The sequence below is a fragment of the Aplidium turbinatum genome, chromosome 2, assembly GCF_918807975.1.
Source record: "Aplidium turbinatum chromosome 2, kaAplTurb1.1, whole genome shotgun sequence".
Lineage (NCBI taxonomy): Eukaryota > Metazoa > Chordata > Ascidiacea > Aplousobranchia > Polyclinidae > Aplidium > Aplidium turbinatum.
Window position 1 is genome coordinate 36,608,384 of NC_137473.1, and position 144,179 is coordinate 36,752,562.

Below are 144,179 nucleotides of genomic sequence, written 5' to 3' on the forward strand. Positions count from 1 at the left end.
GGATAAACCGAGCGAGTCCACTGCCACGGCTCCGGTGGAGGTCGGCTTGCGCAGAGGTACATGTAGAAAAGGGTTCGCGCTAACAGTAAGGCCGTAACAGTCCTTGGTCGGGCTATCGGGCGAAGAATTGGAGGAAGAGGAAAGAGATTCGCTGTTCGACGAGTCAGACGAGTCGGAAGAGTCCCCACTTTCCGACCCAGGTCCGGCCGAAGACAGACGAGGAAGAAACAACACATCTAGGTCAGGCAAGCTATCAGTGTCAGCAGGGCTGAGCGAAGTCTTGCCTGGATGAGATAGAACAGTACGGAAAAGTTCAGGCATAAAGTCAGGCGGGGGGGGCAAAGTGGAAGTGTTGTCTAGGCCTTGGCGCCAGAAGACTTGAGAACGGATGACAGAGGAAGGAGGAAGAGGGGATGACCCCTCGACCGATGCGCCTGCAATTGAGGGCCGGCGCCTTCCACGCCTGACAACAGAGGTGTAGGAAAGCCCAGGCTTGGTCATCATAGGGGGTCTGGTTTGGCTCTCCGAGGGTGTCGGGTCATTGCTCGGCCAGGGAAGGCAGGTTGGCAATTGAAGGCCCTCGGGGCAGGATTGCCAGTGCTCTTGGGCCCCATCCAGCTTGTAAGCTCGAGGGAGAACACGGCAGCACCTGCTGCAGGTGATCAGGAACTCGGCGCGCGAACCATGAAATGCTCGCATATGGTCCTGATACGCCTGCACATCTCGGTAAGGTTGAGATGCCCTCCTGCAAGTGGAGAAAGGACAGAGAAGGGGGAATAGATTCGGGAGGGTGAGGTGAATAGGGCAGACGGACTGCAGTCTATTTGACCTCGGAAAGGGGGGCTCGAAATGGGTGGAGTAGCCACGATGTGGTGCGGAATTGCGGATCGGACACTCGCCACCGTGACGAAGTGACGAGTTCGCAAAAAGCAGTGAGTCTACCGGGGAGGCTTCACCATCTGGGTTGAGTGAGTGACCACTCACAGGAACCTGCTTCCTCGTCGGCCAGCCTAAGCTAGTGGACTGAGAAGGTGGGAAGGAGAAACCAACACCGGCCAGCAGGCGCGAATCTAAGAGTTTTTTTCGGGGGGGTGCCAGAAAATTTGAAAATCAATTAAAAAGAAAGAAAAAGCTAAACAGATATGAACAATGATACTACGACATATACGATATGCTAGAAAATAGACATTAAAACAACCATTTTCATCAATTGTGATGCCGAGGGACTAATATCAGCTGTTTAGAAGCATATCAAACCATTTGATGCGGAAACATACAATTTTTCACAAAATTTCGGGGGGGGCCCGGGCCCCCTGGGCCCCCCCCCCATAAATCCGCGCCTGCCGGCCAGGTTATTTCTAGAAGTCTTCAAACCTGTACGACTTGAAAAGCGAGACATGGTTTAAATAAAATAGTTCTAAAAAGCTGGTTATTACAAATTGTTTAAAGTTTAAAGCGACGTTTCTATGTTTTGGAGAGTTAACTAACAATTTAAATAACAAGTGACAGATTGCAATCGAATTGAGGGTTGAATCAGAGATTTGCTAAAGAATTGACAAATAAAAAAAAAAAAAAAAAAAAAAAAATTTACGTTGATTCTATGTTAATGAATAATACTAAAATGGAAATGTCGGTTAAAGTTGAAAAGAAAACAAAGTTTGATTACGAATTAGTGAGACAGATTATTTCAGATTATCATTTCATTGTTTCAAAAAAGAGATCAAAACGTTAATTTTACAAAGCTATACAGTGCATCGTAAGTGATATGTTATGGAAACCAACTTGTCAGTTGCTTCGAAAACTTTATTATTCTCTGCTTGCTTCATGGAATTTTGTGTTTTGGCCTACGTTATCATCAATATGTTTTTTTTTTTTGTGCGTATGCTGTTATTGAAGCGCGGGAACGTTTCAATTATTATTTTTCTCTTGTAAGCTTATTTTAAATGGCAAAATCGTAATTTCCGTAGGGTGGCAATTGACTAGTAGACCGTATGGTCGTCTCGTTGTCTCCCTGTCGGTATGGGAACCTGTGTAACTTTTGTACTGTGTATATTGCATATTTCAAACATGTACCTATGTTCCTGTTACTGACAAATAAAACATTGATTGATTGATTGATAGATTGAAAAAGGATAATTAATGCTTTGAGAGCAATTGTTTGAATTTTCGATTGTGATGTCACCATTAAACTTTATGCCAGCTGGCAGAGTGACCATACGAGATACTTTACGGCTAAAATACAGGACAACAATAAAATATACAAGTCAAAAGGTCGCAAAATTGGTAGAAAACAATCAGTTTAGTTCAAGGATGAAAGATTCCGGATAAAAAGAAAATATGAACAACGTTTAATTTAAGATTAAGAAGAAAGAAATAAATTTATATTGAAAGATCACTGGCAACACTAGGATTTTCGAAGAATTAATGCTAAAAGGCTATGATAAAGAAAATGGTCAAAATGGGTGAAAATTTGGGTACATTAGATGGGTCAATTAGCTTATTTTTACAGAAATTTTAGAAAGCACACAAGCTGGTTACACAATATAACTAAAATTATTCGAATTGATAAAAACTGACAATATTGATGCAAAGATGTTCAAAAATTAGGCTAGGATTTTTTTGGTTTTTAAGTGTTGCAACTGGAATTGAATTTATTTATGAAAATTACTATAAAACAACAAAACACAAATAATTACAGTTTTTAAAGTCTTTTTTGATCTTCTTTCATCGTAAACCAAAAATTAGTGTGATCTTCGGGGTAAAGATGGGGGTAACAAGCCCGGGCTGGAATTGCGAATCCCGGTGCTTGATAGGGGTGGGAAAGGTTAGCTAGGGTAAAGATTGGGTATTAAAGTATTCCGTGTTGATTGGGTAGGGTACTAAAGACTTGAGGTTGACGAGTTTCCTTTCTTTAAATTATCGAATGGTTCGAGACTGAGTAGGTCACCGTACTTTTCACTGGCAGCTAGCAAATTTACTGTTTCTAAAACTGATTATTTTTATTTTGCTGAGAATTCTTAATTTCAACTTTCCTGACCAAGTTTTGATTTCGTTTCACTGCAGAACAACAAACTGACTGATTTTCCCCAATTCAGAGCCGAGAATTCCGCTGATAATTTTCTTTTTGAGACTGAGTAGGTCACCGTACTTTTCGCCGAGAATTCCGCTGATAATTTTCTTTTTGAGACTGAGTAGGCACCGTACTTTTCACTAGGAATGTCTTAAATTGGTTATGTAGTTGCTTTCACAATTTAACGTTTGTGGTACGCAAAGAAGAAATTAATTTGCAGTTTTTCCATTCGAACGATTTAGGTTGGTCTCACAAACATTCAATCAATCATTTTATTTTTCGTCCGCGTCCGGGACGAAAAAGATACTAACTACAAAAATCGATATAGAAAAGGTTTAAAACGTGCCTGAATGAAAAATTATGTAGTAGGCTATGTATCAGTAGTTAGCACGGCCACAAAACCCAAAAAACAAATAGTAGAAAATAAAACAAAAACAGAGAGAAGCACACATGTAGTAATGAATGACAGCCTAGTAGTGCATTGGCCATAAACATTGGTCTCACAAACATTGCTACATTGGCCACGGCCACGCTGCACTGAGATCATTGCCATCTAACTTGTGATTTTGTGCTTGATGTTTCTGTAGGCTGACAAATTTCTAGATGACTGAATGCCATGCTGTGGATTTCAGTTTTCATTGTTGCATCAATATTTAATAGCAACACAGATTAAGGAAAATGTCAGTAGGCTACCCATGCAAGTTCAATACACGAAGTAGCGACAAGCTCTATAGCTTTGTGGCCTCGATGTGTATTGTTTCTATTAAACAGAAAGTGAGAACGTTTATTTCTCTGCAAAACGAATAAACAAACAAAACTAATTGTTTCACTTGAAGCGTGTGTAGATCATTGAAAAGTAAGTTTTTAAAGCTTACTGTAATACAAGCTCACTAATTTAAACTTTGTAACATTGCTCTCTAAACTAAACATTATTATTTCAGGCTTTCGGGATTTATGAAGCTTACGCTGTTTTCTATACAAGCAATTAAGTTGTAATGATAGCACTAAAAATAAACATTCTAATAGTAGTCAAAACTGCTTAATCAGACAAAATTCGAATAAATTGGAAAAAAAATGCAACAGAACCAAACATTTAGAACCAGTAAAAAGCGGTTTGACATAGTTGGTGACTTGATTACCCGGGTATGACTAAACTTTTCAGTGTTTTTGCAATTGAAAAGAAAATTTAAAAACGCGAGCAAACGTCCTAAACTTGGTGTTTGGTAGGGCAGGGCTTCCCAAACTGGGGGTCGCGTAACGAACTTCAGGGGTCGCAGAGAGTATACCAATTTACAAAGGTACTGCATATTAACACTTCTGTACAAGATGCTGTGACAGGTATTAACTTTATTAAGAGTCGCGCACTCAATAGGCTGCCCGTATTTTTTAAAATTTATGAGGTGAAAATAAGATTTGTATATGCTAACTAAGCCATCACAGCACGCTTGGAACAGTGATACCTTTCCAAATAAACGTTTTCAAGACTTGTTTTTGAAATACAACACACCAATATCATCCAGCGCTGCTGTGGAACGCATGTTTTCACTTGGAAAGGACATAATGCGTCCTAAACGCAGCAGATTGTCAGACAAAAGTTTTGAAATGCTTGTGTTTCTACAAGGAAATAACAAATAAGCTAAAGCAGCTAATTACAATACAGTCTCAAAACATTAAACCTACTCTTTATTTATAGCTATTGTTAGCCTAAACTTGGTTGAAATACTTCCGTCTTGTGAGACCCTGGCTAAAATAACGCTAGAAATTAGCGCTGACGCTGACGCCGTCAATTTCGTTAATAGCTGACGGAGTACTTTACGTAGTAAAGTTATTAGGCAATTCGCTCTGACGCCGTTAATTCATTTCATTGACGCGTACAACACCAGTGGGTGGTACCAACCCTTGTAAGAATGGTACTTTTTCCATCCATTCAAGGTGTACTTTGTTACCTGGAAGCAAGCAGTTTTATAGATGAACAAAATTATGTTGGATTGAACGTGGTTTGAAAACTTTCAACGGTGGTTATGTTTATCCATCCGTTCGAACAAATAGATCGTGCATCGACGGTTGCTGCAAGCTCATACGTCGTTTGGCGAAGAGAATAGCTTTAGCTGACCATTGACTTGACTACATTTCAATGTTTGTGTTAATCACATAATGTATTGCAGATGATATTTGTTGCTTTTCTCCTAGTTTACATGGTCTCAAAGATCTTTTAAACTGCTATGACGATCATGCCTCCAAACATGACATTGTTTTTAATTGTAGAAAATCTTTTGGTTTGTTATTTTCTCCTCAACATTTTAAAGATTCTCGGGACCCACAGGTCTCGCTAGAGCCTGAGACAATTTTCTTGTTGAGTCGGTTAAGTATTTCAGTGTTTATATACATAACTGTTTGTCTAATGAACTGGAGATTTGGCAGAAAATGCGCTCACTTTATATAGTGCATCGCTAACAAATTAAAATCGTTAGAATGTTACACATCTACAGTAGGCTACCACGTTATGTGAGCGCACGTAAATATCAAATTTATTGAAACTTAATATTATTATTTTTGTTCCCGACAATTTTCACCTATTCAAACGTCATATAAAAACAGTTCAAGTCTACTGAATATTACGTCATGGAAGTTGCTAGAAAATGTGCCAAAATTGCACCAGCGTTAATAAGACTTGTGTCAGACCTGTTTAAATCTGTTTGGACCTGTTTGGGCCTGTTTAAACATGAATGCATTGGTTCACTAGCTCGAACACCTGTTGAATGACTTCATAATTGTTTTTCATTATTGCGTCACAGTACTGCATACGTGAATTTGAGATATTGATATCTATTCTGGTCATTCGTAAAATGATTGCTTGAAAGTTGGCCGCTCATTTAACTGTTGGCTTAGTGCTTGCTAGCTGGACAAAAGTTCCGTCTTTTATCCAATTAATCTGTATTGTAGTGACAGTTTTTTTAGAGGTGTAGGCGTTACACCTATTTTCGATAGCCTCGGGCTAATTTTACTGGAATACACTGTTTGAATAGACGTTTCGAAAGTGTGTTTATTTTTGGGTCATTGCATGCAGACGAACGGATTTGGGAATCTTACGTTACAATTTTCCCACGAAGAGATTATGGTTTACCGCTGTGACCAATTTTTGACCCCTTTTTAAGAAAGAACTTGTTGTTTTTATTCAGCGCTGTATTCGGATCAGACTACTTTAAACATTGCACTATGCAACAAATTTTCATTTATTTTTTTACTTCTGTGTTTTTATTGTTTCTGGATGATTTCGAGGAACTGATTCCAAAAATGCAATTAATTTTGTTCTATCATTGATCGTTAATAATTGTTAGAAGGACAATTTTTATAACCGTTTAAAAAAATACTTCATAATAAAAGCACAATGTCCTTGAATACTCTTTCAACATTTTTATTTTGTAAATCGAGGTTTTCTTAACATCTCGGTACGGTACTTTGAAGAAAAATTCTTAAACAAATTTAATAAATTGAAAGGGGTCGTAAACAAAAGTTTTAGAACTCCCAGTAGACTATAGGCTACCATAGCAGCGCAACTGCTTTTTTAATGTAATTGCAGAAATTCACCTGATTGTTTTTGTTATGTGTGTGAATATGATAATTTTACAAAAAAATATTGAAATAAAGCAAGTGGGTCTAATAGACAGCACATAAACTGTATTTTGGGATGCCAATTGGTGGGGACCAGGCCGCGAAATTTTTTTTCCCACGAGATTTCTGTCTCATTGATTCTAGTCACTCTAAAAGTAAGACTTTTCGAAAGTGTTTTGAGAGATTGGTTGATTCAGATTGCGAAATAACTATTTGCCAATGAAATTCTGCAATGATAATAAAATATAAGCTTTCCCTAACCCTACTTTTTTGAAAAGCTCTTGTGCACCGCAAAAATTATTTTAAAGAAAAAAAAATAGTTTGACTTCGACGGGCGTCGAACCCTCGTTCTCACGAACACTAGTCAGAGGATGAAACCACCGAACCAACCGTGCCAATGAGAAAATGTTGCATTCACACGGTTTTAATACAAACTTTTACCAAAATATGCAAATGAGACAGAAATCTCGTGGGAAAAAAACTTTCGCGACCAGGCCAAGGTCTGCTAGGCTCCCCTCGTATTGGTAGCAGCTGTAGTGTAAATATAATCTTAAAGGTTTTTGAAGGGTTCTGAAAAAGCTTGGACTTTTCAGATGTAGTTCAGGATCTTTTTTATTGCAGAGATGTGAATGATTTGATTAATTTTGTTGGAACAGAACATGACCCAACGCAGTGGAAACTTTTTATTGCCAGTTTCACTAAAAGCCATAAAGCAGTTTTACTTCATAATGGAAATAAACATCCGTCAAGTCTTTTTGTTTACTCAAGACAAAGGAATTGCTTAACCAGGGGTGACGAACCTTTTTGTGGTCGCGGGCCACTTTGTCAATTACACATGAGTTATCGGGCCACACAACTTTTTAATCGTGACGTCATAGATTGGAATCGACCAAAAATACAAGGTAAAGTTGGTGAATAGCATATTCACAACTTTACCTTATAGCTTTCCTATTTTCTAACTTTAAACCCTGAAACTTAGTGTTTAAGGCAAGAAAATAGCAAAGGAAAGGTGTACCGGTGAAGGTATAAAGCAGATTTGAGATATCTTTTGTCTTTAATGCCTGAGCGATTGTCAAATTGTTTTGCGGGTCGCAAAAAATTCTTTGACGGGCCGCAGGTTCGTCACCTCTGGCTTAAACTAAACTGTATTAAATTTAAGTGGTATATTTGTGGTTATTTTAAGATGTTGGCCCTTTTGTTGGGTCTAATCTACAGTGAATAGGCCACACATCGGTCTGCTCGTATTTTCTTTGCTTTGGGATCAGCGGTGCTGATGGAGAGCACGACCAAAAGATTCAATGGGCCTCTAGGGAAGAACTGACACCAGGAAAGTATAATTTTGTCAACGAGCCGCTGGTAAGCCTGGAAGAAGTGTTATTACCGCTTTTTTATATAAAATTACGTTTGGTAAAGCAACTTGATGAAGCTTTGGTTTTCAAGAAGTTTTTTCAAGAAATCAAAACAATGTTTCCAAAATTGTTGGTCAAATTTACGGTATTTTTGGGGCCCTAAATAACTACCATGTTGACGTTAAGATCTTTGGAGGAAAAAGTGTCTTAAATAGACAAAACCACGGAAAGCTTTTTGAAGTGTGTTTGATGTATTTTTTTAGGAAACAGAAAAGATCCAAAGTAGGCTACAAAGAGATAGTAAAGACACTGATCACGAGTTACCAAAGGATAAGATGCCGCATGTCTTAACTTGATTTTTTATATTTTCATCTTGATTTTGTTCAAGAAACTTTTAAAGACTAGCGTGAAACAAAGTGAGAGGTTTCTCCACGATAGGCCTATTCAGCCAATACAAAAACGGTATCAGGGCTACTGGGGCAGTGCAACTATAGGAGATTGCTTATGGTTTTTGATACGGAAAGATATTTTTGGTCAATAAAGCTCGTTCAACAGTAGCCTGCATTTTTTAACTTCTTAAATCTTTGAAAATAGTGTGTTGTGTTGGTTTTAAAACTTGTGATTAACCAGTTACTGTTTAATTGTGATTGTTGTGTTCAAAATAGATCTAACAGAAGATCGCTACGAGTTAAAATCTATTACTTGAGCAGCATGAGAGGTATAAACACAACAAACAATATAGATTATCGGAAACAGCAAAAAGGTGTGCTTATATCAAAAAGCATCCATGATACAAAAAAACTAATAAGAATTGCGAATTCAGCACCCAAAGAAATATTAAGCAGCATCAAAAAAATAGTGTTACGTAGTGATCAGCAGGCTCTTTATCTTGATCATTAATTGGTCTGTTGGTCATACTGTCTAGTTTGCTTGTTTTGTGTAGTTGCTGTGGACAAAGTCTTGCCTGCAACAAAATTATAATAATAAAATAAATTTATAGATTGATTGATCTTCACTAAAATGTTTATCCATACTAAAATTTCTTTGTTCTACCGAGGTATTTTCTTAATGTGAGTATTTTGAAGCCTGAAATGTTGTCCGACAACCTTGATGACGTTTTTAAAGTTTGAACTAGTCCTACTAAATAAAACAAGTACAGTAAGACCAAAGGTGAAACCAAATTGGTATTTGCGAACAAACCATGTGCTCCATCTAGCGGTTGTGATAATTGTGGACCAAGCCACTAAAACACTCTTATAACACAAAGCTTTCCTAGTGTGTTTAATCACGAAATGAACAAATTATGTTGACACAATCCACAAGGGATTAATTGTATCCACCTGGTAAACCCAGACAAGTAAGGATAAGAAAAAGTAAAACAGTTTCGCTAGTCGCATCTTTTACGCAACTCAACTGCCATATTCTTGGTGAAGAAAAAAAGAAACCTGGGATTCACTTTTAACGATTAGTTTCAAAAACAAAACATAGCGTTAAACAACACAAGCTGGCCTTTGCCTTTAGTAATAAATATCTGAGTTTTTTGTGTTACTCAACGATAGAAACCACCCGCTCACTTCTATGTTTTGCACAATGAAATCATCTATTGTTGTAAAGTATTTGACTTTTGGACCTTTGCACAATAACTACCAGCATTCTTTCATTGCTTTTCATTTCATTGCTTAATATAATCAAACTATTGCTTGGCCTACAAATCATTGGATTCAGAATCATCAAATCATCTTCATAGCTTTCAACTTATCGGCTTGATATCTCAATTAGATATGCACTAAACTTTGCCAACGATCACAAGGCAAGACCCAGCAATGTTGGTTCGATTCTCGGGATGGGTGCTTGAGCAATGCGTTTATTGGCAATTTTCCATTCAGCGGCACCTTGTGAATAAAATAGTTCACAATTACAATAATAAGCTTTACTGAGCAAAAAATTTAAAATTATTTAAAAAAAAACAACTACGAAGACCTGACCTGCGACAACAGCTGAAGCCTCTGCAAACATAGCCTACGAAGATGGGAGCCATGATTAAGCATCAAAGGAAGCTTTCTATTCTATCAGAAGATAAACATTTCCACAATCAATTAATTTTTAGAAAAAGCTTATTCAACACGCTCTAGCATAAAGCTAGAAGAATCAATAATAAAAAGTATTTTTTTAGTTAATATTAATTGCTATCTGTTTCATTATGTTTTCAAAAACAATCCTACCGTCAGATGACGCTTAAGTTGTTTAAAACTGAAACAAAGTTTTCTAAACAAAGTATGATAGATGCCACTCCTTCTTAAACTGCCTTTTGCATAAAATATTTTGCAAAGAAAAAACATGTTATGTTCAAATTTATTTGTAACATAACATATACATTATTAAATGCTGGTTCTGCAAATGGGCAATGAGTACTTCAAAGTAGTAGACCTAATACTTCATTGCTAATATCAGAAATGTTTGCATGCTTTTGCGTACTATCGTGATATAAAAACAATATTGAAATGAGCAAGTAGATATCTACCATCCAATGGTCTTCCTTACCTGGACTGTGGACAAAGGGGGAGAACACTCAGCAATGTCAAAGCATTTCATGATGCCCGTTAGCTCTGTGGTTAAGCACCCGGCTCAAGATCAGGTGGCGTTGGTTTGGCTCTCGGGATTTGGGCATGAGCAGGGCCGTTGACAGGATTTCTCGGGCCTGGTACCAATTTATTTTTGGGCTCCCTTCATCGACAATGTTATGAATATAAATTTTGTGTACAAACTTTTATTGTTTTCATTTGAGCATGGTCATTTAACAAATCTTGCGCTATCTTAAAATTTCTTTAACCGCAAAACTTACTATCTCCACCTAGCGGTTGCTTTTTAAAACTTTTATTTGTCACATGGCGCTAGAGTATTACTTCCCAATTCCATTGATGTTTCACTGGTTATTCTAGGCTCACAAGAAGAGAATTAACAGCAAAGTTGGTGCAGACAGTCAGAAAGTTTTCCATTTGATTTGGGAAATGTGTTTGGGCCTAGGTCAAACATTTGCTGATTGCTGCAATCTGAAAAGTGCTTTTGGTCTAATTTTTAGTGCAGAAATAGGGATAGCAATCTACTTACCTGTGCCATTTCATTTTTTGAGTTTGAACAAATATTAGCCGGTTTATTTTGAAATTCGTGTTTCGGGTTATTTCACTAAATATTCGTGGTTAGTGAAATCACTATAGGCTACTAGACTAAATTCTTATTTTATTGTTTGGTGGCTGAAGTGGCTATTTCATCACCAAAAAGCTAAAGTGGGCCCGGTACCCAGAAGAAGGCCCGGTACTTTACCATCTGACCGCTGAAATTGCTGTTTTAACCTCTGATGGCAATTCCTTGAGATCTGATTATATTAAGATCTTGATAATGTTTGAAGTCGAAGGGAATTTTTTAAATCCGGGCCCCTTAAATATTCCGAGCCCGGGTCCAAAGGTACCACCTAGACCCTCCCTGTCAACGCCCCTGGGCATGAGCAACGCATTTCAGGACTGCTCTCCATTCAGCTGATAGAATAATAACCCTGCAACAACACTTCAACAACTATCGGAAACTTCACTTTGTCAATCTCGGTAACCGGCCCTGCGTTAGTGGTTTAAAATCTCTACAAGTATGCGAAACTGCCAGGAATTACCTATCAGATGATTTGTCAGCCCGAAGATAAAGATTAAAAACCAACCAACAAGTGGCGTGCGGTAACTATTTTTTGGGTGTTTACTTGTTTTAAAAACTTTCAAATACATTCTTGATTTGCACTGTGGCTCTTTATATCTTTATATCACATCAGTTTATTAGATAGATCTTAATAGCTATAGAGCAAACTACAAACTTAGTATGTATTGAAAGCCAGCTGACAAAAAGTAAACACTCAAAAAAATTGTCACAGTACTCCACTGCAACTCATCAATCATGCTAACTGGCTTACACAGCAATTATCACAACCGCTGGACGGAGCACAAGATTTGTTCTCAAAATGTCGATTCAGTTTGACTGTTGTATCTAACAGAACAGTTCAAACTTCAAACACGTCATCAAGCTTGTCCGACAACATTTCAGGCTTCAAAACACTTCCGTTCAGAAAATAGCTCTGTAAGAACTGGAAAATTTCATATTAAAAAAAAAATTAACTAAGCATCAATCTATAAATGTATTAGTTGTTTTTTAATTGAACTGACAGTATGGTAGCATCGTTATTAAAAATATAGAGAACATTTTTCAACAACAACAATAATAAACTTTTCATATAAACATCACTGACAATAAATTGTTTCTGATCGAGCGACGCTCAGAATTCAACGTCGATACTCCTGGGCTAAACCCTGGGAACAAACCTTGCAGGTAAGATAATTTTTTATTCTATACAAATTGTAATTTGTTACTTGGTTTGGTCACCGGCGCGTTCTTTCCAGGAATCGCCCACACTCTCAACAAGCAAATTATTCATAAAAAGGTTAAGAGTTCCGGAGAACCCTTCAGAAATTGCCACAGCCGACGGTTTTTCACGTCGTCAGGGCGGGGTATTGGGAATAGTTTTCAACTAGCAATAATCGCGTCTCGGATAAACCTCATTGACTACGATATCGCCTCTGCGCAAAGCTATAGAGGAATGTCTCAAATTGTTTATGTAGTTGCTTTCAAATTTTAACGTTTGTGGTACGCAAACAAAAAACTAATTTGTAGTTTTTCCATTCGAACGATTTGAATTGGTCTCACAAACTGCTGCATTGGCCACTCTGCACTGAGATCATTGCCATCTAACTTGTGATTTTGTGCATGATGTTTCTGTAGGCTGACAAATTTCTAGGTGACTGAAAGCCATGCTGCGGTTTTTAGTTTTCATCGTTGCATCAATATTTAATAGCACCACAGATTAAGAAAAATGTCATTAAGCTACCCATGCAAGTTTGATACACGAAGTAGCGACAAGCTCTATAGCTTTGTGGCCTCGATGTGTATTGTTTCTATTATACAGAAAGTGAGAATGTTTATTTCTCTGCAAAACGAATAAACAAACAAAACTAAAAGTTTCACTTGAAGCGTGTGTAGATCATTGAAAAGTAAGTTTTTAAAGCTTACTGTAACACAAGCTCACTAATTTAAACTTTGTAACATTGCTCTCTAAACTAAACATTATTATTTCAGGCTTTCGGGATTTATGAAGCTTACGCTGTTTTCTATACAAGCAATTAAGTTGTAATGATAGCACTAAAAATAAACATTCTAATAGTAGTCAAAACTGCTTAATCAGACAAAATTCGAATAAATTGGAAAAAAAATGCAACAGAACAAAACATTTAGAACCAGTAAAAAGCGGTTTGACATAGTTGGTGACTTGATTACCCGGGTATGACTAAACTTTTCAGTGTTTTCGCAATTGAAAAGAAAATTTAAAAACTTGAGCAAACGTCCTAAACTTGGTGTTTGGTAGGGCAGGGCTTCCCAAACTGGGGGTCGCGTAACGAACTTCAGGGGTCGCAGAGAGTATACCAATTTACAAAGGTACTGCATATTAACACTTCTGTACAAGATGCTGTGACAGTTATTAACTTTATTAAGAGTCGCGCACTCAATAGGCTGCCCGTATTTTTTAAAATTTATGAGGTGAAATAGAGTCGGAGTTAAAAACTCTTTTACTGCATCGTGAAGTGAGGTGGCTTTCAAAAGTCAAAGCTTTAATATGGCTAGCCATTTAACGTTGAAAACCGAAATCGTGATTTTTCCAACAGAATAAAATTCACTCTTGGTCCACCATTTCTCAATGACATCTAGCTTTTAACATTATACCAATGTCAGATTTGCTTGAAAAACTAAACGAATTTAATTTGTCTTTCCTAGGAGAAAACATCAATATTTTGCATTGAAATCTAAAATTGATGCATTCATTAAAAAATTGAACATCTGGAAACCAAAATTTCAAAATGATTTATCTGAAATGTTCTCACTTCGCCTACTGTTTCAACCTAAGCAACATAGAAACCGCCTTGAGACCAGATTTAACTAACATTGAGCCATGGGTGGACTTGCTTTGTGGCAGAAAGCAGTCACACCCATCACACTGAATAAATGTGTTTGCTTTTTTGTTTTGTTTCCAGTAGGATGCCCATAGGATTTGTTGTTATGGTCAGAAATAAATAAAAACAAACTGAACTGAGAACGGTAAATTGTTTTTGGTTTTCGTTAGATTTAATTTTAAGCTTTTTAATAAATATCACAAATGTATATTTCGCACTGTTCGTCGTTTTAATCGTAAGGGGCGGCGAAACATTTTAGGAGATTAAAAGGGGTCGCGAGCAAAAAAGTTTGGGAAGCCCTGTGGTAGGGTAAGCAAACTTTTAAATATCAAAAGTACTGAAGTCGTAATCTTTACTTATATAGTATTTGTAAGAAGATATTAGAGAGGCTTATTGCATGCAATCATAGAAAGGGATTTTTTATCAACTAGAGAAACCAATAGGTCTCAAGCACAAGCATTTCTGTAAAACCGAGCTTGGAAACAATGATCTCTTAAAATAAGGACTGAAAAAGCACCAGAAGAGTTGAAAAATATTTCTATGCTGAAATTACCTCTTTAAGTTTCGATATTCCTACATGACTTGTTTGCTTTTTGTCAATTTTTCTCATACCAACTATTAGGTTCTCCACTTGAGCACTTCATGATATTGTGTGTAGATGGAAGCGTTGGTTTCTGCCGATAAAATAAAGTTCTTTTAAGTGAAAATATCCAATGTCTGATCAATGACCGCTTTGCCCTTGCAAACAAAGAAATAAAAAAAAAACACAAAGGCAGGCGCTGTACAGTGTACAGTGGTATTATTTTGACCATGTGCATGTGGGTAATATAAACATGTGCATCACGTGTGGGGAATATGCGGTGGATGAAAGCACGAAGGAAAGACTTTGTGCATAGAACTACAAAAAAGACCAAACGAAGATGGCTACCGGCATAAAAATATTGACTTTTCAGGCTTCAATATATCAATGATGCAATGTAGTGCAAGCTTACACCAGGTTAGTAGGTTACTACAACTTTTACTCAATACAATAACATAGCCTAATGTAAACATTTTTGCACTGACAGAAAACTACTCAACGGCAAACTGATAGTGACTTCCTCTACCTTCGCACTACAATTAGGCTAGTTTTTTTTTTAACAAAACACGTTTAAATGACATTAAAGCAAATACACATATGTCCCTTTTTCAAGAGTCACTTTTTCCCACATGTTTTTCAATCACAATTTACTTATACAGAAGTGAATAGCTCACTTGACAAGGTATCCATTGGCAACGCTTACTCGGATAAGCAGCAAACTTGAATCTTGCTAATTGATTCGTCACTGAGACGACTTTTAGTGATTTTGAACAAGACGGAAATATTTCGGGACTTTTCCTAGTGGACAATAGACCAAAAGATCACCAATTTAAACTTGTCCGTAGAAAAGGGAGAAGTGTTGAATGAAATCGATGTGGTCTTGTTTATACAAAAAAAGTTGTACGTCAAAGCAGTCACAGATACTTTAAACGTTTGAAGGCATCTTTGACATCCTTCAACGCTTATCCAATGCAACACAACGTCGTTAGTGAGTTATGTCACCGAAACACAATACAAAATCAACAAACAGCCACTGACTTCAAGTAAAATAACTCGACGCTTTTCGAAGTGAAGTTTTGGCGTTGACACGATAGCTTGTAATGAAAGGCTACTGCAGAAAATGGAAGCCATTTTACATAGCCTCAACATTTAGAGACGTTGAAACTATGTAAAATCGGCAAACGTTTGCTGACTGGTGACTTGCGCCAAACTACAGTTTGAGAAACGATGATTTATGAGTTGAGATGAAACATTTGTGGACAAACCAAACAATGTTCAAGAATAAATCTAACATTTGGTGATATTGCAAGGATAATTGTTTAGAGCGCTGAAGGCCGAATAGTTATAATATTTCAACCTAAAACCAGCAGAGATTACTTCGCCACCAAAGACAAATTTCGTAAAGTTTATATGAGAACAAATTTGAATCGGCTAATACATCCACTTTTCAATTTGATATCCGAATAAAAAGAAAGGTTTTGCTATATAACGGACAAAAATGCTTGAATGGGCAACTCTATCAAATAAATAATTAGATTTAAATCAAGCCAAGAAGATTCCTCGCAAGATATTTAAAAATTACGAAGCAAATAAATTTTGGTATTGCTAACAAATTCCAACACCAACGTGAAGCGTGCCCAAATCACCTCAAGTTTTTTGTTTCTGATCGGTTGATTTAGATTGATCAATGTAACATTGATGGGACCGAAACAACTGTTTGCCACTTAACCATTCTTTTGTCACATAGGTGACGTCTATAGTTTCCGGTACTACGCTTTTTGGCACGGTCATTGGTTTAGCTGTTGGCCGACATTTCATTGTCTTCAGATCCTGTTGAAGGCGTTGAAAAGTGTACTAAGTGATTCTCTTGATCGCTTGCGTTTACTTTCAGAACAGTTAAGTCTTGCATACATTTCTCGATTAATTTAGCGTACTTCTCTTCAGATGAAAGCAGTGTAGTGTCATGAAAATATAGGCAAAAATAAAGCAGCCTACTATCAAATTAAAATTTCAGTTGCTAAGATTTATGGTAGGCTATACATTGGTCAGAATGCAAGCATCAGTATTAATTAGTATTTGTTTAGTTGTAGAAAGAAATTCTACAATTAGTTAATTAGTTTTACATTGTTATCCACCAAATGCATTTGTATAATATTTAATCAATAAGAAGCAAAGCTTAGTCATAAAAATACCATAGCGTTTCAGGCATGACTCATTCAAGAACAAATTGCAGTTTATAGGCTTCTGATTGCCCAATTTCTGAAGACGTATATTTAGTTTTCTGCTTTGCATTTTTTTTTAAATAAACCGCTTCTGCGTTGCAGCAATAAAGTGACTAATTTAGATGGTGCCAACAACTTATGTTTTTTTGAACATGCAAACAAACACGTGACGCCTCCTACATCAGCGCTGAATCAGCCAAGCGTGGTGAAGTAACCGCCTTATTGACAGTAGCAACAAAATAACAATTAATCCACCAAGATGAAGCATTCAAATGCATTTAGCGTTGGCACAGGATTCATACAGAACACACAGAAGTGCAGTGCATTTCAAACATGAAGAGGTGTTTTCTTTTAGTTTACAAATCAACAACTGGCAGCTCATTGGCCTACTCAATAAAAAATCTATCTTTCAAAATGGAGAGAAACAGTTTGTGAGCTGTTCCGTTTATGTTGTTTAAATTAACAATTCTTACAAGATTTTAGTGTAGTGTACATTCAGTGCTGTATTCGAGGGTATACGGCGGTATACGCAGTATACTCTCTGCTTTTTCGAACAACTAATAGTATACCCTCTGTGGTTTTCCAAAAAGAGTGCGTATGCTATCCTTATTGATTCCTAATCAGTGTTGTACGTTGACACCGTCAATTTGACGGCGTCATTTGACGTCAACTACTTTGCCGATTTTAAGCGTCAAGCGCTATGCGTCATTTTTTGTTTACATAGAAAATCTCGTTTCACAATGAGAGTTTCACAATGTATTCTGGCCAGCGCGACTCATCCGAATTACCCGCTTTCGAGTTGGTTGGAATGGCTCCCTGGAATAGGCTACAAGCGGAAGAAGTTCGCCAAATGGTGATCACTTATATCGTGAGCAGTATCGAGAACGAGGGATCAGAGAGAGAAAGCGAAAAATCAATGATTGTCATCGCGGATGTTGAAGATACTTTATTTTAAGAGCTCTATGCTCTTGAAAAGAGCGATGTTGGTGCAGTGGACCTCGTTAAAATAAGATTTATATGTGCTAAGCCATCACAGCACGCTTGGAACAGTGATAGGCTACCTTTCAGAGTAAACGTTTTCAAGACTTGTTTTTGAAATACAACACACCGATACCATTCAGCGCTGCTGTGGAACGCATGTTTTTGCTTGGAAAGGGCATTATGCGTCCCAAACGCATCAGATTGTCGGACAAACGTTTTGAAATGCTTGTGTTTCTACAAAGAAATAACTAATAAGCTAAAGCAGCTAATTACAATACAGTCTCAAAACACAAACCTGCTCTTTATTTATAGCTATTGTTAGCCTAAACTTGGTTGAAACACTTCTGTTTTGTGAGACTCTGGCTAAAATAGCGCTAGAATCTACCGGTGACGCTGACGCCGTCAATTTCTTTAAGAGCTGACACAGTACTTTACGCCGTAAAGTTTTTAGGCAATTCGCGCTGACGCCGTCAATTTATTTCATTGACGCATACAACACTGTTCCTAATGTATGATGTTCTACGAGAAATATCCATGTTATCCATTGAACTTCAGTCTTGAAGTACCGTACAACTTTACCTAGAGGCGAACTTTTAAAAAGGACAATACGAACTATTGAGAGTTTCAAGAAAAATCTGGGAGAAAAAACACAGTTGGCTTTAGCAGCGAAGGATTATTTAATGTTCAGAAATATTCCTCCGATACAGAATTCTAAAATGGTACCAATTAACGCGAATTAATTCATTCAGAGCATTGTTAGCAGAATGCAAATGAAACTTTGCACTACTGCAGGCACTGACAATGGTCAGCTACAGGTTGATATTGCTAACTTGCAAGTTGCAACCTGAAAAATGATAGAAGGAAATTTGTGTCATGAATAAGGCGAGGTGAGAAGAATTTGTAGACGCTTTGACATTGATGAAATACAGTCAATCCAAGAATTAAGAGACTTTAGTGAAAAAGTTGAAATTGTGCCCAATAATTTGAAGTCTCTCTTGACAGCTATTTCAACTTTACCTTGTTCGACAGCAGAATGTGAACGTGGTTTCAGTTTAATGAACAATATTATCACAGGTTTAAGAGCATCTTTGCTCATTGAATGTGAGCTGTTTGATGTTTATTAATTGCAATGGATGACCTGTGGCTCAATTCACCGTTAAAAATATGTAAGATCCTGGCTGCTAAACCACCGATCAGCTAAGGATACTAACTTAGATCCCAAATTTGTAAAGAGGATAAAGATGTAGATTTCACTCGGCAAGCTGTTTGGAATGTATTCATAGAAAAATAAACAATTTGGTACCTCCCGTCCAATTTTGATAACTCATTTTATGGTAGAATAAAGATTAGTATTTTGCAATTTGTGTATTATTTATCATTTTGGCAAATCTGACAGTATACCCTGTGCTTTTTTTACAAATACAGCACTGTGTACATTAATTGAGGAACGCTTGATTCAGCAAACTAGAAATAGACAGTACGTTTACTAAAAACAAGCAGATAACAGTTTTTCTGGATGAGTTTCAAAGTGATAGTAATAACTTTTTCTCTGGCAAAACTAGCGCATAGCTTTTGAAACATCAGAGCACTGAACCGTTTATTTCTAAAGCTGATCTACAAAAACACAGTTCCCTGAAATCTTAAAACAGATAGTATTGTATGCAACCATTGCTTTATTTGGAACGGTAAACACACTTGGATAGACTTTCAAAATCGGGCACGTCGCAAAAAATGTCAACTTGGCTTACATGAATTTCCATTTTCACTTCACCTATCCTTGAGCATGCTGCTATGCATTCGAAAAAGCAAAAGTTAAGTAAGTAGACAATAACATAATATAGAATCTCAAAAATCGGTAACAATCTGCGAATCTGCAAACCAGTCACCCTTGCAAATCCATCTTCTTTCATGCGTGAGAGCATAATGCCGTTACAAATGCTCTTTTAGTAAACCACTAAATTATGTTCAACATGCACTTTAGACCAGCACAGTTTAGAATACGTAGATGACTCGATTGATAACGAGGGTTGTTCATCAAACTTATTCAATTGTTTTTTATTAAATTCATGAGTTGAATGCATTATTTAACTTTTTTCTTTATTGTTGATCCTAATTGATTGTTGTTAGAAAATTTTCTTTGTTAAAATTATAATCATGAGTTCTAAAGATGTAGAGACTCAAAATTTTCTTTTCTGAGGTTGCTATGGACATGACTTAATACCAGCACAGGAAAGTAAAAGACCGGTAAAACATTTTATAGCGTGCGTAACAAAATAGATGCAGCTTAAGCACTTGATCTAAGCTGTGCACGCTTGGAAAACCTTGATACTCACCCGGATATTCAGGAAGTTTCTAAGGGAAATCATCCAAGGTTATAGAATACTTACTTGAGATTTTTTTGGTTTCCCTATCTATTGCTATCCCAACGGAACCACTGACCTACCTACGCACACTTGATACAACAATCCTGTTTACACAATGGCAAAAAAGATGGAATTTACGATAATGACTATTTTTGCTGAATGATGTATAGCATGACTTTTTAAATGGTATTTCAATTTACAACCTAGTTAAAAAAGAGTGTTGCTTTCTTGAATTTTGCAGAGATAGCATCTTGTTTCGCAACAACAACCTTGATATCATGATTAATCGCTGAATATAAAGCTACATTATTTTATTATTTATATCATTTCAATATAGTCAAACAATAAAATAGTCTAACACTAGCACATTTTATTTTTGAGCAGGGTTTTTGCGTTCGTTCAATAACCTTTACAAAGTACGTAAATTAAAGAAATGTCTCCCTTTTAAAACAAGCCGAAATATACTTAAAACATGGCATTTTACAAAAAACAGTGAAAAGTCCTAAACAAACTGTAATTTTTCAAAGTATTCATTCGAGCAGTAAAGGTTACATACCAACGTCAATGAGGTAAAATTGAGATAAATGTTGTGTAGAAAACTGAAACAAAACCGAACCGCCCTAAAAAGACAAAAGAGCTACGACTAACAGCACGTAGTCTTCTTAACATTAAATTTCTGTATTTTATAGCTTTTTGTGGAAAGCCTGCTTTACTTTTCAGGAGGAAAATATATTTAGGCGTTGTTTTTTATGTTTCTGGTTTCTAAAACTAATTTTAACTTTCAACAATCATAAAAATTTCGAAAACGCGGCTACAAAAATTAAAGTCGTGATTAATCTAATTAAACGATTGGCGTTTACTTGGAACATTACAGTAGAAAGTGCAGAAAGTGCAGTGCAGTGAAAAGCTTGTTTCATTTTTACCTTGAAGAACAAATAAAGTTTTCAGACAAATCACATCACCAAAATTATTTCTTAATTGGAAGATGCTACTGTGATAAGAAAATGCTGGTGCATTTTTAGACTGGGCAGTAAAGTTTTTATCAAGACGCTTCATGACAATTAACTACCCAACTTTAAATCTAAAGAACGAAACCTCTACACGTGGGTTCGCGTAAATGCCTGTCCAGGTATAAATGACAGTAATGAACTGTCGGGTGATCAGAAGTGTTTGTATCGCAAATAAAAAAAATAAATAAATCAAGATTGCGTTAAGCTGGGGATCAGCAGTTGTGCATTGAAATCGATTTCATAAACTAGAGCAGGTGGCTGGGCCATGATGCATTTTGAGTCATCTTTGCTTTTGACTTCAAAACTAGCGAAGGAAAGGAACAAACTTTGTAATTTGGTACTGTATAGGTATCTCCAACGTGATTATATGGGCTACTCGAGTGTCAAACAACATTTTTTTCTGCAAAAGTACGTCGTAATACATTGCCACTTTTTTTGGCTGATAGCAAACTGTTTACGAGGCTCTTTATTGGTCGCTATTTTAAGTGCGTTATTAGAGTATTACCTTCAAAGCGGGTTTCCATTTCAAACTTGAAACATTTGCAGCCACTTTGATAAAGATCAGTACCCCATCTTGTGGTACGTTAGCTTTGGCAATTGTCCTGAGACAAACTTTTGACATGCCATTTGCAATTCACCTAACACCAGTTTGGAGAATTATATTATTGACATCTTATATAGAGCAAAGCTTAAATTGATACAATAACAAGCAGCCCAGTAGCCTACGCGGTATCTTAAACGTAAGATCATTTGCTGTTTTTTTTTTCACAACGATTGCAAAGAAAAGTCTCACTTAAAATCTACAAGTTGTTAAGGAACAAACGTTTGATAAATGTCAAGTGACCCTGTAGTTTAAAAAGACAGTTTCCGTGTTTGCTTTTAAAACAACAAATGAGAAGCGGACGACAACTCTTTTTTTCTTCTCGGAAGAACAGCGAAAGCGAGAAGAACAATACAGCGCGACGATCTCCAAAGCGTGCACTGAGACAGTGAGGCGAAGTGGTTAAAATATACAGACAAATCTGATTTTAGGTCGCAAAGCTCAAGTAATTTTTTAGCTGAAAAAAATAGAAAGCAAGACATGATTGTTCAGGCGTTCAATGCTCTTTACGTTTGTCATTTTGCAGGTGAGGTAGTATTGGTTACCAGGCATTTTTGCCTTTATTCAAAGTTGCTCTAAACCTGAAGGAAAGAAAACAGCTTTAAGGTTACAACATTTTCATACTGTGATAACTAATAACAAGAACTGAAGAAAACTACAATGAATTCAATGTCAAAAAAAGAAACGTTCGTACCTTTCAAACTAAGCAACGCATCAGAAGACCCTACTTCAACTCATCATTTAGAAAATTTTACGAACTGGTTCAATAGCACGTCATCAACTCAACGATCGGGTATTTTATTTCGTTCATATATTTTTTATGTAGATTTAAACTAAAAAAAGTTTTTTAAACTTTGTTCATCTTGGTGATTGTAAAAACTTCGAGTTATAACAACTTTTGCAACGCATGTAGGTGGCTTGATTTGAACATAGCTTTCATAGCCTAGTCTAGCGTCCTAGCCTATTAATCTACTTAGCCATATCACGAACATATTATGAAACCATGTAATCACACCGATAGTAGTAGCTTCAATTGAGTTCTTCTCGGATCCTGGCTTATGCTAGAGGGAACAAGATTCAGAGGAGGTGGAAAAAAGAGGAAGCCAACCTTTGTCTCCACGTTCAAGGATGCGGGTGTCTTGGCAAGACACAGCCGCTCGCTTTCGATGGATATTAAATTCATGTTCTTCCTAACATCAGCCAGGCGCTTTCACTGTTGAAATATAGTGATTTAGATAGTAGATCAATTGTTGCTTGACTTAAAAATCACAAATCCATCAGAGTCCATACATGGGCAAGGTCTTTATTATTGAGGTCTTCGTTAATATTCAAAGCTGTCATGATACAAAATCACACTGGACTCTTAATAATAATAATAATGTTAATCCGCAAAAACATCTCCATATATTTCTCGGCAGTCGAGTGTAGCAAAAGTTAACAGCGATAGACAGTGTATCGTCCATGAGGCTGGGCACATCAGTATCGCACCATTAATCCATGCTACATAGTTTTCAACTGCTGCATTTGTCAGTTAATAGAATCCTTAGTGCTGATGCCAGGAAGATCGCTCCTTCTCAACAAAACATCTCCACTTGGTCAAAGATGCCACATACTCCAATTGTGGTTAGACGTTATCGGTGACTGCGCCACTGCCCATGTTGTGTCTTTCAACTTCTTTTTTTTATTTTGAATTTTTACCCCAAAGAATGTTAGTTCAACAAATAGCTATCATCTACTCATAATAAGACCAATATTAATTTACAGACACCTCAGCACCTAACTACGTCGTCCTGCTGATCATTCCCATTATCATGGCGGTTGCTATGGGCAATGTCTTGGTCATAGTGGCAGTGAGCTTGGACAGAAAGTTACGAAGTGCCACCAACTGTTTTTTGACTTCGTTAGCCTTTGCTGACCTTTTGGTGGCCTTAACCGTGATGCCTCCAAGTTTGGCTATGATCGTGAACAGTAAGTTCGGATGTATTTTTAGTTAGGTGTTAAATCAATGTAAATGCAAAGAAACTGATCTAGGTACCCACAAGCAAGCTGATTAGGAGTGTGATTATGCCTAATTTAATTGGATTAGGTACGGAGAATAGTTGCAGGTTCAACTGTTATTTGTACTTTTTCTAAAATAAATTTTTCACCGCTATTTCACCCTTTTGCTGAAAGATGAATCATGGCTTTGGTACCAGCCCAAAGAGCAAAATGTCGCTTGGGCTTTATCTTACTTGGCATAGCTGTTATCTTGTCATCCTTGTTATTTAGCCTGATGTTATTTCATGGCAAAATTTGCCTAATACCATAGAGCATGCGTTAATTCATCACACAGCATCATTCATTACAGCATTTCATTTTCGACGACACATAATTCAATAAAAATGCAAATTTCGTGATTTGATGGATGAACGTGTCATAATGTTTGCACAGAAGAACAATACTAGATTAACAAAAGTCTTTGCAATTTTACAACAGAAAACACAAGTCAAAATTGCGGTTACCTTATGATTTTTGTGCGTCAAATTACAACAAAGAAAATCTTTCATTGGATTCACTTTGGCACTATTTGAATGGAACAAGGTTGAAGAATTCTGTGGTTATACAGTTACATCACCATCAATGACATTTCTGTGTTGCTTTCAAATCGCTTAAAAAAATTACTAAAATATAAGTTTGAAGCTCAAGAACTTCAGTGAATTGAATAAAGGAGTTTTCACAGTGTTAATCTTACAGTTTCAGTCCTACATTAAGTCATTGACGTTCTATAGGTTTTTAAACTTGAGATCCGTTTGGTTTGAGGTCCCAAACTTGAGAAAAGTGTTGGTGTGAGTGGAAGTCGATATATATGGTACAAGTGTAGATTATTTCTGCTCAAGATGTCACGAACAATAACAAAGCTTCAAGTGCTATTTCCGTCCTTTTGTTTTCCTAACGGCTTAAGGAGAAAATAAAAGATCATTTCTAATTTTCTCATAGACAATGCATGTAGCGAGCAAATCGTTTCTTTAAACTTTGTTTGTTTTTTTCCATGATAAAATTATGTAAAAATGTCTCTTGAAAATATGTTGTTTGTGTGTTCATCGAAGACCAGTCAGACAAGTTGAGGTTTGTAGCCTTCAGCTTCAAAACAAAAGCAATACAAAAAAAACTTTATAAAAGTTGCTCGCACTAAAGTAATTTAGCAGCAACAAAATTGCCGAGTTCTTTTTGTAAATAAATAAAAAAACGATTAATTTGCTGTCTGACAAGAGATACACATCTACATTCTTAGGCTAAGGACCAAGCTCTTTTAACGTACGTAGTCTTTGAAAGTGGATGCTATCGTGCAAAAGTGTATGTCTTTTGTGCGTTCTCATTGCTTGGTTCTAATTGTATTGGTTATACTTGTATGTGCCACTAGAATCTAATTTCTTGTATTTTAGATCCATCTCAGATGATTGTTATGTCCTAGCTCAGTTGCAAATTCTTGTCTTTTTTTCTAGTTTTTATTTTTAACAAATTCCTGTCAATTCTTAGCACAAATTCTCTCAAAAAAATCGCACCTTCTAATAGACTGTAAAATTACGTTTCGCTTGAGTCCGAAATTAAAAATTAAATCCAGTCTCATTGTCTCACAACAATCACTCAAGTTTCAAATCATTATCTCAACCAACACTTCAAGACAACTTTCCACTTTCACTTTACTACGCTGAAGAGATCGGAAGATCGAAACACTGGCCTTTGTCCGTAGTTACTTTTCATAATGTCTTTTTAGATATTCTTTTTGGGTCAATAATGTCTTTTTAGACATTACTTTTAAAGAAATAAAAAAGAGTCAAAAGGCATGTAAATTTCACTATGTGTGGAGCTACATGTACTTGAGAGGTTAACTGTTATTTTTTTATTCACTTGTTGATTCATTCATATCAGTTTGTATCCTCTGTGGATCCTTCTCTAGCATCATGGGCCAATTCTATAGATGTTTGCTGGTACACCCCTTCATTTTCTTTCTTTTTGTAACTCATAACTGAAACATAATCGACATGAATCAAAATGTTATAAATTCCAAAGCGTCGCGCATACAATAAATAGCAGATCTATAAAAACAAAACGAGGCTACCGGTAGACTTTCAATAAAGCAAAATCTAAAGAGAAATAAAAAATGTAAAAGTTGAGGTGGGAAATAGCAACTAGGTTGCTGCAAAAGTTAGAGTAAAAATGTTCTGTGGTGTTGCATAGGCTTTCAGGGAAACTTAGAAAATCCTTCCGAGATATCCCCACTTTCGTCTACACTAAACAAAACACATTTCACCGTGTACGTTAATTGATACTGGAATAGTTAATATCAGAACAACTTCTGGCATCCCGTTTGCAATCAAGTGATGAAAACTTTGCATATGACGAATAAGCATTTAAAAACTTTTGCTTCCCTTTGTCTTGGCAACTCAATTAGTTTTAATTTCATAAAAATAACTCAAATACACGAAGTCAGATCGATGAAATGCGCACACGATGCAACATGAAAAGTAAAATTCCATAAGAAAATGCAAATCTTTTGCTTTGCAAACGCAGCGTTAAAGCCAAAACCTGAAACACTTTTTATTGGAGACATGTTTAACTCTTTCGCGCCCAGCATCATTTTAAAATGATTTGCGGTTTAATGCGAAACGCCCAGCATCATTTTAAAATGATTTGAAGTTTAATGCTAAACGCCCAGCATCATTTTAAAATGATGCTGTTTGAAGCGTGATATAAAACTTTGTCTTTGTAGCAGAATATCTACAAATTTACAGGTCCCTTTTAAAATGCTTATTTTATTGATATTCTCGTGTTTTTCAAAAAAAAAAATTTGCTCAAATTTGACAAAGTGTGGTTACTTTTAGCCAACAGTTAAAAGAAAAGTATGTACTAAAGGAACAAGGCATGTTTGATTTTTCCTTGATACTTCATATCATTAGGAAGTCCACTGAAGAAAAAAAATTTTTTTAGGTTCTACAGAAAAGGTGGGAGTATTTTTTTTGTAAGATCCTTCATTTTCACAAAATTTTTAACAAAAAAAAAAGTTAAAAAAGTACACATTTTGAAAATACTGCATCTTCAAATGTGTTGTATTAGGAAAGTAGGTTCTTACATTTATAGTCAGAACTTGAAATTATCTTTACAATGAGATATTCCATGTCAAAATACGCAATCGGTGTCACGCGTGTCAACTCGTTAAAGTTAGAAAAAAAATAGCAAAAATGCCTGGGTTTTGCGGTCAAACCCTGCAAAATCGCTGGGCGCGAAAGAGGTTCACAGACATTTTCCAATCCGAGTTGTTTATTCTTCATCTTGGAAATTTTAGTTGGCGTGATTTTTTATCGACTTCAAACTTTTGGCTGGATTGGAAATTTTCGAGTTTGTTTAATTTGTGTCGAAAAGTCATACTAGTTGCCCAGCAAAGCTTAGTCAGAGCGTTAAACTAAAAGACGTGAAAAAAGTTTAGATTGACTTTTTTCCAGTTTCAATTTGTGCAAAGGGATTTTTAATGTTCCAGTTTAATTTTGCAACTCTGTTTCGCACGTCACCAAATGAATATTATTTGGCAATGCTGCCTTGTAAAACAGTCAGATTATATAATTCCATCATTGTTAGGTGGACACATTCACTCTTCAGCTTTTGTCAATCTCTTCATCCTGGTGTCTACTCAGAGTAGCCAAAGCGTTATCCATACTGCCATTTCAGGCAACTTTGGTTGTATCCGAAAAAGCTGAATACTTGTGGCGTTAGCTATTTTAATAAACAACTGTTGGGTTTCTTCCATTAAGGTTTATTGCTGAAGTTGAGCATCTTCGTTTAACAAACAATGCAGTGCACACTATACAACTAATGACTATAAGCCTCATACCACGCAATCTGATCTATTTTATGCCTCAACAATGTTGTGTATACGGACTTTGAAAATGTCAGACGCCGTAGAATAGGCCCTGGGCAAGGTTGCCGGAAAAAAGTTGCAGATTTTGTTTAGTTTGTCTTGAAAATCAAATACACCAAACGAAACAAACGTCACTGCATATATTATGTTACTGTTCTCCATTATATACGTGCACATCTATATAGCAGAGAAATCTACCTCGTTCATTTCTTTTTTGAAAAACTTGCAGAACTGCATAATCTAAAGTCGTTGCGAAATTATTTTTGAAATAACACGGGACGTTTTGGCGTGGCAGCAAAAGTGCATCACTTTACGTGTTTGTGTACATCATGTCACGGAATGGAAGAGATTTTAGTCTCTGGTATTGGGCAACACGAGGACATGCCGCCATAAACCATTATCTCACCTTTGTTAAGATATCACAAACCTCACATCGATAGAACTTGTTGTTTGTATGATAGTATATAATAGGCAATAAACCTACGATTATCTGGATGTAAAATCAAATTTTTCTCAAATCTAAACTTTACTCCTGAAAAAAGCGCATGCCAACAAAGCTATTCCATTGAATTTTCATTTACATTTGTTTTCTGAGAAAAATACTTGGGCGACTGAATGGGATATACAGAACACCCAATCTTGTACTGTGAGTCATAACTTTCTTGCAACTGTGCGGAAACTGAATTTATAGAAAAGTTGGTGTACGTCCACAAACAGTAAGCCTGGAGTTATTCGATTTGTTCAAATTTAAATCAATGTCTCCGAACTAAAAAAGACATCCGCTAGTGAGAATTTTTGTTTGTTTTTTTGGAGAAATTTCTGCATTATGATCTTCCGTGATTTGAAATATAGTATACACTGAATATCATTGTTTTCATTATAACTATTTACTGTATGAGCTAACTTGTGCTGGTTTGAAATACAAAAGAAATGAGATGACAAAATCTCAAGATTTAGTACTAGCTTAACACCGAAGTATAAAAGGGTTATTCAGAAGTTACATTTGATGGAATATAGAATACAAATAATTGATAATATCAACAATTTTAAATCGAAAATCGGTAGTTAGTATTCACTTTGGCACTTTTAGCTCAAAATAACAAGAGATTAACTTTTAAATGCATGACTTTGAGAGTGCTACACAGTCATAGATCTAGCTCCTATGACAATTTCCGAATCCAACAAATAAATTTTCAACTTAAAAAGCTTCTGATTACATTCTTGCTTTGGATGACCTTAAACTTTAAAGACTCCTAGAATAAACAACAGTAAAACAAGCACGAGCTTATGAGTTTAAATAATCAAAATGGTTTATATTGTGTTTCAGATTATGTTTGGCCATTCAGCGATGGAGTTTGTGGAGTATGGGTGATGCTGGATGTTCTCTTCAGCACATCGTCCATACTGCATTTGTGTATGATATCCTTAGATCGCTACATGGCTCTTTCCCGTCCTCTCCGCCACAGCCACTCCTTTGCTGGAGGAGGAGGTAGAAGTGGACGATCTGGTGGATTTCAATTTTCAATTCCAACCGAATCAAAAAAGTTTAAACGAGTTGCCTCAAGAACTATTTCTGTTTGGGCAATTTCTCTTGGTAAGCTCAATAGTGTGAGTTGTTGATGCCTTCTGTACATTAGCCTCCTCTCTGAAGAACTTAGACTACATTAAGATGCATTAAGGTCGAAATCTGCACATTGCAACATTTTAGCCAATTTAGCTTTGTAAACGTGTTAGCTTTCGAATTTGACCTCATAGGTCCATTCAAGTAATTTCAGTCACGCACGACGTTTCGTCTTTCGACAGTATGACGCAGTGGAACAAGTACCAAGTTTCCCAATAGTTTAGTGCCTTTTACTTGTCTATAAATAATCTAGGCTACATTCTTTTGGTGTGAGTCGATACAGTTTAAATACACTTTTGTTTGTTTTGACAAATAACTGAAGACAAGCTAAAAAACTCAAAACTTTTCTGAATGCTAAAACGTCTTGAGAAGTGAAATTAAAAATAAGAAAAGGAGTCCCTAATTTTGCATTCTCGTTGTTTGAGTATGGGTTCATATTTAACACACTACTTCAGTTCTTATTGTTTTTCAGGTATATCCTTGCCTTTACTGGTTTTGGGAAAGATCGACCGCAATTACACGTTCATGGAAGGAATGTGTGTTATCAACATTGCAGAGTTTCAAATTATTGGTTCATTCCTGGCCTTCTTCTTGCCGCTCGTCATCATGTTTGTCATGTACATTCTGACCATAAGAACGCTAAGGAAACAGGCACGAATGGTGTCGAGCATGCTGGTAAATACATGCAAGCACTCGCACCGTCGTAGGTCATCCCACACTCGGCGTTCAAACCAGTCCGCTGCTCTATTCAGAGAAGAGTGTGGGAGTTGCGTTTACACTGCGCGCCAGTTCCAAAGAAGTGAGTCAACGTTGCAGACAGAAGAGTCTGCCCAAGAATCAACGAGAGAATATAACGTCAAGTCGATTTTATTAGATCGACAGTTGTCAAGAAAGTCACAAAACACTGAAAACTATGACACCACAAACATAGATAAAGTTGTTGAAAACAACCGATCGTGGAAAGTAATTGCAGTGAGGCCGATAGCTAAAGTTTTGGACCAAGTCCATAGCCTGGTGAGGATCGGAGGGCTTCAAATGAAGAGGAAAAGCTCAAGTACTCTAACAGAAACGATAGATTATCAACGGTATGTAAGAGTTATCTTCTTTTAAATCAAAGCAAGCAGTAAATAATGGCAAACTAACTAGATCGCTAACAGGTACATAATTAACAGGGTTTAATTTGTGGTGGAGACTGGGTTCCCACCTTCGTTTATATTTTGCTTAAACATAGGCCATTTATATCAAAAGTTTGGCCAGTGCACTAAGTTTTTTCTTGTTTCCCACTTCTACTTTTAAACAAAGCTCCAGTTTGATTGCGAATAGCTGTAATATGTAGCCTACCACTTTTATTGCAAAACAGTTTTTGTAAGATGAAGTTTTTTTGTGGTAGCCCATAGCCCACTTGTATAGTTTTAAATATATACAGGAACTTGTCCAGATAAAGAAATTGTTCTTTCGATAGTGGATCAATTTTCAGAGTAATTCTGTTTAACTATTAAAATAGGTAGACCTCATGGTATGCGCCTAGGGTTACAATTCATAGACTCAAGCAAGCAGTAATTTTGCGCTTTCACTGCACCACTGCGTAGTGCGTATAGCGACGTCCACGACCACTGCATCATAACACAGCAGGAGTTCTAATGCATTAGCACTTTTTTTATTGTCACCATTAATCTTCTTTTCACCTTTCAAATATTTTCTTGGTTGCAAAATTCTTCAACAATTCGTATATCATCCATTGCACGCTAAACAGAACTATTGTAATTTATAGCTATTTTTTGATTGCAACGAGATTAGTAAATTGAGTTAAAAGCATTAGATGCCAATCGACAGCCCACACACGTAACTGTAATGCCCGTGAACAGATACAGCAGCGATCTTGAGTGAAGTTGTGGTATCGCATTAGGTTCACTGACGATTACAAAAAGTTTGATAATCCGAAAAAAAAATATGTGCATTTGTGCTATCACGAATAGTTTATTTTTTACGCAGTGTGAATCTATCAGTGAACTGTTTTCGTTTTCTTTTTATGTAAAATTCAGAAATAACAACGATGTCTTTGTTGTGTAGTTGAGAAAATGGCTAGCGAAGACGAACAAGTTTGCGCAAACTGTTCGTTGAAAAATAAACGCGAATGTTTGAATGTCAAACCTGTCATTGCTTGAATATCATGTTGTCATAAGCTCAGTGGCGTAACTACAACTTCGTGCCGGATTGGGCTGTTTAGCTGAAAGAGACCAATTTGTCACCGTTTGGTGCCAATGCTTTGATATAAAACTTGAGCAAAGATGATGGAGCTACTAGTTTAGGGAGTTTCCTCTGGAGTTTCTTGATATTTTGTAACGTTTACAAAATATGACTTCGCTTACTGTTTGCTACTTGCAGTCATTTAAACCCCAACATCACGACCAATAAACTTTTGTGTTTCAGATGCTCGTGTGAGAAAACAAAAATGGAAAGTAAAAACATAGAAAACCAAAATAGAAGAACCGAAAACGACCAATTGTCTGATCAAAAATCTAACGTCTTCTCCAGAAAATACCGATCTTCTGTACGGCGAATGTCGAGTTCTTTCAAGAATAAAGCTATGGCCAACATCACAAACGAGCAAAGAGCATCTAAGGTATAAATAAAAGGCTTAAAAAACTTTGTATTTGAACTACAATACAAAGTAAAAACTGTTAAAGGTTACTGGTTATCCTTGCATTGGTCATAAGTAGAACTTCATGTTCATTTGTTAGGTCTTTACTGGACAACTACAGTGTATGCAGTATGCACCTTTAACGATGAAAGTTAGAAATCTGTTTGCAATGATGAAGACTGTACGGCAACCGTAGGCGATCTAATACAGTTAGCCTACAGACTTCCAATAATTTTAACATTTTTATTTACCATTTCAAGTGGTGGATATAAAATTAGTAACTACCACCTAACCTATGAGAAACACGGTAAACCAGCTACAGTATTTCTCAACCAAAAGAACACATTACTATAAGCGTACTGCACGGGAAGTGTATGTGCATCCTTTGTCAACAAGCAAGTTCCTCAAATCACTAAGTTCATGAACACAAGTGACGATGCAAAGAGCCAAGCACCAAATAAAATTGAATCACCCTCCTTGTTCGCTAATATTTTTAAGTGTATCTTTGTTTTAAGTGTGCAATTTGCTGTATCTTTGTGATTGTTTTCTTGCTATGAGAATAAATGCAAGATTTTTCTTATTTTTTTAATATTAATGCAGGTTCTGGGACTCATCTTTGTCTTGTTCTGTTTATTTTGGTGCCCATTCTTCATCACTAATGTTGTTAGTCGTCTTTGCATTAGTTGTGATCAGGCTTTAATGGGAGAATTTATGAACTGGTGAGTGGTGAGCCCTATTTACTGTTTATTATAACTTATCACTAGGCCTATACTGTATAATTTTTGTGCGTGTGTGCTGTGCTTACATTAGAGTAAAGATTGACGATTATGCACTCATGACTCTAATAACTTGTTTCACGCGTCATCATTCGGCATGAATGTTAAAGGAGAATAATTTGCTTACAATATCGCTCAGCACAGTCCTTATACCGACGTCATCTTAAAAAAAAGATGTCACTAACGTGACAAAATTTTAAAATTTAAGTAGAGGTTGGCCAATCATTAACCAGATAATAATTTATGTGTAATCACATATTTCAAGCTGAAAGCATGAATGACATGGAAAAATTAAGGAAAGTTTGAACTTTACAACGTTCAAAATACTTAATGAACATCATTGCATGTAGGTCAAATGTTAACAGTATTGGAACCCAACAGTAGGGAGATCTGTAATCATTGATCGTGCAACATGAAGTTCTAATTTTGACAGTTCAGTCGTTTAATTCAGCTGTAACCCAATAGGTGACTCATAAGCTCTCTTTTTTTTAATTTAACTTAAATTAAAATTATTTTTAATTTTTATGTCACATTTGTAGGTTTGTGTGGGTTGGATACGTTTCTTCAGGAGTTAATCCAATCGTGTACACGATGTTCAGCCGTCGGTTTCGTGAAACGTTTTCTTTGCTACTGAAAAGAAAGTTTTCTGAGATCAATAGGCACAAATTTAAACGAAGCTTTTCAAGTTATGAAACATCCGGTGCATCTATAAGGAGTGCTTCTGGGATCGCTTTTCGATCTTCTTCAAAAGATTTGTTTCAACCGGCATCATCCCACGTACCTTCAGGAGCAAAAACAACATCTTCGCCTGAGGATAGTGAGGAAGAAATTTGGATACGAAACGTGAAATCAGCAAAAAGCTTAAAATTAAATTTTCGAAAAGACTCGTCAGAAGTTCATAGAAAAACTACCCCTGAGTCGACAACAAAACGAAGATGGCGCTCATCTTGGCATGCCAACAACAACAACGACAACAACTCAATGAAAAACATTACAAACAGGCCAAGATTAAATAAATCGATCTCGACGCAGGAAATGGGAAAACGAGCATTTCGAACCTATTCTGATATCGATGTAAATTGTACCATTGAGCGTCATGGTCAAAGTTTCAAATTTCAACCAGCAATTGATGAAAAAGGTGAGAATTTCTGCAAAATCTGATGACAATTTTGGTTTTGTTTAAATTTCTAAACTTTGGTTTGTAAGAAGAATAGCCTACTATCAAATAATAATAATGACTGTTTGGTGTTAAAGATTGAAAAATTGTTGAAAAAAAAAAGAAAAAAAAAATTAAAAAAGTATAGGCTAGAAAGGAAAATAGATGAATATCTGGGTTTTGCAAGTATGTTTGGAAGAGTCAGTTTTTATAGCAAGATATAGTCTAACGTTTTTTATACCAATTTTATCTCAAACCTTAGCCTTTGTAAGACAAACAATCATCACTGTTTTGTTTTTAGATTGCTGAATTTATTGAAGCATTTTTAGTCATTTTATTCAAAATATTTTCCAGGAGAACCCAATCACAGAAGCAGCTTTTCCAGCGACAAAACATGGCTGAGAGAGAATGAGGACTATTCCAGTGAGGATATGACATCTTCGAACGAAAGCGTTTGGTCTAGTAACTCAAGCAAGAGTTTCACATCAAATGAAGCTGCCGTCGATGAACATCCCGCACAGTCGAAAATTCTTGCAAACAATAACAAGAAGGTGGCATACACAATGACTGTTCTAACGTCACAGACAATGGCGACAGCGAGTACTCCACAACTTAGAAAAGCTGTTGGCACAAAAAATTCGGAAAACATTGCAAAATAACGTTCGTGTTGTGTTTACAAATACGTAGAATTGGCTTGTACTCAATGTGACAAGTTAAAGAGTTGTGCCCAGAGAATTCAACAAAAAAGAGGTAGACCAAAGCTAGGCTTGCCACATTTTTAATAAAAGTTCCCCATTTTTACACAGTAAGCAAAGAACGGTTCAATTTTAGCAATTAGTTTGTGGGATGGTTCCTCTTTGTCTGCTTGCAGGCTACTCTAAATTTTTTGTTCGCTTAAAGTCAAAAATAATCCGAAAACAATCAATGCAAATTGTAGTTTATGAGACTTTGTGAACAATGACAAATTAAATCTTTTGACGTTCTACTTCATACGTCATTACGCGTCCATGAACGATCATGCAGGTAACACGAATTTTGGTCGTTTCTTTATCGTTTTCCATCCTAAAATAGACTTGAGACAGCATCTTCCATTCCTTTTGTAGAAATGTTTCGATTCAAGCATTTTAAAGACAATTCCATTCAAACCCTGAAAATAACTTTTAACACTTTTGACCTTGTTTACAAAAACTATGATCCTCGCAAAAAGCATATGAGTTCACATATCAGGCTATGAACTGTAAGCCTGCACAAGCTACCACGTCTCTATTCAATTTTCTATTTGATTGAATATTTTCACTCCAAGGAAGTTTTCATTTGATTGGGCATCTTTACTCTGCTTTAAGAACCAGTATTATTGCTCACTGTAATTTTAATTGTTACAATATAAGCGCAATAAATTGTTTTAGGTGTACTATAGCTCACGTTCTCTTGAGTTAAAAATGTTTTTTTTTTTCAATTTATTTATTGTGTTATTGACAATTGCAATATATACGTATTGAAAATATATTGTCGCGTGTTCGTTCATCTTTGCTCGATTAAAAGTTGATAATAGTTAGTTATTAGTCCAAAACACGATTTTCAAACTTATGGACCCACGATACAACAAGAAGTGATTTTGAAAGGGGAAAAAAGACCAAAGAGCAAATGCCAAGGATTTGAACCGTAGGAAATACTTAGCCTATGACGTCAGAGACGACGAACGTCAACAATGACATACCGTCATTTGTTGATTTATGAATAATGCAGAGCTCTATCTTACATAAAAGTGTTGGAACACTTGGTGACTTTGCTTAGTATGAAATAAATACATTAAACAGAGTGCAGAAGCTAAACTGAAAGCTCTGTGAATGTGTGGAAAACTGCAATGTTTTTATTTACAACACTAAAAGAAAACTGGATTTAACAATTCACTATTGGACAAGTTATTCAAATCTATGCAACACATCGATAGTTCAATTTAGCACCTAAGATGACTTCATTTCGGAAACCTTTGCTAAATCATTCGTGAGCCTAGAGTAATTTTAACTAATCGTGCTTTGTTCCGTTTATTCACAAATCAGAGAGAACAACAGACAAAGCTTTAAACAGAAAAAAGTATCGGGAAATTAGAAAATGCAACTTTCTGCCATAACTAGTATAGCCTATCTTGGTGCAAACTTTGAGTAACCGTATTACTAATCAAACATTGTGATATGATATAAAGACTTTGAGTAACAGAGCTTGCCTACACAACAAAACTGAATAAAAACAAATGGTTAAGGTAAATCCAAATAGATCCATCTACTGTACCTAACAGACCCAAGCAGGTTATATAGTTAAAACCACATCAAAAGAACTGTGTTGCACTTCGAAAAATATACTGTGGCATCATTGCTCAGTCAAGTATAACAAAGTTTCAGCACTGACGAATCGGATTGGAATTTATCTAAACTTTACTTATCTTCAAACCATGTAGTCCTTGAGGGTTAGTTACAAAGTATCTATTTCAAAAAACCAGGTTCAACTCATCAAAGAGCAGGTGGTCAATACATTTCTTTCGGCCGTTTTCTCTGAGAAAATGGCCCCGTTTAATTTGTTACACCCTGGACCCTGGATAGAAGTGAGCTGCGTTGCTCAACATTCAGCTTAGAGCCTTAGACGGATGTCGACTCAGGTTTCATGTTTGGAATCTATCCATTTATTTAACCATCTATTAATCATCTTTATTTCTAATTTAGTTTGAAAAACCTTAGACAAACCACATTGTCATTATAATATATTTTGTTGAAGCACGGTTGTGAAATAAGTTTAAAATTCTAGATCTGATGTAGCCTATAAACAAATAAAAATGTTAGTAGCCCTGTACGGTGATAACCGAGTTTAATTAACATTGACTAAGAAAACTAATATATAAGGTAAGCTCTCAATTGGAGTTATGACCGGGGATGACGGTTACAAATCAAAAAGCAACTATTGCCTTGTTTGGTGCTACAGCGCTTCATCCATTCAATCATGCTTTTCAGAGAGTGTATTTTGGGTTGTAGAAACCGCTCTAATTCAACAATTTCTCAATACAAGCACGGATTGCCTGCGACAGAGAAAATCCACGTACAATATGCGTTATCAAAAAATCTACATTTTTGCGAAATCTTATCTATAAATTAAAAGCTTTCAACAGGACCTAATTGCCAAAATCTGCATTTTTTATGTCCTAAAGCAAAACACGATGTTTGCATCACAGCTCCAAAAACAGCGACCTCATTATGCGAGGTTATAAAACAAAAAAACTCATTCATCTTAATATTTCTATGATGGAAAGTTACTGCATTTTTTTTGCTCATGCAAGTCAATGTAACACTGAAAAAATATGACTTTCTACAAGTGATGCAATGCTTTTTCACTCGTTGCAAATAACTTGCAAATGTCTGGCGAAGAATCTCCAATCAACTCAGGTCACCTAACGCCTGACAATGACGACATTTTTAAGGTGGGATGCATGGATCCCTAGAATTCCATAGAAAGTTTAAAGAAATTCCATGACATAACTCCTATTGTATTTCAAAAAAAAACTATGTGACATCGTCCGGCTGAACGGTAGGCTAATTGTGACAACTGATTGTCAAATTTAAGTCAATTCATTTTTAAAGTTATCTAAGCCTGAAAAGAAAATGCTTTCCTTTTTTCAAAAAAGTGTTTTCTTCATAAACACAGGTTCATAAACATGACGCAAAGAAAATAGTAACTGCATCCAGGGGCTTGCTGTTACAGGTAATTTCATAGATAGCTTGCCGCCCTGCGTGGCACTTTGATTGTAACTTTCATAAAATGCCAAATAAATTTAATAGAACCAGATTTTGCCTGGTCTATTTCAAGATTTCTAGCGCAGAGGTGGCGGAATGGAGCTTCTATACATGCTTCGGCTGCACCACACTACTGACTGTATCTTTCAGAATTGTGGTTAGTTTGTTTGCTTCAAAAACTCAAACAGAGACAGTTTCAGTGAGTAAAATATGTTTGAATGCTGCAGCTGGGCGGCTCGGAAACATTATTAAGGTTCCTTGACAAAGTAAGCAATTTTTCACTGTTCCAGTCATTGGTGGAAATCTGCTTTTTCTAAAAATGTTTCTTTGTCGTTATGGAATATATTCTCCAGGCAACAACAACCTGTTTCACTCCAATAACCAGCTCACATACCTTTAGTAATATTCGAAAATGATTTGCACAAACTGGTCAGAACTGGTTAAGATCGACCACTATGGTTCCGCTGGAGAACAACTAGAATACACAAAGAAATGAAAACTCATTGTGGAACTTAGTAAATTTATCAAAGGGCTAGAGCGGACAAACAAGTTGAATAGCTTATTTTGAAGTAATAGTCTGCCATGCCCTAGTAAAAGGCTAAAATCTAAAACAAAATATTTCAATGTCAATTCTTCCATTGCATAACAAGCTTGTTTTTCAAAGGAAACATACGTTATTGATAAGTTCAAATAAGACAGAATAGAAAATTGATGGAAATTTCATTTTTCCGCTTGACAACAACACATGTAAACACGTCCATATAAAGTTAAATTTTTGTGACATAATCTTTTCACTGATCTAATCAGCAAATTCCGTAACGACCTGTAGACTCTTGTTTCACGCTCCAAAGGCATTCACGCTAAAAAAAAATACAAATTAATCGGAATCAACGCTTTTCATGATCATGTGGTAAACTGCTGTCAAACCTAAAGAGCATGATGCGTTCTTTAGTGCCGTAACTCCGCAAGCAGTCAATCACGTGGTATTGACATATTTTCCAAAATACTTACATTATCAAAAGCGCTGGTTCCGATTTAAAATAAGTAGACTTAAGCTAAAAAGTCCAATAACTGATAGGCCAACATTTTGAAAACTTGTTGTCCAAAACAGTATTTATTGGCTACCACAGTAATCTCATAGAATGACATGTCATAAATGCATCAAATAAACCAACCCTTCAGTCTCAATAGCAATGCAAAATTTGAAACGTTAGGAAAATTATTTACCTTATTTTTGTGTAGGCTACATGAAAAATCTCACAAAGCTTAGCAAATGTTTTTAACAGTTTCAGATGCTCGTTCTCTCAATTTAATCTCGTCTTTGAAAATGAAATGCACTATAATATAGGAACTGCTTAGTGCTTCCATCAAGAATGTATAGTTTTATGAATCTTTGGCTTTGTTGCAAAGAACCAGTCGTTTTTGGGAAAGTGAAAGTTCCTTCTTTTAAACAAAAATGTATTAGACTACCCTTTTAAAAAAACATTAATTTTACTGTGGAGACACAGGCTTAGCCTAAATGGTTTTCGTTAAAGTGAAAAAATGTTCGTTCAACAAATATGCCTTTATGTTGAAGAACACACCCGTTAGTGCGCTACGTAGTCTACAACTAATAAAAATTTAGACGGAAATATTCAAAGAATTTGCTAATGTTCTCGTTCTTTAGTTTTAGCTTAGCCTACTTGATCAGCAAGTCGGGTAGACTAACATACGGTATACCATGCAAAGACAATGCATTTTGCAAAGCAAACCGAATTCTGTAGTTTAATTTGCGCAGCAAAAATTCAATAACAGGGCATAGCCTACCCCTACAGGAGATAAAATTCAATTTACCTTGAAACACCTTATGCTTTGAATCTAATGAAATTCATAAGAATTGTATTCGAGCTTGCGCTTAGTAGCTTGTCACGCATGCAACAAAAGATAAATTATTTTATTCTATGAAAATGGCAATTACGTTAGATCAACCGTATCGGGCAATAACGATGGTCTAACTCAGTGATTTTCAAACTTTGAAACAACGTTATGCACTTGTTTATTTCGCAAAAATTTCATCCGCACAAAACAAGAATAGTTAATTTTCAGCTATTTGCTTTCTCTGTTTATGGAATAACAATGTAAAAATGTATTCAATAAAATCATGCTACTAAGCTGATTTTAAGTCGATGGCTTATGTTGTAATGCAGTGTTTTTTAAACTTTTTTAGTCCATCGCCCCCTTTTCGTTATTGAAATAAAATTTTGCCCCCCTAATTCTGTAAAGTAAAATAAACATTGATAATTAAATAGAGTGATAGACAAATTTAGTTTTAGGAACTTAATCAACGAAATTGACAGTAACATGAATACATGATAATGTTCAATGGGATGGATGAGCTTGGCGACTTTTACAAAGTTTTGAAATGTTTGGCGACATCTTCGTAAGATAGAGTCGACGATCATCCCGTTTATGAACTAACAAGCATGTCTTTGCTTTAAAAGCATCAATGCCACAGCCGAAAACCCCTTTTCAACCATATGTGAAGTAGGAAACGACAAAATTCACATTCTTCTAGCTTCTTTCCAGAGAAGCTCATATTTGCCAGCAACCTGGCACCAAAACAAATCGTATCGATCATTTCTGAATTTCACTCTTGACTCATCATCTGTTTGCATATCAATGAACTGCTCTTGAAATTCCACTTCTACAGTATGTCTGTAGGTTCGGTAGAAAATGGTTGTACCACCCAGTTTGGAACATGGAAGTCCACGACATCTGGAAAGCGAAGTTCCATGTCTTTATGAAGCATGTCTAAATGTGAGCAGTATTTTTGCCGTTGTTCTTCTGTAATAACATTCTCGCTCAAATTGGGAAACTGAGACATTTTGACCTGCGCTTTTATCTTGTTGACGCATTTTATCCCAATATTCAGTGATTCATGCAGTTCAGGACTGAGATTACGGGCAACCAAATGCTCACGGTGAATTACACTATGAAATACAATAAGTCCAGGAATTGCTCTTTTCATCAGTGCAATGAACCCTCGATGCTTTCCAACCATTGCCGGAGCACCATCAGTTGCGCATTGTAGAATATTCTTCAGTGGAATCCCCTTCTCTTCGTAGAAGTTTTTTACTGCATTAAAGATGCTTGATGCCCGAATATCTGTAAGAAGACTGAGCGCAAAAATCATTTCTTCTTGTTCTCATATTATGAACAAAACGCATATATCCAAGCAGCAGCGATACATTATCGGTCAAGGTGGAGTCATCTATTTGCAGTAAATAGTTTGCGCGTTGGACATTTGTTAGCGCGTTGAACTGTTATTGGTGGTTTGATAAATTCGCCCTCTTCGAGTGTTTTCGCCCCCCGATCGCCCCCTTTGATTTTTTAGCCTCCAGGGGGGCGATTTCGCCCACTTTGAAAAACGCTGTTGTAATGGATTGATCTGACTTCAACTCTGATTTAGCCTACTTCACTCGAGTCGTTACTGCTTTCGGTAAGTAGGTCTTACAATTTGAAAAACTTGAAAAAAAATTTTTTGGTCACAACAATAATCGGCACAATGGGTTAGTGGTTTGAGTGCTCGCCTCTGCATCCGTCGTTGTGGATTTGATGAGCACTCTGCTCTCACTGTCGAGGGATAAGCTTGTTACCCAGGGACGTATCCTCAAGGGAAGCATTGCTTCCCCTGTCAAAATTGAAAATAGAGAAGGTGATATTTTTCAGTAAAACGATTTCATAATTTCTTTACCTGAATACAATATTAAAACAGCTTCTAACCCATGTCCCCGTATGATTTCAGCTGGGTTTTAATTTAAAGAAAGTTTGAAGCTTACGGAAGCAGAGATTCGTACCGCATCCCTTGCTCTCATTTTTGCTATACGAAGAAGCAAGTAAGAAACAAAGGAAAAAAGCAGTGCAAAGTTTACGCGATTTAGGTTTCTTTTCACTAATCTGTGGAAGCAGTTTCCGAATCGCGTAGGCCTACTCTGTTGAGCAGTAGTGCACCCAGAAAAAAGTTTAGGCAGGGGCTAATTCAGAAATGTCGGCTGAGTGATTTGTGACAATACTGACAGCAGTGGTGTATACTGGTGGGTTGAGCAAGGGAAGCAATGAAAGTTGTGGGAGTAAAAGCGTGCCGAAGGCACGCGTATCCTAGGGGGGGTCCGGGGGCATGACCCCCCGGAAAATTTTTGCAAAATTACACTTGAATAATGGATTATAGTGCTTTCTGGAAACACTTTTAGGGTAATATTTGTATGAAATTTATTAGCAGATAAACAGCTATTAACTTAAAATGAAAGGTATAGTTCTTACACGAACGGGCAAAAACTGCGGCTCAAATTAGAAAACATCAAAAATTCAGCTTAACTGCTCAGTTACAGCTACCTACTGCTGTAGGCTAGTAGCCAGGATAACAGTGTAAATCTAATCTTAGGCTCAAACTTTTCCTTGCAAGGCAGATATAACCCCAAAGCCTTAGATTTTCTCATTACGCACCGGAATAATACATTGCTTCTACAGATTAGTTGAAAGAAACGTAAATCGCGTAAACTTCCCTCTGCTTTTTTCCTTTGTTTCTCACCTTGTTTCTTCTTATAGCAAAAACGAGAGGAATGGATGCGGTACGAATCTCTGCTTCCGTAAGCTTCCAACTTTTTTTTAATTAAAAGCTAGACGGGACATGAGTTAGAAACTGTTCTAATTCGTATTCAGATAAAGAAATTACGAAATCGTTTAATGAAAAATACTATCTTTTTTTTTCTCCAATTTTGGTAGGGGAAGCAATGCTTCCCTTGCTTCCATTAAGGATACGCCCCTGAGTGACAGTGACAATAGGCCAATACCCATCCCTTTGATTAATATTTAAGGCACTCACGGCCCACAACCCACCGGTTGCCGATACATCAGGATTTGTTCTCTCAATCAGATTAGATGTTAGCCTAATGAACCCCATGCTACTAGCACCATCAGCTTCCTCATTCTTACGTCTACTCTCGCAATCTTCTATAGATCTTGACTTTTTCCTCATGTATGACAAAATAGAATTAGCTTCCTGTTTGCCAATACAAATAAGTGCGAAAACAACAACTAGCACGAAAACAGTTTGAAACAAAACACTAATTTTGTAAACATTAAATTTGATGTGAACATTTTTCCTACTTACAAAACATTCAAAATTAGTTCGTATTTTCAACTGAAGTCCTAGACGCCTTCGTCTTTCTGCTCAAATTTCATATACAGTTTTACATGTCCGTGTGCTTCAGCATCGACGTACGGTACATCGGTATGTCCACCAGACATTTGACGACGAGAGCATCTAAACTTTAAAAGTGCCATCAAAGACCATATCATGGAGTGTTCTTTTTGTACCGATCGAAAATTCTCTGCTGACTCATTTAAAATTTTACGCAAAAGCAAATCCCAATTTGACATCAAAATTCTGGAAGCAGTGTTAATCAAAAGCTACAACCCAAATTTAAACAAAAAGTTAACTTATTTGTTGGAGGCGTGTTTATTTTTCTCAACATTTATTTGGGGAACATACAAAAACTTGATTTTTGGTGGCGGGTTTGGGGGGGCGTTGAGCCCCCTTAGCCCCATGCTGGGTGCGCTACAGCTGTTGAGTAGGCTATTGTACCGGTACGTGATGAGAAAATCTAAGGCGCTATTAGGGTTATATCGACCTCGTGAGGAAAAGTTTTGAGCCTATAGTTAGTTTTACACTGTTATCCTGGCTGGGTAGACTTTGGCATAAAACAGGATATGTGAGGTCTAGGCTAGACTTGACTGAAATGAATACTGGCTTAAGCTACTACTGCAGTAGGTAGCTGTAGCTGAACAGTTTACCTGAATTTTTGTGTAGCTGAGTTTTTGGTGTTCTCTAATTTTAGCCGAAGTGTTTGCCCGTTCGTGTGTAAGAGCTACCTTTGATAAGTTAATAGCTGTTTGTTTGCTAATAAATTTCATACAAATATTACCCTAAAAGTCCAGAAAGCACTAGGCCTATAATCCATTATTTGAGGGTAATTTTGCAAAAATTTTCAGGGGTGGCATATCCCATGCCCCTCCATAGAAATACGCGTGCCTTCGGCTCGCTCTGGTCCCTGAAAGTTTTATTGCTTCCCTTGCTCAATCCACCAGGATACGCCACTGCTGTTACCCTATGGGCTGTGCGAATTACGTTCGATCCTTTAAAAAAACCTGCAGTTGATTGCAATTCAAGAGCTCTCAACCTTATGAGACTGGGAAGGAGTCCCAATTACTCAGCAAACAACAACGAAAATTATTATCATGTATAAAAATTAGGAAAATTAGCATTTTTTAATCAACCACTTAGCCTAAGTAGCCTATATTAGGGACTACTGAATATTTCAGATCAGTTACTAATTTCTAGTGCATTAAATGCCTCTTGAGCCAAGTAGGCTAGCTAGTGGAATTAAAAAAAAAAACTTTAAGAGCTTAGATGACTAGGTCTTTTGAAAATCTATCAAGATCTCCGACCTAAAATTCAGTGTGCTTTTTTCACGCGGTTAAACCATTAGCCTCGTAAACGTGTTACAAAACAGCCAAACGCTCTTTTCTAGTGTAAAATTTAACAAATAGCACACTTCTAAATTACGCAACCGCAAGCAAAACTAGCCCAAAACCCGCAACTGCTGAATTTTCTCGCGATTTTGAATAATAACTAGCCCAATTCCGGGAAAAAAAAACGCGGGACTGGCAACCCTATAATGAAGCATATTTAAAAAGAATAAAAACTAAATTGGCATGAGGAAATCAGACACACGGCTATTGCTTTCAATATGACTTATTTGAATTATTGCACAAACAGAATAGTAAAAATCTTGGACGATTTTCATCCGCACCACTTTTGTCATCGCATTACAATAGTTTTTATTCGCACAAGTGGGTAGCCTACCATCCCACGGGTTGAAAAGTGCTGTTCTAAAAATGGATTTGGTCAAGCGCAAAGGCTACCACCAGAGTAGAACGTGGCTAGTTAATTTACGATATCTTTTTGCAAAAATTTGGGCGCTCAACAACTAAACCTAAAAAAAGTTATGCTCACGTGGCGTTGCAGAGTCAGTGCTACAGGCTAATAAGTTTATAGTCGCAAACTGGCTAAATTATTTGTGCTCCAAGCGATCTAGATAAGCACTCTTTGTCCACTACCGGTATATACTTGCATGGCCCATCTGGCCAATTTTAAGAAACTTTTGGCCCTCGAACCAAAAAGTTTGCTCACCCCTACCCTAAATGATGAACCAGAAAGGGCTTTAAATATGCTTTGGACTCCGAAAATAAACTTCTCATCAAACTTGATTTCGGGTATCCAAAAACTATTTTTCGAAAAGCCTTTCTTTAACTAAGTCTTTCAAGATAGAATTGGAATTATTAGTCAACTTTTTTTCTCTGAAAATAAAGTGGCCTACCTTCAGATAATCACAAAGGTTTATCAACTTTTAAATCACAAAAGAGACAACATACAATTTAAATCTTTATTCTGTGACACAAAAGCAGCAACAACCAAGGTAGCAGTGAAGACGCAGGATAACGACGCACGTACAATCGTACATACAACGACGAATGAGCCAGACATTCAGTTCTCAATTTCGCAACGAGATTGCACGCAATGAATTCATTAATAGATCAGTTTACATTTCCGGCCTTAACATATTCAAAGAATGAAAGGAGTTTCTTTTCCTAAATTAGAATCACTGAGCACATCAAAAGAAGAATGATGAAGGACAGCTCGGGCGACATCTTCCACCTCGATCTTCTCAGGAAGCACTCTTTGCACGGAACCGTCACCGTCTCTCCTGCGATGAAGAAAAGTTAAAAACAAAGATCTGGTGCGTGCAACTTCGATCGCACTCACGCTAACGTGGCGCTTAATGAAACGTCGAGACACGGCCACAATATAAAATTTAATTTTAAGCAAACTTAGTTTTAGCTTATTCAGGCAAAAAATCGCACGTTTTCGACTCCATGGACCAGCGTAAAAAATCCGAACACACAATGAGAATGATTTGACCTCTTCGCAGTAGCGTGGTCAGGAGAGTACCGGGGGTACTTTTGGAAACGGCCTTAGCATGATTTTAAGGGATTGGAAACTTGAAGAAACCGCCGCGTTTCCTTTGGATATAGAGCGTTTTTCTTATTTCGGGTCCGAGAGTGTTATTTTAACGTATTTTTCTTCAAATAGTTGAGCAACAGAAGTGCTTCTATCGTGTTGATGGAGTACTTGTAACACTGAAAGATAGAAGCGACAAATCACACAAAAAATAAAAGGGTAAAAAAATTGACAACCTTAAGATGGCGGATGCCAACGATTCGGTGGCCAAGTCTTTGGTGAACAACTGGAGAGCCTTGGCAAGGATGGCTTGGCACAGAGGAGCATTGATTGCATCGGATATCGGCACATCGTCAAACTTCAAGCCGATCTGATGGAGATAAATCATTACTCGCTGCGGTGTTTATTGCCTGCGTGCCTTGCACTCAGCATCGAATGCAGCGAAAGGTGAAAGCACATTGGCTCCGTGGCCAAGCAGTGGGAGAAACTGTCTCGAGTTCAAAAGGTTTTCGGTTTGATCTCGTCAACAGCATGTGACTACGTTTTGGCAACATGCTGAATAGCATGCTTGAAAGTGCAAACGAAAATTCGCTTCTTCGCCTTCTTATTCACAAAAACTACAATCTTCACACCAGACATAAGCCTGGACACAACAAAAACGGGGAGCACTACGTCATAGATAGATTCTACATCATAACTGACGTCACCCACAAGGATTCATGCGATCCATCTCAATTAATGTCTCAAGTTATTTCTCCTGTGCTCATCCGGATATGAAAGACAAATTTCTATAAGCGAAATGGTGGCAACGAAATCAAACCGTAACTTTTGCATCACAGTAAGATTGCAAACTAAGATCGACTCGCATGAAGGGAATTACCGTTTACGTAAAACCAAAGGGGGTCAGTCAAATCCGGTTTTAACCTCTTTATAAACATGGGTTCTACCTGGTTAGCCAAACTATCCACAGCCCGCATCTCGGCGGTCGGAGTGATGAAGACCCTTCTATCTTCTGTCGCATCTGCATCAACCTGCTCCGTCTTTACTTGAATTGTGTGACGTTGCGGAGGAGTAACCGATATGATGTCAACTTCCTCTTCCTCTTCGGATCTAAGAAATTACGCAAAATTGTTAAGAACAGAGCAAACTCCACTTACAGCTGAACCCTACAGTGGGCGACAGCTAGCGTTGTGTCAAAAAAACTTTCCTCTGTTCCTTATAAAGAGAAACAAGTATGCGTGGCCTGGTGGACTCGTGAGAAAACGGAACAAAGCCAATACTACAGTGTGCGGTTTTACCAAACATTCGTGGAAACGAACTCAAGTTTTCGATACAAGTTACAAAATCTAGGTGAAAAATATGCGCGATCCTGTCAACCCTGTCATGACAAAACCTGTTAACGAGTGATTCCAGTAAAACCGTTTAAAAGAATGTTGAAATTTAATTTTCTTCTCACTTGGGTAATGGACGGGAGGCTGGGGTCTCCTCCAACTTCCTAATAAGCTCATCGCTGTACGTGATGGTGCTTTTCACTTCCGCCAGATCCAACTCCTCTTTCGGACTCAGATCCTCATCATCCACCTCGTATTCTGGACACAATGGGTGATAAATGATAAGAAACAGTGATGGTGTGAGACTTTGGATTTTTCAAGCGCGTGTATTCTTGATTAGAGTTTCAAAACTACAATCTACTTTCAACGAAGTATTGTGTTGTATGTTTTATCAAATTTACCCTTGGGGTGAACTGAATTTGTTTTTTCCCAAAAGTCAAAAGCAACTTTGGTTTAAAACCTCTTTCCTTGTTACAAGATGTGTCTTCAACGAAGCATAGAAAACATGTTAAAATCTATAGATTTTCCTGTCAATCAATTTTTCTCCTTGGCAAACGCGGTGGTTCGTTCGCTTTGAAAAAAATGAAAATAATTACTTCCCAGTTCAAAGTTAATGTTAGTGACAAACAATATACAAGCCTCGACCTACTTCAGTGTGGAACCGAACCACCGTTCCTGGGAACACGACTAACACGAGTAATTCTACAAACGTTACGCTGGTCGCAAAGAAACCAAAACTTGCATTTGAATAGAAGCGTGTCGCAAACGTCAAAAAATAAACACAACCCGTCGTACCATCAGTGAATATGGAATATCCTCTCAAGAGGCACCATTCCATGATGTAACGTTTTGACGGGATGGTCACTCCGCTCATGTCCGTTGTGTGATCACGAACGTATTTCAAGACTTTTTGAATCATGCATGCCCTCTGCAACTGTAAATATGTTGTGTTAGCTTAAGAAGAGTTAAATAATACGCCTCGTAGAATGTAGCCTACATTTACGAAATCAAAAACTTTATGAAAACCAAGGGGAAAAAACGGAAAGGTTGAGCTCTATAAAGTAATGAGCAAAATCACGAAAAAAAAACGGAACTTGCTGTAACAATCATTTCGCCACTTTAAATTGCAACTGCAAACGTCTTTAATTGAGAAAATAAACTTTACATGTTAATTGTTAATAAAAAGTCAGTTCTGCGATGTTTAAACCGAGTTCAATAGCGACGTTCTTGGAAATGCTTTCTCCAGTTCAAAGTTTCCAACTTTGTAACAATGGATCACATAACTCCACCCACCAAGAAGGCATCAAAACATAATGCTGTGAAAAGGTTACACATATATTGGTAACAAACTACACTGTATTCCAACGATTGTAAAATGAACCAAATAGTTGGCACAAACTAATTCTAACATACTCCAGCTAAGAAAAGTTGCCATTAGTGCTTGCTAGGAAATAAGTTGCATTAAAACAGCAGGCCATGATTCCTTTGTATGAAACAATATGCAGTCGCATACTTCGGACGCCCGTTGCTTTCCAACGTTCCACTCAAGGAAATCTGCTTCGGATTCGGCGCAAAACGGAAGATCAGTGATGTTGCGTCCTTCACGGGTGAGCGGAATGTACCGGGCCGCAAGAGGAAGAGCTTCTTTATTGATGTCTTTGACCTTCCGAGACATGATCTTGTTTCCAACAACCTGGATAAAGTCGTCACATATTTACGTTGCAAAACCGAACGTTGCGGGAAGACGTTGCCATCGAAAAGGAGGGGCGATACTGAATTTCTCTATGAAATCCACAACGTTTCCTTTGTGAACATTCCTGCCTCAATGCTGATTCTCTAAATAAATCTAAATTGACCAGATACAACAATACGGTAAGGAAACAAAACAACAGAAATAAAACCAATAAAAAGTTGATCAAAATAATTTAGCCGTCAAGAACAAAAGCGTTGGTAGTTTTAAGAACGCTAAATTGTGTTTTGTCTTGGATACAGAGGTTGCTTTCTTCAGAAAAGAGAAAGCAATTACGTAACTAGAAAAAAAGTGGTTAGCGATGACCAGGTAACGATAAAGCGCCTCAAACAGCAAATTAGTTGTTTTCTGCAACTGATTTGCTGTCTGGGGCGGTGCTGATGAGTCCTGTAGGTGCCAAAACAACGCAGTCCTTTCTCTCCACATGCTGATCGATAGTATATGCTAGCACAGGACGGCACCTTGTGAAACGGCAAGTTGTCTTGGTTGCCCCCTTTGTTGCAATTCAACACGTTGTCCAGGTTCTCGTATTTGATTGACAGCTGTGAAGGACTCTCAACAGAAGGACCTGAATAGAGTAAACCAGCCAACACAAAACGTTGAAAAATTATGAAGTTTTTTAATTGGAGACTAATGTTATAACAATATTGTAATGATGAAGGGTAAGGTTATTGATATGAAATTAGTTCAAAAGTGCGTTCAAGGTTCACTAAAACAAACAAAGCAAAACTTCTACGAGTGACACTTTACATTTTACTGGTAGCAAAACAAAGAAGTGAACAACAAACCCTTTTCTCTGTTAGAAGAGCTAGTTTCCAACCCTTTGTTCTTAGCAGCTTGTTTGAGGCGGTCTGCAGTGACCAATGCCAGCTGCTGCTTGCCCTGCGGAATTGTAGTTATACATGAAATTGTAATGTCACTAACTTTCAAATATGTGACTTTCAATATAGAAGACGACACAAATATACACGCTTATATTGGTCAGAGACTGAATTACGGTAAAAAAAATAATGGATTTTAACCTATAAGAAGTATTGAAAAGGAGTATTCGGACAAAAACATGGAGTTAAAATTGAGATAATGTTAATGGTTTTACAAACCTTGAATCGTGAACATGCTCTCTGTACATTCATTCTAATTATATCAGTCAAACACACCACGACCTAAAAAACTAAATAAAAATTTCGGATTGTCTTTCGTCTACTACTCAAATTTCCATCACAGTCGAGTCATAAAACTGATTTTCAAAACAGTATCTTAAACGCGAATTGACGTCGATTTACCTGCTTATTAATTACAGTTGTCAAGACAAACTGCTGTTGGCTTTTGTCGTCCATAGAAGCTTGAGCACCTGAAGAAAATTGTTAGTTAGCTTGTATCACTTCATATCAAGAAACAGCCTCGCAAAGCAGCAGAAACATTTGGAGACTGAGTACGCAAAATTTAAGACTGTGAAAGCTTTTCGTGAAAGCTGCGGTCGTGAAAGCTGTGACATTTGATGAGGTCTACTGATACAAGCCGTCACTGGAGTCAATGAGAATCTTCCAAGGATGAGGGGCAGCTATACTGAATCTCAATCAAACAGCAATGAGAATATTGTTTACTGTAACGTTTTCTTCTCAAGAAAAACACAACAGCTTTCCGCTAGGATCAAATCTCCCAAAACAGTACACAGCTGGGTATTAGCGTAACTGGTTCTTTAAAACCTTGCGTTCTACTACCAACTTACCACTGGACTTTTCAATTTTGATCTGCATAGGCTTATTCAACTGAACGCCAGCACCCATCAGCGCGGTTTGCAAGGCTTGGAAACTAAGCATCTGTTGCGGCGACAACTGCTTGCCTTGTTTCGTGCCGCCGGTGGAGGCATGCTGTAAATCAAAATTGTTTGAAAATGACAAACTTATCTTTCGGCAGATAATACAGTACTTTGAAACAACTCAAGAAATTTGTGACACGTCGGCTGCATAGCCTGGTATGGCACGCCGGTTCAACACCCCTTAAGAGCATGCGCATTTGACAGAACATCTAAACGCATGCCTAAAGGTAGACACGATTGGCTTCCTTACCTTCCAGTCCACTTAATCTAAATTTTCAACCATCAGCGTAACCCTGGAAGCCTGGATGCAACCAGAGTGACAATGGTGTTTGAGAAACACAATAGGCTGTGAGTTGAGAAAATATAGGCAATCGTGTAACTGATACTTTTCGCCATCCCACAAGAAAGTCGAGATACGCGCCGCCGGATCAGGGATGGCCACATGAATATAATCAGGAGATGATCATTTGATCATCTACACTTCCGTAAGTACAGGCAGTTAAATTTGACTAAGATTAACCAGTTTTAGAAACTTTGGAGCATTGTAGGTGCAAATCGAAGATACAATGAACACGAGACATAAAATACGTTCTCTTTACATGGAATAGAATACAGCAGATGTCAGAGCAACGCAATTGCAAACTACGATACTGACCTTGTTATCATTGACTTGGGAACTTTGTGGTTTCGATGCTGGTGAGACTTGACTGGTCATTGAGCTGGATGAGGAAGAGCTGCATGGTTTTGGGGTCACTGGAGTTTGGTCTTGAGTGGGAGGCGTTTGGTTCACGACAATTAGACCTTTTTTAGTGTTTTTTAAAACGTACGATTTTGCTTTATGTGGTTTTGCTACGGGCGCTGGATTTTGTCTTTCGGTTTTGGTTGGTTTTAATTTGGTAGAAGGTAGAACGGTGGCTCCGGAAGAACTTAAATGAAGATATACTTCTTTGGTCAATGGTTGAGTGGCGGAAGACTGCACTTTAGCTCCAGGAACAGATAGAGTCATTTTACCGGTGGAAGTGATCGCAGAAGTTTGGATTGAGTCACCCGAACAAGTGACTTGTTCACTGATAGAAATCAGTTTTGGTAAATTTCGTCCGCTTGTTTCTGGCTGCTTTTCGTTTTCTAGTGCAGAAGGGCTCACTTTGCGTTGTTTTTCCGGTACAACGTTATATACTACTGGGGCTTTCGGATTTGATGACGTATTATCTAAAGTCCGCTTTCGACTCACTACACGAAAGCGTTGGCTTTTTGTTTTCTTCGATATCGGAGTGATGACGGTGACATTCCCTTTGCTGGTCTGGGAAAATTTTTGTGAGGAAATCTCAGATAACGATCTGGGTCTCAAAACAACCACAGCGGGAGATGCTTGTCCTGTGGGTTTATTCTGATTCGTAGTTGAAGTGGAACTGTTGGGAGTCGCTTTCTTCAAATAGACAACTTTTCTTCCAAGTAGTGGTGGTTCAGCTGCATCCGCTGAGAAGGATCGGAGTCTCGGGGAAAGAGTTTGCTCATTGTTGGAGAATTTATCTTCTGGAGGAGACAAAGATTTAACACCACAACTATTTTTAACATGTGCTGTTGTGACAAAGGTAGAAGAAGATTTTTCAGTATCAGGAGTGGGTTCAACTGGGGATGAAAGATTGTCGTTTACAGATGATGAGATCTTTCCACCACTTGGAAGCGATCCTTCTGATGGCTTTTCAGAAATTTCTTCTAAAATTTCGGCCTCTATTGTACTGAAAAGAGTAAAAAAATCAAATTATTAAAATTGCAACTGTTAACAACAATGCTGGTATTAAAACTAATTTTTGCAAGAAGTCGAGTTTCTCTTTTTGTAATCTGTGCTTATGTTACTGAGCAAATGCGGGATATTAAGAAAACAGTGATTTAAAACGTCAGTGCTAATCATAAAAAGTGACGTAGCCTATAAAACTTCCACACCTGTCTTGGTTTGTGAAAGGGACCTTTTCATTCTCATCTGAAACAATAAAATTTAGTGTTTTAAGTTTGTTCTATACTATAGGTTTTTTTCTTAAATTTTGTATGTACAAATCACCATTTTTTTGAGGGAGCATGGAGACGCCTAATTCTTCTGAGCAATCTTCCTCCAGGTCATCGTCAGAACAGAGCAATCTCAGTGCCAATGACTTCTGAAAAAGAGGATTTTTTAGGAAGAGCTTTTCAACAAAATCATCATAAGCTTGATCTTGTAAGAATATCTCGTTCAAAAATATCTCAGCGCTAGTGGTTTCTAAAAAACAACACATTTGACGAAGTTTCGGAAACAGCGTTCAACAAAAATCATCATAGGTATGCCGCCAAAAACTTTTCAAGAAGGTTTTCTCAGTTTCAGATCCAACTGCCTTGTTCTAGGGCCAAACGAGTTGGATTAAAAGATCCTGGCCACCCTCACCCTCGGTAACGGGGACATCACCGGATTAAAACTGGACTACTACTACTACGTTCACATTAAGCAAAGGGGCAACACTGGTTTTGAATAAACCTGTTAAACCACAAAATACAAGCCGCTAGATAAATATGAACGAGGAAGGATTACCAGCTATCTTCCCTGACTAACCAAGGACCCTACAGAAATTGAAATAATTTTTGAAACAGCAATTAGTCACTACTGGTACTGGTTTAATTGCATGTGAAGGCAGATATTTAACCACTCGGTATCACAAAACTGTTTGCAATCACACATTGTTTTAATCAAAGTCGGAGTGATTCTTTTCTTTCACGTAAATACCTCTTTTAATGCACCATCTTTTTCAATAATACAGCAGCTGTCTCCTCTGCGTCTTCTGCGCTTTTTCTCCGTGGATCCTCCTGGTCCAAGAGAAGAGCTTTTCTCTTCCTCAACCACTTCACATTCAGAAGTTGCCTCTTCAACTTGATCCATTTCGTTAACAATCTCTTTCACACAAACTGCTTCCTCCACGGATTTCAAAATATCATTGATGAGATCTTTTACCGCCTCGTTTAGGTGGTTCTGAGGATCTGAACAGAAACAAACTTGTACTACAAGGAGTGGGCATCCAATAGCGCTTCTCTGATCAAACAAGCTTATTATTATTATTATTATTATTAGTATTATTATTAACATTCTTATTTATTCTTATTTTCTTATTCTTATTATTATTCTTAAAGTGCCCCTGACAGGTTGGATCCAAGTATAGTAACTTTTGAAAGCATTTCCTAGCGCAGAAATACACTAAGCGAACTTTTTAATCTTAACCTCGTAGCTCGACTGGTTAGGGCGTAATTTAATCAAACGACTGCTCCGCAGCGCCACCACAGGCGAAACTCCATATTTCACTGCTCTGGGATGACTTTGGTGGTATTACGTCATCCTAAGTGGACGTCGTTAGCAACGGATAAAACAAACGCTTCTTAGATGTAATTGGTGGATCACAGTTTGGTCGGAGTTGGTACAAGCGTTTGCTTTTTTCGAAGATTTATTGTTTTTTGCAGTTTAATAAAACTGTACTGGATACGTTCCTACAAAACCTAAAATATACTTGAAGTGAAAAATGAAGAAATCGTACGAATCATCATTCATAATATTTAATTCATCATCACTATCCAAAAATAAATAAAAGTTCTCTCTTTCTCTCATAATGTGCCTTCAGTTGGCCATTGAAATCCTGTGTAACGGCCATCTGGATCTGGAAAATTGTTTCGGATTCGCCAAACAATGCATGACGGTATCACAATCCGATTGTTGCTTCCGAGAGCATCACCTTTTAGTATACACTCCAACACATGCCTGTAGGCATTTTTACTTGAGTGGTATTAACAAAATCATCTTCAGTGAAGTGAACATATACGACTAGTTTTGTATGGCCCATCCCACTTTCGAACACTTGAAGAAAACTTTGACCATTTTCTTCTCAGTACTTTGTTTTGTGGGAAAGTGGGAAAAGAAAGCACACGGTCTTTGTCACTGACAATGTCACATAAACAGCAATTTGTAGGCATTGCCTCAACCATAAATTAAAGGTACTGTTTGTGAGATACTGTTGTTACACTGCAAATGGCTATAGCCAGATTAGGACAATAAAAAAGTATGAAAATTGTAGCCCTATGAAACTGCAATTTCAATTGAATTGAGATGCTGTTTGATAAAAGTAAACTCAACCTATTTGATCGAAACCTGATAGTAATAATAAGTTCACTTTTTCATTTCGGTAATTCTTAATTTGCACATGCTTTAGACCAACAGAGCCACACACATTCACGATTTGCAGTAGCCGTACCATACTTTACCAAGTCATCACAGAGAAAGAATGTATCCTTCCCGCTTACTGTGACGACACAGTGGTGTTGCCGTTTTTATTTTCGCAACTGAATGAGTGCCAGATTCGCCGATGTCAACGAAAGTTTGCAAGCGTGTAACTTAGTAGCCTGTTGATATTTTTTACGATTTGCAGGTCAGGGAAGTTTGTTAGTGTCATCTTTTTGGTATCTTGGGTAAATTTAGCGAATTTATTTACCTGTCAGAGGCACTTTAAGCTTATTATTCTTATGAATTCGGTCGACTTTATGTTGTCAATTTGATGCTGATGAGACACAAAAGCCGAAAAAAACATATCGCTTATTTCAGTCGAATGTACAATGCACATACGGTCTTACAACCACAAAGATGCTTTTATTTGGTGAAGTTTTTTTTTTTAAACACTCAAAATGCTGCGAGCACAGTAAGAAGAAAATGATCTTTAATTTGCAGTTGTGAAAAGGTGACACAGACGCCAAAGTTGAAAATACGTGAAATACTACACTATGCTTTTTCTTTATGGCATATAAAATTATAAAATGAACAAAATAATGCCAACCTTCTTTTGCCTTGATATCTGCAGTAACTTGCATCTTGCCAGGTGGCGTGCTGTCATTATCGGGCTACAAAAATGGTAAAACTATCGTTAGCTCCAAAACTGGATCAAAAAAGACATTCACAAGCGCCATAGGCTTGAGACGTTTAGATCATTTATTTAAAGGCGGGTGTAGCTTCAGCATTTAAGCAGAACTGTTGCATGTAATAAACATAAAGTTTCGAAAATAAGCATAAGTTCTTTAAATTTAATAACAAGCTTTCCTGGTACAGTATAAGTTTGCATTAGGGTTTCTGCGTTATCGGGTTGGCGTCCTATGCTGGTTAAAAAGAAGCAGCGAATGTTATGACAAGCCTGAAAGGACCGAAAAACCAAAATATAAAAATAAAAGAAAATGAAGAGGTGTATCAGCAAAAATCTATAGGATTGACTCATGATACAAGAGAAGGATCCACAGAGAATACAAACTGATATGCATAAATCAACAAGTGAATAAAAAAATAACTGTAACCTCTCAAGTACATGTAGCTCCACATTATCTTTAAAGAGGGAAAAAAAGAGTTAAAAGTTATGCAAATTTCACTTTTTGTGGCGCTACATGTACTTGAGATGTTACTGTTATTTTTTTATTCACACAGATTGAACCTACGAAATACAATAGTATTGAATCAGACTGAGCCAAAGATTCATATATGTGTGGAATGTTCAACTAACTGCAAAGCGAAAAGTGCGTTGAATAAAAGTGTTGCCAGAGGGTTTTTTATGCTTTTTAAAAGATATTGTTTTGCAGTTGCGGTGACCCAAAACTTGCTCGTGAAAAAGTATTTCAAAATTAAGCAAAACCGATTTTTATTCATTTATCAAACCACCTTAGTTCTTGCAAATTTAACCTGAAAATTTAACCTTTTTATAACCTGAAAAAAGTACAGGCTTTAACAGTTGAAATATGAATCTATATATTCCTGAGGTTCACTTTACGTTTTTCCAAGTTTTCAATGGCTTAGTAATCTATTTTCCACAGTAAATCTGCAAGTTCTTTTTACTGTAGTTTAAGTTTTGTAGATAAATTTTACACTTTGGAAGATGACATAATTACGAATGGCTTGAGAACAATTTTTTGCAGCTTTAAACTATTGATTTACTAGTTTTTAAACAGGCAAGATTTGAGCGACCACTACTTTGAAATATAATTTTGATACAAAGTTGGAAAATGTCTGGCAGCACTTTTGTTAAACACAACCTTCTCTTGGCAGGTAGTTGGACATACTGTACTTTTACGAACCCTTACATTGAGCATCTACCCAACTTACTTCTACGGGTGCAGTTTCATCTTCAATGTTCTTCTCATAAGATATTTTCCTTTTTGCATCTACAACCAAAATGTACAAAATGAAACGATAACGCCATTCTAGTACTGACGTCGTAATTAATCGTGAGCAATGTCTTCGGAATGAAAAAAACTGTTTGGACACTCGACTGTAGCAGCAGAAACGATAAAAATGCCGCAGAACCTCACTACATCCTGCAAATAAAACTTGTAAATTTTCAAATATTTTGGCAAAGAAAACGCTCGTCTTTGGACATTAAATGACATTTCTACATTGCTTACACTCAGTTGCAATTGGCCATTCCACCTAATATCGTGACGAACAATAATAATAAACCATCCTGGAAGTAACTTGCTTTAACTTTTGAAGGCATCCTCACGTGTGTAGGCTGACTTGATTCATGCGATTACTAATCAGAAAACTACAGTTCACTTTTGAGTGCCAGCTACGTGGCCAAGTTGGGAGACAGTCGGTTCAATTCTCACTAGGGGTACACGATTGTGTTTTGGCAAGGTACTTAATTACAAGGTCAAAGACGGACTTGACCTTAAGGAAGTTTTTATCCACTTAGATATAAACTTGGATAGAACAAACACATTACTAAATTACTAATAACGCATGTTATTACCAAACTCATCATCAGTGCGTGCTTCAGGAACATAACCCATCAATGGTTGATCGTTCAAGAGATTCTCCACATGAAGACCAAACGTGCTTTGGTCCAACTCAACTTCACACACAGTCTCGGCTCCGATGGTCTGTAGTCCTGTGTACGTGCTGAAGAGATTGGTTGCACAATGACAGTGTTTGTTTAACAAATCATGGGCTGTTGTAAGGTTTTTGAATTGAAACGATTAACTCAAGAAGTGACATATTTGATTCAGTCGTCCAAGATAGTCTCTTATGTTATAAAGAGTTTTTATGCTACATGCAAATTCCTAAAGGTCCACCAAGATACGGCCTTATATGTCGCATTTTAGAAGCAAAAATTAAGAGGCTGATTGATGCATTTCGTTTTCCATACAAAAATGTGTTTTATAACCCTTCTAACGTTAAGATTTTTTGAGGGGGGCATTTGCTGAATATTTCCACAACAAAAAAATCTGCAATATTGCTTCAACGATATAACAATTCAAAAATCTTGGTTAAACTCGCACCAAAGTCGCCATTGTTGTGTCCTCGAATAACACTTTCAAGTATTATTCGTGATACTTGAAAGTATTATTGAGCAAGTTTAATGATAGTCAAAAAGAAAAGGTTTGTCATTTATTTTACTTAGCTAAGAAATAGGAATTCAATTTTAACATATTACAATTTAAGTTTGCTGCTAGTTAGTTTTTGCTGCTTGGTTAATTGAGAGATGCAGAATACCGTTGAACTTTCAGAGCTTGTTCATTTCACAATAACACATTAAATAATTTCTATCAAGTCTTCTTGTGATAATATCATAGCATACTAGCCTATAGTTTATACTGTAGAAAGTATGGAAGACAGTTATGTTATGATATGTACTGTACACTACTGCACTGTAGTTCAAGATGATCATTTGATTGCACAAGTCTTGCAGAGAGTGATGAAAGATGACAAACAGTTTGAAATATTGGCAGATGCATAGTTCATAGGCTAACATTCTGCAAATTGCATTTATAGTTTAAATTTTTTGCTGCTGAAGTAATACGATATAGCATTTAACTTAGATATCAAATGGTAAATAAATGTGTTGTTTACGGATGCAAGTCTTGTTATGACACAGGCGAAAATGTTGCATTATTTCGTTCTCTTTTCTTCAACAATGTCCAAGCATACCAATTCGTGCTGCTGCCCAGTTTATTTTGCGTACCCAATGCAACAATGCTTGTTTTACCTGCGCTGCTCACTCTTCTTGGGGCAATCAGTTAGCACAAAAAATCGTCATCAACATATTTTTTAACAATTAACAAAACATTGTTAATAGTTCTATAAGAAAAGAAGCTGTAATAGCATTTAAAAAGTGGCAAAGAACGAAAGACTTATAAATGTGAGGCGGTGGGATAGCGCAGCTGGCAAGGCGCTCGCTTTCCAATTATGCAATCCCGGTTCGACTCCCGGCTTATGCTGGTTGTTGACAAACACCGCTCACCTCTAGCCAGGGTGTAATAAATTGGGTGGGTGTAGTTGCTGAAGTAAAGGCTGCCGAGAGAAAGGAACTGGCCACCTTACTCTGGTTATTGCCGAAGGCTTTGTATACTGAGAACTTTATCTTCTCATCCCCCGATTCTTGGATTCAAGTGTGGGACTCAATCACCTTTACTTTTTTTTTGTCCCATCTCGTGTTATTCTCCTGTTCTAATAAGAGCGGTTGGCACTATATATAAGACGAATCCCCCCAATCTAAATTTTCCAATTGATTTTGATATCTTCCCAATTAGTACGATTTGATAGATTATGTCAAGCATGCATAGATATTTTGTAAAAGTGGTGAAAAACGTCTTACCCAAGGATGCAACCTCGTGACTTAAAATGAGCAGAACTAAAAACATTCAGTCTTTAAAGTATTGTCTGTTGTAAAAAGAGATGCTTTAATACCCTTTTTGGCCATTGATCATTATTCTATATTTCAGTGTTCATTTCAATGCGAAATCATCATTTGTGCTTTTGGTGTTTTTGATTTACAGTGCAAAGATGTATCAAAAAATTAATAACGTAGGATTTTTGGATAAACACTATGAAACTGTTAGGCTTGGTCGTTTGTGGCATTTTCCATCCTATCACAACAAAGAGAGGGAGGAATTATATTTAGAACTTGTACTTGAAAGTGTTATCCGAGGACACAACAACGGCGACTTTGGTGCGAGTTTAACCAAGATCTTTGAATTGTTATATCATTAAAGCAATATTGCAGATTTTTTTGTTGTGGAAATATTCAGCAAATGGCTCCCTCAACAAATCTTAACGTTTGAAGGGTTATAAAACACATTTTTGTATGGAAAACGAAATGCATCAATCAGCCTCTTAATTTTTGCCTCTAAAATGCGACATATAAGGCCGTATCTTAAGTAGGCCATGGGTCCACATGATGTAACTAAAAGTAGTAAAAACTTTCTCCTCAATTTCACTTTGCTAAGCTGCCGACGTTTCTTGGCTTATATATTCCTAACCAAGAAATGAAATAATTAAAAAATCTGTTTAAGTCAACCCACCGGTCCAAACGCAATTGATGTATGATGTCGACCCGTCTGTTTCGGGGGTCGCAAAAATGGAGCTGAACCCGAATGGGAAACTCACCCCAACCCCGTCTGGTCAAGTGAAAAGGGGTTTCAGTGACCTCAACCAAATCATTGGGTCGGTAACTAGGGTGCAGAAAAAACCAAACCTGAAAGAGATGAGGTCAGTTTGTACAATTTGTTGCTACGTCAATGTTATTCACTGTCACCATAGCAAGCGAGACTGTAAAAGCTGTAAAAAATCGTCAAGTAGTTTTCTTCAATTGTCAATTTGTCAAGAGGAATTTCGATTTAATGAAAATCAGTTTTAAAAGTTTTTAGAAATCTCTAACAAACATATTTCAAATATTGGAATGCTTATCTTGCAAAGTCTCTTCTAATTTTTAGAGCCAAACAGGTAAAATAAATAATGATACCAATGGAGACAGCACGGCACCGGTTACAGAAAAAAAATGTGAAAACTGCTTTAATCAACGACCTTCCTCACGAAGTGGTCTATCCTTGGTTCCTCCGCAGAGCCACGCACGTAGACCATCCACTTGTGGGTTGATTTGTCGATCCCTTCGCGTTTATCCGGAGGAATATACTTGGAAACGTTTCCGACAATTATCCTCTTTTTTATACGATGACGGCCCCTGAGATCGAGCACGTCAATTTTCAACGGACAAAAAAAGATCAAAAATATTCAAGACTGAAGATACATTGGTTCTGAGCAAAGTACAATGTGTCTACTTATTGTAAGAGAAAGTAAGAGAATTACTGACTGAAATTTTACTCCGTATTGTCTACAGAGAAAAATGATAAAAATGTATGATACTTAAACTAGAAAGTATATTTTCTATAATGAAAAGTTGTAAGAAATGAAAACTTTCTTCACAAAACCATGGCCTATAATAAATCTGATGTCTTTGTATGCTGCAGTTTCATATTATGTAAATAATGAATGGAGTTAACGGAGGCGAAATAAGATGACTACAGTGGCTATACCAGTTGCTCAAATACATATGGATATGCACTGCAGTAGTAAAGCATATAGAGATGCGTGGTCGAGTGAAAAAAATGACTGTACGACGCTCGAAAGAAACGTCGGTTCGAGACCTCTCCAGAACACGCGACTGTATAGTTGCAAGCACTTAATGGCACGATAAAGTAATGGGAGTAGCTGACTCGACCCTCTACTGCTCCCTGTTGTGTAGAATCTGTAGCGGCACTGTGCTGTACGTTGACGCAAATAGGCGCAAACTAAAACATTCTAACGAGTATATCAGTGCTCGGCTCTAACATTGCGGTATTAAATATCTAGATAACCTAGTTTGTAAAGTATTGAGTAACAACATATTCTACCCGAGGTTATCTTGAGAAAAATTGGATTTCGCTTCATTTGCGTCTTCATCCAACGGGTCAGTATCGGTTATTTTACTGATGCCTTCCAAGTCTTTGTGGTTAGCTATAAAACAAATCATGTAAATCAACTTAAAACAGCAAAAACGTGAAGTATCTTGTACCATAGTGACTTCAATAAATACAGTAATTCTTCAACGTGGTACGTGGCTGCAATGACAGTACAGTAGTGAAGTTTTAAGTAAAAGTTATGACTCAAGTTTAGATAGCACAAGGCAGGCAAAGCAACAAAGGATTTCAATCACCACGTTACGTGGTTGCAAATGCAAGAGATGCAAAGTCGGGTTTGTCTTGAACTGAGACAATGTTTTAATAATGCAAGGAGATACGTAAAAGTTCCATCAGTTGCGATTATAAATCCCATCACAAACCTGCCTTCAAAAGTGAAATTTTATTGTATTTATTACTTTTACCGATCTCTTTGGTTTGCAACATATACTTGTTGAACCATAGGCATACGAAGCCGAGCAACGTTATCAAGTTTAACATATTAAAGATTATTATATTTACAAAAACACAAAACTACGCAACAATTAAATATCGAACGTTTTCGACATCACAAGATGTCCTCTTCAGGAATAATATACATACAACTTAACTACATCTGAATAAATACAATGGTTAACTAAATGTATAAACAGGAAAAGACAAAAACTGCACAGTACTTCTGACTAGCTCAAACTCAACGATATAAGCTCCACGAGAATCAAAGGTAACTGCATCAAAAGGTGTTAAACAGATCACATGATATGGTAGAAAGGCAAGGTGCGAAAAAACTAATTTCTATTTTTTTCTGCACGATTTGAACGTTTAGCGACGTTAAAACGATGTAAAAGCGGCAATAATAATTAGGCTACGGTTCCCGATAATTTTCAAAAAAAAATTCAAAAAATTTCCAAATAGGGAACTCTCCGAAAAAGGCTGTCTCCGAATAGGGAACTCTCCGAATCGGACTCTCTGAATCGGACTCACTGAATAGTAGCAGACCCGTACGATTCAACCTTCGTACGACTCCGTCAAACGTTACAAAACATTTCTAATGTATTGAGGAGTGCTTTTCAAAATCCACATCAAGGGCCTAATTTGTTACAAAAAGCTTGCTAGAATGATAGCTACATGATGAATTCTTGCTGATGCTCGAGCTACAAGACAAATGCATGATGGCTACAGGGCGGGACGCGGAGACAAGACGTTATTACGTAATTCCCAAGTCCTAAACCCTGCTTTCAATACATACTCGGTCGGTCGATGGCATCACTGGCTGCTGGCTGGAATGGAGTGTGCGGGACTTCCGCATCATTCTCGGTTTGAACGACAGGTTTGGGTGGGGCATTCTTGCTAAGTACAGACGTTGCTGCTTTCCTTAGAACGTTCTGGAATGATAAACACCGGTGGTAAATGGTTATATTATATTTTGAAACAACACTGCTTAAATTTTTAAGTGAGTTTCAAAATAGCAGATCAAGTTTTAGCTCAAAACACCTGAATTGGTCTCTTAATTGACTTTAAAATATTCTTAATAGCAATATGAGTAACAAATTGCAACGAGATCAGAATAATAGCAAGTACAAAAAATAGTGATGTACGGTACGCCTTCATACCTACTCTAGATTTAGACTAGTGCGATGGAGAAAAGGTGTAAGAGCGACTTTAAATAAGTACAAAAAGTGATTGTACTTTTGGTGCTTTAGTTTAACTTTCACCGTTACACTGCACAGCAAAGGGTCTATCTTTTTACCGAAAGCAAAAGTATCGACCCAGATTACACTAAAACGCTACCAGAAAGCAGTCAATCATTGGTCATAAAATACAGTACATAGACGTTCTTTACCATTTTGTGAAAGATGGTGCTTTTGTATGAAATGGGCCCTTAGGTCTATCTTTTCACCCCCTCCATATTATTTTATGGACCAATACACTCCTGAAACTACTTTTTCAGAAATTGCGTTTTTAGTGAAAACTTCAATGAAGGGAATGTTCTTGCAGTAACCACTAACCAGCCTGTTACAATACGGAATTGGTCGCAACAAGTACAGAAAAATTAGCTTCAAAAAGGTGTGGTGATCCGAACACAATTAGATATCGGATAGATATTCAGTTTTGCTGTTTAAAATGCCTAAAAATAACCAAGGGAGGCACACCCCTTGTCCAAGAAACACTGGGCTCTGAACTGCCAGTATCTCCCCACATACACACAAAACGTTCCTCGTTGCAGCATGAGTGAAATAAAGATTAAAATGCTTTAGCATTGCATACGATTGTCAGCCGCTATTAAGTTTATGCTGAATCAATGCGTTTTCCTGTTCATTTCCTGTCAAAACAAAGCTTTTTAACATCCAAGCTGGTTTCCTGTGACAGTGATACGACCAGGAGTTACCGTATGGTACTCAGAACATGCTTTTCCGATTCACATCTCATCGCTTACAAACATGTGCCGTATATTCCAAACAATTCTCAGATTATGAGTATTCAAAGAAAGTTATATTAGCAGAAGACATGATCAAACATGGGTGTTTTGCGTACATTATGTTCCTATACTAAGATTTTTAAAAAGACAGATTAGGAGAGCTTGAGCATCAGAAAATAATGCATTTTCTCATACTACGTCGTTTCACTGCTATATTGACTGCAAACATGCATTGGCAATAGTGCTACACATGGCAGACAGTTTCAGTGCAGATCTAGCAGATGTACAGCGCAGCAGCAGATTTTTTTACTAACTGAAATTCCTACCTCAATGCTCGAACCAAACAGGAACAAAATTCAGCGCCAATTAAGCAGTTGAGATATGTGCAAAAAAAATCCGTTACTTATGACTAGGGCAGCCAAAAGTCAGTACAGTCAAATTTTTTCTGCCTTGTTCAAAGTTTATAAAACGTCCATAAACTAAATTTCAGGCTAACACGAAGAGAGGCTTCAAAGTTATTAAATAAAAAAAAAGTCATAGGCATACGAAGCCGAGCAACGTGATCAAGTTTAACATCTTCAAATTTATTACATTACAGAAACACAAAACTACGCAACAAATTAAGTATCGAACGTTTTCGACATCACAAGATGTCCTCTTCAGGAATAATATACATACAACTTAACTACATCTGAATCAAATACAATAGTTAACTAAATCTATAAACAGGAAAATACAAAAACTGCACAGTACTTCTGACTAGCTCAAACTCAACGATATAAGCTCCACGAGAATTAAAGGTAACTGCATCAAAAGGTGTTGAACAGATCACATGATATGGTAGAAAGGCAAGGTGCGAAAAAACTAATTTTAAAATACAGAGAGCAAGAAAGACGAGCCGCAAGCATACAATTGTCTGTTCAAAAGTGGATTGTGACGTTTTATGTACCTTTGATTCTCGTGGAGCTTATATCGTTGATTCTCGTGGAGCTTATATCGTTGAGTTTGAGCTAGTCGGAAGTACTATGCAGTTTTTGTATTTTCCTGTTTATACATTTAGTTAACCATTGTATTTTATTCAGATGTAGTTAAGTTGTATGTATATTATTCCTGAAGAGGACATCTTGTGATGTCGAAAACGTTCAATACTTAATTTGTTGGGTAGTTTTGTGTTTCTGTAAGTGTAATGTAATAAACTTGAAGATGTTAAACTTGATCACGTTGCTCGGCTTCGTATGCCTATGGTTCAACAAGACAACCTCTCTACTGAAGCTTTAAAAAAAAAAGTCAAATTTCATGGTTAGGTCAAAATTTTCTTTTAACGTAGTTTTTCTTCTCTCTATTGATGTTTTATTAAAGCTACACAGATTTTGATTTTTTGTTGCAATTTCTGTTGCTATTCTGACGTAATGATCCATTTGTTGCAATTTCTGAGGTAATAATCTTGTTTCGCCCACTACTGACGACTGAAAATTTAAGTGGGCTAGGCGTGGAAGGCAGGTAACATGGTCTTTGTTCTTGGTTAGGTGAATGCTCAAACCATTATACATATAGTATTGAGTTTTAGCTTCCTGATGTTCTCAAATTTGTCTTTAGCTAGCCTATAATTATGCCTAAGCAGTGGCGTATCCTGGTTGATTTCCATAGGCATGCAATGGAAGGAGGATCATAGCCAGTGCAGGGGGGTCTGGGGGCATGCCATCCCAGGAAAATTTTGCAAATTTGCTTTAGATTTTATGGCTTTCTTGCAATCTGAGCCTTAGCCTACTTAGCTGATAATTGCTTGAGCGGTTTTGCAAAAAATGAGTTTTGGAACGCATCATGAATCCAATGTCTTAATTTTACACCTTTATCCTGCATTGCACGAAAGCGGACTTGAAGCGCTATGCAGCGGTACGCGTATGGCCTTCAGCATACAACCGACCCGTTTTCTTGATGATCTTTCTGTACTATTACTCCAATTATATATTGCATCCAGTAGCCTACACCATCCCATGTGGGGGCACCTTGACTTAGATAACCGCATGGTTTTTTCGGTGCCTCCATGGTGTAGTTTCCATATCAAAAAAGCGATTTGTTATATCTCCTGATGTGTACATTGAAAATGAATGTGGAGCTATGCCGACATAAACTTGATTGATTGATCTTTTAAACTACTGTGCTTAGGTCTCAAGTATATCATACTACTGACACTGTATCTACAGTAGAAAACCGCAAGGACTTAAACTATGAAGACCAAAAGAAAAAAGGCCAAACAAATGTCAATCGGAAAACTAAAAATGACCAAGCGACCAAATAGTCCAGCCAAGCACTTTTTAAAAACCCCAAATTTCTGAAATTTGGCCAATCTGGCAACTCTGTCTCGAGATCGTGACTTTTGTTTTGCATGCAATTTCAAATCTGCATGCCTTGGTTCCATTTGCGCCACGCTGTTGTAAAAGAGCGGCGAATAGGCAAATTGTATTATCAACGCATGCTGAGCTCGTCTCAGCATGCAGAGTTGCCAGGGTCAGCAAAGTTTCCAAATTTTGAAAACGAACAGTTGTTTCGAATATTGAAATTAAGAGAGCGAGGTGGTTCTGCTATTAACATTTTCAATTTCTACGCATAAATTTGTTGTTTCTGAAAGATTTCTGATTTCATCAGAATTGTAAGGCATGCAGTGCATGCCTTGCATGCATGGAGAATACGCCACTGTGCCTAAGGTTAAACAATCAAATTCTTCTAAAGTTTGTAGTACACTGCTTGATTATTTGGCTAATTTGTTTGTATCCAACAGGAAATAATATATGGCCTTACCGCCTATAGCATCACATGAAGCTCAATCTGTGAAATGGAAGGTGCTTATTAAACCTGCATATTTAAGTCGTCATCCCTTCTCTCAATAAAACTCGTGATCATGAGTACCACTACCAGTCATTACGTGCGATACTTCAGAGAGTAACTAGTGGTCAATTTAGTTTTATAAAGTCTCCTACAAGTCAGCAGTTGTGAACTGAGCAAGTGACAACTGAGTTAGCAACATTTTAGCAAGTGGCTGAAGTTGGTAAATGATAAAGCTGAGAAAGTAACAACTGAGCAAGCCAAAGCTTGGCAAGTCACAAGTCAGCAAATGCAATTTGGCAAGCGATGACCAAGCAAGTCCGACGTGAGCACGCAAATCTCATTAGCTGACTTAGCAGTTGCTTAAATGTAATTGCTGAGTTGAAGCACTTGCTGAACTGTCGCATGCTGAGTGGTCCGACCACCGTTTTATACACCAACACTCAGATTAAAAATTAATTTACTTATCGAAATAGCACACAAATTTCAGTTGAAAAAGTATTTTCGTTCGAAAAGAGACTGACTGCTTTTCCTGCAGCCTGTGTTGCCAATAACCATTTACGATTATTACCTTTACTATTATTTTCTCACTATCTTTACTGTTATAATCAACAAAAAGATACGTCGAAATTTTAATTTTTACCTGAATAGCTGGATGCTGAGCAACACCTGGTTCGAGTTTATTCTTTTCCAATGACTTTGCAAAGCTGGAAGCATAATAACTTGCAACAACGCAGGCACGTAACCTATCAAGCACATGACGTACTTCAGTCAAACGCTCAGTGATCAAAGTTACTTCGTGTTCCTTCAAAATAAAAACATGAATACATGAATAAGTACTCGCATCATAAAAAATTCCTAATGGCACAATCGTCGCCGCTAACTGAAAAAAAAGTTCAATTTAAAAAAGAAAAAAACATCAGCGTAATAAACCCACAAAATGAACAATTCTATACATGTGAAATAGATTCTGCAAACACAATAAGCCAAATTCAAATATCAAACAATGTCATTCAGTTTAATGCTTCACTAAGAAAGAAAACACAATAAAAACGTACCTTGGAAGCTATTTCTTGAGTAAACTGGTTTGTAATGATATTCCGGATCTTTTCTATGGCAACTTCTCTTGCTGTAAAAACACATCAAACATAGCAGAGTTTAAACAAATATACAAAAATATTGATTAGTAAGTTTTGTAATAGTATGATAAGTGATAACAAATAACACTGCACAACATATTTCTAACTTCAAAAAAATTCATGAAGTAGCAACGTTGACTCCAAATTTTTTTTTTCCCGATCAGGTCAAGATTTTTTTGAAAAGATGTTTTTAATTTTTCCAATATTGACAAGCAAAACAAAGTAACCTTAACGGGTTTAACATAATGTATAAGGTATTACTGTTACACATAAAACAAATTATATAACATAATAAATAAATCAAACGTTTTCGACACGTACGTGTGACCTCATCAGGAATTAAATCTGCAATATACACAGAATGAAAAATTTTTCATGAAACTTTTTTCATTTTATGTATATCATATTAATTATATGATGCAAACGTGCCTCAGGAAATAGTCTATAATGCTAGCAGTAAAACCATTAAGATAAGAAGAATTACAGTCAATCAAACTTAGTTGACAAGTAAGAATCTAACACAAAAAGTAGTTTTAGCAGTCAAAAGCATACCATCATCTTCAGCTTGTCGCTTTCGATCTGCTTCTACCAAAGAATCTTGTGAAATGTCAAATGCGTAATCAGGATCAACTTCCATCACTTACACTAATTAAAAATTGCAATACAGCTCAATATCACCTAAATACCTTGAAAAAAATAAGAATGAACATGAAACGTTTGCAGTGTACTACTCATTTTTCGTTTTCAGTGTTAAAATTCCGATTTTAAAATCTTCCTTCCAGGCTGACATCACAAACTTTGTAAAACAACCAATATCGTCGTGAGGAAAATGTGTTTTAAAAGTTTTCATTTGAGAGTTTACTACAATTGTCGCTATAAAAAAAGTTATCAGTTTACAATATGGCTGCATGGGCAAATGTGCCAAACATTTCAAAGCATGTTGGTTGAATGCCTATCGTGCGCCTGCTGTCATACCATAACAAATAACCTATTGACATGCTTCAATAGGAATGCGAAAAATCGCCTGCTTACACCTACAAAAAGTAATCACTTTGGCAAAAGCATAGGTAAAAATATAAAAGATTTCTTAAACTCTTCAGTAAATTTCTGCTACTAAAAAAACGCACACTCCCAACTAGAGGTGGGCAGTAGCACTGTTACATTTTCGTTGGTGTAGTTTTTTGGGTACTTTTTTTTTTCAATGTAGCGGTAACGGAGAGGCGCTACATTTCTTTCAGTCGCATTGCGCTACTTTCTAATTTAAAGTGAAAAAAATGTCTCCTCTTTAGATATTTTTTTATGGAAACAATGCGTAAAAAAATCAAAGCAGAGATCGTTCGACTACTGCGGGAAACATCAAGCCACGTTGATATCGCCAACTGACACCAACACCTGTCACGACTCCCAAAATAAATTTTTTGGTGCGTTGGTGCCATGGCATGAATGCCGGCTCGATAGTAGCGCAGAGTTTCACTCCTTCTAACTGTCAACTGTGTTGTAGATGCAACTGCATTGCACGTGATCGCCATGTCTAGAAAATATAAGAATTGTTAGGCTGTACAGTCATACATGTAGTTGTTTAATGGTCGATACGGATTGAGACACCAATCTGGCAGTTGAAAGGGACTTAGTTCGACACTCAACTTTTACGACAGCGTCCAAGACTCCACGGCTTCAAATTAATTAGTAGATCGTTTAAATATAATGGTGGCATCTAAAGACAACCAAACCAGCAAAATTAGTACTTTTTAAATTGAATCAGATGTCTGATAATGTTGGGTGTTTTACTAAACATTGAAGCTAAACAACAAGCCCAAAAAAACCTGTAACTTTATTGCAGAGAATGTTGTTTTTTGTAGCTGTATCCAAGTTTATGCAAAAACTGTAGTCAAAGATTTGGTTTAAATGGAAAAGTAACGAATCTAATCTCCGAGCCTGTCTTCAATATCGTAAGGTGTTATTGTCTTGCCAACCAGGGCACGTTCACTCGGTGAGCAACGAACCACAATCATTCGATCGTGGACAGGCATTCTAACCATTTGGCCACGGAGAGACAATACTTTATAGGTAATATTATGTTAGTAAGCGTTTTGAATCATCATCAAGATAGCTGAGTTACGAGCTTGGTTGTCTTTAGGTGCCGTACCATAACATTCGAAAAGGCACAAAATATGGATTATGCACACAGATTAATTGTTTAAAGAAACGGATGCGATCGCTATCGATGAATATCGAACGCAGTTTCATCCCACCGCCAGATTGTTACCTCATATCATTATTACACCAACGTAGCGAAGCAGTCACATCATCGTGAAACAAAAAAAAACTAACAATGTTAAATAAACTGAACCCACGTTACAACTCCATATTTTTACATACATTAACGTCTGAAGAAAAGTAGACACATTGACCGTAATAGGCAAACCAAAGAAAGTGTCCCACTTCATCATTATAAATATACAATTTGAGTTGTCAGCGGTTTGCAACAATATAATGGCAAAATGCAAATAAATCTTTTTAACGATTCAACCGCATAACTTCACCAAAGAGCTATAAAAGGTTTGCAAATGAATGAACGTTTCAGAATGTTGAACAAACATAAATTCAACGCAAGCGCACACAAACGGGAAGTTCATGCCCCCAACACGTGCGTGCCGGTAGTTTGGTTGGTCAATGGCATCACTGGCAGCTGACTTAAGCAGTGTGCAAGACTTCCGCAACATTTTCAGTTTGAACGACAGGTTGCATTGGGTCATGAGAACATACGTGACTACGTTTACTCAGAATGTTCTGAAATGATAAACATCTTGAATTTGAATTAAACAGCATGAATAATAGGGTGTACCAAAAAAAATAAAGTTCTTTGGATTTTTTAGCCTATTTGCTAAAACTTGCATTTGGGGTCATAATCAACTTTACAACAAAAAATTTTCAATTTCAAAGACGTCTTACGCCGGTATTCTGCGTTTCTGTGACAACGCGCCCAAAAATTCATATTTTGCTCATATATTCAGATCCGTAAGTGCTAGAGACTTCATTCTTGGTGCTATAGATGCAGAATGCCCACTTTCCTATCACCATTCAATACATTTATATAGCCTAAAGTCTTTACTTTTTGAGTTTTTTGCTAAAAACTGATTTTTGCCCTGTTGTCATAGGAATTTATCCAAAAATAATCTCAAAAAACATGAAATTCAACAAAAAATTCATGCTAAATGTGCATATTTATACTGGTACACCAGTATGTATGATAGTTTAAATCCAGCTGCTTTGCTAACTGCTTTTCATTTGTTTTTGAGACAATAATGCAATTTGAGGGGTATAATTAGCACAGTACAAACCGGCATAAGCCAGTTATATTATAAAGCAAGAAATACAAACTGTTAAACAAGAATGTTTGTCTTGTTGCAGACAAATATCAAATTAGCCATAGCTAGGCCATTAACACAACTTGTGTTTTCAATAGGTTCAGACTTAAACAATAAAGAACCAGAAAATTGTACATGTACATATAATTAGAACCGAAATGGGTAGTCAAATTAAGAGAAACAGTGAAAAACTCTCAAAAATGCTCAACATTTGCGATACAATCTACTGTACAATGGGATGGATGGCCAACTTTTGCATCCTAGACAGCACACTCAAACAAAAACGCAACACATGTTGTTTTGCAATGCCTCATTGAAGATGAAGAGATCCTCTTGTCTCTAAGTGATGTTAAAAATAGTGACTCTGAATGTACTGCGACAATTCAACAATTACAAAAATATTGTGTTGATATATCCCAAATTGTTGGTTTAGTGTTTGATACCACTTCTGTGAACACTGGTTGTAACAAAGGTATTGTGGTTCGTCTTGAAGAATATTTTAGACGAAACCTCCTTCTATTTGCTTGCCGGCACCACATCATTGAGTTAGCATGTGGTGCTGCATGCAAAACTGTTTATGGACTGGAGAGACATCCTCTTCAGAAGACAGCACATTTAATGCTTTGAAGGAACTCTGGTCATCACTGAACCTTAATTATTACGATATTTGAGACAACAGTGCTTGGCCACGATGGACTAAGACCAGATGTGCTGACTGCTGATGTTTTGTTACCTGGCTCTAAGGATTCAAACAAATTCCGTAAGGATTATAGAGAACTTCTTGTGCTTTCTGTTGTGTTTCTCGGAGGAGCATTACCAAAAAAGGAGAACTTTGCATTTAAAGCTCCAGGAGTCCAGGTGCCACCAGTTATGCTGGGTCTGCTACTATTCGGTGAGTCCGATTCGGTGAGTTCCTAACCTCTAACCCAAACCCTAAAACGGCAATGATAATTAGGCTACGGTACCCAATAATTAAAAAAAAAAATTGAAAAAATCCCCCGTTAAGGGATCGGACTCGCCGAATCGGACTCACCGAATCGAACTCACCAAAACGGGCCATTCCAAGTTATGCTAGATGGATGGCAAAGCTTCTCTACACTTTTAAAATTGCTTTATTTCGATCGCAGTTGAAAGCAAAAAGTGTTTTCAATGAAGAAGTCCTGAATAAGGTGTATTCTTTGGCAACTTTTCTTTCTCTATATAATGTAAAAAGCTGGTTAGAGTGCACTATTGCATGCGATGTCACACTGAATGACTTACTGCTGTACAAGCAGCTGAGTAAAGATTAATGAAGAATGGTGCATCTCATCTCCCTGCCCAATTGAGTCACATTGCTGAGGAAAACTTGAAGAAGCTAGACTGCCATCTCTGGTATCTAACTGAACGCTTGGTGGTGATGAGCTTGTTTGGCGAAAAAGTAACTACAACGGAAAACTCTACTTTGAGTAAATCCTTTTAAAATGCAAAAAAACAACAACAACCACACGTCAGCATAAACCAGATAACTGAACAACAAATGCCCAAAAACATCAGCAAGGACACGCAGCTGCGAGATTTATTTGGCTCAGAATCATGGATTCTTCTGGACACAATCAGAATAGACTCTTCTCAGCCATCCAAGGAAATGGGCAGAAGACAGCAATTTCTTGAAAGATGAAGAAATGGTTCACAATATTTGTGTTGTTAATGATTCATGTGAAAGAGCATTAGGTTTGTTGACAAAATTCCACAGCAACCTCATCACCACATCAAGCAAGAGAAACAGTTTTTATACCAAATAGTCCGACAGTTTTCGAAAGAACAAGCTATTACAGCAACATCATCCGAAAAATTCACCAAACGCAATATGATCAAATACTTTGCTTAGCTTCTAACACAAAGAGCCTTTTGAAGACTGTTATAATGCTATATAGTAGTCTTATAGACTGTGTTATTCAGATTGGACTCCAGTGTTAAGTTGTAGATTATTCTGCATTGTTGCTGTTACTTTTAACTATTTTTTAGACAAGTTAATTGCTTCCAGTTTTCTTTTTAAAACATTTTAGTTGGGATGTAAGAAAAACTAATGTCTCATATGGTATTATCCTATACCATACATTGAATAGTCCATTATTTTGTGTACAGTATTGTGATGTTCTGCCACAAGCTTGAACTGCTAGCATGTAACTAGCTTACTGCAACATATCAGTGCTTAAACAACATAATTATACATCACATGCTAGAGTAATGAGTATGAAATAATGTAGTTTGGTATATGCGACATTGATTCGTAAATGTAATTGTAATGGTATCACTTACTCAGTAAATAACTGATTGGGTGATGTATGTTCATTGGCCAATTCTTTTCTTTGATTTATAATAATCACTGCCTGTCAGCTGTATACCAGAAACAGGTGTAAAATTACATATCAGCGTAAATATTCATATTTCCATGAATTTTTTGTTGAATTTCATGTTTTTTAAGATTTTTTATGGATAAATCCCTATTACAACAGGGCAAAAATTAGTTTTTAGCAAAAATCTCTAAAAGTAAAGACTTTAAGCTATATAAATGTATTGAATGGTGATAGGAAAGTGCACATTCTGCATCCATAGCACCAAGAATGAAGTCTCTAGCACTTACGGATCTAAATATGACCAAAATATGAATTTTTGGCCTCGTTGTCACGGAAACGCAGAATACTGGCGTCAGACATCTTTGAAATTGAAAAAATTTTGTTGTAAAGTTAATTGTGACCCTAAATGCAAGTTTTAGCAAATAGGCTAAAAAATCCAAAGAACTTTATTTTTTTTTGTACACCCTAATGAATAATGGCGTTTGGAAAAGCTGCGAGGTTAGTAAGTACAACAGCGAGACTAATTTTAATCTTAAGAAATACTTAGAATTAGACTAACTCAACAGCAATCGTATTGTCAGCAATAAGAATAGATTTAGTTGCACCAGTCAAACTAAATGTCAAAGAGGATGCAATAAATACGGTGAACACTATTGAAACATAAGCCCAACTAAACAAACATAATGCAGATATGAACCATCAAAAATTAAGTTTCAGCGATAATCCGACTGCTACGTCACGGTCTGATTGTTGCGCTAGGTTTTAGGTAAAATATTCTCAACTAGATGATGACTTGCAACGACAATAGAAAAGAACGTTTTTTTAGTCATTTTAACGTTAATTCGTGGTAACTTAAATCTGCAATATTCATAAAATGAAAATTATGATAAATCTGATTATGCACTATAACTGTAACGACACTCTGGACTAAAAAACACAAACTGAACAAGTGATACGAGAATGATTACGAGTAAATTATACGGCGGGAAACAGATCACATGAGGTGTAAACTACACGCATGTGACAAACAGCAATTAGAACACACACAAAAGGAACGATGAACCACCGGCAAATAACTGCCTTTTGAGAAACGGATTATTACGTTTGATTCCCAAGGCTTCCATGATCTTAGTCTGAAATTCCGATCTGCCTCGAGAGATGATTTTAGATTGGTCGATCGAGACATTGTCAGTGTACGTTACACAAGAGGCGATGTGCTCTTATTGCATTTTTGGTTGTTAAGTTTGGGTTTAAGTGCTCCTCTGCCCTTGCCAACAGATGTTTGGTTGACATACCAATGTATGTCAACAACTAAATTTATACACAACATTCGAAGAAAGAGCAAAGGGAGTAGGCGATTTCAGTTCTGATGATCAGTTGTTTCAGAAAAAAATCAAAAAATTGAAAAACATGTTTAACATCTTAAACACTTTTATGACTGATAAACCAAGGGACACGCCTGAAGAAGTAGATATTAGTTATTTTATTAGTACAGTATACCCTTTTTAGGAAAAGATTCAACAAGTTTTGCAAAAAATCTAGCTAAACTTATAAAAAAGAAATTTTCATGTTACATTCATCCTGTGTGTAAAACATTTAAAGCGCACCAATATTTTCAACTGAAGTCGCCTACCCCTTTGCTCTTTCTTCGAATGTTGTGAATAAGTTTAGTTGTTTGCTTTGGCAAGGACTGGGGAGCACTCAAACTTAACAACCAAAAGTGCAATTAAAGAGCACATCGCCTCTTGTGTAGTGCACACTGACAATGTCTCGATCGACCTATTTAAAATCACTTCTCGAGACAGATCAGAATTTCAGACTAAAATCATGGAAGCCTTAAGAATCAAACGTAATAATTCGTTTCTTAACAGGCAGTTATTCGCCTGTGGCTCATCGTTCCTTGTGTGTGTGTTCTAATTGTTTTGTCACATGCCTGTACTTTACAATCATACATGTACTTCACTGTCTTCACAGCTCATGTGATTTGATTCCAACCGTATAATTTACTCGTAATCATTCTCGTATCACTTGTTCAGTTTGTGCTTTTCAGTCTGGAGTGTTGTTACAGTTAGTGCATAATCAGATTTATCCTAATTTTTATTTTATGTATATTGCAGATTTAAGTAATTCCTGATAAAGACACAAGTGTCGAAAACGTTTGAGTTGATTTTTTAATTATGTTATATCTCTTCGTAATAAAACATGTTAAACCCGCTAAAGTCACTTTGTTTTGTTTGTCTATGATTCAACAAAGCAAACTCTCTACCAAAACTTTATCGTTTGGAATTAACTAAACAAAAGCATTAAAACGATTGATTGTTTGTCTCATTGAACCATCAAAAGCGTTTGTAATAAACGATAATGTTAAACTAACTCACTTCTCAAAGACAGCAGGGGTTTTCAAGTAGGGCCTGAAGGCGTATTTTACATGGCTTGCGGGTTTAAAATTCAAATCGTGTTACGTACAAAATCAGAGAAGATATTGATATATGAGTAGGAAACATGAAAGTAAATGGCATAATAAAAGTTTTTATGCAACAGTACGTTAATTGTATACTGAAAGGCTTGGGTGTTCATCAGGATAATTATGTTTGTAGCTCTAGTTGCAACGTTCATCTGATGAAAGTTAAAGCAACAATACCTGTTTATTCTTGCTTTTACTTTCACTTTCTTCAGATAAACATTGCAACTAGTGCTGCAACGTACGTTAATTTACGTATCGTGCACGTTTATTAGACGTACATGTAAGAAGCGTCTGCTTCACTCGCGTGCAGGCACGTGATCAATTTATACCTTCCTCGAAACACAATTGAATGACTTTCAATTACATGGCAAGCATTTGTCAAATTGTTAGGTTGAATATCCACAGCGTCGCAATCCAAAAGTGTGTTAACTTGCAAGGATTGCTTCAGTAAGCTTACTTGCTATCATAGACTTGCTATCTATTTTAAAGCACGTCTAAAACGAAAAAGGTTGCTTGGTTTCATTAAATTGTACATTAAAGAGAGAAAAAGAAAATATTTGTATCTCTTTCTGGAGCGAATTCCCAAAGACGCAGGGTCGTTCATTTCAATTGCGCGAGAAGACGCTTTGTGCGCTTTAATGTGTGCCAACATGAGACGTTTTAAGCAAACAAAAATTCTCTACTTTTACCACTTCAACATCTGACGACATAGAAGCGATGTGAAACGGGAGATTGCTAACTACGCTTGGGTGAACCTTCTTTCTAACGAAGAGTACGCAAATTTGGCTGAACCATCACTCGATTGGTGCTGTATCATGTGTGTGTTTTGAGAATAGCACAACAAATTGGAAATAGCCTCTCTTCTAACTAGGTCCACCATTTTCAATGCTGTTCTTTTCAGACTTTTGCTTTGTAAGCTTGTGATGTCAGAAAATAATGTAGGCTATATGGCTCAAAAAACTAGATTTATGTACACAACTTTTAGCAAAGGTCATATTTTAGTAACAACGCAAGCTTAGATTAGATGATAGATCAAAAGTGACGGTGTTATCATCAAAAAATGCTTGTTGGTTGTTACAGTATAATTCTTTCAGGTTGTTACCGACGAATATTCATTTCTGTGCTTTGGTAAACGTGAAACAACATTCGGCGGAAGCCCAAGTTGGTTACAAACACTTGGTGTAATAAAATCAAAACTTAGAATCAATAACACAGCGCGTGGTCCAGACAGAAAAATCAGTTATTTTTGCGTTGATTCAACGTCTGCAGACGTTGAATCAATGTAAAAATGACACTTAAGTGATGAAATAATGAATGAGTTAACTACGTTTTTGTCCTAAGCTTTCTAACAGGAAGTAATACTACATAATAATAATAGAAATTCTCGTAAATTGTAACAACTGAAAAACTTCATACAGAATGAGACTGTTAACCAGGTATTTTAATCATTCCTGCATTCTTCTAGTGGCTGAACACTAGGCTAAGTACGAGATGTTGAAAATGATAACATCTCGTAGTAACCTAGCCTGCAGGCACCGACAAAAACGTTAGAAACCATTTTACAACTAAAAACCTTCGTTAGATGCTGAACATGAATGTAGTAACATTCGCACAAAATGCCCTGGTTCATGACTGGCTAAACATTTCTCAAAAGTTTGTCGCCAATGCTTAGTCGATCTCTACTTGCAGGTTATGAGAGTCAGATTGTTTTAGCCATGGTTTTAGCCCAGTCAGCACTCTCACATGCACCCGTATAAATAATTCAGGTGCCCGTGCACTATTTCAGCACATTCAAGACATTAGTTGTTCAAAGCATGCATGAAAGAAAACCTGAAACGTTTTGATGCTGCCAAATCAACGACCCTTTAATGTGGATTTTATGTACAACGATTAGGGCTAAATAGTCGCGCTGGCTTTATGTGATACGCTTGGGACCCTATGTGCAGTCATCAGAACAGGTTTTTAAATGACAATTATCAGGCTTGCAAACGCGCATGTGCCAGGTAGTCAAGCTTTAGAAAATTACATCAGTTATCAAAAAATAAGTGATCAAATGAAATACAAAGTAAAGCACTTCATGCATTAGGCCTATCATGAGTTTTTATTGTTCAGAATCATGAAGACGGTCCCAGGATAGCACCGTATGTGATGTATATTCACGAAAATAATCTGCAGCAGTATAAAGATAGCCTAGTAAAAACTAGTATGTGATCTACATGACTTTCCATTTCCATATCTCTAAAACCAGTTCAAACTGTGTTAATAAATAACAGTAATAAGTATGTTTCCATATCGATTCAACATACTCACTGTCATGTTGAAGGAGCGTTTACAGACTATATGGATATGATGTTACACAATATAACATTCAATAAACATAATAGGATGATGTCTCAGGTGTTGAGCATTACTGTCAGAGCAGAAAAGGTAATAGGCTGTAGGAAATTCCCAAATTTCAGCATAGATTGGTAATCAGGTTTGACTGTGCATTGTGCAAACCCAAACCGTCATAATGACCAAAACTCCATTTACATTGAAGTAGATTCTTTTTATGCACAGATCTTCATTGAAATGTTAATCATATACTATACTGACACCAAATAGATTTCTCGTAGATATCTCTGGGATCTTGAAAATGCTAGCAATGTTGCTAAAATTGCGTAACTCACTGTCTTGACTAAAACTTAGCTACGGTACTGTACTATATAATTACTATCTCAACTTCAAATAAAAGCAAGCAAATACATTGTAAGAAGATACATCGATAAAGACCTCATATAAAGGATGGGGAGTTTTATGGGACATATACTTCCTGGAACGATATTTCTGCTCTATGGATTGTGGTTGTGTTTCAAGTATCCATACAAGTAAGTATATACCATATTCAGAGAGATCCCGGTTTGATAGACAGAGCTGCGTATTGAGTTAACAAAAATCAGGAAAGAGTTTTGTAATGAAAAAAACAGCTCTGACCAGTCCGATTTTCTGTGATGCTTGAGTGGGCAAGTTTTAAATGTCATTGGCGTCTGTTTTGGGCAATAATAAGGTTTGAAGCTGTACTAAAGTTTTTAGTATGCTGTATTAGAGACTATAGAGTATTGTAGTTTTTGGCATTAATGGAGTTCTACTTGTGATTATAAAATAGTACCAAGCATAGGCGTCAATTACGCGGGAGCGTATGGGCGGCGCCCTCTCGGGTCTGAGATAGAAGGGGGTGAATCTGGGCCTCTCAGTTATTTGTCATCATTAACAACTTTGTCAGAAAACTGCCGGTTTTGATTTGTTTACGCGAATGCACAAGCTACCTTTCTTGAAATTCCAAAGTTGGCTTCGCCAAATGTCTTGTTAACAAAGGTTACAGTCGGATCGTGCTGTGGCAATTTTAGCTCGTTTATTTAACGTTGATTAACGGCGTAATTAAATTTAACGGCGAGTCACCGTTGAGTGACGGCGTAAAATTACGAATTGCGTTTGCCTGTGATTCAAATTTGATGATTTCTTAGTCCGGCAGAAGTATGTAGTTAGGGCAATATATGGTTTGACCCCAAAAAAATTGCAACAAAAGGTTTTTCAACTGATTTGATTAGTTTTGGGTGTCAGTATTGACATATTCAAAATCTTAAGCGATCCAACTTCCGGAAAGTGGTTATTTTCAAGATGGCCGCCAAACCATTAAAATAACAGTAAATTGACCATAACTCGGTCATCATATGACCAAAACATGGAGTTTTGGTGTCTATATCTAGGTTTTTATACCCTGTGAAGTCAATGAGACCATTTTCAGAGTTGTTGAATTATCTGATGGCCTATAAATTCAATATGGCAATCCAAGATGGCCGCCAAATCAACAAAATAACAATAAATTGACCATAACTCGGTGATAATATGACCAAAACATGTAGTTTTGGTGTCTATACCTAGGTGTTTGTACCCTGTGAAGTCAATGAGACCATTTTCAGAGTTGTTGAATTATCTGATGGCCTATAAATTCAATATGGCAATCCAAGATGGCTGCCAAATCAACAAAATAACAGTAAATTGACCATAACTCGGTCATAATATGACCAAAACATGTAGTTTTGGTGTCTATACCTAGGTGTTTGTACCCTGTGAAGTCAATCAGACCATTCTCAGAATTGTTGAATTATCTGAGAGCCTATAAATTCAATATATAGCAATCCAATATGGCTGCCAAACCAATAAAATAACAGTAAATTGACCATAACTCGGTCATCATATGACCAAAACATTTAGTTTTGGTGTCTATATCTAAGTTTTTATACCCTGTGAAGTCAATGACACCATTCTCAGAATTGTTGAATTATCTGATAGCCTATAAATTCAATATGGCAATCCAAGATGGCTGGCAAAAACAATTAAAAATGAACAATAACAATGTATTGGTTATTAAAAACCAGGTGAATTTCTATACATATTTGGGTAAACTAAGCAGGCAGAAAGAGTTCATACGATGTGATCATGTACATTAGTAGACTCTTGACATAATCAGCGTAAAGAAAGCACATGGATCAAGTACTGTATTACTAAATCTCATCGCTGTCACTCTCCATGTCATCGTCTGTAATTATGTGATTGCTGTATGGGTTGACACATGAACCAGTTTGGCATGGTCCACATTCAGCATGACATGGTAGCCCATACCTCCGGCAACTGCAGTGAGGTGGACACGATTCGCAATTGCAGTGTATCATTTTCAGTAGGTTGTCCGGGGCAGCTTTCATGTCCGTCATGATTGGAACCATCTGATTATTGTCTACTTTGCATCCCCAGTCTAGAGCATCCACACCATCGTCAGTAGCCTACCCATCCAGACCATAATCTGGTAGTAAACTCTGAGGCAGTGGAATTTGGTAGAGGATGGTGTAGGTGGCAAATGTTCAGGTTGAACAAAGGACTTGGATGTTGTAATTTTCTTGACCAATGTATTGCAGCGCTGTGTTTCCAGGTTACTACTGCCATCGTTGCCAAACATAACGGTCATAGCTTTGTTTCCAAGATCCGTAATCAAACAGGTGATCTCTGCATGCAGGAAGTGATGAAGCACGAGCTCAATACATGCCAACCCGCCTTGTTTGAAGCTAGACATTTTTTCCGAGAAGCCGATAAGTCTCAAATAGCTCCCGCCATCACAGAACATGCCAGCAGTGTGACGTCAGGCGATTATGAAGTAGTGAAAAAATCTGCCCCGAAAACCGATCACTACGTTCTTGCTGGCGGGGTTCTTGTTGCATCGAGTGCTATGGAAAGCTGGAGACAGTTGTGGGTCTATTGTACAGTCGTATGCAGATTATACCATTCGTCATTATCGCTTAGCAACGGTGGTCTTTGATGGATATGGTGGTCCGTCTATCAAAGACAATACCCATCAAAGACGCGGCATGAACGTCCACCCGGTTGTTCACTTTACTGCAGACACCAAGTTCATTGGAAAGAAGGAGCAGTTTTTGTCTCGAGCTTCCAACAAGGAAGGATTAATTTCTCTAATTTCTGCTCAACTGAGAAATAAAAGCTGCAATGTGATCAACGCACCAGGTGATGCAGATGTTGACATCGTCAAAACGGCAGATGGACAGCCCTCATCGACATGGTACGACTTTAATTGGTGAAGACACGGCTCTTTTAATATTGTTACTATACTATGCTAACACTGACCCGCACATTAAAGACCTTTACTTCCGCTCCGACAAAGCTTACTCAACCAAGATACACGACATCAACAAACTGAAGGCAATCACCGGGCCAGATATAGCCTATGCTCATTGCTCACAGCTCCTCTTCATTCATGCATTCACCGGTTGTGATTCAACGTCAAGGATATTTGGTATCGTGTCCATTTCACTGTAGTTGCCGGAGATATGGGCTACCATGCCATGCTGGATGTGGACCATGCCAAACTGGTTCATGTGTCAACCAATACAGCAATCACATAATTACAGACGATGACATCAAGAGTGACAGCGATGAGCTTTAGTAATACTTGATCCATATGCTTTCTTTACGCTGATTATGTCAAGAGTCTACTGTACATAACCACATCGTATGAACTCTTTATGCTTGCTTAGTTTACTCAAATATACAGTATATAGAAATTCACCTGGTTTTTAATAACCAATACATTCTATTTTAATAACCATTACCAATACACCCCATCGGCCTGTCACTACAGAGACAGGCATGGGTGCGCTTCAACCGTCTCCGTACGGGCGTCGGGCTTTTCCGCTCAACCATGCACCAATGGGGAATGGCTTCTTCCTCCTCCTGTGAATGTGGTGCCAAGGAACAGACCGCAGACCACATCATCAATGACTGTACCATCTTCAAGCCACCTAACGGAGTGGAAGGTCTGCGCGTCATGGATGATGAAACTAAAGACTGGCAGTCTTCCAGTGTAGTCCGGGAACATCGTGAATCTGGGGTGGTAAAAGGATAGACCCTCGGCCCCAGAAGCTCAGACGACGACGACGACGACCAATACATTGTTATTGTTCATTATTAATTGTTTTGGCAGCCATCTTGGATTGCCATATCGAATTTATAGGCTATCAGATAATTTAACAATTCTGAGAATGGTCTCCTTGACTTCACAGGGTATAAAAATCTAGATGTAGACACCAAAACTACATGTTTTAGTCATATGATGACCTAGTTATGGCCAATTTACTGTTATTTTATTGGTTTGGCAGCCATCTTAGATTGCCATATTGAATTTATAGGCTATCAGATAATTCAACAATTCTGAGAATGGTCTCATTGACTTCACAGGGTATAAAAACCTAGATATAGACACCAAAACTACATGTTTTGGTCATATGATGACCTAGTTATGGTCAATTTACTGTTATTTTATTGGTTTGGCGGCCATCTTAGATTGCCATATTGAATTTATAGGCTATCAGATAATTCAAAAATTCTGAGAATGGTCTCATTGACTTCACAGGGTATAAAAACTTAGATATAGACACCACAACTACATGTTTCCGTCATATTATCACCGAGTTATGGTCAATTTACTGTTATTTTATTGGTTTGACGGCCATCTTGGATTGCCATATTGAATTTATGGGCGATCAGATAATTTAACAATTCTGAGAATTGTCTCATTGACTTCACAGGGTATAAAAACCTAGATATAGACACCAAAACTACATGTTTTGGTCATATGATGACCTAGTTATGGTCAATTTACTGTTATTTTATTGGTTTGGCGGCCATCTTGGATTGCCATATTGAATTTATAGGCTATCAAATAGTTCAACAATTCTGAGAATAGTCTCACTGACTTCACAGGGTATAAAAATCTAGATGTAGACACCAAAACTACATGTTTTAGTCATATGATGACCGAGTTATGGTCAATTTACTGTTATTTTATTGGTTTGGCGGCCATCTTAGATTGCCATATTGAATTTATAGGCTATCAGATAATTCAACAATTCTGAGAATGGTATCATTGACTTCACAGGGTATAAAAACCTAGATATAGACACCAAAACTCCATGTTTTGGTCATATGATGACCGAGTTATGGTCAATTTACTGTTATTTTAATGGTTTGGCGGCCATCTTGAAAATAACCACTTTCCGGAAGTTGGATCGCTTAAGATTTTGAATATGTCAATACTGACACCCAATACTAATCAAATCAGTTGAAAAACCTTTTGTTGCAATTTTTTTGGGGTAAGGTCATATATTGTCATATATTGCCCTAACTAATGACTGAACCTGGAAATTTTATGCTAAGTTTTTTTTTTTATTGATTTTGGTAGCCTAGGGTCTACTCTTTCAGAATCTGCCGGGTGCACTCCGAGCATCCTTGAGCGTTTTGAGAAATTCAAGATGGCGTCCAAAATGGCCGCCGTTTCAGATAACTCCCTATAACTCAGTTAGTATTTGACCTAGGATGATAATTTTGGTGTCTAACCATATGTTTTGAGGGGCAAGGAATCCATTGAAACTATTTATTTGACTGGTTGGGGATTGCATCATGTAGAAATGCAATAATGCCGCCAATAGGGCTGCCATATTACAAAATTCGAACAAAAACAAACAAATTCACTTGTATTTGGTCTAGACTCTAGAATGATAATTTTGGTGTCTATCCATATGTTTCGTGGACAAGGAATCCATTTCAAGGATTAAAACAGTTGCATATGAATTACATCACAGTAAAATCCAAAATGGCTGCTGATATATTTGCGAAATACGTACAGAAAATCATTATTTCTGCGACTTTGCTTGTGAAATACCATCTAACATCACTCACAAATGTCACCATTAGTTATCACAAATGTTACCATTTATTGGTAATGTACAAGCCTCTCTCACAGTCACAGGACAGTCAGTTGTTGTTATCATCTCATCATTAAGTCACCTAGTCCACAAATCTGTGACGTTGTCCAATTGATTAAAATGCTAAGTAAGAGTCTGGCTGCAACCTGCAGCATAACAAGCACAGAATATTGTACATTTCAAACCATCCCTTGTGCAGCTGCAAGAAAGCGTTTTGCAGGGGTTGTCACTCTTGCATCCACATCTGATCATGCGCATGACAGTTTCTGGGGCGAGTTCAACATTTGCGGGAAGGAGAACCGGTTGTAGCGTTTTAAGTTTCGAGTTTTTCACCCATCCGTACATTTCTACATCAAGTTCAGGCGGATTTCTGTCTTCCAGTAAACGCCACACAATGGCTTGGTGATGGGCCCTTCTTACATTCTCTTTAAAGGCCTCACTTGTAAGAGGAAGGGAACAAAGTTTTGGTGGTACCACGGAGGCCCGACCCGTTTTGGATGCCCATATCCTCCAGCGTGTTTCGGACATTGATTTACTCGTAGTGTATTGGCCGTAACAAGCTGACATGAATGTGGTTGCCTGCGCAATCACTGATTCTATGGGAGAATCAAAGACCCCTAAAAGTGACAATGAGTGACCATCTTTCAGAACCTTCAATGCAGTACCTTTGCCAACCCCATAGCAGCATGCTACCGTATCACACCCAGTAAGAGCATGGGCTGGCAGGAGTTCATTCACAAAAGAAACATGCTTCTCTACGGTTTTTCCTATGTCAATGACTGTGCGTTCCTTAATTGGTGATTCCATGGTGATACGATTTTTCATGCTTCCAGCGTGATAATAATGAAGCAAGAGAATGAAAACGTCAGTGTCATCGGATATCACAGTTATACCACTCTCTTCATTATTTCGAGCAGACAGTTGGACAATGATATTCTCCGCTTCCTCATGACTAGTTGAAAGGTCCGCCCTCCTGATCACTACACCACCATGGCTGATCTCCAATGGGGCAACGATCTCATCTTGTTTAAGTTTATCTGACTTAGCTGCTGCAATTGTTACGTGATCGAGAGACAGAAAGCTTATTCGACAGTCTGTGTGGTATCTTGCTTCAGCAGCATGGAGATCACCCACAATCCCATGAATGCGGAGTCTAACTTGTTCAGCCAAGTAATCATTTCGAACAACACATGTCTCTAAGATCGATTTCTTCAGGGTCGTCTTTCTATCTGGACTGAGTATTTGTCTGAATTTATAAGCCATTCTCCAACGTGATGGATTCTTACTGTCTTTCTGGAGTTCACATTTTTCTCCACAAAACAAACAGTCCTGAAGGAGATCAAACTTTCCACAAGCCGATGATTGTCGCCTTGTCTTTGGGGGAATATAGGATGATGGTTCTTGGGAATGTTTTCGCTTATTAAACCCTTTAACATGATGAGTGGATGTGTAACTAGAAACACAGCTTTTATGGCAGTCAATGGTTAAGTTAGCATTATTCTCAAGTTTTTCCTGCAGCGAAATGTGTACATCGTCATCGTAGATCCTGCTACATCTAATAATGTTCTGAATTCTGGCAGAGCCTGCCTCAGTAAGTCTTTCTGATTTGTCGTCACAGCTGAATTTCCAATTGAAGACGCATTTTCTCTCCTTCAATTCTAACCTCGTGCTGGAGGACGGTTTTCTAAAATAGATAAATAAAGGCACTCAGGTACGATTTCATCACGAATAATTAACACGAAAGTGGGAATGCATACAGGGTATTTACCGAATATGGTCCGTCATAGCCCAAGAGTCTCCGAATTGATCTCGATAGTTTCGAAATTGAATCTGCATTAACGATACGCGGAGTTATAGTCACAAATGTATGATCGAAGCACCACAAATACACAACAAAGAAGGTTCGTACGTACCGTTAGTGGCCTAAGCTTGAGAAATTCTCTCTTTTGCGCACTCAAAGATCAGTTTAATTCACTATGATATACTGTACAGTAACTAACGTTCTTAAATTGAAAAACAAACAGAAGTAAGCATAATCATCATTCATCCTAACTAAATATTCACAAAGTTTTCATTTTACTTCTCTGACAGTCTGACTGCTTATAACTGGAACATTGAATTAGAACAAGCACTGCTGCTTCGAAAGAGAGAACACTGTATCGATCTTTCTTACAAGCCTGCTGAGACGCAAGTTCGCGCTTGCCAGCCAGAAAGCAAAGTGATTACGTAGCATAGTGGGAGTTCGAGATTAAGAAATTTACAGTAGGTTAAGTGTTCGGCAAATACATCAGCAGCCATTTTGGATTTTGCTGTGATGTAATTCATATGCAACTGTTTTAATCCTTGAAATGGATTCCTTGTCCACGAAACATATGAATAGACACCAAAATTATCATTCTAGACCAAATACAAGTGAATTTGTTTGTTTTTGTTTGAATTTTGTAATATGGCAGCCCTATTGGCGGCATTATTGCATTTCTACATGATGCAATCCCCAACAAGTCAAATAAATAGTTTCAATGGATTCCTTGCCCCTCAAAACATATGGTTAGACACCAAAATTATCATCCTAGGTCAAATACTAACTGAGTTATAGGGAGTTATCTGAAACGGCGGCCATTTTGGACGCCATCTTGAATTTCTCAAAACGCTCAAGGATGCTCGGAGTGCACCCGGCAGATTCTGAAAGAGTAGACCCTAGGCTACCAAAATCAATAAAAAAAAAAACTTAGCATAAAATTTCCAGGTTCAGCCAAAAAAGTGGATTTGGCAACCGGACTATCTTGTCGATTCTAAACTTTATACGGTTGTTCAATATGCAACGCTCACGTTACAAAATAACAGCTTTTTGGAAAATAATTTCAGGGTTAGGCAAACAGAGCTGTTTTAAGCGATCCTTTGTTTTATTTTTGCGTACATCGTTCTCATTACGTAATATTCCATGACAGGTAGAGGAGATCCTCCAACAGTGCCCGGTGTCCTACAGCGCTCAACCTCCATTCTTGGCGACAATGCATTCTGATTTAACGCTGTAACGAGTTTGAGGTATTGCCACGTGACCAACGATACTCCAGTCACAACTTGAAGGCTTAGCTAAAGACAGGCAGCTGGCTTCAAAAGGATGTCAAATTTGATAGAAATTATTATTATTTTACGTAAAAAGGAAAACCGTGCTCATCAACTCTTCATTAACTATATCAGATATTTAGCAATGCCATTGTGAATAGGTAGCCCATAGTCTTATATGTTACGTTTTGGCTAGACATAACTGCAGCAATTAGGAAGTTACAGCTTGTTTTGTTCAAAATGGTGTCGGTGCCAACAGTGCCCACCAACGATAGTTCCAACAGTGCTCAGGGTGGGCACTGTTGGAACCTTGCAGAATAAAATTGTTAGCTGACAACTCGGTATGATATAGATAGTCCGTATTAGCTTGATCAAAACTACATTATCAAACGCTTTTACGGTTCTCCATTTTCAGTTTTCTCCCTTGACTACATAAGTGTATACGTGTAACTTAATTGCCTATTGTTGCAGAGTGACCTTAATTAGAAAAATGGCTAAGAAAATGGTCAAACATTCTCCGGAAATCATTAAAAGAGCTTGCAAAGAAGTCTGTACCAATAGAAAGTCTATCAATTCTGTTTCCAAAGAATTCGGCATTCCTCGTAGACCAGGGCTACTCAACTGGCGAACCGCGGTCCGAATCCGGACCTTTTAGGTGTTGATGGTGGACCTTGAGCTTTTGGAAGAATATCCTGATTGCCACGTTTCAGGGCTTCTTCAAACAGCTTTCTACTAGGAGGGAAGCAAGTTTTACTGTGATTATCCTTGTTGCTGGGGGGTTTCGACTCTCAGACTCCAACACTTTCTCTGAAATCCAATTCAAGTTACATTTTACCTAAAAAAGTGATTTGGTACAGATAGTTTAACTTTCGTGGTTGCGTGTGAAATAACTTATTCACCGGACCGCTAAAAATATTCAACTTGTCAAACTGGACCTTTGTTAAGATTAGTTGAGTAACCCTGTCGTAGACACTGAGGCGTTATTTACAAAAGTGCACCAACAATGAGTTAGAAACTTTAGCACCGAAAAACTATCAACCTAACTAGGCCTATAGGCTACCGTTAACAGAATATTCTCCAACGAAGAAGAGAGGGAGCTTTGTGAATATCTTCAAGAGCTTTGTGAACTTTGGCTACACGACCAAGACAGCTAGAATACTGGCATTCGAACTTGCTGTAAAATTCAATAAAAAAATACCGAAATGTTGGAACAAAAATAAAAATTCTGGAAAGAAATGCTTCCGGCTTTTCATGCTAGTTAGTAGGCTACTAGTAGACTGCTCACAAAAAGAAAGATCGTTTCGACAATATTGGAATTGCTACAGTGTTCTTCAATGTGTTTACAGGAAGTGGGCACTGTGGGAACCCTACATGGGCAGTGCTAGGTATTCGTGTCCTACACCTACAGTGCCCACTTTTTTTTAAGCATTTTTATATTGCCATTATGCAAATGCTGCTTATCGTAGAATTTACACTAAACTATCAATAAATAGCAAAAAGATAGTACTCACTAAGACATAGCGTAGAAAAGTCAATATTATTGACAGGCTTTTGAGGAAAAATTTCAAATATTCAGAAAAACTGAGCACTGTTGGGCTATCTCCCCTACAGTCAATCTTAAAACAATGATATTGGTTGGCTAGGTTAGTGATTGGCACTCGGTGTTTCGTGAAAAATTGCCAGGTGCCACGCAAGAAATTTATTAGTTTGAATCACACAAGCCATCAAGACTTTTCCCAAAAACATGTGTTTCTCGGCAGTCGAGTGTAGCAAGAATTGACAGCGATAGACACGTATTTCGCCCATGAAGCTGGGCTCATGAGTATCGCACCACTAATTCGCACTCTTCCAAAAATTAATTGTTTTTGGAAAAGTCTTGATGGCTAGTGAGGAGGCTACACCGGGTATGATTAGCGAAACACAATGCTCGCTGTTCTAGTATAGTGAGTAGTCAGGTAGTGCTGACGCCAGGAAGATAGCTTCTTCTCAACTGCGCATATCCTTGGCGACAGTTAGTTTAGTTGTTTTCTTTCCACAAAGGTTAGGATTCAATTGACTGACAAAAGCAGCGGTTGAGAACTACATGGCATGAATTAGTAGTGCGATACTGATGAGCCCAGCCTCAAGGGCGAAACACGTGTCTATCGCTGCCAATTCTTGCTACACTCAACTGCCGAGAAACACATCTTTTCTTTTATCACTTTTTCGATTGAATTCTCACACATTACGAGTATCTTTGCTTCAAGAACGTCACGTCAAGATCGTATTCATCGCACACTTCACTGACCTAGCTTTGTTTGAACTCAATTGTTTTGATCTTTCAAGGGTGCACTTCTCTTGCTGTTTGGAATGATATCAACGCTCACACCGCAAGTTACAACTTTTCTTTCTGCCACTGGACACGCTTTTCGACTCAGCAATTGCTGACGGACATCAGCCCTTTGTTTACATTGATTCAACGTTTACAGTCCTGATTTAAATCAATTTAAAAAAAGTTGATGTGCTGACTGGGTTTCTGCAATTAACACCGTCTTCGAAATTTGCGTTGGCAATTTTTTGCCGACTCAATCCATATTTTGTTCGATTACTTTACTTTGGCATTTATTGCCGACGCCAAATTCGAAGGCTGTGTCTTCCTGGGTGTTCGGTCAACGTTGCGTAATTACAGCCAAGATTACGACTATTACGACTCGTACGATAATCGCGACAGACCGACAACCGACATGTGGGTCCACAAATAGTGCATCATAGTCGTTTAGACTGAAAATCGGAAACTTTCAGAAATCGCTTTCACAATTAGCGGGGACTTGACCCCTTTTAAGAATTGGCTGGACTCGTCAGTCATCGACGCCAATGGTACCAGGCTAGCAAAATAATCCTTTTTCATATCGTTTTTACACGTGCCAACAGTGCAATTGTAACTATACTGTACGCTAATTTTACTGGTTGAGTCACAATGTTTCATTAAGTTTACTTGTTGATTGTGAATTATGAACGTAAGAAAATGAAAACAAAAGAAAACACAACAATGACAAAAGATAAATAAAACAATCATGTCAGGCTAAAGCAATCTGCTAATTTACACTAAAGTTTCTGTTACCCCACAGATATTTCACAAAAAGACCCAAGAGAACCACATGCTCATGTTGTACTCTCGACACTTTTGAGGGAGGAGCAAAAATTATTTTGCCATTGATTGGTGGGTAATATATTACTGTAAGTAAAAACTAAACACTTGTACTAGTAAAGCAAAAAAACATAAATTTTTGTTGTAGATATTTAAAAGCTGTCTAATATAATTAAAATAGCAATATTTTAAGTTGCTAATCCAAGAGCAAAAAGTTCGCATTGAAATTGTTCATTTGCATAAAACTTAAATAAATATGGGAAATAAACAAATATCAGTAAGTACATTTTTATCTCATTGGGGTTGTGGCTTGATCTTAAAATTAAGAATACCTTCCGTGAACATAAATTCGTTACAAAATAAGAGTAACATTTTCAGGAATTTTTGCTGAGCAATTTACCGACAGTGGGCCAGCCTTCCACCTCACAGATTCAAAGGGTGATTACTTATATGGGAATATCTGGTCCCACTGTACCATGTACACGTTTTTTATGTTTGCTGGAATCGCAGATTTGTTGTTGCAAAGGTTGCCAAACTGGACACCACGAGGTATGAAATTATTTTGGTAAATTATTATTTTTAATGGCAAAACATAAGCAACTGTTTTAAGGAAAAGAAAATTATGCATGGAAAAAAGAATAGTTTCGATATATTACTTGAAGGTTGATTTCTGGTGAGCAACTGTATCTTTTCCAGCAAAGTTTTGTGAAATATGTACCCTCAACCTTGATGATGGACATTGACCGATGGTTTAATACCCATTGAGAGCATGCGATCATACCATAGCAAAACATCCAGTTTTAATTATGTGATTAGAGATGAACATGTATTGTATACTGGCTTCACTATATTCCAGTTCAATAAAGGCAAGTTTTCAGTTACCAAGCATAGGTATTCGAACTTTTTTTTGTTGAAACAGGTTTTTATTATCAAGTCCAAAAGTTGGGGCAGGTGGTGGGAAAGTTACGATAACTTTGTCCTGTGCTATAATAACATCCTGAGGTAGAGTTATTAGTGGTAGAGTGAGTTAATGTCATGATTCAATAAGTTTGAAGACGACATGAACCATTTCTTCTTTCAACCTTAAGGTACCAAGGCAGAGCAAAGTTACAAAATACATTGTACCAAATTTTTCTGGAACATTTTGCAATATTATCCTCATGCAGTAATGTTTGGTTTAGTTAAAATAATTTAGTGGATACTTACAACTCGCAGGAGTGCAGTACTTCACTTTAGCACTGGCATGCTTCATTGAAGGCTATCTTTTCGTTTTTCACACCCACGGGAGAAAAGATCTTGATGTACGAATTCATGTTTTACTAATATTTGCCATTTGGGGAGGAGCTGGATCATTGTTCTTGCTTTGCTTCGTGGATGCTTTAAGTTCCAAAGGTTTGAATGTTGTGGATTGGATAGCTACTTAAAAATAAATAATTTGTTTTTCGTACAGATTTACAAGAATTTACAGCAGTTCAAGTTCACTTAAGACAATTTTGCGTCACTTTTGTGCAAGGATGGCTTGCCGTCCCCAGAACCCTTCCGGCCCTCCCTGATGTTTCTCATTTCACTTTTATAATGTATGACCTAATTACCTTCATAATTTGCCTGAAAATTTCATCATTACTGCTCGCAGATTAATTTCGCAGACTAATTTGTTTCTTGGCAACCATATAACATTTTAGCCATTTTCTAAAGTGAACTGCTGTAAATTTTACAGTACTATGCTGTTTATAAAGTTGTACTGAAGAGGGTTCAACAGCCTACCCGAAGTCGTGATCTGCAACACAAAAATTTCAAATTGGACTTTGTCATACATTTATTTTAAACGTTGAATTTCCAGGCATCGTATCTTTTGATCCGTAATTGGGCTTCTCTCTCGCACCAGCTTGACTGGTCGTGTAGGTGTAGTTGTTCTCTAATACGTTAAATTGCCAACCCCATTTTTCAGCTTTGCAAGACTCTCAATGTTTTTACTCAGAAGATAACTTTTAAAAATTGGGTATATCTTTGGAATGGAAATGACACTATTTCAGTACACAAAAAATCTAGACACATAAACCTTTCTTTTGTCATGTTTTAAACGATTGATACAACTGTAACATTCACGTCTGTTAGGGTTAGATAATGGAAAATTAAAAATTCAAAAAAAAGTTGCACATTACCGTAATGAGTGATCGAACAACTGTTTTTCACCCATAAAACTTGACATAAGTAATATCGCGCTTTGATTTTGTATTGAAAAGATGCTAAGAATGAAATATAAATGATTTATGTATAATGAACAGCATACAATTACAAAGATTATATATATATATCCATTTTAAATAGGAAAAAAGAATGACTCAAGTCCAGCTAGTGCCAATGACGAAGAGTATGTTAAGCTTTTGAGTCCAGAGTTTGAAACCACATCCCTGGATAGCAGTGATAATCATGACCATGAAAATTTGGGAACCAGCAATCATCACAATGGCAACGAAATTACTCACCAATTGAATCGTCAGCTGAGGCTTCTGGAGAACTTTGTAAAACGCAGCAACTCACACAGATCAAGATTTGATTACTCGCAGCTCGAAATATTGCTGCAGTTATTTTTCACAACGACTGTGTTGGTGCAAGGGTCTTGGTTTTGTCAGGTAAGCATTTCCTACATGCTTCAAATACTTTTTGCCTTTCTTGTGTCTTACTAGTTTTACTACAAACAACATCACTGTTTATTACAGAAAAGTAAACCATCCACAAAGCTTTATGTTTATCTTCAACACTAGTGGAGGTAACAACTGTGCTTAAATAACACTACAACAATATTATACAGTTTTTGTGAAGCTTTTAAGATGATAAAAATACATAAAATATGAGGCATCTCAACCTCATATTGTGTGATACTTGGCGTTTGACACAATATAACCAATTTTCTGCTGTTGCTGCACTTATGAATTTTACATATTTTCAGATTGCTACTATATTGTACCCTCCAAGAAAAAAAGGATGGGATGCTACGTCACATGAAAACACTACATTTGCTACAATATTTTTTGCATGGCATCTTGCCAGTATGATTGTGTTTGTTGGTGTCATGTATTCTCTAGTCGGTTTCATTACTTCACGAAAAACTAAAAGCCCAAGAAATTGAGTTCAATGCTTTTGTTACAAAACGAACTGTTGAAGCTGCTTTTTGTCAAACTACCCACGTTGTGTTAAACTAAAACAAGGAAAATTTATGTTGTGATAGAGCGGTGGTAACTTTATCTCAATGGATCAACCGTGTCTGGTTTTTGTTACCTTCCGAATTTTCTTCAATGTAAAAATTGGCTAAAACATGACAGTACTATTTACAAGTGTTATTGTGTAACAAATACAAACCCTTTTAAAGTATTGACAGTAAGTCACAAAGAAACATTGCAGTGGTAAGTTTGTCTTATTAGTGACTAGCGAAAATTCATGCAATGGTATTACAGAGTATAAAATAAGGTACGGTAAAATATCCATGATTTTTTTAATCGGCTTCAAGACGATTTTATTTTTGAACACCTCGGAAGACGAGCAAAATACTTTGGTATTATCGCTTACACGCAAGCTAGGTTGCAATAGGTTTACTTTGTAAGAAAATATCTTGGCACTGGTTTACTTTATCGTCAGAGAAAACTTTGCCGATAAAACAAAACTGTAAACACCTAGTTAAAGGAATATTCAGTGAATGGTTGGACTTTCGTATTGGAGCTGTAGTTACAGGCAACAATTGGACGTAACAAGTATAAAAGCTTTAAAAAATGCTTGAGCAAACAGCCAAGTGTCCATCAACTGCAAAGAAAAATTTCTGAAAAAGCTAGTATGTTTGAGTGTTGAAAATACCCAGTTGCAAACAATAGACTAAGGCTTTCCCATTTATTCAACACCACCTCAACTTAAGATACTCAAAATGGAAAGTCAGTGACTTTCATTACAGATAATGTAATCCTTGCATAGAGATGGCCATGGCGCATCACCAGCAAGTCAATGCGAAGCAGACTGAAATACCTTAAAACTGGTGTCCTACAGGGATCACTCCTGGCTCCACCTCTCTTTAACATCTATACTCACGACCTGCCAATCACGGTCTCTGCAAAATACGCACAACCTAGCAATTCACTCCACAAAGTTATGAGAAAAGCCTAGAAGACACCCTGAGCCAGGACATAAAAACTCTCTCAGCATCTCCAGAAATGGTGACTGAAACTCAGCAAAATCAGAACTGTGGCAGCAACGTTCCATCTACCCTACATAACTGAGAAGCTAATCATGAGTTGAATGTCCTGAACAACGAAAAATCACTGTCCGTCCACTTCGAACCAAAATACCTCAGGGTGACATTAAACAGCGCTCATGTACAATTTGTACATTGTACTTCCACCATTTGGTGTCGAGTGCTGCTCAAGCGCTTGGCAGACTCTAGCTGGGGAAAGAGTTGACACTTTGCGTAAAACAGCCCTCGTCCTTGTCTACCCCCATTCCTCTCAGCAGAGTATTGTGCAATACTGCACTTGTTTGATGCGGAATGGCCATTTCGGTGAGTCTGATTCGGTGAGTTCCCTATTCGGTGTTTTTTTAATTATTGGGTACCGTAGCCTAATTATCATTGCCGTTATAGGGTTAGAGGTAAAGGGTTGGGGGTTAAGGGGTAGGGGGTTACGGATTAGGGTCTTCCTTTAACGTTTAGCGACGTTAAAACGATGTAAAAGCGGCAATGATAATTAGGCTACGGTACCCAATAATTTTCAAAAAAAAATTCAAAAAAATCACCGAATAGGGCTCTCACCGAAAAGGCTCTCACCGAATCGGACTCACCGAATAGTAGCAGACCCGTTTGATGGCGCAGTGCTCACTGCCATCAACAGCGCTCTGCGCACAGTGACAGGATGACTGAGTCCCACACCATTGGACAATCTTTGCATTCTTGCTGGCATACAACAGTTACAACACGCTGAGCTTTGTAGCGAAGAAGTCACGATGTCTCTCGATCAATGAGCAATGGAGCCCAACCATCTTCTCTATTCCAAAATCTCTGTTCCCCTAAGAGAGCAGCCACGTAGACTGAACTTAAAACACCTATTAAGACACCTAACAGTCACTCAACTTCTGATCAACAAACCTGCTGGACAAAACATCTCCGATTCTCCGCGGCTAATTGGGAGGATCATAAATGAAACTCTCAATGGAAGTCAAGCACCAACATACTTCATTCGTTCATCCCTGATGCAGACACCTGTCTGCATCACCGGCCACACACCACAAAGACAGGCGTGGGTGCGCCTTAACAGTCTCCGTAAAAGGCTTTTTTGCTCAACCATGCATCAATACTCCAATAAGGAATGGCTTCTTCCTCTACTTGTGCTGAGAAACAGACTGCAGACCACATCATCAACAATTGCACCATTTTCAAGCCATATAATGGAGTGGAAGGTCTGCGATTCTGTGTGTCTTGGATGATGAAACAAAGACTGGCTGCTCTCTAGTAGTCTTGTCCAAAAACATCGTAAATCCGGGGTGGTAAAAGGATAGACCCTCGGCCCAAAAGGCTCACATGATTACGATCTGCTTTGAATACGGTAGCCTACTTTAACAGAATATGCAATAAAGTTTGTTTTCCAGTTGGTTTCAAATCAAACAAGATTAGGCCTACTGATGGATCAACAAACTTTTTTAATGTTGTTAAACGAGCGATGTGGTTTTCAAGAAATAATGTTTCGGAGGTTGCTATTAGGCTAAGGTTCTTCAAAGAAATGCATATTTTGCTGATCATGTAGATGTGCTCCTTATAATGTTGGGTGACAATGAAAATGTCCATCGTCTAGCACAGGGGTCACCAAACTTTTTTCTTTGAGGGCCGGATTGCTGCGAGATTAACAGCTGCGAGCCGGATGCAAATTGGGTAAAGATATTCAACTATTTAGAATCTCCATTGACTTGAATTGAGCACAATAAATCACAAAGTCAGCGATGGAATAGCAAAGTTGTGATGAAAATCGAAAGGTTGCTGAAAAAGTTATCCCCTCTGTGATACACTACAGGGCATCGTGCTCTTGAAAAAACATTACATTTTTTCCAAATTTGGCCTAGGCTGTCCCCATTTGTGGTGGCCTAATGATAAACAGCAACGTCAGTCCTTTACAAAAAGTTTGGTAACTTTTTTCCTTAACAGTTGTAGTGCAGCTGTTATTTCCGCAGCACGTAGCGGGCCAGATGAAATCAGTTCGCGGGCCGGTTCCGGCTCGCGGGCCATAGTTTGGTGACCCCTGGTCTAGCAGTTGTGATATATTAGAATCTTAATTGTTAACTTGGAAACCTTGTTCTAAACGAAACATGTGCAGAACATCTAATTGACATTATGTGGAGAGACTCGTGTTGTGAGGACGTATTGTAAACCTGTGTAATGTGTATCCGTCTTGATCAATATATTACATGGCGTCGCCGGCAAAGTGACTAATTGAAGTTTAAAGTCGAAACATTCCCCCTGCGGCAACTTTGTTCACATACGTCAGTCGATTAACTATGCCGTCTAAACTTGACTGGTCCCTTTCGGAAGTGTTGGAAAGGAAAAGGCCAACCCTTGAAAACAAATGAAGATTGGATCAAAGGCTTACTACAATGGAAGAACACTCCCCACAAATCTACTGGCTTATCGCCAGCCATGATGCTGTACAACCACCCCATACAAGATCTTATCCCATGTCACAAAAGTGCCCTCAAACGTAGCTGGCATGATGAAAAACTAAGAATAGATCGTGAAGTTGCACAGCGTAAAGAAAAACTGGAACATTATTACAATAAAAGTGTCAAGAGCTTAAAGCCTCTAAAGCAGTGGTTCCCAACCTTTTTGTTGTCACGGACCCCTTTAGACAAATTATTAATTCTGCGGACCCCTACCTAAATTTTGCCTGAAACTCAATTAACATACTATTGACTATTGTAATAGTTATGCCACTCAACTACTGTTCTGTGTCATATTGCATTGCCGCTATGACTCCTGCGGCAAATATCAGGCTAAACAGTTGCTCAAATAAGAAAATGAATGAATTGTTCTAGAAATGTCAGCAGTATTTGAATATTAAGGTGACCCAAAGTGCCATGCCGAAACTTTTTCAACGTAAGCAAATTTAATGAGAGGTCTGTTGTTGCCTTTCCTGAACTAAACGACTGAATTGTGCTTGAGTTTTTGACAATGCAACACGCATGTCATCTTCAACGTCCAGGCGATTTTGATGTTTAGTTTTAATTGTAACAAGAGCTGAGAATCCTGCCTTGCAAGGTAAGTGGTTATGAATGGTAACAAAACAATAATCTCTTGCTTTGCCAAGAATGGGTGGGTTTGCAGTTGTGAGCACCAAAATACTTCCACAGTTTTTGAATGAAATTCAATGCGTAATAACTCTTTTGATCTCAAATCAATTAGGTCATCTTTACTGAGATCGTCATCGCTAATGTTGTTCAAGTCAAAAAGAAAAGAATTTCGAATCCATGTTTCAACTTCGTGCGGCAGCGGCAGGTGTTCTAAATTAAAATGACGTTGAAATGAGATTTGCAGGTTTCCAAGTGTGCGCAAATTTTTTCTCTCATAGAGATCAAAAGAGTACATTCTCTTTGAGTTTCATCCATCAAGATAAGATCTTCTAACATTGAAAAGTTAACGTAATTACCTGCTTCCAATCTGCGTTTCCAAACCGGCAACTTGGCTAAAAACGCTTTCAGTTTTTCAGGTGCATCAATTATTGTCACACCTGGTCATTGAATGCCCCGATTAACATCGTTAATATGACCAAAAATATCGGCTAAGTAGGCCATGCCGCATAGAAAACTTTTACTCTCAAACAATTTTGAGAGGGGACTTCCTTTTGCTTTCAAAAGAGTTGATACCTCATTTTTTAGCTGCTGCAGTCGTTTTAAAACTTCTCCTCTAGATAACCAACGTACCTCAGAATGATACAAAAGTACTTCGTAATCTGACCCTACTTCTTGACAGAGCGCTTTAAAAGTACGGTGGTTTACAGCTCTGCTTTTGATGAAATTAACAACTTTCACGCAATTCGTCAGAATTTCTTTGAGACTTGCTGGTAAAGTTTTTCCTGCTAAGGCGTACCTGTGCAAGAAGCATTGGGTAACAACCACGCGAGGAGCTTCGTTTTTTACTAAAGCAGCAAATCCGGATTTGTTTCCGAGCATAGCTGGTGCTCTATCCGTGCATATAGAACTTTTTTTTTTTTTAAATTCGTCAAGGTAATCACGGACCTCCAAATGCTTTCTCACGGACCCTCAAGGGGTCTGCGAACCATAGGTTGGGAACCACTGCTCTAAAGGTTGGGGATCTTGTGTGCATACAAAACAACATAACTAAAAGATGGGACAGGTATGGCACGGTACTTGAATGGTATTACAGAGCACAGAGGTATTTGATTAAACTAGAATCGGGCATGATCATTTGTCGCAACAGAATTCATCTCAGGAAACGATTCGTTTCAAAAGAATGTGACAACAATAATCATCACTACACACACACGCCTGTTGTTGACAGTGAGAGTGTACCGACTGCTGTCTCGTATTCGTCATCAGCCATATCTGCAGTGCAGTTATCATAATTCTACTGTTTAGCCCTTTCAAGTTTCAATTATTATTTAATTAGCTTTGCGCCTTGCAACCCGCGGATGAATATTGTTTCGCATATAAATTAAGAGACTAGGTATGAATCTTTCCTTTTTCGATCAACACGCTTCTTATGGCAAGACGTGACGCTTTCTGAATTCGCTCTGATCGCTGCTGCAACAACTGACGCAATACAAGATGATTTCTCAAATCTAGTGTTGCTTTCAAGTCAATCCAACCAGCAACGTCTACCCCTCAACCCAGAAGCCTTACTTCAAACTCAGCAGCGTTACACACCAACACAGAAGCGTTACAATGGTGCCTCGTTATCAACAGAACTCACGACCTTGGATCAAGACCTCACTCGACTTCAACGAAGCTTATCCGCACGTTTATCCACCCAACCCACGACTTTGGAACAAGACCTCACTCCATTTCAACGGCTGCTGGTAATGTTACCATGTGCTTTTTATCTTGCTTTAAGTAATTGCAATTAACTATTTCAATTATCTACTAATGTAGCCTACAGGTAATTGCCAGCCATATTTATCAAAATCTCAGCACTATGCATCGATTCCCTACAGTTTTTCGTGGCTTAACTCCCCTTACAACGTATTCGTCATACTTACATTGTTTCAACGTTTGCTGACGTTGAATCAATGTAAGGGTGACGGATCCACCTCTGCGCCCGTACAATCAAGTTTATCGCCTTCATGACGTAGTCAAACCGCAGCAATGTCAACTAACTACGTCATGATGTCTCATTGCGCGCTGGTCAACTGCCAGCGCAAACTTCTGTGTTTACATAAGCAACTGCCATACACCTACTGTATTGTTTCACATGCTGCAAACCCACATGTCAGCCTACCGATTTATCTCGGTATGTAGCCGCTTTCGCCTGCCTTTGTCGCTATTTTTTTAAATGCCACGTCCTGCTACGTCATTACAATATTTTTCTGCTCGTGTTTGTCGCTTTTTTAATGAGTGCTGAAACTACTCAGTACCTTTGTACTACAACTTTCATAGTTTCATGTCTACTTTCCTACCCATCATCAGCCGGCATTTGCCGCTATGACCACCTCATGCCTTGTAATTCAACAACTTGTATCCCCGCATGCATCGCCTTTTTTTTTTAATGTGTCTGAACTGCTTATGTGTAACTTTCTAGCCGTCGCTACTTTGTATCAATTTCGTTTCAGACCTGCCTATCAACACGGTTGCTGCGAGAGGTTGATGCGAGACTTCAAGGAACTTCAATACAACACCACGATGATGACACGACAAGCTCACTGATGAGACCACTTCAACATGGCACCACAGCACCCCATGTTCTTCACGACTTGCACTGAGTTGAACAGTCCCTCATCATATACCTCAACACGAGATGCCTCCACGGAGATGACCCTCAATACGGCTATCCACAGCCACCGACGCAACCAACATGGTAAACCCCATGTCTGCCGCTACTTGCGACACAACCTTCGACATGCAATTGCTGCATTGTCCATCCTTCAAGCCTTCTCTGCGTCAGAAGCACACCACGACGTCAACCAAACCAGTGCCGCTATTTTGCGCCACTTTCGACATGCAATGGCTGCATGTCACACAGCTTGCAACTATACAAGCTGGCCTCTTTCCTGTCATATTCGTCCTATATCAACGGACTCACTACTCAGCTGCTGTCGTGCTTGTCATCCATCAATGGACTACCAACTGAACTGCTTATCAACTGCTGTCGTGCTCATCTTATATCATCGAACTTCCACATCAACTGCTGTCTCGTCCTCCCTCTTCAAAATACTCGAACTAATAGTATGACTTTAGAACATCATGTCTCGCACAACCGCGCGCGCGCACACCGTTAGGCTACATACATTTTTTTTTACTATTCTGGTTTGCTTCCATGGGTGTCAGGTCCTATCTCTTCGGAGGCGGGGCATGGACAGCCATGGAAGCTTACCTGCTTGTGTAGCCTACTTAATTTGTCCACCACACTTGTAAATTTTACTATCATTGCATTTTCATTTACAGTTGCGCCCCAGCATTCAATTTCAGTCACTACATCATAACCTAATTATTCGTCATTCACGACGTTTCATCTACGCTTCAACGTCGTTTTGACTGGGGCCAACGTATGTACCGACTGCTGTCTCGTATTCGTCATCAGCCATATCTGCAGTGCAGTTATCATAATTCTACTGTTTAGCCCTTTCAAGTTTCAATTATTATTTAATTAGCTTTGCGCCTTGCAACCCGCGGATGAATATTGTTTCGCATATAAATTAAGAGACTAGGTATGAATCTTTCCTTTTTCGATCAACACGCTTCTTATGGCAAGACGTGACGCTTTCTGAATTCGCTCTGATCGCTGCTGCAACAACTGACGCAATACAAGATGATTTCTCAAATCTAGTGTTGCTTTCAAGTCAATCCAACCAGCAACGTCTACCCCTCAACCCAGAAGCCTTACTTCAAACTCAGCAGCGTCATCTCACCAACTCAGAAGCGTTACAAGAGCACGACCCAGCATTTGTCTTCTTTTGAAACTATTTACCCAACCGTCACATATTCGGAAATCAACCAGGTTGTCGAGACCTCCAAGGAGACTTGCTGATTATATCATGACATAGTTATGCTTTTACATTCACTGTGTCCAACCCTGTTGTATAAGCCTACAACTATTTGCAAGATATCGTAAACCGCATGTTAAATGCATCATTCCAATCTTGTGTATTCATTCATTGTATGTCATTCTAGCTTTGTAAATGCTTCTGTGTAAATGGGGGGATGTGATATATTAGAATATTAATTGTTAACTAAGCCCTGTTCTAAACGAGACATGCGCAGAACATCTAATTGGCATTATGTGGACTGTGGAGAGACCCGAGTTGTGAGGATGTATTGTAAACCTGTGTATCTGTCTTGATCAATATATTACAGCAGTGAATAAAATACTTTAGGCTTGTGTTATTTTGCAATGAGGCAGTTGGAGGACCAGTCGACCACATGACCATAAAATTCCCACATGGTCATTTAGAACTCTAAACATACGAGTAAAAAGGGCCATTTCTGCCTGAAAGGTTTTCAGACCCTCATAAGATCTCTATAAATGGTACCACAACTCTCAAACTCAATTTAACAGATGCAAAATTTCCAAATATAACATTACAAATAATCATGCTTTAAATACAGGGTGTAAACGCCAAGTGTAGACAAACAAAAATTGTCATAAAAAGAAGGATTCAGTGGTCCCCTGGGTTGATAGGAGTCTAGGAGACAGCGGGGTGACACTACAGCAAGATGGGGCAACCTCTCATACCGCGAAGTTGGTCCAGAGCTTCTGCAAGGACAATTTCAAGGGATTCTGGTCAAAGGAACTCTGGCCCCCATCTTCGCCAGATTTGAATCCTACCGTATGGACTTTGGTGTCTGGTCACTATTGGAGCAGAAGGCCTGTGTAATCTCCCACAAAAATACTGATGCACTTAAACGAGCTTTGCTCAAATGCTGGGATGAAATAGATGCTAAAACTTTGCGTGCAACATGTGCCCAAGTTCCAAATAGACTCAGACGTTTAATTCATGCCAAAGGTGGATATTTTGAATAAATGGCGATGGATATTAATCAGTGTGTCTTTGTTTTATTATTTAGCCCTCATTTAATGAAATCTATTCGATATTGACTTATTTATGACAACTTTTGTTTGTCTACACTTGGCGTTTACACCCTTTAAATATTCTGATTGGCTTAAGTGTCAGAAGGATTCAAAAATTGAAAAAAACACTAGTACGAAGCAAAAAATTAGGATGTTGATGACCCACCAAACACCAATGCACCAAGAAATGTTGTTTTTTATTGTTTAGTTGTGTAGTATCGGTAGCATTGACAGGGAGTCCAGAGGGTATTTTATACTCGGCCCAGGATGATTTTAGGGACCCGTGACCTTTTCAAAAGACCCGAGATTCCAGGAACTAGAAAAAGCTAGAGTGTATTTTTAGGTAGTGTATTTTTTTGAGAAGTGTCTTGGTTTGGGGACCGAAGATATTATTGATACCGGGCCCAAATTATCCTCGCAATGGCCTTGGATGCAAGCAATACAAGGACTTGACTTTGGGGAAGATTTAAATATAAAACAAAAGAAACAATCGTTTACTATGCCAAATTTTTGTTAGATCACTAAAGCTAATTTTTTTGCATTATGAGATCAAATTTTTTCGATTGTTAGGTCAATAAAAACTTGTCCTTATTGTCACAAAAAAAATCAAAAATTAGGCTACCACACAATCAAGTTAAACCAAACAAAACTGCATGAATTTCATCATCATGGACGATTAAAGATAAACATAAAGACTACGTTAGCTTACTACACTGAATCTTTATATTACCGGTATCATTTATCAATTACTACTCCAAATACAAATAAAACTTTCCAAAAAATACACTTACATTACAGTAAATTGATTATAATTCCCCTGAATAGATGGATGCTGGGTAACCCAGCTGGTTCGAGTTTATTCGTATTCAATCACTTTGATTGATAGGATCTTTATCTTCAAACTGGGAAAGCTTTTTTGAGAACTTAATCCTGGCGGTTTCGCATTCTTGTAGAGGCTTTGAACCAATGACACAGGCCCAGTCAACAAGATTGAGAGAGTAGAGTTTCCGATAGTTGTCGTTATTGATAAGACGAAATTATTCCATCCATTACGTGCCACAGAATGAAAAGCAGTCCTGAAACGTGTTGCTCAAATGCACACCCCAGGAGCCCAACCAGCATCGCTTGATCTTGAGTCGGTACTTGACCACTGACCTAGTAGCAGTAGTAGTAGTAGGCATCCTTTCATCTTTTCAGATGATGGTAGCACTCTGGGTACGGCAGCTTCTCATATGGCTCTGAAGTCCAATCCTGGCGTGGCAGTCTCGTCCACAGTTTGGACATATGAAATCAGAGGAGTTCTGAGGCTGTTGTCTCTCTTTCCTTCTTTGTCTTCTTTCCTCTAGTTGCTTCCTCCGCCTCGAATGACCCTTTGCTAGACCCGCACTGACTTCGTAGCACCATCTGTTGCGATTTGACTTGACCACTGACCTAACAGGGCAGACTATTAACAAAGCTATAAGCATAATAACATGTAATAACACAGGACATGTAATAACACAATCTATCAAGCACATGACTTATTTCAGTGAAACACTCAGTGAGCAGGGTCACCTTAATTTCCTTCAAACTAAAAAGAATCATATATGAAAAAAATAGCATCACTAACGATAGAAATGTATCGACAAACAAAAAAGCAACTAAAAGTGTGAGCAAACAGATAGGCTACCGTACCACATAGGCCAGCCTACTGAATTTAGTAGGCTAGTGGTTATTGTTACTGGAAATTAGCAACCAAAGCCTCAAAAACTAGAGCTCAAAAAGTACTACAGCATGGAGATCACGCTCAAAGTATTTTTTGCTAACGTAGGGGTTCTCAAATTGGAGTATGCATAGTTGCATACCTCCAGGGGTATAAGAGTAAGTTCATTTTACATGCACAGTACAGTTCTGTAACAAATTTATGCATCTATGAGTATTAGCTTGTCCCATTAGCTCAGTAGTTAAGCGCCCGACTCAAGATCATGTGGCGCTGGTTTGGCTTGCGAGATATGCACTTCAGCAATGTATTTCAGGACAGCTCTCCATTTAGCAACGCCTGGTAGATGGAATACTTCCCTGGCAACAACATTTCAACAAGCGGAAAACTTTACTCTGCTGATCTAGGTAACCGGCCCTGCATTAAAAGCCTCTGCAGCTATGCAAAACCACCAGGAATACTGTAACTTATCAAAGGCTATATCCGCCCCGATAGCTCAGTTGGTTAGCACATGACTTCTGTAACGAAGAAGCTTCAAGATCAAGCTGCGCTGGTTTGACTCTCGGGGTGTGCGCCTGAGCAATGCACGTTAAGGACTGCTCTACAGTCTACATTTAGCGCATCTAGGCCTAATGGATGGAATAATTCCCTGGCAACAAGACTTCAACAATCGGAAACTTCACTCTGTCAATCTTGGTGACTGGGCCTGCGTCAGTGATTCAAAGCCTCTACAAGTATGCGAAACTGCAAGGATTAAGCTCTTCAAGAAGCTTTCCCAGTTCGAGGATAAAGATTCAATCAATCCATATGTGTCAAACCAAAGATAAAGATTCAAAGGAGTCCAGTTTGATTGATTGATTGAATCTTTATCCTCGGACTGGAAAAGCTTCTTGCAAAGCTTAATCCTGGCAGTTTCGCATACTTGTAGAGGCTTTGAATCACTGACGCAGGCCCGGTCACCAAGATTGACAGAGTGAAGTTTCCGATTGTTGAAGTCCTGTTGCCAGGGAACTATTCCATCCATTAGATGCCGCTGAATGGAGAGCAGTCCTTAACGTGCGTTGCTCAAGCGCACACCCCGAGAGTCGAACCAGCGCCGCTTGATCTTGAAGCTTCTTCATTCCAGAAGTGACGCGCTAACCAATTGAGCTATCGGGGCGGACTGGGCGGGAGTCTGACACTGGTCTAGTTATTTATACTTTTTCAAGTATTTATAACCACATAGTGGATGTTGTTTACTTATTTTTCATTGCGATTTTTTTCATTTTTTTTTAAAACAAAACGAAAAAAGTCATGACAATGACCTCCTAGATTTTTAATTTAAAAGTTAGCTAGTGATGGTCAGGGTTGCCAGACCTCAAGAAACTTTCCATCCAAAAACAAGTTTCAAACTAGTCCAAAACTACGAGTCAAATTGTTTTGCAACAAGCCAAAAAAAGGAGCTAAAGCTCATAGGTAACTTACGCACACTTAAAATAACTAAAAACCTTCCAAAACCGGTTTCATTTATACGCTTATTCAGTCCTGGCAGTTGGCACATATATTTCTTTTGCAAAAAAAACATTTTTGTTTTTGCTTTCAAATGTCACACCATTTCAACAACTTTGGTGGAAGTTCAGTTTCGTTAGTTTCTATTTTTGACCATTACAATGGAAAACAATATATGACAAACATAGCAGAGGTCTAGAAAAAGTTAGAAACGACAAAACACAAATGTTATAACGTGCATGATACGAAAACAGGACAGTCAGTTTGAAATGTGGCGCGCGCAACATCGTAGAAGGATTTTTAAATTTTGAAAAAGACGTATCAAAAACGTATGTAAACTTTTCATTGATTGAATTCATAACCATATAAAAGAAGTCAAAGGTAAAAGCGCCGCTTGATAAGCGCCGCTTAAAAAGTGCCGCTTAAGCAAGCTGTGTCTTACTGCAGAAAACGTGGAAGTTCTGTTTTCTCTGTATTTTTAGATGCTTCGAAAGCATTTGATAGGGTAAATCACAACCTCCTATTCAAGAAATTAATTCAACGAGGAGTGCCGATATGCCTTGTTCGTCTAATTGTTTGTTGGTATACCCATCAGCGGATGTACATGCGCTGGGGTTGTCATTACTCACAGTCTTTTTCTGTCAGCAATGGTGTCAAACAGGGGGGTGTCCTCAGTCCTTACTTATTTGCCGTGTATATGGATGATCTATCGACTGTGTTAAGCAAAACCAAGGCAGGCTGTTACATAGGTAATACACTTGTCAATCATCTCATGTTTGCTGATGATATTTGTTGTATTTCTCCAAGTGTACATGGTCTGCAGAGTATCTTGAATGTGTGTGAAGATTATGCGCTTTTTAACGATGTCATTTTTAATTGCAAAAAGTCATTTGCTATGAACTTCCAAACCAATCACTTAAAGTTAAATTTGAATCCAATTGTACGGCTCAATGGAAGTGAGATCAAATTCGTAGACAGTGTCAAATATTTGGGTGTTTTTCTTGACACAGCAATGTGTGACGACAAAGATATAAATCGACAAGTGCGATCAATCTACTGTTCTGCCAACAAATTAAAATCAAAATTTTACAAGTGCTCCAGTGATATTAAAAATGTTCTATTCCGTTCATATTGTACTCCAATGTATGCATGTCATCTGTGGGAAAATTATCATCAAGTCTTGTGCAACATTATAACATTTGATGCATTACTTCGGAAATATGTTTTTTCTTTTGTTGAAAGATGTGAAGTTTCGTCTAACTCTATATGGTTGCCTCCTTGATGGTCACAACGGTAAACCATAATTCTTCGTGGGAAAATTGTAACATAAAGTTCCCGGATCCGTTTGTCTGTACGTAATGACCGAAAAATAAACACACCTTCGAAACGTCCATTCAAAGTGTATTCCAGTAAAATTAGCCCGCGGCTATCGAAATGACTGGTGCAACGCCGTACACATCTAAAACTGTCACTACGATACAGATTACTTGGATAAAAGACGGAGAATTTGTCCAGCTAGCAAGCACCAAATAAACCAGTTAAATGTGCGACCGACTTCCAACAAACAACTTCGAGAATGAATCAGAAAAATTTGTGATAACTCAAAGGCACGCCGGCAGTTCGTGACGCAATATTTCATGTCCAAACAGGTCTCAAACTGAAACAGGTTTAAACCGGTCTGACACGAGTCTTACGGACGATGGTGCAATTTTGGCTCATGTTTTAGGAATTTCCATGACGTAATATTCAGTAGACCCGAACGGTTTCTACATGACGTTTGACCAGGCGAACAACCGTCTGTAACATAGCGGCCCCTAGTTATGACAGTCTGACATGGCATAACTAAAAAAGAATTGACGACAATTGTGAGCCAATGAATAAAAACACATGATACACAAATTGTTTGAATCACTCACGTTTAAGTTAAAACGCAAATACAAAGGGCATGCAAAGAATGAACAGCAATAAGAATAAACACGACGATACATGAAATTGGTACCATAGGTAGTAGGTACACGCAAAAAATGACGCTATATACCATGGTTGCGATAATAACCGACTGTTCTGGGCTCAGACAAGTGTCGGCCACCGCAGACAAAACCAGGCTCAAACCCTAACACTTAGGTGTTCTTTACGGGGGCAAGGCACGAAATATCCCTCAACACATAGTCTACTTTCACTTTCCCCGTACTCTCATCATAGTTGCAGACGGCAACTTTAGCTCTACGAACCACAGGCTTCCCTTTCCTAATTTGTGGAACTACCTCATGCACCCTCCCAAGTTGATACTTCCCACGTTTACCAATGTCTTGGAGAGAACCTACCACTACAAGTTGACCAGGCTCCAAATTCTCGGCCATTTTTTCCGGCCCTGAAGACCTGGCAATTAAAAATCGATCCATTTACTCCAAAACTGATGAGAAAGTGACAAATTGAACCGATAATCCCTTCTTAGTTGGTCACGATCATGTGGTTGCCCAACAGCACAGTATGGGTCTAAGTATGGGGTCAAAAGTGAGGCAGGGGTGATGACAGTAAAATCCCTAGGGTCGTCACTCAAAGGTACCAAAGGGCGTTCGTTCACGATCCGAACGGCACTGCCTGTGTACGTAAGCAGTTCAATAAAATTGGGCTTACGAATTGAAGAGTCCAAAATGTGAAAAAATGCGATTTTAAATTGTTTAACCATTGCCTCCCAGGCGCCACCTTGCGCCGGAGCATACGGAGGTATAAATTCCCAGTTTATCTCTCTCTGTCTCAGGGCGTTGTGAAATTCAGCTGATCCTATCAACTCGGGTAACTTTATTTGAAAGAAGCATTTAGTCACATCAGCCATGAGACCAAATCTACCAAGCCGAAATCTAGCCAAGACATCTACCAGAGGGTTTAACAAGTCAGGACCCGAAAACATTACATCATTAACACAAGTTCCTCGAAATTCAGACTTGCCATCGTAAACAATGCGCTTTTTTAATTGTGACGTAACAAAGTATGGTAAATACCATTCAAATCCCTTGACATTTCCTGCTTCACCAGTACGCTCAATATAGCCATTTGATTTAAGATCTTTCATGGTGTCAGTAAGGAAATCACGAAGTTCAGGTTGTTTTAAAGCCTTCTTCCTTAAAGCAGCAGCTCTATCTGACGCCAACACAAAATTGTTAGGTAGATCAATATCTTCCTTCAACGGAACAGGTATCTCAAATCGACCATCTTTCAACTCAATATTCGGTTCAACAAGTTCTCTAGCCAAATTATCATTGCGAGACAATTCACAGGTTTCATTTTGCAACGTCAAATCCTGAATGACTTTATTCAGGTCTGCTATTTCCATATCACGAGACTCAATTTTACGCTGAAAGCCAGAGATGACATCCGACTCTGAAGACGTCTGCACTCTGCACACTTTAGCAACGCTTTCATCTAAGGGTGACTTACCACCACAAGCCAACCAACCGAGAGGAGTGAGCAAAGCATGTGGTTCACTACGATTTTCACCAACACGCTCTTTTTTTTGCACACATCAAATAAGCGTTGTCGTTGCCAATCAGTACATCTACAGTACTACAATCATTCAAATGAAACATATTCACGTCATGAAAATGACGGAAACCATTTAAATCTTGTTTATGCGGTAAAGTTTTAACATCATCAGCCCAAGCTGGGTTAACCACCGAAGTTATATCACAAAACAGTTCATCTGTCTCTAACGACTGGATGTTGAGTTTGACAAGGTCAGCACAAGTAGCTTTCTGACCAGCCAGGGTATCCATTTTAAACGACGCTTTATCGTACGGTTTAAGATCAAGTTCACACACCAAATCACTCGAAACAAACGTCAACTGCGAACCAGGATCATGCTGACAATACACCAACTTCGATTTGCCAGTCATTGGATTCAAAACACGAGCAGCAGTAACGCGGTTAAAGGCTGCTTTAACATTTCCAATCTTAACATTACGCACAGGAACTCTGGCACGAGCATCATCTTTCCCAACCGAATCCAGAGAATCACGTGACGTCACATAAAAATCATGCAGAAGAAAATAGTGTTTCCTATCGTTGTTAGGCCCACACTTACGACAGTTATTTGCATGAACGCAATCCCTAACCATATGCTGGCGCAAACAATTCAAGCATTTGCCAGCTTTCACAATGACATCTCTCCGATCTTTAGGTGTCAAGCGCAAAAATTCTTTACAATTAGACAAAAAATGATATTCAACTTGACCACGTGACGAACAACAAATACATGCCGGTAGGTTTTTACGTCTAGCCTCACCACCGCGCGGTGCGCCAACAACAGTCGAGTACTGCGAACTCCCTGACATCACATCATCATGGGGTTTTACGGACGTCTGCCTAACCGGACATGAAGGCAATTTTCCTTTGCCAAACTTTTTAAATTGCTGCGACTCACCAGAATCGCCCATTAGCATAATGCTAAAATCAGTCGACTTACGCGTTTCCTCCCGTACTACAAATTCAAACAAACTCTGAAAAGTAGGCTCATCAGTGCCACCATACTGATCACCTAAAAAGTCAAGATAACGCTGCTTAGCGTCAAACGGGAGTCGCTTAGCCAAATCCAAAACAAAACGTCCTTCTAATTTATCACGCTGACCATAAGCTTGCGCGTAAAGCAAACACTGCGACAATTCATCTTTAAACTCTTTCAGATCACTGGAAGAGGTCGAAGTCAATTTGCTACCATAGCGATACTTTCTAATTTCTGGTTCTGCGAAAAGACCTCCACGAACCCCAAAACGCTGGGACAAGCGAGCTAACGACATTTCTATCCTGTCTTCCTCTGACAAGCCAGAGGTGTCAGAAACTAAATTAGCAATCGTTTGCGCAGCTGTTCTAACACAAGCTGCTTGTAACAAAGTCAAACAAGTCCCCTTAAAGGGCGAAGCTGCCATTAAGGCCGTAACACGATTTTTAAAGAAGATAAATGGCATATTATTACCATCGTAACCAATCAAGGCCGCCTTATCGAAAAACGTCCTACTATTTTGGTATTCAAAAAAGCAATCCTGCTGTTGAGAACTCGATTTAGCGGGAGAAGACAAGCTATATCCCTTAAGGGGCTGAGTGGGCTCAGTCACGTGCACAGCCCGATCACGATCCTCACACACGTTAAAATCAGGAGACGCGATACGCCTCTCACAACCACCCAAATTACGTGTAGCTGGGCGATCAAAACCTAGCGGCGCAGAAAACTGTGAAGGGGGCAAAGCATTAGGCTACTGCTATTGGCGGCCCCGTGACCTGTACGCTCTGGGGGAGGAGTTCGGTTGTAATTCACAGACCTTGGCTCTACAGCATTCGGAAGACCCTTAGCCGCGGCCCCGAGACTTCCTGAAACAGCTGGAAAACGTGTGGATTGCCCTGGTCCACTCACAGGTTGAACGGGCGTTTGGAAAAGGTTATGTAAATTAAACTGCGATTGATGTTCATTTCTGGAATGCCTAGAAGAGCTCTTCTTAGAGCTACGCCGGGAGCCCACCTCTGATCGATATTCAGCTAAAATTACCTCTTTACGTTGTTCAGCCCTCAACTGAGCGTCTTTGAGTGCGAACTCAGCAGCTCTCGCGGCTGCCTCAGCTCGAGTGGCCTCAGCTCTCGCGGCAGCCTCAGTTCGTATGGCCTCAGCTCTCGCGGCAGCCTCAGCAGCTCTCGCTTCGGCCTCAGCTCTCGCGGCAGCCTCAGCTCGAATGGCCTCAGCTCTCGCGGCAGCCTCAGCTCGAATGGCCTCAGCTTGTATCTGGAGCTCCTCTCGTCTTAGCTGCAGATTAATTTGTGCCACTATCCGAGACGAAGTCATAGACATCCTAGTGCTTACATTTGAGGCGCTATCCTCAGGATGTATGTCAGCATCCAACATATCTGAGAACTCACTTTCTTTTTGTTCAAAGTTATTTTTTAACGAGTTAAATTCGGGATCTACCCTATCACGAAGTTCTGCCAAGATTGCAGAGTTAAAGATTTTAGTCAAAAGAGCATGGAAATGCCGTAATTCCTCTTCTAAAGTAGATAACTTAGATCTAAAAATTAACAGTTCCTGCTTATCACTCAAAGAACCTAGGGCTACAGAAAGTTCCCCAATTTGAGTCAAAATATCCCGTCTAAGATGCCGGGCCTCTCGAACTGACTTAGCCTCATCGTTATTGGGTCCCTCCCCAGAATGGCCTGCCCGACCGCAAAGAACATCATCAGGCTTAAACTCAGTCGAGTCAACGGCGGTCGAGTCCTTGTCGCCACCGAGTGTAGACATATTAAATGTTGGGGCTAAATTAACAATTAAAAAAAAAATTAAGTTACACAAACACACAAAATTATTAGGCTACAGTAGTTATAAAAAACTTAACTGCCAAGACCGTAAAAATACAAAAAAGAATTTAAATGCACGATACCGTAGCTGTACGGGTATGAAGTCCTAAAGTCCACAAAACTTGCTTGGATTCTTCCACTTGAATCTACAAGCACAGATGGATTGTCTTTTAATCTTCTTTCTTGCCAATGAATGTCAAAGTTATTTTTCTTCTGTACCAAACTGAGAAGAATTGTCTTTACTTTTCTTTGCTTCTGTAAGAGTGTAGACTACCAACCAACAAATCTTCTTTTATTATTTCTTGTACTTCTAAGTAGTTCTTCTGCACTAGCTGACAACAAACACGTCGTTTATTTTTATGCCTTCAAGTGCTTCTTGGCCTACCAGCTAACAAATTCGTTTTTTATTTTTCTTGCTTTAATTTCTTCTTGACCTACCAACTGACAAGAACTCGTCTTTTATTTTTTATGGTCACAACGGTAAACCATAATTCTTCGTGGGAAAATTGTAACATAAAGTTCCCGGATCCGTTTGTCTGTACGTAATGACCGAAAAATAAACACACCTTCGAAACGTCCATTCAAAGTGTATTCCAGTAAAATTAGCCCGCGGCTATCGAAATGACTGGTGCAACGCCGTACACATCTAAAACTGTCACTACGATACAGATTACTTGGATAAAAGACGGAGAATTTGTCCAGCTAGCAAGCACCAAATAAACCAGTTAAATGTGCGACCGACTTCCAACAAACAACTTCGAGAATGAATCAGAAAAATTTGTGATAACTCAAAGGCACGCCGGCAGTTCGTGACGCAATATTTCATGTCCAAACAGGTCTCAAACTGAAACAGGTTTAAACCGGTCTGACACGAGTCTTGCGGACGATGGTGCAATTTTGGCTCATGTTTTAGGAATTTCCATGACGTAATATTCAGTAGACCCGAACGGTTTCTACATGACGTTTGACCAGGCGAACAACCGTCTGTAACACTTGATGAGGTCCGACTGCCATCGTAAATCAAATTACCGTCTTCAGTAGCCTATAATAATTCTATGTATGCTATTATTTAGTTTTGATGGCTGCCATGTCATCTGATTGTTTTTATCGTTCTGAATACTTTCAGTTCTTCTAACTTGTAACACTACCGTACCATTGTCTGTAAACTTGTAACAGTTGATAGCATATTTAGTGAGATTTTGTGCATTTGCAGTTTGTGTTTTATTCATTGTTTTTCGTTGTTGTTGTTTGATGTTTGCAGTTTGTGTATTATTTCGTTGTTTTGGATATGGACAGCTTTGTCTGATGCAAATAAATATTATAAAAGAGGTAAAAAAAGCCTAATTTGATGGGAAAACCGCCAACCTGGCAACTTTGGTGGTGGTTGTCGATAATATCCAGACGTCTAATCATGCCAGACGATAATCATGCCAGACGTCATCTAAATAAATTCCCCAACAGCCGTCACAGTGGCGTATCCTGGTGGGTTAAGCAAGAAAAGCAATAAAACTCGTGGGGGGTAAGAGCGTGCCGAAGGCACACGTATTCTGGCGGAGTCTGGAGACATGCCTCTTCGGAAAAATTTTGCAAAATTACACTCAAATAATGGATTATAATGCTTTCTGGAAACACTTTTAGGGTAATATTTGTATGAAATTTATTAGCAGATAAACAGCTATTAACTTATTAAAAGTAGCTCTTAATTACACGAACGGGCAAAAACTGCGGCTCATATTACAGAACACCAAAAAGTCAGCTTTACTGCTCAGTTACAGCTACCTGCTGCTGTAGTAGCCAGGATAACAGTGTAAATCTAACATTAAGCTCAAATTTTCCCTTACGAGGCAGATGTAACCCTAAAGCCTTGGATTTCTCATTACGCATTAGAATAATACTACACCAGGAATAATACCCAACAGGAAACAAATCTGAGATTGCTTCCATAGTTTAGTTAAAAGAAAGATAAATCGCGTAACTTTGCTCTGCTTTTTTCCTTTGTTTCTCACCTTGTTTCTTCGTATAGCAAAAACGAGAGTATAGTACCCAGCAGGAAGCAAATCTGAGATTGCTTACATACCGTAGGCTACATACATTCGTTAAAAAAAAGGTAAATCGCGTAAACTTTGCTCTGCTTTTTTCCTTTGTTCTTGTTTTCCTTTGTTCTTTTTTCCTGTTGCTCACCTTCTTTCTTCGTATAGCAAAAACGAGAGCAAGGGAAGCGATACGAATCTATGCTTCTGTAAGCTTCCGACTTTTTTTAAATTAAAACCTAGCTGAAATCATACGGAGACATGAGTTAGTAACCGTTATAATTCGTATTCAGGTAAAGAAATTACGAAATTGTTTTACTGAAAAGTATTATCTTTTCTTTTTTTAAATTTTGACAGGGGAAGCAATGCTTCCCTTGCTTCCATTGAGGATACGCCCCTGAGCCGTCATGAAATTTCTCTAATTAAATGTTTTAAGTGATTTCTTGCTAAGTTCAAAGAAATCTTGAAAAAAGGATTCCTTCTCTCAAGCACCAGTATTTTCAGGTTTTTAATCTAACTCTCCGCTTTCATCCTTAATCGCTTAATTCAACTCTCTGGTTTATATTTGTACCGTATACCATTCGTCGTCGTGGTCGTCGTCGTCGTGTGAGCCTCTGGGGCCGAGGGTCTATCCTTTTACCACCCCAGATTCACGATGTTCCCGGACTACACTGGAAGGCTGCTAGAGAGCAGCCAGTCTTTGGTTTCATCATCCATGACACGCAGACCTTCCACTCCGTTAGGTGACTTGAAGATGGAACAGCAGTAGCGCACCCAGAAATAAATTTAGGGGGGGGCTAATTCAGAAATGTCGGCCGAGTGATTTGCGACAGTAGTGACAATGACAATAGGCCAATACCCATCCCTTTGATTAATATTTAAAGGCACTCACGGCCCACAACTAACCGGTTGCCGATACATCAGGATTTGTTCTCTCAATCAGATTAGAAGTTGGCCTAGTGTAGGCCTACCCCATGCTACTAGCACCATCAGCATCCTCATTCCTACGTCTACTCTCGCAATCTTCTATAGATCTCGACTTTTTCCTCATGTATGACAAAATAGAATTAGCTTCCTGTTTGCCAATACAAATAAGTTTAAAAACAACAACTAGCACGAAAACAGTTTGAAACAAAACACTAATTTTGTAAACAGCAAATTTGATGTGGACGTTTTTCCTACTTACAAAACATTCAAAATTAGTTCATATTTTCAACTAAAGTCCCAGACGCCTTTGTCTCTGTGCTCAAATTTCGTATAGGCCTACAGTTTTACATGTCCGTGTGATTCGGCATTGACGTACGGCACATCGGCATCCGGTATGTCCACCAGACATTTGACCACTAGAGCATCTGAACTTTAAAAATGCCATCAAAGACCATATCATGGAGAGTTCTTTTTGTACAGATCGAAAATTCTCTGCTGACTCATTTAAAATTTTACGCAAAGGCAAATCCCAATTTGACACAAAAATTCAGGAAGCGGTGTCAAACGTTGCAACCCAAATTTAAACTAACAATTAACTTATTTTTTGGAGGCGCGTCTATTCTCCTCAATATTTACTTAATGTAGGTATCACGTTCCCTGGAGTGCAAATTTTTTGTAGTCATTCATGTAGTTGCCTCTTCCTAATGTAATTTTACCTTGAAGAAGTTGAAATTTATTGCATTTTTATAAATATTTTCAGGTTCCTGGTGAGGGCTTAACACTATCTATATAGCGACACGGGGTTTTATGAGGACGCCCCACTCTAGTAGTAAAATATTTCTCAGAAGGAAATATGCTAGAAATGTGAAATTTCTTGACTTAGTTTTTGTTCTTTGCGAATTTTCTAAACCTACAGGCTACTGGTAATTTTTCTACCTTCCTGCCCTTCACAACAAGCATTTCGTCTCAGGTGGCTGGACATTTTCGTGCAATGCTAGATATATATAATTTAATGTAAGTGCAATATAAATGCTAGTGCAATTACTTTGAAATGTAAAAACGCCCAAAAATGCCTTATATTTATGAGCAAAAGTAAATTTTTGTTTAGTTTAGCATTACTTTATGCATGGCCATCTGGAGATGCGGCTTGATTTGTCACATTTTGCAGGTTTTGATTACAGCTACTGCTAGTGTTTGACTGACATTTTCTGAGATTTTTTTACTTTTTGCTGTCTCCTAATGATATAAAAGCTTTTTGTTGCCTTGGGGAAGCAATGGCAAATGAAAAAAAGTAAGTTGAAAAACCCTGACTAAAACCTTCGAAATCAAATTTTCTTTGTTTTTCAACATAAAACAGTAAAAAAAGCGTAATAATATATTTTTTTTAAATATTTATTTAAACATTTGCCCAAAGGTAGCAAAATCCGGACATTTCTTCAAAATGTGACAAATCAGGCTGTATCTTTAGGTAGCCATGCTTTATGTTATAATTTAAAAATTTCAATTTTAAAGCTATTTTTGGAAAAGTAGAATAAAAACCAACTTTCTGACGTCTTTTCATCTCAAACACTTTATTTCAATGAATTTGTTGGGTAAAAGTTTAATTTCTATACGCACAATACACATGGCTATTATCTTGTAAAATATCTTGGCTCTATGCTTTTCATAGCTCCCGTTACTAGCAATTAATTAGCACGGTCCTAAAATTGCCCGTGACGTGCTTTAAGCGTACGCAAACAGCTCGTAGCCTAATATGATAGGGTTAAGTTAAGCCGAAAACGTTCGACTGTTAAAAATATTTGCAAATATGTAAAATATATTGTTATAATGCTCAGCCCTGTTGTATTGTTGTGTCTTATTCATATCAACCTGTAAGCAAAAGGTATAAATGGGAAACATACAAAAGCTTCATTTTTGGTGGCGGGTTTGGGGGGGGGGCTTGAGCCCCCTTAGCCCCATGCTGGGTGCGCTACAGTGGAACAGTCATTGATAATGTGGTTTGCGGTCTGTTTCTCGGCATCACATTCACGGAGGAGGAGGAAGAGGCCATTCCCCATTGGTGCATGGTTGAGCGGAAAAGCCCGACGCCCGTACGAAGACGGTTGAGGCGCACCCATGCCTGTCTAGGTAGTGTTAGGCCGATGGGGCGTGTGTCGGCGTCGGGGATGAACGAATGGAGTCTGGTGGCGTTTGACTTCCATTCAGAACTCCATTTATGGTCCGCCCAAGTAGCCGCAGAAATGTCTTGTACATCAGCTTCGTTGATAAGAAGTTGAGCGGCTGGCACGAATGGGTGTCTTGATTTCAGTCGACGGGTCGCTCGGGAGTGCAAGTCATGAAATGCGTTGCGTTTTACGGAAGCATCATATTTCAAAAGCATTAATTTTTTCAGCCATTTTTGTTGAAATATTCCAGGTTTTCGTAATAAAAAACAGCATAAATATAGAAACAAAAAAAAAACTAGAAAAAAAACTGATAGGCCTATAGCATCTTAAAACTCTAGGCCTTGTCTTAAAGAGATATTTTTATTGCAAAGAATTGGTTTCATTTGTTGGAAGCTTGCTTTGCTTGGGCTGTTTTTATGTTGAGCTATGTTTCGTTTCTTGCATCCCAATTTACTATAGTACCGAGGTATTTGAATTTTTAGACCTTTTTAAGAATTGTTCCATCAACTGATAAATTACAAATAGGAGTTTCGGCTTATTTTTCTTTGTTTTATGACCGTTGTTTCTGTTTTATTTTTATTTTGTTCCATGCCAAATATTTTGCTTTTCATAGACACAATATCTAAGATGTTCTGCAGTTTTATGTCGGAGTGGGTTATCAAAACGGTGTAGTCAGCATATCGTATGTGGTTAATGTTGTTCTTTCATCTTCAACACTTCTTAAAATTACTTCGCTGTACAGTATAATGAGAAAAGGTCGGGTGATAGCACACAACCTTGTCTTATTCCTTTCAGAATGGGCGTGTAGTCACTGTAGTAGTCACCATTAATCCTGATAGCAGGTAGCAGCTGATTGTTCATAATATAAATTTTGAATAATTCTTAGATCTTTGTCGCCAATTCCAATTCGGTCGAGCATTCATACCATAACATTTCATTGTGTTAAACTTTATCAAAAGCTTTTTTTATAGTCGATGAAGCACAAGTACAGGTCGTTTTGTATTTCGATTGATCTCTGAGCAAGGTTTTTCAGAATGAAGACCGCATTCCTTGTTCCTTTATCAGGCATAAACCCATATTGGCATTCGTTTATTTCTGGGTATAATTTGTTTCTAACTCTGTTCATGATGACTCTCAGCAGCAGTGGCGGCTGGTGAGATGTGAAAGTGGTGGTGCTGCAGACGGGCGCAGCCCGGTCGCGTCTTCGGCGAGTAAAACGGAGGGGGGTCTGGGGGGGCCTCTCCCAGAACATTTTGAAAAATGACACTTAATTTGGTGCATTCTGCGCGCATCTTCAGCTCTAAATTGTAATGAAAAGTCCGGTAAAAAGTTAAGATAAAATTTTTGAGGTTTGAACTTTTTCCTTTGTTGGTTTCTTTGCTGTGTTTTATTTCCACTATATCGTTTCTTTTGTATGAAGACAAGGAAAAATAAATTTGATTGGTGAATTGGCTGCAGCCATTATTGTGACAGAAAGCGCGTTGCTAAATACTTTTGCAATGTATTGTTCTTCAAGTAGGCCTAATATAGATTGGGAAATCGCCAAACACAATTAATTAAGCTAAATCGGTTCTAAAAAAATTGTTAAAAAAAACGATTAATTTTAACATGTTGGATTAAGAAAGTTCTGGGAGGAAGAAATGAGTGTTTTGTCGCAGAATGTCAAAAAAGAATATTTTGTGGAGATAGTTTTTACAAAAAAAACGGTCTCCAACGAATATGTTCAGCCCAGATGCTTATATAACTAGCCTACTTGCATTTGATGTGTGGTGTGGTCTGGGAGACTTAGGAAAAGACAAAGTTTAGTCAGATTTGATCCAAAGTTTAGTCTGCTTTTGCCCTCGAGTGGAAGGTTTCGCGAGTCGCGACCCCCTGATCTAGAAGATGAAATTTAACCAAATATGTCAAACGGAAAGTTAGTAAACTTTTAAAACATTTAGAGCTATGCTTAAAATAATTTAAAATTCAGTTGCTACGCAAAATATTTTACCACAAAAATTTTTGCAATGTTTTGATATCTAGACAAAAAGAGCTTTGAAAAGGATTAAAGTGCTTATGCAAAATGAGTGTCAGGTTACTATATACATAATTCTATGTCTGTCGCTTTTCACCAGCAACTTTTGAATTAACAATCGGTAACAAAACAACAGAAATAAGTCATGTACGGTTCACACTTTGCAGTTACACTCAACTTGTGTCTTTAGACGTTAAAAGTATCAAACAAACATACAATTTATTACATGACTCTTGATCTAGTTGACTGGTAGCTCTAAATCTAAACACATTTTTAAAATACCAGAAATATTAACCACTGAGATTGTTTAATTTAATTTCAAATTTTGAGCAGTTGGCCCTTGGATTGACAATTGAAAAAAAGTTTTTTTAGACTTGTACTTTTTCTAATTGGTAATGCCAATTTATTTTTAAATTGCCAATTGTCAGTGAAATTTTAAACCTTCATTGAGCTCAATAACTGCAATGAGAAGATTGATAAATGCTTGAAAAATGTTTTGTTATTCTACCACTTGCCATAAGGCGCTGAGCATCAATGTCGATGTCGCGCGTCACATAAGACGTATTCAAGTTTGCCTGCTGGCGCTCGACATTCGATGAAATAACAGCTCACTGGTATGATATTGATTACCTTGGTAACGGATGTACGTCAAAGAAATTATAATTTCTAAGAAATGAAGAAAGCGCGTCTTGCGAAACAATCAGTTCCAGAGTCCTACAATCTATTTTTTGTTTGCGAGATTTAATGTTATTTCAGTGCTGGTGGACGCATAGCCTACTGATGGAGAAGTCATCTGTTGTCAGTCATAAACGCAAAAAAGCATGTTTTGTTTATTGATAATCAAGAGCAGTTTCTTAAAAACAAGATAATCGTTAACTAAAAAATAGTACTTGCCAAGAAATCACCTCATTACTGTTAAAATCATGTCTTAAATTTCTCAGTATAACTACCATTTTGACTGCAAGCAAAATTGGAATTCAACTTTTGTTTGCGTTCGCTCTACTTACACAAATTGACAAGTTCAAATTGGTGGCAGAGTAGAAAACTACATGTTTTTATGTTTATTATAATTTCACTTTTTTATTCAAATTGATTTTATTCAAATAATTGGCTTGTGCTATGTATCGTCTAGAAAATTTTTGTATCAACATATCTGAGATAAAAATCTGTGAAGACTTTACTTCCATTTTTTCAATGTTTAGGCGATGATGCATCTCGATGATGTTTCAACCCTTCTTAAATCCAAAGTTGAATCTGTGATTAAACCCTAATTTTCAAGTTAAACTAATCACTAGTTGTCGCAAAAGACTCAAGTTCTGTTGTTTTTTGCGAGTAAATCGACAACAAATAGGCATCTTTTGAAATACATTATTATAATAAAGACTCTAGCGAGGCCATAAGTGAAATACGAGAAAAAAAAGTTGATATAACTAGGCTACTGTTGAGCAAATTGAAACAAACAAAAAATAACTGCGGAAGAGTTTCTGTCGGAAGCAACCTCACCCACGGGACCTGTTCGTAACGAATTTGTCTTTGGGAAAGCGAAATCCTTCATAATTATTAGAAATTGAATTCGAAACGAAACTAAATTGAAACAAACAGTGAAGTCGAAATGAACTGTTTTGATTTTTTTTGTGCTGAACACTCGTAAACTTGAATAAATCGGTAAATGTTTGATTGGCTATGCCTTTATTTTATCCAACGTGTAGCAGCAGGAGTTATACAATTTCGTCCAAACATTTTTTCAAAATATAGTTGCAACTTGTGAAGATAAAGTGAGAGAATTCGATCGTTTGAGTTCAAACGATTAAACCAGGGGTCGGCCACCTTTTTCGAACTACGGACCAGTTTAAGAAAAGCATTACTTTGTGGACCGGCCATAAATAAAACACATGTGTTTGGTGCATGCACATTACACTTACTCATTCAGTCACCATAACATTTAAAACCCAGGGCTTGTTTTCCACTAATAAGCTGCTTTCACCTTGGGATCATGATAACCTAGTTAGTCAATAACACCTGCAGTGTGTCCCGTATGTCCAGACTGCATCGTAATTTTACCTTGTTTGCTATAGCCACGTAACAACGAGCCTGGCATGCTGTAGATAGGATGTTGGAATTAGTAGCAAGATGTTTAGTGTTGTTATCACAAGGTCATGATATTCTGGGTTGATTTTCATCCAGAACATTGGGAAGGTTGTCATATCAAATGTAGGGTATATTTAAAGTTTCCGTCATTTGCAATTTCCAGCAGCCCATCCTGTTGTTGCACAGACATGGTGGATTGGGTCTTCTGTGCTTGGAAAGTAACTCTCGAATTCTTGTAAAAGCGAAGATTGCGAACTAGTTAGGAGAATGCTGCTGGCCCAGGCACGTTGTCATCCAAAATCTCTGCTAATGTTTAAAACATGTCAAACATGTTTTTGCCTACTTGCCGTTCCAACAATCCCAATTTAGCTTTGAATGCAAGCGCAACTACGTTATCTGACAACTTAAACACAGTGTAAACTGTAGAGCAATTTGGCCTTGATTTTGCGCGGTCCGGTAAAAACTTCCTCACGGACCGGCACCGGGCCGCGGCCCTATGGTTGCCGATTCCTGGATTTTAAACGATTGAACGAATTAATTGTTTGAAAGAACAAACGCAAAGCAATAATCTGAGTGTAGGAAGAATGTTAGGTCAGACAAACAACAAAAGTTAGATTAAAATATAGCACTTCAACAATGGAGTTATGTAGACTAGTCTACTTTATGCAAATGTTATAAGTTAGTAGCCTAACCAGCAGAGCCGTGTGAACACCATCTTGGATCTCCCGAAATCTACTATAGTGGGCCCCTTTTTTTTGTAATCGATTTTAAAAATAGAAAAAAACGTTAGGTTATGGCCGCAAACTCTTTCAATGTAAGAAAAAATCTACATTTATCATTTCAGAAAAGAATAAACAATTTTAACTATTTAAAAAAAAATCAGTAACTATGCCAACAATGCTGTGGTTGAGCAAGCAAAGCGAGCGAAAAACAAATTTGCAAAAATGAAAAAAACATAATACTGCAAGATGAATAACGAACTAAATATGCGTGGGCTCAAAGACGGGGGTTTAGAAAGCTGTAAAGACGGCCTTGCATGATTTGAGCTATTGATTAAGGAGCTTATGTAGCCTATATAGGCCTATCCGATAGCCTATACGGTGGGACAAGGCTACTCAGTGCTCAGTACTCATGATGCATTCTTCTTCTTGCTTATGAATTGACTATACTGTAAGTGCATTGATTGTAAGTTATAAAATTATCCAGACAGAACAACGAGTAAACAGCGAAAATACGCTTTTATGAATAATCCAAGATTTGTACCAACCTTTGTAATTTGCAAGATTTGATAGGGAAATGTGCACGCGTTTGTGCAAGAGGAAATATCACGTGAAACATGGCTGCGTGGTAACGGATCTAGAAAAAATGTTTGGAGGCAAAAATTGTAAGACTAAATGGGCAATGTAGGCTAAAACTTGAGGTTCGAAAAAAATAAGTTGTTAGAGGTTCTGAAGAGCTTGTCCTCAAGAAACGTTTGACAAACTTAACTCTGTTTCAGTCGCTTTTGTTTTCTTAGTTTTTTTGGGAGTACAAAAAACATTTCTCCCCTTAAATGCACTGCTGAAACCCTGCTTGCTTAATACCGCCGTTTTTAGTTTGTTTAATTCTATTTTCTACCTGGATTACAACCAGATTAAAACCAGAGATTAGTTTAAACTTTGCTACTTCTAAACTTAAGTCAGGGGTGTCCAACTCGTGGCTCGAGAGCCACATGTAGTCTGCGAAAAGGTTCTGAATGGCCATGGGCGCCGATCGCTCTCTAAAATTGGTGGGGACCTTTACTAGGAAAGGTAGGAAGGGGCGACCAGCGAAGCGAGCTAGAAAGATCGGGGGTCTGTTCTGACAAACAAACAAATGCAGTAGGTACAAGTCTAATGCGATATATATAAATATTTTAATTGTTAGTGGCAGCATTGGACAGCAGGCGTCCAAACACTGGGCAACGAGTCTCCGGCGAATTAAAAACGAAGTCCTTGGAGAGGTCATCGGGGTTGATCGAATTCAAAACTTTGTTGTGCACATGGTAGACCATTGCATGATTTATCTGTTTCTAAGTCATGGTCATAGCCGTACGAGCCAAGGGGGCAGGGGGGCAGCCGCCTCCTGTTGTTTCAAAACGTCTCAAATTTGGGCAAAATCTTGCAATTATTAGGGCAAAAATTGCTACATGAAAAGCTACAAAATTGCATGAATTAAGAAAAACTATAAATTAATATCTTTTACCTATCAAACTAAGTACAGCCTCTTATTTGCACAAGAAATGTGCCGCAAAATTTTCATTTGGCACACCCGTATTGATGTATTGTACTGCATGGTGATCAAACTGTAGTACGAAATGCATTTAACCAACTGCATCATGCCAATTTGGGCAACCACCAAAATTTGTCTCTAATACTTTTGTGAAACTGCCCAAATCAAAACGCAAAATTTGCTATATAGCTAATTTTATTAATTTTCACAAATACATGGTGTTGATTTGGGCAGCTGAAAATATGAAATTATCTGATGAAACTGATTAGTCTGTTTATGCAACTGCCCAAATTAGCGTGAAGCAGTTTCCCCAAAATGAACAAATTCATTAATTTTTCCCATTTACATAACTGTATCGTTTAGATTTGGGCAACAAAAAAATACGAAATTATCTCATCACAGTCTATTTATGAAACTGTCGAAATTGGCATGATGCAGTTGCCTCGGCATCAAAATTTACAAAGTCATTAATTTTTTCATAATATCCATAAATGCATCATCTTGATTTGGGCAACTACAAAATATGAATTTATATAAATCTGGTGAATACTTTTATAAAACAATTCGGGTGGAGAGGTTACAGTATTTTTTCAACCATACACGGACATAGCTAAGCAACACCACAACATTTAACAAAAAAATGATATACCTGTTAAATGTAATGTTATTGTTGTGGTGTTGCTTAGCTTTGTTTGGTTACTTTTACAAAACTACCCAAATTATAATGATGCAGTTGCGCCCCAAAAAAAAAAATATATATATATATATACATATTAGTTTGTTTATGCAACTGTGTCATGTTAATTTCACCAACATTTATTCCTGCAGTAAATACAAACAAAAATACAGTACCAAAACAAAACTTCGTTTCTAAACTTTTCATCAAATTTTCCTATAATTCAACCGATGATCCACTGGGATGCGCGGTGTGACAAAACATAACAAAAGGAACAATATCACAACAAAAGGAACAATATCACACCAAATCAGAAGAAACAGTTTATTTAAATACAGAGCTTTCGCCACACAAGTATGGCTTCATCACAGGGCCGGATTTACCAATAAGCTAGGCAGGCTGAAACCTAGGGCCTCAACGTCCAGGGGCCTCGAAATTCCGTTTCGAAGTTTGTAGTTCTTTTAAAAACTTGACAAGTTTAAACCCTACCTAAAGTATATTATATATATCAAGCTTTTCAGAGTAGAAAATTCTATATACAACTGGTTTCAACCACGTTGTAAACAGTTATTGTTACGTTGTTTGCATCTGCAAACTGTCATTTGCAAAAAATGGAAAAATTGGAATTTGTGTTTATGTTGCATTTTAGTCCATAGTGCTAGGTCGTTTTTTCAGGGTTAGCAAAGCCCTTCAGAAATCTGAATTGTAATTAAGTACTTGTGCCGAATCGTAGGCTACAGTTCACTTGTAGACTTTCTATGCGAAATTAGAGATGAGTTTGACGAGTTTGATCAGCAAGCAAAAGCAACCTTGCCGAATATTAACTACAGAGCTGTTACTATTAGACAAAGAAATGCACCTGACGCTTTAATTGAACTCTCTTCAAAGGAAAGGTTTAAAATAAATTCCTTTATCCCTATGTTCGACGCACTTGAAGCCAATTTAAGAAGAAGAGCTAATTTGCAGAAATGTTCCTCTTTCTTGCTAATCTGAAATCAACTAAGGTAGAAATTGTGCGAAGCGTACAACTTTTAAAGGAAGCGTATCCGGAAGATGTTGACCCGAAACTTACTGATGAACTTCTACATTTTCATTTGTACGTGAGACAAACACAAAACCAAGGGCTTACCGGTACAGAAGAGCAATCTATTTCCTTGTCTCTGTGTCTTCGGTAAGACACAAGCATGCCTGAAGGTGGTCACGAAGATTGGCTTCCTTGCCTTCCCGTCCACTTAATCTAAATCTTCAACCACCAGGTATAAGCCTGGATAGGACAAACAAAAAAAACATGGAGACCTTTATGAAATTATGTGCAAGGATAAAATTAACACTGTCTTTCCTAATGTGGAAGCAATATTAAGACTGTTTCTAAGCTTAACGGTCACTAACTGCACAGGAGAGAGATCTTTCTCAATGCTTAAAAGCATCAAAAATAAACTGAGATCGACAATGTCTCAAGAAAGGTTGTCCGCACTGAGCATTCTGTGCATTGAAAGTGACAAACTTAAACAGATAAATTTTGATGAACTTTTGCATGATTTTGCTTTGACGAAAGCTAGAAAAAAAATTAGGTAGCCTAGTCTTACTCTATTTGATGGCTGTAACTATTTCTTATGTCCTCGTATATAAAGTTTACAATTATTGTAACGGTTGTTTGATTAAAGAAATTAAAATTAAAAGCAAAACTGCCTTAACTAAACTTTTATTCTATTAATTAAAAATTTGCACCCATGAATGTGGAAAATAAAAAGAACGAAGAGTTTAATGCACTTATGTTTTTAACATTAAGCAATGACATGTGATGTTGTTTAGAGAGAAATTCTGAGCTCAAAAATATGGAGGGGCCTCACAAATGGAATAGCCTGGGGCCTCTCATGGTCTAAATCCGGCCCTGCTTCATCAGTATAATCTTATTCAAATGGAATAGAATTAGAATAGAAATATAGAATAGAAAATAGAAATATAATTCTATTTGAATAAGATTATACTGATGAAGCCACACTTGTGTGGCGAAAGCTCTGTATTTAAATAAACTGAATCTTCTGATTTGGTGTGATATTGTTTACTTTATTTAAAAATACAGTAGCTTACATGTTGGAAAGTAGGCTACTAATATATTTCCTGTTGCTGATTTTCCTGATCATGATTTGTGCAATCATATAAATGCAAACATGTTCCATTGTTTCAACTTCAAGGTCTATTAATCAATGCACTTTGTCTATATAAGTCTAATTTTAATCAGTAGCCTACCTTATACTTTTTATACAGAATATTTAAGTGGGGTTGTTTTTTATTTGTGGTGTGTAAAACAATATTTGTTACTCCTACCTACCATGCCAAAGTGCAGAAGCATCGAGCAATGCACAAGTAAGATATCTTCAAAGATGAATTCAGTTGTTTTATCTTGATTACTTTGGTAAGAAATTCTAGCTAGCTGGTGATCTTGTTATGTTAGTTTTTCACTGTTATCATGCATCACATACATTATATTTGGGCAATTTCTATAAAAGCGTGCAGATTTGGGAAAATTTACGTTCTGCCCCCCCCCCTCCCTCAAAATGGTTTGGTCTCGTACGGCTATGGTCATGGTCAGGCGCGGATCTAGGAGTTTTTTTGGGGGGGGGGCCCAGAAAATTTGAAAATGAATTAAAAAGAAAGAAAAAGATGAAACAGATATGAACAATCAGTGGCGTAGCCAGGAATAATTTTGGGGGTTTAGGCCGGCGGGCGAAGCCCGACGGCGTGTTCGCCAAAGGCGACACCCAGCGGCGGGGGTCTGGGGGGGCCTCCCCCAGAAAATTTTGAAAAATTACTTTGAATTTGGTGCATTCTGAGAGCATTTTCAACAAAAATATGGGTATAAATATTCCTGTAAAATGGTGCTGTCCGGTGGCATAGCAAAAGGATGAGATCATGTTTTCTACGGCATTTTTTCGGTAATAAATTAAGCTAAGTCTCTATGTTTTCTTGTTGCTAATTCCTGGCTGAGGTGTTTGAATGTTTGGTATTGGCAAAACTCGCTCTTTTAATGCAGTTTCGCTTAAAATTAGGCAAACTTTGTTTTAGAGACATTGAGACTGAAAGCATCATTCTAAATATCGTGACGTCACACGCGTGCCAAAGGGAGGGTTGTAACCCCCAACCCCCCCCCCCCCCCCCCCCCCCTGGCTACGCCACTGTGAACAATGATACTACGACATATACGATATGCTATAAAATAGACGTTAAAACAGCCATGTTCATTAATAAATTTTGCTGGAATACAAATTGCTAAGCATGCAAAGTAAACTTGAAATCTGGTTTAAAACCCTGTATGCAGTGTCCATGACCAATTGGATATTTGTATGTTTGCAGACATATAGCCTACGGTAATTGATTGAAATTATGATGAATACTAAAAACTATAAAACAATTCAGGTTTCAGATTGTTTCAACTGACGTCATTTGGCTCAGTGTTGGTTTCAGCTGAGCCAGCTCCAACAAATGTTGCTTTTAAAATGTATAATCGATGGATAATTTCAACCTTAATAATAACAAAAAATAATCCCCCCCCCGGGATAAGTTAAGTCCGCTGTGGGACTAATATCAGCTGTTTAGAAGCATATCAAACCATTCAACAATTTCTCACAAAATTTCGAGGGGGAGCCCGGGCCCCTTGGGCCCCCCTATAGATCTGCGCCTGGTCATGGTAGATCTTAACCAAGTTTTTACACGTCGCAAAGTTGAAAATGACCGTTCAGCTAAACACGAGCTGGCTAGTGAAATGAAAAATTTCTCCACATAATAAAACATTTCTACTACGGTCGGGGTTTTCTCGCACCAAACAAAAATGTTGTCCCCTTCTTTCAATAGATTTTGAACGTCTGACTAATAAAATTGTGACATTCGGTTAATAATTTCCCTTGTAGCCTACGTTATAAAAATAATGTAAAAGGATGGCGGGGACATGTAAAAAGATGGTGGGAACATGTCCCCACAGTCTTATAGGGATCGGCTCCCATGTGAGTGACCAGCATGGACCAGCGAACTTACATTCCGAGAAATTGGTATTTGTTGTTTGCTTTTTTTGTCTATTGCTCTATAATAGTCTCTAGTGCAGAAGTGCACAACTGTTGAAGTTAAGTTTATTGCATCACATGCACATTATTACGCATCACATTTTCCACATTGTTACATTAATATCCTTTGCAATCATGCTCGTGCTTCAAGAGCCCATCCAATCGTACTCGTGCTTCAAGAGTCAGTCAGTCAGTCAGTCAGTCAGTCAGTCAGTCAGTCAGTCAGTCAGTCAGTCAGTCAGTCAGTCAGTCAGTCAGTCAGTCAGTCAGTCAGTCAGTCAGTCAGTCAGTCAGTCAGTCAGTCAGTCAGTCAGTCAGTCAGTCAGTCAGTCAGTCAGTCAGTCAGTCAGTCAGTCAGTCAGTCAGTGAGTCAGTCAGTCAGTCAGTCAGTCAGTCAGTCAGTCAGTCAGTCAGTCAGTCAGTCAGTCAGTCAGTCAGTCAGTCAGTCAGTCAGCCAGTCAGCCAGCCAGCCAGCCAGCCAGCCAGCCAGCCAGCCAGCCAGCCAGCCAGCCAGCCAGCCAGCCAGCCAGCCAGCCAGCCAGCCAGCCAGCCAGCCAGCCAGCCAGCCAGCCAGCCAGCCAGCCAGCCAGCCAGCCAGCCAGCCAGCCAGCCAGCCAGCCAGCCAGCCAGCCAGCCAGCCAGCCAGCCAGCCAGCCAGCCAGCCAGCCAGCCAGCCAGCCAGCCAGCCAGCCAGCCAGCCAGCCAGCCAGCCAGCCAGCCAGCCAGCCAGCCAGCCAGCCAGCCAGCCAGCCAGCCAGCCAGCCAGCCAGCCAGCCAGCCAGCCAGCCAGCCAGCCAGCCAGCCAGCCAGCCAGCCAGCCAGCCAGCCAGCCAGCCAGCCAGCCAGCCAGCCAGCCAGCCAGCCAGCCAGTCAGTCAGTCAGTCAGTCAGTCAGTCAGTCAGTCAGTTATATTCAGTGGTGGATTTCCAGAAGATTAGCTTCCGGAGCGCTAGTTTTTTACTTTCCAAATGCACTAGGTGCCGTAGAAGAAATTCAGAAATATGTCTTTATAAAACTTTGAAACAACACACTTGATGTACCTAAAACGTTGCTATAAAGTAAGTATCATGGTCTATAGATGGTATAGCGTTGTTCAATGCAAATATTCATATTTTAGTGAAACAATAATACAAAAAAATACAAGTTATAGCCTAGAAAAAACAGAAAAAAATTTGTTTTTAGTTTTTTCCACTTTTGATTTTTCAAGTTATACTAATTACTAATTCAAGTTATACTAATAGCCTACAATTTTTAAGACACTTATCGTATTCAAAATCATAAAACCTCTCGGCGACTTCGGGTCTCAATTGCCGGGTTACGCCCATGGCGTAATCAGGATCCAACATACTTCGCTGGTTAAAAATTTCTCAGTGGAAGACGGATCATTCGTATAAAGAGTAAACTTGAAACAGTTACAGTGTGTAGAGAAGCACGGTCAGATGTCAGTATGTTGTGAAAATCCGCGCTCACACTCGCTCGATGAAATTGGAAGGGATTATAGTGACGTTATCAAATTTTGAAGACTCTGGGATCTTCTTTTCGTAGTTATATATTCACAAAGTCCTCTCACAGCAGCTTCGCGTTCATCTAAGCCAGTGGTTCTTAACCTGGGCGCTACCGCCCCCTAGTGGGCGCTGTTAACTTTTAGAGGGGCGGAAATATTCAGGGGGCGTTATAGGGGGCGCTACATTCAGAAGGTGTAACGATATTTTCCTCACTGCAAATTTGCTTTAGTAGTTTTGCTGGAGGACGAGAATCCACCGAGGATGAGGAGCTATATACAATATAGGGATTGTGTTTAACAAGGGAAGTAGTGATTCTCTCTCAGAGCATTCTATGTTGGCCTATACAGCACAATGCACAACACCATCCGACAAGCGTGGACGTCGGATGGTGTTGTGCATGGCCTTTGTTGTTGATAATGGGCATTGTTTCCCTTTCCTTGTAGTAAGTAAATGGCATTTTGTGGTCAGCTTTTGGCAGGGACAGCGGGCAGGCAGTGCAAGCAAACCATAAGGACTGGTCATAATAATAGTCAGTCAATAATGGTTATTAGTGTAACTCTTACTAACTACTAAAAAATCAGCAGAGATGTGCCTTAAGACTTTTAAGTTAAGAGCCTTAAGGCACATCTGTGCTGATTTTTTAGTATTAAAACTAACATCGGCTTAAACTAGTTTTTTCTTACTAACTAATAACTAATTACTACTGGCTGTAGGCTAGCCTTATAGTCTTGGAAGAAAATGTCATTAGTAGGCTACAGCCCTTATATTATGGTGGGCGCCAGACTATGGAAATCTCTGAAAAGGGGCGCTGGGGAAAAAAAGGTTAAGAACCACTGATCTAAGCGCAATCTCTTTGCCACTTCAATGATTTCGTTTTCTCCGTGTGTCATTAGGCTACTGTGTCCTCTGGCTAAATAGTTGAATCAAGTATTTTTCAGCTGTTAATAAATGACAAGTCTTTTGAATTCAACAAACGATCTTGGATTGAATTTCCTAAGTGATTTATACACCCTTCTCTGTTGGGTGGAAAATATCACCCCTTGGTAGGGTGGAAATGACCATCTTTCCCAATAGGCTATGAGGTGGGAATGAAAAAGTAGAAGTGGAATTTTTAGACCACCCCTAGAAGTGGTTAAAACTACACTTTTTGATTTACAGTGTAGAAGATGCGGGGATTGAATAGCGGGCTATTTCTGCAATTGTTTACATGTAGGCTAATTCTACACCTTTGAACTCTAAGTTTTTTTCAGCATCCTTAGCAATGCCATAATGTCGTCCGGGTTCGTTCCTTCGTGTTTCAAATAATTTTGCAAGATTATTAATTTTGTTATCTGCGTCTCAAATAGTAGCCTACATGCTCTGTTTTACAATTCAAGGCTTTGGCTACTTCGGATAATTCTTGCGAGTATTCGTACATCAAAGCCAAGTCCAACAAGAAATCCGTGGATGTTATCTTCGACAAGAGTCCTTGATATTTCGCACGTTCCCGAGAATCTCTTGTGTCGCTAATAGCCCCCTTTTTGAAAATTTTGACAAGTGCTGAGAAATCATTCCAGACGGCACTAACTATGCGGAAACTCGAGGCTACCCAACGTGTGTCCAGTAGGCCTACCCTTCCGATTTTCAACAACTGCACTTCAACAGCCGCTGCACATTCACCCAATTCCCTGCTATTGTTGGGAGAAGAGTGGTAAAGGCTATTGCGTTTGTCCATAAAAGATCGAAATCGATTCGAATTACTGACTGATTTTACAGCATGACGAACCGATAGTTCCAATCTATGGTTGCACAATACCACACCACAATGTCTGGAAATTCATCACGAAGCAATTTTGCTACACCATTTTTGCGACCTATCATCACAGCCGCGCCATCACATACAACACCAATCAAACAAGAAGATAAAAATGTTGTAGACATGCCATATGATTTTAGGCAGCTCTTCAGGGAATCATAGGTGCCATTCGCTGTAAGAATATTAGCGAGTTCAACAAGACCAACAAAATTAATACATTCACAGGTTCGCTTCCGTCAAGACTGGTACGAAGATATATTATCAGAGTGAATACCCGATTTAACGTGTTCGACTCATCAGGAATTATGAATATACTTTTACTGAACAGGGCAAAGCATAATAAGAGTATAAAATATTTGAGCTTCCGGAACGCCGTTCCGGAAAAGTCAATTTTATGATCGAGCTTCCGGAGCGGCGCTCCGGATCGCTCCGGCTGAAATCCAGCCCTGGTTATATTTCTTTATTGATGTAGGCTACATCTGAAATCAGAGACTCGCGTTAAGCCGACCAAAATCCATTGAAAGCAACAATAACTTTGCAAGGAAAACATTGTGATATTTTTTTGCTAAATTAAAAAATGATTTTTCAAACGTGTGATTGACGATCACAGTGTCCTGTAGAAATGTAGAATTTCCTCCAGTTGACAAACACCCAAAAAGTGCAACATTTACCTACAGCAAATACCAGAACACCAAAACAATTTTTAGGACCCACTGTGTCAACGAACCTTGCGTTGTTTGTGAAGATTGCTATCACGCGAACGTTGATGTGCGTCAGTCTGTAAACAAGTCGCCTTTTTCGTTCTCTCTTGCTCGCTCAAGTCTCAGTCTCAACAACCGCTTTCAATTTCCATTTTCCATCATCAGCGACAGCAGTAGGAAGGTAGAAAGTCTGCCGTGCATGTAGAGCTGTTGAAACGTCAAGTGTGCAGGCTTTATCTCGCCCAGAGGCTATGCCTCTCTGCATGATCTCAACATCAGTGCTGCCGTTGAGAAGAAACTTGTATAAATATTAATCAAATTATAAAGAGCTGCTTTTTTGTTTTGTATGAAGCTTGGGAGACTTTTTCTACGGTCAAGTGTGAAATCAAACGTAACAAAATGATGCTGAAGAATAGCTGTAGCCTGTAGCCCACCATCAAGAGTTGAAAGTTGTAAATTAGAATAGAGTTTTCAACAGCCAGTTGTAGACCATATAGGCTCAGATGTGTCCAAAACGAAAAGTGGTTTGAGGTTAAAGCCTGTTAGTGGAAGGAAGTCCTCATTCTGTTAGCCATTGTTGGTTGTACTCCCAACTAAACAGCTGCCAGCTAATCAATTGGGTTAATAACTTGTCCTGGGTGGCTTGTTAGTAAGTTGTACATATGTGTAGATCAGAAAAGTTTATAGGAAGCATCAGATACGAGGATTGTGTATCAACACAAAATTGTCAGACTAGCCAATGCATTTCACTTAGGCTACCTAACTTATATACTCATCTTGTTTCGATGCTACAACAGGCTATGCATACAGCAGACCAAGCAGTAAGTTTTGCTACATCATATGTTTTATTTCACATATGATTTGGGTCTTAGGCATTTCCTCACTCCCCCACTTACTGATATTACACAGCTGTTTACTTTTGTTTTGCGTGTGTATCCCCTGTTAACAACAATACCATCTTTAATTGCCTTTATTAGTTTGTTTACTGTATGTAAATGAAAGATGAATAAGCACTCTGCTTTACAACATCTCATGTGTTATTATCATAATACCTTCCAGATTTAATGTCAAAGTGAATTTCTCTATGCTCGTAGTAACATGTTAACACTGCATTTTTTCAGATTTATGTAAATAATATACTCTACAGCGAGAACGAAGTAAATGCCGCCTGAGCTTGATTATGCTACAATGTCTACGGATATACTTATGAAAGGCAACTTAAAGAAAGCTAAAAACTGGAACAAAAGATTTTTTGTTTTACGTGATGGAGTTCCAGCAAAATTAGAGTATTATGAAAATGAACGGAAATGGAAAAGCAACAATGGCAAGCCAAAAAGAAGAATTAGTTTAGAAAGGCCATGGAACATAGGCAAGAAAAAAGATGCCAAACATGAATTCCTCATTGTTATCTTCACTGAAGATGAATACTTCACTATGGCTGCTGATAATGCTGACATCCAAGAACAATGGATAAATGCTCTCCAACGAGCTGTTAAACCAGGTAGCTTTTATGTTTTTAGAATTAGCTTATGTCTCTGGTTTATCGATCAATTTTGGTGTCTTTTAGCTTATGAAAATCATAACATTTGGGGCTAAAATTGCACCAGACAAAGCATTTTTAATTTCAATTACAAACTGTAGCTGTTTTGTTTCTTTAATTGACTAGGCCTACAAAAGTGCCTTGTGTTTGAAGAAAGTTTTGTCTTGTCTAAGAAAGTTCTGTCTTGATTAGTGACTTGCTGAGAAATCAGCAATTAGTGGTCACTTTACAGAAAATGTGTCCATCTGACTACACCTTTCAATCAAGAATTACATTTTCAATTATATAATGTACCATATATAACATATGATTGGAATTTTCTGTAGTTTGTGATTCTAACAGAAAAATTATCTGTGTAATGTGGCTTTTAAGTTTGGTGGGAGTGTAAGTAGTGACAAATGATATTCTTAGTCCAAATATATATTCATTAAAAGTCATTTTTTTCAGATTAATCACAAATTCTTTAAACGCTTTTCTTTGGTAAATAAATCTCCTGGGTTTTGTGTGAAGCTATCAGCCTAGTACTGATATTGCTTTGTTGTAAATATGATTCAAGTGGTGTCAACCATGCTGTTAAATTATTATTCAATTATTCATGAACAGGTTCTCATAATATACATTGACTCAAGTTTCTTGTTGTTTTCTGGTCCATTTTTTACCAACAGTGTCTTGACAAGAAAAACCGCGCAGTTGCTTGCTTAGTACAGCATAGACACAAACACATCGAAATGAACCGAGACTGTAGACCTGACCAAGATTGGATTATGACTGGATTAATTTATATTAAATCATATGCACAGTTTCGTTTGCAGGCAGTGCTGCAATAACTGTCATGTAAACGTAGGTAAATGAGTTGCAATACTTTTACGGAATGCGTTTGCTTTTGCGCATGAAGGGCGTGGAAGCATGTAACTGGAGCCTTCCTCAAATGGCTGAATTTGTAAACTGCTTGTGCAGCTAAAGAAGGATTTGCATTAAAACAGGATTATACTCTTAGGAATAAAAAAATAAGGATCTAAAGGGCAATCGTAGCTTTGGTGTTCAATTACCGGTGATAATTAACTTCAGGAAACACAGACGATAAATCAACGGACAAACTACGTTTTATGAACGGATACACATCTATTAAAAAGTCAATGATAATTTCATTGGAAGTGCCATTATAGAATAACAACCCCTATGCGGATGAACTTTCAATTCGAACGCATCTCTGTGAACTTGACTTGCTTTGATCTGTGCTTTGCAACTTACACATCTTACCACAGATGCCGGATAGATTAAGCGGTCATTTTGTAAACCTCACACGAAACGTGATGTCTTAAAAGCGCATTTAAATTCGATGCGTGTGTGGAAAAGGCAATTGGCACTTCATGCAATTGAATTTGTTTTCTATTCAAGGCTATTTGTACCAGTTAATTGGAGCAATAGGTTGCACACACATGAGTCAGACTTGTTGTGGATGCTGCGCACAGTGTTTTCCTCACAGTTGCAGCTTGTTTTTCTTACGATAACGCTTTCGCGATAAGTTGTTTTGCCAAATGATTCATCGATTTCAGTCAGTGGAACATCTGCTTCAAGCTGTTCTGAGAACACTAGGTATGTGCTAACTGCTTTCGTCTCAAGATATTAACTTGATTAGATCGCCGTGTTCTGCATGCCACAGCACAGTTGATTGTCTTACATGGCTATCGTAAAGTGTCTTGCATAGTTTGGATTCATCTAAAAATTCTCAATAATCTCTTGACTGAATGGTTGAAGAAGTAGACAAAAACATGTGGCATTTGTTACGCAGTGCTCTTATATGAAGAATAGTTTTTTAAGTATTTTGCTTGTGAGACTGATTGTCAATGCGTCGAAAACTTTGTCCAAAGTCATACCACATCTGTTATTTGTGTCGCAAATACGCTCAAGTGATTGATAAATTTTGAGCGGGTAACACGAAACTATTCACAAATTACCACTGCCAGGCTGATTTGATAGTGCCTTTCAAGCACTTGTTATTGCACACCCGGTTTATGATCAGCTGCTTCCCAGACAGCAAAATTCGTTATTTTAATATTAATTCCACGTCTGCGAGATGTTACAAATCACGGATTTTGCTGCCAGGGTGATTTTCTGGTAACGTAGAATTTAGTTGACATTTTGTCAAAAAGCTGGGGAATTGGTGCTGAGTTTTTTTCTCACACTTGATTTGATTAGCGGATGTTGTGGTTGGTCAACCGTTGAAGAAGAAAAAAATGCTTCCATTTAGACTAGAGAGCATGAAAACATGTTTCGCATCTCTCTGCAGCGAATTTTATACGAACACAAGCGAAAATGGGGTCATGATCTGTAAATATTTTTATTGCGGTAAAACTTTGGTAAAACTAATAAATCGTTTGTTTGCAGTATCTGCTGTCGCTGGCTTTTACACTTCAAATTTTAGAAACAGAGTGTTTTTTGAAGTGGTCCCTAGTCGATAATTGCTGGGTCAACTTTCTTTGCATACCTGGCAGGTGCAGTAAACAACATTGTAAAAGTCTGGTTTGCCATGCAATTTAGTTTGGCTCTAGAACGAGTATCGTTTTATTTCTACTTTTCTTTTGTCTTTATTTGTCAGATGCCAAGTAACTGTCACACTATAGTATATTGAAGGAAGTCATTGCCATATTTGCTTTTGTTAAGTATTTAGCTATTGAGTTTCTGCATTTTGTATATACCAACTGTGTAGTCAGTTTTTTTTTCTAAACACGATTTTAAGTCAAAACAGCATGAAGAGAAAAAGTGGTCTGCCCTCTTCTGGTTAATTTTACTCAACAAGCCATCATTCGTCGCCCAGGGTTTAGCTTTTTCGATCATTTTCACTCTCGTCTACGTGTTTTGATGTTTTGGGGCAAAATATCAGTTTGAGATTACGGTTATGTGAGTACAAATTTATTTTAGCCCGTTTGCTAAGGTTGTCACTGGCTGAAAATTGTCAATACTTTTTTATTTTCCTTCTTGCAATTGAGTTATAATTGCAGCCTTGGGAACGAAACGTTTATGAGCAATTCGACAATCGATAATTAGTAGCCTGCTTATCATTGAATCCGCAGGTGTGGTCACCATGGTGATCATTCAATTCCTTTATCCCAGTGAATACCACCTTCATCTCCGGTGAAGTAAACGGCGGAAAATCTTTGCCTTTGTCAAAACTTCAATTTGCACCAAACGTCCATAACTCCGTTGCATGCGCTTACTGCACCGGTTACGTAATCCGAACTTGTTTTTACAGCATTTCAACGTTACAATATATTGCAGCGTTGTTAGAAGACCCCCATTTTGTCACTAGCCCACACACACCTTCAGACAACACAAACATGCACGCGTGCATTGCACACGCACTTCGTCCGTTCAAAACAAGAACTGAAGAGCTTCCACATACCACAAACCCGACGTAACCAAATCCGCTTATGGGTGACCAAGTGGCCATTTCTTTTCTTAGCCGCATAGCATGGACTCAGCACCGCTGTTATGCTTCAGTAACAGAGACTTTGGACAATAACAATGTTGTAAAAGCATTTCCAAGGTCATAAAACGTTTGTTTTATGTAAAATAAGGACCTTCAAGCTTCAGTTTGAGTTCGTGGGAGTTCAGCTTGTTCCTCACAAATGACAAGTCGCTGTCAGCATGCTGTAAATATAAAAAAGTTGTTTTATTTTCGAACTATTACGAAAGAGCATTTCGATTGCACCACAACAAGTAGTCATCGTTCAATAGTGCAAAGCTCAAGAGGTGACAAATATTTCGTAAGCAACTGAAGTTTGCTCATCAAAGTATACCACCATCAGCTTCCCTATAACATTACGCAACACCATACCACGTCAACCAATTTGAAATTTTGATCCTCTATTTATGTGACTGCCCGCCGTAGTTGTTTTTCTGGATGCCTTCATTATAAATGTGGTTCAGTCAAGTTCGTTCACAATGTATGGTTGATATCCGAAAAAATAATCTCAAACTGTTTAAAGACCTGTCCACACTCCACAGTGTCCAGGGCAAATGTTGCATTCATTTTGTGATCTTCCTGTACGGAATGTTGGTCATTATTTATAATATTTATGCAATCTCGACACTATTTTGACTACTCGCGATGCTTTCATTGTCTCCAACAGGCCACTACTGTTCTTGAAATGTTTTCGAGTTCAAAGTGGCGTGACTTGTTTTGAAATTCCTCTCATTCTATTGAAACGTCGCTCTAGCACCGTCTATTGCTGAATATCTTGGCTTTGTCTTTTACAAAGTGGTTGCCTTTTCTGCTGAGAAAGTAAAGGTTTGGATACTGCAATGCAATCAAACTATATTGTTGCAGCAATTGTCAAATGCAGGTGTGTGACTGAGACTTTGTTGTCCGTGGCTATAAAATGTAGTTTGTATTTTGCTTTTGACTCAGTTGTATTACTTCTCTAGACTGGTTTCATCTGAAATTACCTTTAGGGGTGTTCTTTTTTCTCCACCCCATTATCCAGCATCCTATCTAGGTCATTAGCAAAACAAAAGATTTTTGTTATCATGTTCCCTTCATGACGACTTCTCATGGAACGTCTTGAGCTTGGGCAGGTAGTAGCTAAGCACCATCCGGCAGCTTTCGCCAAAATCGATATATGGCTATTGATGCGAAAAGGTCAATTCTTCTGATGGAAGCTTCATTGAAGTGACAGACATTTTAAAGATGGAACCAATTTACGCTGATTCAACGTCTTGAAATATATTGTGTTTGTAAAAAGAAATAAGTATATATGTGTTCCTCGCTTTTTCTCTACCAATGTTGTTGTTGCTGCCTTGAAGGCTTGAACACATGAACAGGTTTCTTTCTCTAAACAAGCTCTATGGAACTAATAACCGCTGCGAAAAACTTTCTTTAAATAAAAGATTATTCTATTTCAGACATTTCGGAACAGCAAAACATACAGTTCCAGTGATACAATTTGTTTTTTAAAAGTGTCTTTTTAATTATATAGTACGTTTAGCACAGAGATTTTTAAAATGAAGTTGCGAGGGTTAAATCAAAAAGTTATTCCTCATAAAAGCTGATGCTTTGGGTTTTCTTATCTAAATGTATTCGTGGTTTTAATCTCAGCCATTCAGCCTTGAAATTTCCAAGCGGCCGCTTACAGAAAGAAGCAGTGTTGGAAAAATATAGTTTAAGTGCAATTTTGTACTTACCTTTTTTTTAATCGCTTGAAGAATCATAGTATTGTGTTTCTAAAATCGTGTTTTTATCACGTTTTAGATAAATATAGTGAAAATGTTTAGACAACTACCGTTGGTCTTTAATCTCACTGGTCGGAGTGAATACCAAAATCCCTTTGGCGATTTTATGATAAAGAGAGACATTGCGCTCTCTGATACATCATAACCATTTTGAACGCTATCATCATCTTTCCATATCGTATCAAAATATCGTATTATCACATGTTTGGTAGCCTAAACTACAAAAGGTTTGAGTAACCAGGTTCACATTTTTTTCTACATTCGTCCATCTACATTTTATGTAAAATCATTTACACCGTTAGTTTGCCGGACATGTAGTGAAAGTTGTTATGGTGTGTTGTTGCGTCTGTAGGTGTGCACACAAACAAAATACCTCTTCACCATAATGTTATACAGACTCATCGTATTTTGTAAGTCAATTTATTAAGAAACTACAAGTTACAAGTATAATCACTGAATGGAAAAACCATATCCAGTGACAGAAATGTATCAAAACAACTTATTTCATTCTTTCTCGGAAAGATATTCATTTTAAAATATTCTTCACCTTCAGTGAGAAAAATAGCCACCGCTTATGGTTATTTTTCATTGCCAAAAACAATCACATTTGAATTAAGTCCCTCTATATCCAACGGCGCCTAACTTTTCAACCTGGAAAAAAACTAAAAATCCATATTAGACTTTGTTTTGCTTCTCTGATGATAAGTCGTCATCCCGTAGTTTGTTTTTTTCGTTTGTGTTTCTTTATCAAGTGACGGCATTATCTCTCTTCAAGTTAACTCATTCGTTTATCGATCGTTTCCACTAGTTTCTTTATTCTCTTTTAGCGTCCTAGCTGCCAGACAAAAACAAGGGTGACGAAAATGTTTGTGTAGTAAAAAAAGCAATTTGTTCGTCCAAATACGTGACGTTTCGCAAAACTCGCAAATGCTGTTTTTTTGTTGACAAAACATCACAAAGCGTTGAAAAATAAATTGATTGATTTTGGTAATTCATGATTCGTTTGTGGGCAATTCAACTTCATTTATTGCCTCGTTTTAGCTGTTATTACTCTGCAAATATAAGATGTTATTGACAAATAGTTGTTGTGAACTTTGGCACATTTTGCCATTTAAAATGTGAAATCGAAAATTGCTGAATGCGCAAGTTTATGAACTAACAAACAAATTTATGGTTTGACATCAAATAAATTCTATGGTGTTTTTTTATTTTTAAGTTATGTAAGGCCTTGTGAATAATTTTGACTCAGACAAATTATTTTTCGTTTCAAAAACTGATACTGTTTATGTTTGAATTGTGTCAGTCAAAGTTTCTACTTCAGTACAATCAGTAACAGTGGTCAAAGTCATTAAAACAAGCCTTTGTCAAACCCAACTAATTGAAAACATACTGTTTTTAAAAATATGGTTTTATTTGCATAAGTGACCGTTGATGAAAAACTGTTACGCAATCTCCATGTGATCTTGAATTCTCTTGAAGGGTGTAATTCAGGCTTGTTTTACCTAGTAACTTCTTTCTAGTGCTCCAGGATTGGAAAAGTAGTGTTTCTTAGTTGAGTTAAAGCTGTATGACAACGGTTTGAACGTTTCTTTCTTATCTTTGACCTCTTGTATTGATGTTTGCTCAACTCTTCAGAAAAATACACATGTTGGTATGCAGTATGTACTTATGATGTGCCTTTACGTTGATTTTTTGTCAAGAGGCGTTTCAGTGAAACAAGAGTGACTATGAACTGAGTGAGTTTACAACACCATTGTTTTTTTAATATGCGAAGCTTTTTTCTGTGACAATGGGTCTTCTGTTAGAAAAGAGAAGGAAAAGCGCACCGCGCAATCTATTTTCGAGTTGTTTACCAGACAGTTTTGCCGCTTACTCAACATAATGTGTTTGCCCAGCCGAAGCTAACACCTATCCGAGGAACAACCGCAAAATGAAAACATCCAAACAACTTGACTTTAATATCCTGATGAGCACAATAACATGGGAATTTTCCATTTTTCCGGTACCCAGAAAAAGATTCATCAAATTGGTGTCTTTTGGCATGAGTCACATCGACCGCGTTGACGTAACCCACAATCCAACGCATGCGAAAGTATGCCGATTATCGCGAATAATCCCGACAATTTCAATTCACGTTACAAGTTACGAGATTAACTTGTCTGATTTTATTTACTTTACGGTTTCAATCAAAACCTTTGAATTATAGTCACGTTTTCAATGTGTTTAATTTTTCTGCATTGCGGTAGTTGATGCGTGACGTCAACTCTGATTACATGATTAAATCCGAATTATCTGCGCTTCAAGTTCTTTCAAATGTCTTGTCTGATATCGAAAAATTACATTAACTCAACTCAATGTCGAGATGCCGAAATAGCAAACCAATGCGCTGCAGCTTCTCTTTGAAGGTCAATCGATCTCCGATGCTCAACTGAAGGCTTTTATGTGTGGCATTTTGTTCAGCAATAATTTTTACTTGTATTATACTTTCACCTTCTGGTTAAAATACGACATTTGAACAGATGATTCACAGTCAAAAGTTTGCACTTAAGTCAGTTCATTGTCGCCAATGACGTTATCATGTTTGCGTTTATATTGGTGAGTTATTTACGTAAACTTGGCGCATGACAATAAAATGACTCAACGCAAATGTTTAGGTGATTGTTTTGTCGTGTAAACTAAGTTTCTTTGCCCTATCTTGCGTCATGTTTCGACTCAAAACCCTCTTCACTTCTAATTTGTTGTTTGAAGTTGTTTTTGAGCAATCTAATCTGCTATCAAAGTCACATGTTCTTACATTGATTCCCCGTCTGTGAAAAATAAAGGTAAAAGCGTTGGTTCGGTCAGTCTCGTTTCGTAGCAATCATGGCTTCGTTAGGTGTGGCAGAAAAACAAGCAGGTTACTTGCGACTCAAGACAGCAAATCAACCCCATTTCACATTGAATTAACATCTGCAATGTAACAAAAACTGATTTGCTAGCCAAGTTATATGGGCAAATGGCATCGAAAATGTACATACCCTCTCGGTGCTCTCTGAAGCTTGTCTCCGTACATTGTTTAACGATGCGAGACAGCTTTAAAAAAATCATCTTCATCCGGTCTGCTTATGTCAATGTTTGAGCGATATAGTAAATTCTTGTTCACGTTGCTTGCTGTTAGACAATTTAACCGTTTTTCAACGCTATTCGAAAGTACACGTTGTCTTTGCGATTTCACCATGCTTGAATAGTGAAATTTTTGTTTAGTTCGGACTTTTATGTTTGATTCAAACAAACGTATAATGCCGTGCCTGGCCATTCCGCATGTCTGTTTCGACTTGATTTTAATTGAAGAGTAGTATTCCACTGTTTCCTGATGCTTTGTGTTTTTTCTTCAGTCTCTTTTAACAAAAATATCATTTTCCCGCCCTTTGCTTGTGTCTGGTAAACACATGACCACTTTTTTCTTCGGTGAGAAGCCGTCAAAGATATCACACTTCCATCGATAATGGAGTAAACAACATTTACATCTCCAAACACAAATTTGACCATTTTTGTCATATAACGTTTAATCAACACGAAAAAATTGTAATTTTGAAGTGTCCTGGTCTTCCTTTTCAATCATTCTTGTTATTCGCTTTCCAGCATGACTCCATCCGTCCCACTGCCTGTTTACTTATTCCTACCTAAACTATGTCAATTAAATGTGTTCCACAGGCGAAACAAAAAATTATTTTCATAAATTTTAATGTCAAGAGATGTTGAAACACTGTCTTTGACGGGTCGTCCTGCGGTTTTGTTATTGCCTTGTACTTCTGTTTGGCAAAAAACTGACTCATATCGTTTGCAGTCGTCGTCAATGAAACCGACCCGGCCGACGGCTGTCAATACCGGCTGGAGTACGCCCTTCAGCAAAAAAAAATAACTAAAAAAATCCCAAGGCTGACTCATGGCTCTGTTTATCCTTTTCTTGTATTACTCACAGAACTTTATTCTTGCGCAACAAATAGACGAAAAACAATCTCCCTTGTATTCTTTGTATTCTACGGCGTTGAAACGATGCAAAAATTTCACTTTTGTATGTTCAACTGAATTATTATCAGCGATAATTAGAGTTGCTTGTTTCAAATAATATATGAAAATTGTTAGCAAAAGAGGTGTTGCACCTACAAACATTTGTCAAATTGGCCCGTGATGCCAGAGAAGAAACCGCAAAGAATACAAGCTGAGAAATTGCTGAATTCTTTATTGTCAATAAATGAATAGTACATTAGCAGATCGCCAGCAGTCTAACATGATGGATTGATGGTGAACTTAGGTTCGGTTCCCCGCTCAATGCTTCAGCTCGCTTGATAAGTAGTATCTTTTTGGATTGCCCGATAAATTCTAACTGATAAGAGAAAATTTACATATGCCGAGTTGAACAGTGGTTTCCATTGTAGGCGAAATTTTATGTGGTGATCACCCAAAAATTAGTTGAGTCAAATTATAATTGTAAATTAATAAACAAATTTTAATCTGAGACGCATTTTTCATGAGCGGGTTTATTCATTCACTTCATTGGTTTTCCAACGTCAAGTCGGTTTCTGAGAAAGTATGCAGCTTCAAAGGTTTAACTTTTTTTTACCGAGCTTTGAAAGTAATTATTTAGCCAGTTGTCATTCAGTTGCCAATATCGTGCTAAAACTAGGATTTAATTCCGTAATTGGTGTCTTGTAACGTTGAAACAACATTTTGACGTCCTCCCATAGCTTCTCGTCTTGTTTTTCCGGATTTCGAATGTAGAATGTTTGCTAGCGTGCTTTCCAGAATCCACTTATGTTACTTCCTTTTCTTTTGTAATTTAATACGCTCGTATTTCCCATCACCAGCATCTTTGTTCAAATTTTACAACTTTAAGCGAAAGGCTATTCTTTATGCAGCATACGTTGAAAAGGCGTCTTCTAATATTACCTGAACTCAAAATGATTGTTTTTGTTT

At 37.9% G+C, this 144,179-nt stretch overlaps 4 protein-coding genes and 1 non-coding gene across 6 annotated transcripts in view; 3 read left to right on the top strand and 2 right to left on the bottom strand.

Annotated features, from left to right (window-relative positions):
• Nucleotides 1-12,515: 12,515 nt before the first annotated feature.
• LOC145765775 (U4 spliceosomal RNA) lies at nt 12,516-12,656 on the bottom strand. Its single transcript, XR_014288648.1, has one exon. It is a non-coding gene; the product is annotated as a U4 spliceosomal RNA (small nuclear RNA).
• Nucleotides 12,657-22,401: 9,745 nt separating this feature from the next.
• LOC145765161 (D(2) dopamine receptor-like) lies at nt 22,402-35,415 on the top strand. The gene is made up of 8 exons (XM_082576937.1): nt 22,402-22,619; nt 23,591-23,794; nt 29,047-29,313; nt 29,813-30,425; nt 31,771-31,963; nt 32,582-32,700; nt 33,297-33,895; nt 34,268-35,415. Exons 1-8 carry the CDS (start codon nt 22,487-22,489, stop codon nt 34,570-34,572), a joined length of 2,433 nt encoding a protein of 810 aa, XP_082433063.1. The 5' UTR covers nt 22,402-22,486; the 3' UTR covers nt 34,573-35,415.
• A 9,747-nt stretch (nt 35,416-45,162) lies between these two features.
• Nucleotides 45,163-91,750, bottom strand: LOC145765268 (uncharacterized). The gene is made up of 25 exons (XM_082577067.1): nt 91,664-91,750; nt 68,340-68,473; nt 67,707-67,777; nt 67,292-67,453; nt 62,656-62,791; nt 61,362-61,464; nt 60,496-60,652; nt 59,994-60,166; nt 57,443-57,591; nt 56,797-56,855; nt 55,490-55,553; nt 53,404-53,654; nt 52,711-52,804; nt 52,596-52,632; nt 51,307-52,390; nt 50,562-50,703; nt 50,116-50,183; nt 49,621-49,714; nt 49,294-49,400; nt 48,596-48,775; nt 47,878-48,016; nt 47,208-47,340; nt 46,699-46,861; nt 45,988-46,121; nt 45,163-45,497 (listed from the first exon to the last, which is right to left on the bottom strand). Exons 2-25 carry the CDS (start codon nt 68,422-68,424, stop codon nt 45,356-45,358), a joined length of 3,927 nt encoding a protein of 1,308 aa, XP_082433193.1. The 5' UTR covers nt 68,425-68,473; nt 91,664-91,750; the 3' UTR covers nt 45,163-45,355.
• On the top strand, nt 78,529-93,821 carry LOC145765269 (transmembrane protein 45B-like). 2 transcript variants are annotated; one of them, XM_082577068.1, is made up of 6 exons: nt 78,529-78,822; nt 90,438-90,529; nt 90,836-91,006; nt 91,673-91,849; nt 92,786-93,090; nt 93,408-93,821. In XM_082577068.1, exons 1-6 carry the CDS (start codon nt 78,740-78,742, stop codon nt 93,585-93,587), a joined length of 1,008 nt encoding a protein of 335 aa, XP_082433194.1. In that variant the 5' UTR covers nt 78,529-78,739; the 3' UTR covers nt 93,588-93,821. The 2 variants fall into 2 exon arrangements, with proteins under 2 accessions (XP_082433194.1, XP_082433195.1); XM_082577069.1 differs by lacking the exon at nt 90,438-90,529 and having other exon boundaries at nt 78,530-78,822.
• Nucleotides 93,822-133,576: 39,755 nt separating this feature from the next.
• Nucleotides 133,577-144,179, top strand: part of LOC145764815 (uncharacterized) — a 15,443-nt gene continuing 4,840 nt past the window's right edge. The window contains exon 1 of the mRNA XM_082576492.1: nt 133,577-133,952. Coding sequence (XP_082432618.1) covers nt 133,613-133,952 — 340 coding nt within the window. The 5' untranslated portion in view covers nt 133,577-133,612. The remainder of the gene's footprint in view (nt 133,953-144,179) is intronic.

What these genes read in the sequence shown, in the direction of transcription:
- LOC145765268 (XM_082577067.1), bottom strand. Translation starts at nt 68,424, where the DNA reads ATGGAAGTTGATCCTGATTACGCATTTGACATTTCACAAGATTCTTTG. An exon ending in CAACTGTAATTAATAAGCAG is followed by an intron (nt 49,715 to 50,115) that starts GTAAATCGACGT and finishes ACAATTCCGCAG; the next exon opens with GGCAAGCAGCAGCTGGCATT. An exon ending in CTCTTCTAACAGAGAAAAGG is followed by an intron (nt 49,401 to 49,620) that starts GTTTGTTGTTCA and finishes TACTCTATTCAG; the next exon opens with GTCCTTCTGTTGAGAGTCCT.
- LOC145765161 (XM_082576937.1), top strand. Translation starts at nt 22,487, where the DNA reads ATGAATTCAATGTCAAAAAAAGAAACGTTCGTACCTTTCAAACTAAGC. An exon ending in TTTGGCTATGATCGTGAACA is followed by an intron (nt 23,795 to 29,046) that starts GTAAGTTCGGAT and finishes ATTGTGTTTCAG; the next exon opens with ATTATGTTTGGCCATTCAGC. An exon ending in ACCAGCAATTGATGAAAAAG is followed by an intron (nt 33,896 to 34,267) that starts GTGAGAATTTCT and finishes AATATTTTCCAG; the next exon opens with GAGAACCCAATCACAGAAGC.
- LOC145765269 (XM_082577068.1), top strand. Translation starts at nt 78,740, where the DNA reads ATGGGGAGTTTTATGGGACATATACTTCCTGGAACGATATTTCTGCTC. An exon ending in TGTTTCAAGTATCCATACAA is followed by an intron (nt 78,823 to 90,437) that starts GTAAGTATATAC and finishes GTTACCCCACAG; the next exon opens with ATATTTCACAAAAAGACCCA. An exon ending in GCCAAACTGGACACCACGAG is followed by an intron (nt 91,007 to 91,672) that starts GTATGAAATTAT and finishes TACAACTCGCAG; the next exon opens with GAGTGCAGTACTTCACTTTA.